The sequence below is a fragment of the Spermophilus citellus genome (genome assembly GCF_964194105.1).
Source record: "Spermophilus citellus genome assembly, chromosome: 2".
NCBI classification, from domain to species: Eukaryota; Metazoa; Chordata; class Mammalia; order Rodentia; family Sciuridae; genus Spermophilus; species Spermophilus citellus.
The window spans coordinates 227,169,971-227,314,149 of record NC_138183.1 but is presented as its reverse complement, the minus strand read 5'-3'; the positions used below and the strand labels follow the sequence as shown (position 1 = coordinate 227,314,149).

At 36.6% G+C, this 144,179-nt stretch overlaps 2 protein-coding genes and 1 long non-coding RNA gene across 6 annotated transcripts; 1 reads left to right on the top strand and 2 right to left on the bottom strand.

The window, feature by feature from the left end:
* Positions 1–22,144: 22,144 nt before the first annotated feature.
* Positions 22,145–27,427, bottom strand: LOC308642587. Its single transcript, XR_014020588.1, has 3 exons — positions 27,351–27,427; positions 25,440–26,444; positions 22,145–23,485 (listed from the first exon to the last, which is right to left on the bottom strand). It is a non-coding gene; the product is annotated as an uncharacterized lncRNA (long non-coding RNA).
* A 15,283-nt stretch (positions 27,428–42,710) lies between these two features.
* Positions 42,711–105,796, bottom strand: PDHX (pyruvate dehydrogenase complex component X). Its single transcript, XM_081260859.1, has 11 exons — positions 105,598–105,796; positions 85,179–85,259; positions 75,353–75,453; positions 70,493–70,692; positions 68,413–68,511; positions 63,228–63,402; positions 61,266–61,413; positions 54,781–54,839; positions 51,176–51,334; positions 46,000–46,064; positions 42,711–43,621 (listed from the first exon to the last, which is right to left on the bottom strand). The coding sequence occupies exons 1-11, from the start codon at positions 105,755–105,757 to the stop codon at positions 43,363–43,365; spliced, it is 1,506 nt and encodes a 501-aa protein (XP_081116985.1). The 5' UTR covers positions 105,758–105,796; the 3' UTR covers positions 42,711–43,362.
* Positions 105,797–105,993: 197 nt separating this feature from the next.
* On the top strand, positions 105,994–128,232 carry APIP (APAF1 interacting protein). 4 transcript variants are annotated; one of them, XM_081260862.1, is made up of 7 exons: positions 105,994–106,181; positions 118,337–118,437; positions 122,926–122,974; positions 123,980–124,097; positions 124,386–124,521; positions 127,181–127,348; positions 127,914–128,232. In XM_081260862.1, the coding sequence occupies exons 1-7, from the start codon at positions 106,125–106,127 to the stop codon at positions 128,011–128,013; spliced, it is 729 nt and encodes a 242-aa protein (XP_081116988.1). In that variant the 5' UTR covers positions 105,994–106,124; the 3' UTR covers positions 128,014–128,232. The 4 variants fall into 4 exon arrangements, with proteins under 4 accessions (XP_081116988.1, XP_081116990.1, XP_081116991.1 ...); XM_081260865.1 differs by lacking the exon at positions 105,994–106,181 and adding an exon at positions 121,601–121,675 and having other exon boundaries at positions 118,357–118,437; positions 123,977–124,097; XM_081260863.1 differs by lacking the exon at positions 105,994–106,181 and adding an exon at positions 121,601–121,675 and having other exon boundaries at positions 118,359–118,437.
* Positions 128,233–144,179: the final 15,947 nt, after the last annotated feature.

Sequence of the window (144,179 nt, the reverse complement as noted above, 5' to 3'; positions counted from 1 at the left end):
GACCTAGAGAAATACATGCCATCACTTCCAACATATGTTCTTCACCCTGGCAGGACCCTCAAAGATGAGTCAAGTTTTGTCTAAAGAAACATTTCATTCATTTTTTCAATTAACATTATTTATGTGTTCACGAAGATCTAAAGAGACAGTCATTGATATTTCCAACTCCTCTCATCTCCTTAGAGAGCATGGATCATAACAAGCACTTTTCCACTTTTCCAACACATTTTCCCCCCCAAAAAAGATTACTTAAGTGCACCATTGAGAATTCTAGTGTCCAACTAGCACAACTTTGGAGAGAGTTAATTTACCTCATCTACATGGTATGTCCCAGAGTGTTTAAGCACAAATCACAGAAATCAACTGTAGGTTAACTAAAGCAGAAAATAAATTTATTGGAAAATTTTAGGGAGATTCACAGAATAAACACTAAGGCAGAAGAGTGAAGATGAGAAAATGAAACAACAACAACAAAAAAAAACACACAAAAAAACAGAACATCTTCAGATATGTGAGGAACAACATGCATGAACGAGATCACTTCCTAAAGCCAGACGGGTGGCGCACGCCTGCAATCCCAGCTGCTCAGGGGATTGAGGCAGGAGGACTCTGAGTTTGAGGCCAACCTGAGCAAAATAGCCGACTCTTTCTCAAAATAAAATTTAAAAAGGGCAGGAGGAACTGGGGATATCGCTCATAATAGAGCACTTGAGGATGAGCAGAGCCCTGGGTTTGATCATCAGAGTCAGGAAAAAAAAATCATCGTTTCTCAGGAAAAACTTGTTTAAGATTTGCTATGGAAGCTGCCATTGCTGCAGATATCACCTCCTGCTGCTGTCACCACAATGACTGCTGAATCATTACTGCTGCAATGTCCTATTTCTATGTGCACCTCCATCCTTGTGTCACATTCAAGATCCCAACACTCACATGGGAGCATCCGACTGGGTAAGTATAGCATCCATCACATATTTCCATCTTGCCCCCCAAGTCAGCTCTATGCTCCATTCCTTATATAGCTCTAACTCCCTCCCTCTTGTAAAGACATGGACTTGTGCATAAGTGAATCCCTTAGCTTGCAGGACCCAGTTTTGAGCTGTATGGTCCTTACTTCTCACAGTATTTGATCTTCTTTAGCAAATTCGGTCATCGTAAAAATGTGGTTTGCGCTCACATCTCTTTATACTTAGGTAATAGGAACATTTGTCAATTCATTCCAAGAAGGATTTGAAGCAACTCACAGAATTTAATACACCCTAAAACACTCCAATGCAAAATGAAAGCAGAACAGTTTGGGCCCCTGAGAAACACACTGGTGCTCTATGTGATGGCCCCTCCTCATAGGATTCCTGGGTTGGGGAGGCAGACAAAGAAGGTGGGTCAACCTAGGTTCTTGGATACTGTCCATGGGCCAAGGGGGTGTTTTGCTGACAGAGGAGTATGTATGTATGTATGTATGTGTTTATTTATTTATTTATATTTTGGTACCAGGGATTGAACCCAGGGGCGCTTAAATACTGAACCACATCCCCAGCCCCCTTTTTATATTTTACATAGAGACAAGGTCTTGCTGAGCTGCTTAGGACCTTACTAAGCTGCTGAGGCTGGCTCTGAACTCGCGATTCTCCTGCTCCAGCCTCCCCAGCTGCTGGGATTACAGGTGTGCACCACCATGCCCGGTGACAGGTGAGCATTTAGGAAATCAGTTGATGGCTTTGCTGGATCTGCAGGTAATGAGCATGGCTCGTATGTGTTCACGACAGGTAAGAATTGGCCAGTAAAGGGGCTCTGGGTCAAAGCAGGGATTGACCAGGTGGTCTGACTGGTGGATGACTGGTAGTCTGCAAGTCACAGATGACACCAAAGAAACCCAAAGGATAGAAGTGTAAGGGCTGCACTGTGGGCAGAGGAAAAGACTGGGGTTTCATTAGACATCTGAGTGGTGCTGGCTTCTCTGGGAAGGGAAGCAGGAAATGGTCCTTCTAAGGTATCATAGAACCCAGAATACCAGAATGGCAGTTCTGGATTTTCATCTAAAAATCACTCTTTAATCAGAAAAAAAAAATCAAACATAATTTTTGAAATGAGCCTTCCAGACAATGAGGGATGGTAGAAGGAGGCCTGACTTTTGTTTGAACCCCTCTGTTCTTTAACTAGCTGTGTGACAACGGGCAAGCCAGCTTCCCAGGGCCTCTTCCTCCTTCCAGGAAATGAGAAGATTGGGCCAAGTGTTGCCTGAGGGTTTTGCACTGTAGAAATGACTGGACCATCTCTAGCTCCTCTGTGCATGCGCTAGTCACACACAAAGCAGGATGGACACTGCGAGATTGTTCCAGGGAGAAAGCCACAGAGCGCTGTCCTCACTGTGCCTCTCCTTTGCCTGAAGCTGGCTCTGGGAGAGGAAAACTTCTTCAAAAGAAAAAATATATATATACACACACAGCTGTTGAAACGGCCCAAAGAGAGTTATACTTGATTCCTGTTTCTTAACATCCTGAATGTGGAGCCCAGCCAAACTGATAATGGGGGTACTTCCCGCAAATTACAACCACAAACTGAAATGGGGAAAACCAGGCTACGAAAGGCTTATCCAGTAGTGGGTAACCATGAGCAGAAATAACAGGCCTGCCCTGGGACCAACCTGGTCACAGCTCAAGAATGCACGGTGGCAGACCAAGGAGGATTTCCTTTTTTTTTTTTTTTTTCCCAAGACAAACCACACTGACTGATGAAACACCCGGTTATGCCCCAATTTCCCTCCTTCTTCATATCGTTCTCCCCCAGACTGCATTCCATCATTGGCTGTTGGTTATTTGTAAATCTTGGAAATTATTCAGCCATTCTAAGTGACGTGTCATCGTCAGCCTCCTCATGGAGCAACTTATTGAGCAGTTATGCTGAAAGCTGTGCTCCACATGCAGGGACCCTGCAGTGAGTGAGACAGGCGTGATCATGCCTTATTGGGCCTGTGGTCCAAGGTGGCAGATGGAAAACACAGATAAAAGCAAATGTACATGTAACTATGATGAGAGGTCTAGAAAAAGAAACAGGTCAGTGCGATGGTGGATATTGTGATGGATATGGATGATGGATATGGATGGGGGTAAAAGGAAGCATATTTGGATAGCAGGATTAGAAAATGTCTCCCCATGAAAGTGGCACTAAAGCTGAGACCTGAAGAATGTTAAGGAGCCGGTTTTGTGAAGGGAGGAAGGTGGAACAGGGTGTGCGCGCGCGCGCCTGTGCGCAGAGCAGGATGAGGTAAATTTCATGACAGAAGGATGAATAAGTTGATGGAAATTCCAGCTGATTTCAGGGATGAAAGAAGTCTCAGCTGAGTGAAGCCAAGGAGAAAATGATATGAGTTGAGTGGTGAATCTGGCAAAGACTGTGAAAAATCTGATAGGTTTTCCATAAGTTTTTTTTTTTTTCTAACTCCAATAGGAAAGCATTAAGATATTTTAGACAGAGGAATAGCAGAATCTTTTTTCCATATTCCATCTGTTTTATGTACAATAAAAAAGTAGGAATAAAATCAAAAGCAAGAAGACCAGAGAGTAGACTATGGTTGTGGTTTTAAGGCAAGAAATTCTGAGAGCTGGGGTTTTAAGTGAGTGGGGCTCGATCCCCCAGGGACACTTGGCAATGCCTGGAAACAGTTTTGATGGTTACATCTAGTGAATGCTGCTTGCATCCTCTGAGCAGAGGCAAGGGATGCTGGTAAGCAACAAAGAATTACCCAGCCCCCAATGTCAGTAGTGCTAAGGTTGAAAACCTTTGGATAAGATGATGGCAGGAGAAATGGAAAGAAGTAATTGAACTCAAGGTGCATTGTGAAGCTGAAATGAACAGGCATTCCAAAGACATTAAATGTGGACAGTGAGGGAAAGAAAAGACCCAAATATCACTTTCAGATTTCTGTCTGAAGAAATACGCCATGAGCACATGTTGGATGGTATTTGAAATTTCCATCTAGGAGACAGAATCAACTGCAGTTTCAAATTCCACATCTGCCCTTTACCAGTTGTGGTTTACAAGCCACACAACCATGCTGGGAGTCAGTGCCCCTGTCTACAAAAGGGAGATGACAATGTACCACCATGATGAGGTTCAGTTCCTCAGCCATGTGAAGTGCTTCAGGTTGGCCCGGCATGTGGCGTGTTGGTTGCTTTTGTGGTTTCCTCTTCTTAGTACAGTGGGGTCAAAAGAACTGTCAAGGTTGGACATATAAATCTGGGAGCCATCAGCATTCAGTTGGTACATCCATAGCATCTAGAGCTCGGAGACGAGGGTAAAGACAGAGGAGAGAAAATGTGCAGGACTGAATCTTGGGCACTCTACTGTTAGGATATAGAGGAAATGAGAACCAACCACCAAAGAGACTGAGAAGAACCAGTCAGTGAGGTAAGAGGAAACCGACCAAATGGAAGCATTTTAAGGAGGAGTGCTTAGCTGGGTTGACTTAGAGGAGGATGAAAAGTATCTCCTGAATTCCAAGGTCATTGGTAACTTTGTCAAAAGTTAATGTCAGTTAAGAGATGGAGATGGAAGCCCGTCTGGAACGAGTTGAAGATTAAATGGGAGAAGACATGGAAACCAAAATGAAAATTTATTCATTTTGGCTGAGAAGGGCAGAATGGGTAGAGGACTGTTAATTTCTTTTTGTCTTGTGTTTTAAGATAAACATTACATAGTGTTTACATATTGATGAGAATATTATGGTAGAAAGAGAAAAAAAAATAGTTACATAGGAGGGAAGGGAGATGGGTAAATTCCTGTAATCTTTCACAGGATATGAGGAGAGAGGAGAGACAGGCTGGCCAATGGTCGGAGGAGAGACACTTTGTGCTTTGAAACAGGAAGCAAGAGATGGTGCATGCTGTGTAGAGAGGTTTGTCGTTTTTGTGTTGGGGGAAATGCAAGCAGTGATAAGTCTTTCCTCCTTTATCTTCTTAGTGAAGTAAGCAGGGAGGGACCCTCAGAGGTAAGTAGAGGAAGGCAGTAGTGTTTTGAGTAGAGACAGTCGCCTTGGAAAGTGGGAAGCAGAGCATGTTAGTCGGATTTTTGTCATTGTGAAAGATACCTGAGGAAAATGATTAAAGGAGGAAAGATTTATTATGGCTCATAGTTCCAGAGGTTTTAGTCTGTGATCGGCTGTGAGGATTGCTTTGGGCATGAGGTGAGGCTGAACATCATGGTGGAGGCTATAGCAGAGGAAAGCCTCTCAGTTCATGGCAGCAGAAAGAAGAGAGAGAGAGAGAGAGAGAGAGAGAGAAAGAAGAAGAAGAAGAAGGAGGAGGAGGAGGAGGAGGAGGAGGAGGAGGAGGAGGAGGAGGAGGAGAAGAAGAAGAAGAAGAAGAAGAAGAAGAAGAAGAAGAAGAAGAAGAAGAAGAAGAAGAAGAAGAAGAAGAAGGGGCCAGGGACGAGATACAGTTCCCAAGGGCGCATCCCCAAGAAGCTGTCATGACCCAATCACTTCCCAAGTGCCCCCCTCTGAACATCGCTGCATTGCAGATCAACACATGTTTTGGGGAAACACTTCATATCCAAACCATGACACATAGATTTCTAGAGAAAAATGGTGGAATTGTTGGTCATCTTTTGAGACTTGGAGTCATAAATTTTAAGTGAAACCAGTGAACTTCATTTTTATCTATCTATCTATCTATCTATCTATCTATCTATCTATCTATTTTTTGGTACTGGGGATTGAACTCAAGGGCACTCGGCCACTGAGCCACATCCCTATCCCATTTTGTATTTTGTTTAGAGACAGGGTCCCACTGAGTTGCTTAATGCCTCGCTTTTGCTGAGGCTGGCTTTGAACTTGCAATCCTCCTGTCTCACCCTCCAGAGCTGCTGGGATTATAGGCATGCGACACCACGCCTGGCTCTATATTTTAATTCACATTTAGTAATTATACATACTTCTAGGGCACAGTAGGGCATTTTGATTCGTGTATACAATGTGTAATGAACAGATCTGGGTAATTTGGCATTTTCTTCCAATGTCCAGCTATTCAGAGTAGAGGAGAGAGACTTCTCATTGGATTCATTGAAGAACCGGAGTTTGGCCATGTCAATAGAACACGGGCTGAGCCAAGGAGATTGAGGGTATTTGCAAGAGTATGGTAATAACAGTAGGCCATAAAAATCTAAGATGGGATGTAAATGAAGAAGAGCCGATATGTGGGAGAAAAAGGCATCAAAATCACAGAATTGGTTGTGAGTTAAAGCAGAATGAAAGAGGTGAGTTGGGTGGTAGGGAGCATGGGTCAGAAAGGGGCATTATAATCTGGATTTCAAAGGTGGAGTAACGTCCTGAGATGGAATGCCCAGAATATGAACTGAAGTGTGGGTGGCTGTGGAGGTGTGGCGTGGGACGAGTGTCCATGAGGGAACCAGGGGACCAAGGAACTAGGGTGCTAGCCACTGACTGTCCACTTGGAAATGGAGTCCCTGAGCAGAACAGTAGGATCTCTCCTAGAGAGGAAGATAGGCTTAAGTGCTCAGAGAATAAAGTGTGGATGGACAGGAGAGGAAGGTTGGTAAGGGAACAAGCACCCACAGGGACAGTAGGGGGAGGGATGAAAGACGGTGCTTCCACCTCCTGACCCTGAAGTATGTGGACTGTCAGCAAATGAAGAGCATCGGACTGGGAGACCTCTAGGTGAACGGTAGACCTAGGGTTACCGGGTCCCTGTTAGGGCAGCAAGGTGCAGTTCTGAGAAAAGGTCACGCCATCTCCGACCTCCACTGGCTCAGCAGTCAGTCACACACTGGAAAATGTGAGCCTGTTTGGAACCTCTTTTGCTCCTATTCCCTTGGTCCCTTCACCATCCCTACTTCCAGTGAAAAGCAAGGATTATCCAACGTTAGCAGACTAAAAATAACCACAGAGCAAGCTAATTAAGTGGTTTAAATAAAAGCCCACACTTAGTGTCAAAGTGGATTAGGTGGAGGCTGTTTTTAATGTAATCCACATTGTTCTGAGAGCATCCCCCCTGGCATTCAGGTTCAAAACATACAAGCTTTGTTTTAAATACTTTAGACTTAAAAGGTCTTCTATGTATTATTAGAAAAAGCAAAGTTGTCCAATTAATGCAAAGTTTACTATGGCATTTTAAATCCCATCTTCTGCCTTACATAATACAGACACTCCAAAGCTGTTTATGGAAAGAGTCTAAGATCAGGAGCATCCCTGTCATAACAGTTAATATTTAGTAAGAGCTGACTGTGTCTCAGACCTTTCTGTTAGCAACATTCCCACATTATTGCATTTAATACTCACGGGGCCCGTGTGGGTTTTTATGCCGCTTTACAAATTGAAAAAAATAAATCATTGAAGAGTTCAGTGTCTTTTCCAAAATCGCTAACTACAAGGGGTAGACATCAGATCACCCAAAGAGCTTGCACTTTTAACAGTGGTCATACTATTGTACATGTAGTATTGTACCTTTACTCTCCCTTCTTCATCCAGAGCAGACAACACTAGTCTATCACAGAGCAATCTTACCAAGCTTAATCACTAATCCATTGCTCTGGGAGCACCTACCAGTTGATGATTGCAGGCACTAGAAGTCTCTCTGCCATTCCTACCCAGCCCTCCTCCCTTGCTTGCTTTTAACTTCCCTCAAATCTTATGACTGTTCAAATCCAGAGACTGGTTCTACTTTGAGTCTGGCCCTCTGCACATGGCCTAGGGTCTTGACCTCCAAATTTGACCTAGGCTGACTTTGCTCCAGGCCCTCTTGCCCTTGTCCTGGTCTCCTTCTCGTCCATCCATCCCATCTCTATCCTGTTCAGTGTTGACAAGGAGCCCAGGCACAGAGGTAAAGTCATGGCCACGGGCCGGACAGAGAAAGAAGGCTCAGTAGCAATTTCACCCTCAGAGTCTTAAGCTTTGAGCCATCTATAGAAATTTCTGTGTGAACAGCATAGGTAGAGAACTATAGAGGTGGTAGCACCTTCTCACACAGTTGGAAACATACCACTGAATAAGGCTGACATCTTTTAAAATGAAAGAAAAAGGGCTGGGGTTGTGGCTCGGCAGTAGAGCACTTGCTTAGCCCATGCGAGGCCCTGGGTTCGATCCTCAGCACCACATAAAAATAAGTAAAAAAAATAAATAAATAAATAAAGGCATTGTGTCCAACTACAACTAAAAATAAGCAAATAAATAAATAACAATAAAATGAAAGCAAAAAGGCACCTCAATTTTAATCAACTGAATCATAATTATAACAATAATCCTGGAGGAATGATTTAGACATTTGCTGTGAAACACAGATGGTAGGTTAGGGATTAAAAAGTGGTGACTTCTGAGCAGCTGTGTAAGTCTGGAGAGTCACTGAGCCACTCTGAGCTGTGGTTGGTGTGTAAAATTTATCAGTTAATCCAGGAGCTCAGGTGCCTAGCAGTCCCAGCATGCTGGGTTGAGGTACTCACATTTCAGAAGCTGTACCTCTGTCTGATTTCCCATCTGGAAGTCCCCAGGGGTGCCCACGGGCACTTGTGGGGTCTTTTCAGTTTCCACAGGTCATGTGGAAAATTTATATTTTAAGTCATCCTATCTCTTATCTCATCTCTCTGACCCTGCCCCCTGTTTTGCCCACTGCTATTGTTTATGGGGTCCCCTGGAAGCAGGTTCTGTGGGGTCTAATGTCCATCACCCATTGCCACCACCACAGCCAGGGGGCACAAACGTCCTCGAAGTGCCCAAGCTCTCTCAGGATCATACACTGTGGTGCTGGAACCCAAAGGCTTCCAAACTCTACTGCTGTCGGTAGAACCTGAGGCCACTTGCTCAGAGGCTTGTTAAGTTGCCGTGAAAACTTTCAGAGGATCCACTCAAATTCTCAACTTTAGTCCCTTCTCTATTTCCACAAAGAGCCATGTGAGTTGGCTGAACACCTGAGACCCACAAAATACAGGACTGATCTAATCTGTCCCTGGAAACCATTGAGACAAACCCATTATCTGAGAAGCCAGGACAAGTTATAATTAGAAGCCGATGAGTCACAGCTCATGGGAGTTAGCTTAGAGGTTCTCACTCATAAAGTGAAGCACCAGTTTGACGTCTGCTGAGATTCATCTGGGCGTCAGGATTCAGCATTTTACAGGACAAAGGGAATCTGTTAGGAGGAGGAGCACAGGATGGGCCCAGCCACACCATGAAGATAGCTCCATCTGACACAGGAAGTCCAGACAAAGCGATAAAATTTTGCACTAGAAAAAAAAAAATTCCCTTCACCACAAACAATTTCTCTTTAATTTTTCTTAAGGTGGTGCAATTGCTAATTTAAGCTCTTCATATACTTTCCCAGCAGCGACGTGAATTTATGATTTGACTGCACATCCTCCCAGGCCCGGTGGGGCCTGCACCACTACCTACCAGCTGTGACCAAGAGCAAGCCTGTCAACCTGTTAAAAGCTGAATTCCTTTATTTATAAACTGGAGGATTCAAAAATAGTAATATATATATACAACGCCCTGGTGCTGGATCCCACACGTGACTGGTGAGCAGCACCCATGAGCCTTCCTAGAAGGCATCAGAGGAGACTAACTCCAGGTTTTCTATCAGACACTGAACACACCTTTCAAAGTGCTAAGGCTGTTTCAGCTGGGCAGACACCTCATCTCAGAAAAACCATTAGAAACCCCCAAAGTACTATATTTTTCTCCTGGTAAGTACAGTAGCTCACCTCCCACAATTTCTTACCACTTTGCATTAAGTGAGCCCAACAAATGAATCATGCAACTTACAGAAGCAAATTTGGGAGCCACATCCAAACAGAGGCCCCTTGGTTCCTCCAGAGAAGCTGCCAGTACCACCACAAAAAGAAAAAAAAAAATGAAAGACTTACAGGACCCAGAGTTTGAGAACAAAGGTCCCAAGCTACCTCCAGAGTCATATGCAAACCAGAGAGGTGACTTCATTTGTTTTTTCAGTGAATTTCTATCCATAGCATTCAATGACAGCCAAGAGTCACTGCTTGGCCGTTTAGAAGGCAAATATTTATTTTTAGAAAAGGTCTATTATGGCATTTAAATTATGACTATGATTTTCATGAAAAATTTCAAGAATTTGTCCATTCTATAAAAATAGACATACCTTTCTTTAGGTCAGCCCTTTTTTGGCCTCAGGCAGAAAGGGAGAAAGTTCTTAGGGTTATAATCATCAGACCAGGATTTACACACTAGTTTTGTCACTTACTTATGGTATGATATAGGGCAAGTTTCTGAGCCTCAGAGTTCTCTCTATCATATGGACAGAATACTTACCCTACATGGCATGTCTATTCTGAAATAATAAAATATATGATACCATGTGGAAAAGCATAATGCAATATAAAAATGTTGGATTGTTTTAGAAAACAATTATTAATCCTTTATATTTGCCCAATAGTCCTGGTACTAATTCCTGGAATTAATTTTGTTGGTCTATCTCTGCAGCCTTCTAAATCAATGTATGTCTTTAAAAGCTATAGCCTTTCGGAGTAAATGGGGAACTCTCTGTTTTAGTCAGATTTTTCACTGCTGCAATGAAAAGACCTGACAGGAATAATTTTAGGGAAAAAAAGTTTATTTGTGGCTCACAGTTTTAGAGGTATCAAAGTCAATACATAGACAGTGGCTCCATTCCTCAGGGCTCGAGGTGAGGCAGACTATCATGGCAAAAGAGTGTGGCAGAGAGAAGCAGCTCACATGGTAATCAGAAAGCAGAGATCCACTGGCCAGATACCAAATATATACACCAAAGACATGCCCCCAATGCCCACCTCCTCCAGCCACACCCCACCGGCCTTCAGTTACTACTCAGTTAATCCCTATTAGGGGATTAATTTACTGATTGGGTTAACCCAATTATTTCATCTTTAAGCCTTCCTGCATTCTCTTACACATGAGCTTTTAGGGGACACCTTCTAGCCTAACCATAACATTCTACATTCAAGATTGATTGGCTAGAATGAAGATTGTTACATAGTATTTAATAATTTCATATCTAAAGTTATAAATGGCATAAGGTATAAATGTCATTCATAGAAAATTTTAGACATATTAGCCAGCAAAAAATAAGAATATATATGAAAATTGCTGGTGGTATTATTGCCCTCCAGAAATACTTATGATTCACTTTTTGGTGTATATTCCTTAGATATATTTCATATGCAAGTATATATACATACATAGATATGTATTTTGTTCATACTATGTATACATGTGTGCATGTGTATTTTTGTATATGTGATACACATACAATAAAAATCTGTTCTGCAAAACAAATCTATTTTTCTTCATTTAACACATATAGAGCACAATTTTTCATATCTCTGGTTATACACAAATTACAGTCACATCCTTTGTGTCTTTTTACATATACTTAAGGTAATGATGACCATCGAATTCCACCATCTTTCCTACCCCTATGCACCCTTCCTTTTGTTCCCTCCCCTTTTCCCCTTTGCCCTATCTAGAGTTTATTTAATTCTCCCATTGCCCCACTACCCACAGCATATTATGAATCAGCATCCTTAAATCAGAGAAATCATTCAACATTTGGTTTTTTGGGATTGGCTAATTTCACTTAGCATTATATTCTCCAGCTTCATCCATTTACCTGCAAATGCCATGATTTTATTCTCTTTTAATGCTGAACAATATTCCATTGTGTAGATATACCACATTTTCTTTATCCATTCATTTACTGAAGGGCATCTAGGTTGGTTCTACAGTTTAGCTATTATGAATTGTGCTGCTATAAACATTGATGTGGCTGTGTCCCTGTAGTATGCTGTTTTTAAGTCCTTTGGTATTAAACCAAGGAGTGAGACAGCTGGGTCAAATGGTGGTTCCATTCCCAATTTTCCAAGGAATGTCCATACTGCTTTCCAGATTGGTTGCACCAATTTTCAGCCCCACCAGCAATGTATGAGTGTGCTTTTCCCCCCACATCCTCACCAACACTTATTGTTTTTTGTATTTGTAATAGCTGCCATTCTGACTGGAGTGAGATGAAATCTTAGAATAGTTTTGATTTGCATTTCTTTAATTGCTAGAGATGTTGAACATTTTTTCTATATTTGTTGATTGATTGTATATCCTCTTCTGAGAAGTGTCTGATTATTTCCTTGGCCCATTTATTGACTGGGTTATTTGGGAATCAACGAAAGAGGTGAAAGACCTCTACAATGAAAACTACAGGACCTTAAATAAAGAAATCAAAGAAGATCTTAGAAGATGGAAAGTTCTACCTTGTTCTTGGATAGGCAGAATTAATATTGTCAAAAGGACCATACTACCAAAAGCACTATGCACTTCAGTATCTCAAAACAACTAATAAAGTATGAGGTACACAGTGTTTAGTGTTACCATCCAGTAGCTAAATACGAGAGCTGTTACAATGGCATCACTGATCACAAAAACTAGAAGGTACAAATTTGCTGCAGAGGACTTGAACATGGCCGCCGACGAGGAAGCAGTGATTCTAATGTCTCCACATTAACGGGATCAGAAAGACCCTTTGGAACAGCGGCAGTCTACATACTGAGGAACTTCTAGCAAAATTCCGTGAAGAGGGGTCCTGCCGGGAATTGGTAGGTCTATTAGAAGTGTCAGTTTGTGGCCGCCGGGACTCGAGCCCGGGGACTGCGGTACTTGCCGGAGAGGGGCTGTCGCCTCCCCGGCCCCGGGCGCCGCTGGAGCCGCGAGCCAGAAAGACACGGACCGGGCCGCGGTGCGGCTAGAAGCCGGGAACGCCGGGGGCGGAGAGAGCAACCGTGGCAGCGCTGGCTGTGGAGGACGAGGCGGAGAGAGGCGCGGGAGCCCGAGGCTGAGACACACTGGAGGGAGCGAGCGAGCGCCCCGCCATCATCCCGAAATAGCGAGAAGAGGAAGATGGCGGCGGGAAGTGAGTAAGCCTCTCCGTGCTCCGCGCCCCGTGCCGCGTCTGAAAAGCTGAGACAGACAGCTGCGACTCGGCATTAATCCATCCGGCTGAGGCGGCTGGTCAGCCGTTCCCATCCTACGGAGGTGGATGCCTGCTGGGCCTTCGTGGGTAGTGGCCGCAGGGTCCAGGCGGGGCTTGGGAGAGACAGTGGGGACCCGCCCGATGCGTTGGTCGCCCGGCAGTGGGAGGCGAACTGTCGCCGTTTGCGGGGGACACCACTGTGGCGGAGGGCTGGCGTCACAGGACTGCGGCGGAGAAGGTAACTTCATTGAAGCCTGCTGCTACAGTAGGAAGTGCCTCGGTAAAGACAGAGGGCGAGGGGAAAGATAATCACGGAGAAACAAACTAATTTTTTTTTTTAAAAAAAGGATAAACAATCAAACATGGATGGAAGTTCAAACCATATATCAATACTAACTCTGAATGCTAATGGCCTAAACTCTCCAATAAAGTGACATAGGCTGGTATCATGGATTAAAAAAACAAATCCAACAATATGCTGCCTCCAGGAGACACATCTGATTGGAAAAGACATACACAGGCTGAAGGTGAAAGGATGGGAAAAAATATATCACGCACACAGTTCTCGTAAGCAAGCAGGAGTGGCCATCCTCATATCGAATAAAATCGACTTCAAGACTAAGTTAATCAAAAGGGATAAAGAAGGTCATTATATACTGTTAAAAGGAACCATTCACCAACAAGACATAACAATTATCAATATTTATGCACCAAACAATGGTGCTGCGACATTCATAAAACAAATTCTCCTCAAGTTCAAGAATCAAATAGACCACAACACAATAATTATGGGTGACTTCAACACACCCCTCTCACCATTGGACAGATCCTCCAAACAAAAGTTGAATAAAGAAACTATAGAACTCAATATCACAATCAATAACCTAGACTTAACTGACATATATAGAATATATCAACCATCATCAAATGGATATACTTTTTTCTCAGCAGCACATGGATCCTTCTCAAAAATAGACCATATATTATGCCATAGGGCAACCCTCAGTAAATATAAAGGGGTGGAGATAATACCATGCATTTTGTCTGATCATAATGGAATGAAACTGGAAATCAATGATAAAAGAAGGAAGGAAAAATCCTACATCACATGGAAAATGAACAATATGTTACTGAATGATCAATGGGTTACAGAAGACATAAAGGAGGAAATCAAAAAATTCTTAGAGATAAATGAAAATACAGACACAACATATCGGAATCTATGGGACACAATGAAAGCAGTTTTAGGAGGAAAATTCATCGCCTGGTGGTCATTCCTCAAAAAAAGAAGAAACCAACAAATAAATGAGCTCACACTTCATCTCAAAGCCCTAGAAAAGGAAGAGCAAAACAACAGCAAATGTAGCAGAAGGCAAGAAATAATTAAAATCAGAGCGGAAATCAATGAAATTGAAACAAAAGAAACTATTGAAAAAATTAACAAAACTAAAAGTTGGTTCTTCGAAAAAATAAATAAGATCGACAGACCTTTAGCCATGCTAACGAAGAGAAGAAGAGAGAGAACTCAAATTACTAACATACGGGATGAAAAAGGCAATATCACAACAGATGCTACAGAAATACAGAAGACAATTAGAAATTATTTTGAAAACCTATATTCCAACAAAATAGAAGATAGTGAAGACATCGATAAATTTCTTAAGTCATATGATTTACCCAGACTGAGTCAGGAGGATACACACAATTTGAACAGACCAATATCAATGGATGAAATTGAAGAAGCCATCAAAAGACTACCAACCAAGAAAAGCCCAGGACCGGATGGGTATAGCGGAGTTTTACAAAACCTTTAAAGAAGAATTAATACCAATACTTTTCAAGTTATTTCAGGAAATAGAAAAAGAGGGAGCTCTTCCAAATTCATTCTATGAGGCCAACATCACCCTGATTCCGAAACCAGACAAAGACACCTCAAAGAATGCCGCAGTCTTAGCTGGGCACAGAATCATGAGCCACCACACAGCTTTGTAGATTCAAACAGCAATTCTTTATTCCCAAACTCACACCGGCCTCCACACACGTTCTGGGGCAATCCCAGTTCTGCTGCCACCCAATGCACCTACTCCACGAGGCTTTCTTCCCAAAATGCTCTCTGAATCTCACGAGAACTCAATGGGAGCTCAGGCAGCAGGAACGCCCTAATTCCAGCAGCAATAATCCTCAACATCGAACTTCCCTAAAATCCAAGGTCTTAAACTGGGAACGCCCTTAACCCAAGGACCGGGATACTTCCTCAAACCTGATCAGCTCTAAACCCGGATCCGCCTTGGTCTTTGAGCAAGGTCACCTTACATGCAATGTCAACAGCGAAATCATTAACATGGGGTACGCTAGCAAGGAAATTTTGATGCGTCATTTCTACTTGGTAATGGCCCTCAGCAAAAGAAAGAAAACTACAGACCAATATCTCTAATGAACCTAGATGCAAAAATCCTCAATAAAATTCTGGCGAATCGAATACAAAAACACATCAAAAAAATTGTGCACCATGATCAAGTAGGATTCATCCCTGGGATGCAAGGATGGTTCAACATACGGAAATCAATAAATGTTATTCACCACATCAATAGACTTAAAGATAAGAACCATATGATCATCTCGATAGATGCAGAGAAAGCATTTGACAAAGTACAGCATCCCTTTATGTTCAAAACATTAGAAAAATTAGGGATAACAGGAACTTACCTTGACATTGTAAAAGCTATCTATGCTAAGCCTCAGGCTAGCATCATTCTGAATGGACAAAAGTTGAAGGCATTCCCTCTAAAATCCGGAACAAGACAGGGATGCCCTCTATCTCCACTTCTATTCAATATAGTTCTCGAAACACTGGCCAGAGCAATTAGGCAGACGAAAGAAATTAAAGGCATAAAAATTGGAAAAGAAGAACTTAAATTATCACTATTTGCAGATGACATGATTCTATACCTAGAAGACCCAAAAGGGTCTACAAAGAAACTACTAGAACTAATAAATGAATTCAGCAAAGTGGCAGGATATAAAATCAACACGCATAAATCAAAGGCATTTCTGTATATCAGCGACAAAACTTCTGAAACGGAAATGAGGAAAAACACTCCATTCACAATATCCTCAAAAAAAATAAAATACTTGGGAATTAACCTAACAAAAGAGGTGAAAGATTTATATAATGAAAACTACAGAACCCTAAAGAGAGAAGTTGATGAAGATCTTAGAAGATGGAAAAATATACCCTGTTCATGGATAGGCAGAACTAACATCATCAAAATGGCGATATTACCAAAAGTTCTCTATAGGTTTAATGCAATGCCAATCAAAATCCCAACGGCATATCTTGTAGAAATTGACAAAGCAATCATGAAATTCATATGGAAAAATAAAAGACCCAGAATAGCAAAAGCAATTCTAAACAGGAAGTGTGAATCAGGTGGTATAGTGATACCAGATTTCAAACTATATTACAGAGCAATAGTGACAAAAACAGCATGGTACTGGTACCAAAACAGGCGGGTGGACCAATGGTACAGAATAGAGGACACAGAGACTAATCCACAAAGTTACAACTATCTTATATTTGATAAAGGGGCTAAAAGCATGCAATGGAGGAAGGATAGCATCTTCAACAAATGGTGTTGGGAAAACTGGAAATCCATATGCAACAAAATGAAACTGAATCCCTTTCTCTCGCCATGCACAAAAGTTAACTCAAAATGGATCAAGGAGCTTGATATCAAACCAGAGACTCTGCGTCTGATAGAAGAAAAAGTTGGCTCCGATCTACAGATTGTGGGGTCGGGCCCCAAATTCCTTAATAGGACACCCATAGCACAAGAGTTAACAACAAGAATCAACAAATGGGACTTAATTAAACTTAAAAGTTTTTTCTCAGCAAGAGAAACAATAAGAGGGGTAAATAGGGAGCCTACATCCTGGGAACAAATTTTTACTCCTCACACTTCAGATAGAGCCCTAATATCCAGAGTATACAAAGAACTCAAAAAATTAGACAATAAGATAACAAATAACCCAATCAACAAATGGGCCAAGGACCTGAACAGACACTTCTCAGAGGAGGATATACAATCAATCAACAAGTACATGAAAAAATGCTCACCATCTCTAGCAATCAGAGAAATGCAAATCAAAACCACCCTAAGATACCATTTCACTCCAGTAAGATTGGCAACCACTATGAAGTCAAACAACAACAAGTGCTGGCGAGGATGTGGAGAAAAGGGTACACTTGTACATTGCTGGTGGGACTGCAAATTGGTGCGGCCAATTTGGAAAGCAGTTTGGAGATTCCTGGGAAAGCTGGGAATGGAACCACCATTTGACCCTGCTATTGCCCTTCTCAGACTATTCCCTGAAGACCTTAAAAGAGCATGCTACAGGGATACTGCCACATCGATGTTCATAGCAGCACAATTCACAATTGCTAGACTGTGGAACCAACCCAGATGCCCCTCAGTAGATGAATGGATAAAAAAAAAATGTGGCATCTATACACAATGGAGTACTATGCAGCAATAAAAAATGACAAAATCATAGAATTTGCAGGGAAATGGACGGCACTAGAGCAGATTATGCTTAGTGAAGCTAGCCAATCCCTAAAAAACAAATACCAAATGTCTTCTTTGATATAATGAGAGCAAATATGAACAGAGCAGGGAGGAAGAGTAGGAAGAAAAGAGTAACATTAATCAGTGACATGAGATGGGAGGGAAAGGGAGAGATGAGGAAAATTGCATGGAAATGAAGGGAGACTATACAAAATTACATATAAGAGGTTGTGAGGGGAATGGGAAAATAAACAAGGAGAGAAATGAATTACAGTAGATGGGGTAGAGAGGGAAGATGGGAGGGGAGGGGAGGGGGGATAGTAGGGGATAGGAAAGGTAGCAGAATACAACAGTTACTAATAGGGCAGTATGTAAAATTGTGGATGTGTAACCGACGTGATTCTGCAATCTGCATTTGGGGTAAAATTGGGGGTTCATAACCCACTTCAATCTAATGTATGAAGTATGATATGTCAAGAGCTTTGTAAAGTTGTGAACAACCAATAAAAAAAAAGAAAAATGAAAAATAAATATTAAAAACTTCTCTCTCTTTAAAAAAAAAAAACAAATTTGCTGCAGAGAAAACCTCTGGATCCATTTAAAACTTGGGGAGTATTTAAAGAAGAATGTGCCCACAGGCAACAACTGCAGATAACGAATGTGCATTTACATGCCACTTTATGAAGCAACATCTTTCACTGAGATCACTGGAATTTTCTCTTAAGTTAATTTTGCTTGTTTTCAAGTTCAAGTTCAGTGCACATATTCAGAAAGGGGAGTGGACCCACCTTACCTCTACTACCCCAAGCCAGAGGTTCTGTGTGCACCCATCATCCAGCGAGATGCTGTGTAAGCAGAGTTCACATGGGCAGGGTGGCCAGGGTCAGGTGTGGGCTGCTGCTTGTGGCGCTGCCCAAACCCATCGGATTTATTCAAATCAAAACACCCTGAAAACACTTTCCAGTAACTCCTCCCAGAGTACCTCAGCTGCCCCAGTCCAGATAAAATCACCACCAAGGCAGGTGGCTGTGCCCTGCGGTCAACAGTTTCATGAGACTTTATTTCCCTTGTGCATCTCTACTATTAGGCCAAGAAGCATCTCCACTTCCCCACTTTCAAACTCAATTCAAATGGCATCTAAAAATCCAGCGTGGCAAGGGAAAAACAGGGTTTCATCAAATCTTCTAATTCCACCCCTTATTTTACCAAAGCAGAAAATGTTGAGAATCCTAAATGTGATTGTTTTGAAGAAGACGTGAAGGGTTTGACCGGAAGATGAGTGCCAATATTAAATCTAGAGTTTCCTGTAGAATATCCGATATTAGTTTAGAAATAATTTCCTTAAATGTGGCTTAAGAAATATGGACACTTAAAACTTTACCTTGAAACTAAAATTTACCTCATCTAGAGATAAAGGGTGGGATGTGGAATGGAGATTCAGTTTTCATTTGGTTCATTGAACCTATAAGGTCATAAAATAGTAATCTAAAAGGCTTCTATGATTCTACATAATATAAATTAGAAGGGATTACTGTAAACCCTCAGTGTCCTGGTTCTGCAGTACTAATTTAATGCTAATATACTCTACTCTAGATAACATTTTACATTTTCACTTATCACTGTTCTCTTGGGAACTGGAGTCTCTCTGAGGCATTGGATTTGACATTGCATTTGATTTTTTATGTCACAAATGACATGTTCCAGGGCAATGATGGATTGGAATCTATTCCAAATCCAAGAATAATGACTAACTCTTGCTTGTCTACATATAAAGTTCAACAACAGACATTTCCCAGTTCCTATTCCCACTCAATGAGAGCGTTCGATTTATTGAGCTCAACTGATTTTAAAGAGAATCACGTTAACTTTAATTTTAAAATGATGAGTTTTATTTCTTTGTTTGTTGAAAATTTTTTAAAATTAAAAAAAATCTGCTTTGAAGGCAAAGTTGGTAAATCTTAAAATAAAAAAAGACCAATACAATATATAAAGGAGCCACAACTATAAATCAAGGACTTGAGAAGTGGCCTGGAACTTAACTTGCATTAAATTTACAAAAACTTGTATGCATTTTGTAAATATATTTTTAATAAAAATGTTATAAATCAGAATAACCTTATTTAGAATATTTTGTTAAAAGTCAGTGTTTTTATATAGAAAGAACCTGGTCCCAAGCCTCCTGTGAGCTTGGTTCTGGAAAGTAAATCGTTTACAAATGCCTTGAGACTCAGGAACCTATTAAAAAAAAAATCAGCTTTCCCTGAAGTCTTTGCTGGCATGGCCACACATGGATGCTGAGATGTTCAAGTGTCTGATACAGTTGCAGTGGTCCTGATACTCCGAGAAATTTTCCCATCTTTTAAAATCTTTCATAAAACACATTGGCTCAGCACACCTGAAACTCCATGTGTGTAAATGAACACTCCCTGTGCTTCACACCTGAGTGCTGCACATCTATTCCACCTGTGTATCATGTTTGTATATGTATGCTCTGATTTACAGTAAATTCTCATGTTATGGAATTGATATTTACTGAAAAAATTGTAAATAAAAAGTGATAAATAGCTAAGAGTTCTAAAAAACAGTGAAAGCAGTAGTCATTAGCCAATTGGCTTTATTACTAAAAGCACTTTGTAAACAGTTAAATGATGCCAGTGTATGCATGTACCACAGCTACTTGGTTCCTAAAATAGAAAATCAGTTTAGATATTTTCTGAAATTGGATTACTGTATTGCAGTTCTTAGACCCAAGGAAAGCCTCAGGATTTCATCCTATCCTTGACTTTATTCTGAATGCTGTCACACATTCAATTAAAATGTTTAAAAATAATGATAAACTTATTTGCGTTTGCATTGATAATGTAAATAAATATTTTGGTGAAGCACACATCAAGTAAAAACAATGCTCTTTCTGAGAGAAAATAGCCTATGGAGTGTACTCAGAATTGGTTAGGTACACACAAAAGCCATCACATACAAAAACGATACTATCGTCTCCTGTAAAAATAGAAGCTATAGTTGTCAAATTTTGAGAGAGGAGGCGGGGGAGGGAGAGAGAGAGTGCAACCCCCCCTAAACTACCAAACTTTTTTGACAAGACTAATGCTGAATTTTGTAAAATCTTGGCATGGTGATGAGGTTTATCTCTTTATTTTTCATAATCAATCCAATATTAAAACATTTTAAACTTTCAAATTGTTTTCAATAAACCTAAGTGTCTTACAATGAACTGAATGTTTACTTATTTACTTATTTAGAGACAAGCATTCTATAATTGATGGATTTTCATTTAAAATCAGTTGGAAATCTTTAAGGTAGTTTACAATACATGGCAATCTCTAATGGGCAGCTTCTGAAGCTTTTGGAGAAATGCCACCAGTTAAAAAAAAATTAAACAAACAAACAACCAAAAAACTTACAAATAAGCAGATGTTGAAATATATCAAATCGTAGGTGAACCTAAACAAATAAAGGAATGATAACTCAAACAGTAAACAGTATAGGAGATTTGATCTGGAAACTTGGTAATTAAGCTTGAAGTATCTCAACATCTAGGAAAGCTGTTTGGATGGGGATTCTATTTGTAATCATTCTTTGCTGGAATGACATATAATTCAGAAGACCTATAATTTTTCAGCATCTAAATTTGGCAAAATTTAAACAGAATAACAGAAAATATTTCTGGTAAATTTTATTTTAAAAAAACACTTGTCAAAAAGATTTACTCTGAATAGAAGCTGAAAATAGTATTCATGAATTAGCTATTTAATTTAAAAATAGAACTGAAAATATCCTTCATCTAACATAAATTGCTTTGAATTTTACCATTACCACAGTATCTGTAAAACAGGATATTTTCTCAGTAGTTTTTTGAGATTTTAAATATTTTAAAATACATTGTTTTGTCCAAAGAAAAGTCAACCCATGTCAAGAATGTCACATTAATTAACCATATATTATAACTTTTTAAAGGTCTTGGGAATTTTATAAAAAGGACACAAAATAACTAAAATACACTGGAAAATAATATTCTTCAGAAATATTAGTGCCCTAGTATTAGAGTTTAAAATGGCTGAGAATGAACAGGCAGAGCACAGAGAATTTTGAGCCAGTGAAACTGCTTTCTTTGAGTAGATACAAGTCATGGCGGATATGTGTCATTATTCATTCGTCCACACCCACAGAATGTACAACGGCAAGAGAACCCTCGTGTACATTCTGGACTTGGGTGAAATGACACTCAATGCACATCGATCAATTGCAACAAACCCACCACTCTGAGATGGAATGTTGATAATGGAGAAGGTTGTGCAGAGGTCAGAGGAGGGAGCATGTGGGAAAATCTCTGTCCCTGACACTCTATCTTGCTGTGAACCTAAAAATGCACTAAAAAAAAAAACTACTAAAAATATTAAAGCACAAAAAGTTGTTAAAGGTACAATGATCTAATAAATTTATTTGCAGAAATGCAAGCCAGAAAATTGTTATGATCAGTCAAGATATCACATTAATAAAATATTATCATTTAAAAATAATTTTTTAAGTTGTAGTTGGACACAATACCTTTATTTTATTTATTTATTTTTATGCGGTGCTGAGGATAAATCTGGTGCCTCACCATGTGCTAGGTGAGTGCTCTACCGTTGAGCCCCAGCCGCTCATTTCTTATATTATATAAAATTCTGACACCAAATTAATTTTCTAAGCTTGCTTTGCTACTTTTGTATCACAATTTCACATATTATGTTTTACAAGCAATAAAATACTTTTAAATGAAGAAATGCCTAAGAAACTAAAGAACAAGAGAAGTTATTCTGATTGCTATTTTAATAGTCATACAATCAGTATATAAACATTATAATTTTTTGCACCAATATACAAGGATACGTGTTGAGTTTATTAGAAATAATTTTTAGAAATATTTTAAAAGAATAATAGCTTTTAGTACTCCACCAATATAACAAAACCTTTTTCGGTCAACAGATATTTCAGAAACATATAACAAATTATTTTATCACTCTTTTCTCCTCTCAGAAGTGTGCTGTTAACCTATTTTTTAAGAATAGTCAAAAGAATCCTGTGTGTCCTGAAAACAGTGTAAAAAAGGGGTCACACAATGTTTTGAGCATGGAAATTTTTGTGTGTGTGCTGGGGATCAAGCCCAGGGCCTCAGCATGCTAAGCACATGCTCTACCACTAAGCTACACCCTTGACCCCAGTCATGCAATTTCCAAAGGGAGACCCTTGAACAGAGGCATCTCATTTAGAGTCCCCAGCATGTGAAAAGTCAACTCTACTGACCCAGTTCCTTTGTCTGTAAAAGGAAAGTTTGCCCTAAAGTGGATACCACGCAGCCGTCTATGGAAATCACCTGGGAGCTTTTAACACTGAACCCAAATTTCTGAGTGAAACTCAGAGTCCTTATTTTGAAAGGCTCCCCAGAAGATTGATGGGGAACCCACGGGCCTACTGAACCAGGTGACTGCTAAACTCTCTTGGTGACTTTCTGACTCCACAAGCTCAGCTCTCTGGGGTGCTTTAGAGCTGGGGTCCAGCTCTCCCGCAGCACCTTCTCTGTGTGAGACTGCAGGCTGTGCTCCCCTGCATGGTGAGAGGAGATGGTATTTGTGGACTTACCTGTAGCCTTCTCTCCTCTCCTAATGAAGCTGCCACTCACCCAAGTCTTCCTTGGGGAGGAAAATGTGCCCAGATTCCTCGGCTGTAGAAGATGGAGAACTGTCTGGGACCTCCTGCCCACCACGGTGACCCCTCTCACAGGAAGTCCTGAGTTTCTCCTTTGCAAAGTGAGGATCAAGCGTGAGACATTTCCATCACTAGGGACGGTCTGTTTGTAGCATGCAGATGTGTGTTCATTTTTCCCTCTTTCCCCAGCCCTTAAACAGTTCTTGTACTTTTTCTTCCTGTTAAGCGAGGCTATATGGGCTTGATCTAGAGAAGTATGAAAACACAGAAAAGGATAAAAGAAAATTAACTAGAAATTATCTAAAATATCAACTTGAAGAGAAAGGGAAAATTAACAATCGAACACTTTGATATAACTCTTGTATTTTTTTTCTTAAAACAGAAGTGGAATTATATTGCATATACAGCTTTAATATCTTAAAAATTAATATTGTGAACCTGACCAAGGGGTTAAACTGTTCTATCTAGAACTACTTTTATTGGAGACTAAGATCTCAAAGTTGGCTGGGGATGTGGCTCAAGCGGTAGCGCGCTCGCCTGGAATGCGTGCGGCCCGGGTTCGATCCTCAGCACCACATACAACCAAAGATGTTGTTTCCGCCAAAAAACTAAAAAATAAATAAATAAATAAATAAAAGATTTATCTTTGTGAAAATTTAAAAAAAAAAAAAAAAAAAAAAAAAGATCTCAAAGTTGATTTTTTTTTTTTTTTTTGGTCCTGGTGATTGAACCCAGGGGTGCTTGACCACTAAGCTACAACCCCAGTCATTTTTATTTTTATTTATTTAGTTATTTAGTTTTGGTACCAGGGATTGAACTCAGGGGCACTCGACCACTGAACCATGTCCTCAGCCCTATTTTTTGTTTTATTTAGAGTCAGGGTCTCACTGAGTGGCTTAGTGCCTCACCATTGCTGAGGCTGGCTTTGAACTAGTGATCCTCCTGCCTCAGCCTCCAGAGTTGCTGGGATTACAGATGTGCACCACCATGTCCAGCTTGTTTTTGTTTGTTTTGTTTTATTTTTACAGCAGAGGGAGAATTGAGATGTCTTATTAAAATTTGCTGACTCCCAGGATATGACTTATTCATATAAGCAGCTTCCCTAAAGTCAAGACTCCTTCTAACGGGACACAGACATTTGTGCCCCACAGCACATACATGGTTGAGATAAACATCTCTTTCTTCCTTCTGTGAGGCACACATGTCAAACTCTGCCTGAGATGTGTCAGCTGTCTTGAGGAGAAAGAAGAACACATGAAGTGTGATACATTTTCATGAACCCAGAGTCAAAACAAAGAGCAACCTTCCGTGTCACATTGAACTTGGGAAGAAAGTGTAAATAAGATATACCCTGCTTTGAACAAAAGCTGGTTGGTTCTAAAGATTGGCTTCAGGGTTCACTCAAAAACTGAATATCGGGTTTCCTAGGTTTGAGCATCTCCACTGCAACAACTCCAACTCGAGAACACCAATATCATGTTGAAAAACAGTACACCTACAACCGGCATTGCACAAAAAAACTAATGTCTTTTTCTAGTAGAGTGCACTGCTGGCTAATTGAGCTCAGTAATTAAATTGCAAGTGAGACACTGGGGAGAATATTTCCGAGGGCCACATAGCAACAGAACACAGAGAACTGGGTGATTTAATTATTTCTCACATTTCTCTTTCCTTTGTAGTTAACTAACAAGCATTGCTTTCTTCACCTTATCTCTTTGTTGAGGTCATATCAGCAATTATCTTCCCTCCAGTTTATGTAAAACTACCTGAATTATTCATCACAGGAAAACTTTATCACCTTTCTTCCATATCCTATCACCCAAGAATAATCAGCAATGAATTATTTCAAACACACAGAAAGAGAAGTCAACAAAACCACCCAGAATTCTCAAAGGTTAACCTTCTACCATATGTGCTTAGTATATTTTTTTAATAAAACTCTTGAGTCATCACTGTGTATTCTTGTGTGTAGGTGTTTTCTATATTTCTCGGAGGTGTTTGCATATCTGTCAGCTGTCTGGTCTTTATTGTTCCAATATGGCCCCCTCCACAGGAGGGCATGAGACCAAGGGCTGATGTGGCTGTAGCATGGCTTTGAAGCCACAGATCTGAGTTCTAATCCCTGACTACCTCGTGGGCAAATGTGGGCAAGTGTCTGAGCCTAGCTTCTCACTTACAAAGCGGGGATAACAATACCTACCTTGTTGAGAGGCTGTGATCAAGCAGAGTAGACCTATCTCACACCTGGTGAGTGGTTTCTGTCAGAGCCCGGGTCTGTCTTACATGCGGAACAGCCCTCATAAAGCTTGGGTCCATCTCCCTGCAAAACTGTATGTGCTGGGAGCCAGTCACTCACCATCCAGAAAATGAATGACTCCTTATTTGTGGATTTACCAGCACATGCCGTTTTTCATCTGTGAGGCCAGATTGAGTGCAGTGAAATGGCAGTTTGCTTTTTAAAAAAAAAAAAACAAAAAACATCTGGAGGTGACCTTTCTTCATGTCTCAGATTCCAAAAACACGATAGAATTTTACAGTTTTATAGCATTTATGTAAAGTCAAATGAACCCATGAGATAAGAGAGCAGCTGGTCTTCACCATGAAGCAAGCCCCTTGATGAACGTGGACATTATTCCAGTGCCTTCATTTCTGTGAGCATCTTCTCTTCCTATCCTTATGTCCTGTATTGTCATTAAAGCAAATTGCTTTTAAAAGATCACATTACCTCAGAGGTTCTCAACAGTGTCAGGGCTTCAAAACTCACCTGGGGTGTTGAACACACACACACACACACACACACACACACACACACACACAAGGTCCCATCCAGGACATTCTGAGACTCTCTGGGAGTGATGGAATGCACAGGATGAAGGTGGGAGGGGTTGATGGAGAGGAGGTTATGGATCCAGGGTTGAGAAGCCTGCTGGGTGAACCACTTGGAAGGGTGTCTACCCAAAAGACAGTTGAAGATTTTAGAATTAATCAGGAAGTCACTGGAAAAAAAAAAATTCTTTTTTTGCAGGCACGATGCTGCTATTCCAAGTTGTCTGCTGCAAATTATGTCTTCCATAGGAATGAAGCATAGGATGATTGGCTTAAGCACTTAGTAAATCAAAACACATGTCCATAGCTGGAACCAGAGCATGAGGACCATCTGACCGGATTCCACTGGAATGAGTCGTGTGACACCATGCTGAAGTAACTGTAAATAATCACCCAAAGAAAGCTACATGAAGGATAGCCAAGAAACAAAAAACCATCGGACTGAACTCAGTTTTCTGAAGAATCGTATAATGTGCACACTCCATAGTTTTGTGAACAAACAGCACCAAATGTTAGACACTGGACTCAGAGGACCTCAACACGAAGCCCACGCTTCCCTTGAGCAGAGCTTCCGACTCTTTCCTTCCCTTCTTCATCCCCAGTAGCTATTTCCTCTTCAGGTGAGGGGCAGGGAGGAGCGTTTTGACTGATCTTCAAGCCACAATGCATCTAAAGCTGGAGACCTTTCAAAAATCTTGCTCCTCTTTATTTACTAGTTTCCATGGCAAGAGAAAAACAAAAGGCAACTTGTTTAAAAGTAACAGCCATAAAAGGAGCCACAGAACTCAAAGCTGGGTCAAGTTACACCGCCCTGTGTGGACAATGCTGTGGACCTTCCCCCATCCATGGGGTCGGGGGACTCTTAGCTCTGCCTCTGCCGAGAGCCAAACTGAGACCAAGAAGCTACTCTTAGAAGGTGCTAAATTTTGCATTTTCTTTTAGATTTATGCTGCCATTAATTAGTTAGTTTCTCTTTCAGTTGGCCTCCAGATATCAGACAGTGAAATCTCGGGGGTTTTCTGAGCCACATAATTCAAAGTAATCAGGAACCAGTGCAGGTCAGAATGCTGGCTGATGCCTTCTTTACCAAACAGGAAACTGGAATTTGGGTCCCTGAGAGATTAAGCCGGTTCTATCCCTGAGGACAGTCGGCAGACACAATGCCCTAGATCCTCTCTGGTGTCTGTGGCAGGCAACTTTGAAGCTGGGTCCCCCTCCCTCTGAGACATCAGGGACACCACCTTGAACTTCTAACATAGTCAGCCTCGGTCCTTACTCTGCTCACCTGTGACTTACATTCCAGAGTATCTTGGCCCCTGTGGATCTAGCATTTTGCTTTCCTTTTTCTGTAGATGCTCCAAGTACCAAGTGGTCAGTCTCCACAACTGCCAACCCCAAGATAGTATTTCCGGGATTAACCTCTATTGGCTCTCCTCAGAAAACAGTGAAGAAATGGAGATAGAAAGAAATTTGAAAGCAGTCGTTTCTAATAATTTTTTTTTTTCCTAAGAGGGGAATTCCCTCAGTGGATTTACTTTGAGCAAAAATGGTATCTGTGTTGGACTTCCCTCTGCTGGTATTTTTCATTTAACTTTTTATAGTAGGTAGGTTTCCCCTCTACCTAAAAACCAAGGGGGAAACCCCAGTTCTTTAGATTGCTCACATCCCACCATGCTTCTTTAGGCTTTCCATTTTCATATCAAGCCTCATCTTCAGCTACCACATCCTGGTTTGAAGGAAAGTGGGGACAGGTCGATTAGGAGGTGCCCTGACCTCAAGGCAGGAGAACTCCCAAGTGCCTCGTCCCTACAGCCATAGGCTGTTTGACATGGTGGAAGGAAACACCACTTCTTTCCCAATCTGTCTGGGCTCAGTGAAATATAAAGAACAAATTGATTATTTCACAAAATCTGGTAACTCTCTGTGCCCGAGAACCCAAGAGATAAGCAGTATGAGGTTATTTTCAGCCTTTAGGGGCATGAAGAGAAGTTCTTGATGTAACAAAAATAAAGGAATGAGGTCCCTGGTTCCAGGACACCATCTAAAGTCAAGAGTTGCCACAAGAAAAGCTCAAACCTTTGGGATGGTTTTGTCCTAAGGATGATGTTTAGTTCTTTTCTTCTTGCCAGGGCAGTTCATATTGTGTCTTGTCCCAGCCTTTGCATTGAGGTTAAATGACACTTCAATGAACTTTGACTGTCGTTTAAGGAGGCACCACAACTGGGGAAGGAGGGAAAAAGAGCAAGCAATACACACCTGTAATCCCAGAGACTTGGGAGGCTGAGGCAGGAGGATGGCAAGTTAGAGGCCAGCCTCAGCAATTCTGCAAGGACCTGTCTCAAGACAAAAAAAAGATAAAAGGGCTAAAGGATATAACTCAGTGATAAAGTACCCCTGGGTTCAATCTCTAGTACAAAAAAAAAAAAAAAAAAAAAAAAAGCCATGATGCTTATTTTGGCTAATAAGGACAGTCATGATTGGGGGGAAGGGATGGTGGGAATTTTGTACAGATAATATGTGAGACACATATTTTACACAGTATTTTACAGGTATCACTTTTATTGCCTGGGTGTCGAAACCAACCAACTTCTTTACTCTGCTGCTGTCACATTGAATGTATATAAGCTTTTTATTTTTACATTTGTTTTATGCTCCAGCTGATAAATCCATGCCCTGCTCCAAATCTCTCTCCCGTTCTTCCTAGGCAGCCTCCTTAAATCACTATCCACCTATCACCTACCACCAAAATGAAGTTCTATGGCCCTTGAAATATGGGAACTCTCATTGATTTGCTCTCTAAAATTTTGCCCTCTGAGATTCTTCCCTTCTGAATTCATGCACTTAGAATTTGGTAAGATATAAACTACAAAGTCTTCTATTTTATGTCCAGCCAGAAAGCCAAGCAAACCAGACTAGTTAATCTAGAAAAAGGCCAATTTAGTCTGATCATCTCATCGCCCAGAGAACCATGAACCTCTCAGAAAAGTTGCCTCAGATGAGAAGGAGCCCAAGTGCTAGTCTTGCTGGCTTCCTAATAGCCATATGACTTTGAGAAAAGACTCTGTGCTCTGGACTTGAGTTTTCTTCTCTCCTGCATAAACAATGAGAAGCTGGCTGGCTCATCAGCGCTGTCTCTTCCAGCTACGTGCTCTACGCTGCGAAGTTAAAGATCTGAGAACTTGTACTTGCCAAAGGGGCTTAAAAATATTAGTACCTAACACTTAAGCACTTTATATGTATTAACTCATTTAATCCTCTTAATAACCCTATGAGGTAAAAATTATAATTGTGACCTCTATATTTTAAATGACAAAAAATAAGGCACGGAGAGGGAGAGAGACCTGTGTCTTACAGTATTGTGGAACTGAGGTGTGTGCTTTTAATCACCATGTGTATGGGAGGATAAGCAGATCGGAGGATTAAGCTCCCTTGACATTTGCATGCTTAGAAGGTAGAAAGGGAGTGTGAGAATCAGTTCATCTGTCAATCAACAGCATTTCAGAGAAGCAAAACCAGGGCTAGTGTGTGCCCTCTCTGCTTCTTGCTGGATTCTCTTGCATTATTTAGTTCTCAACATTACTATAGAAAGACACATGCGCTTCATGGAAATGATATAAATTAGGATGCTTCTGGCAGCAAAGCCTAGACTCACAAAGACAAAACGATCAGCTTGGGATCTCTTTGCCACCTACTGACCCACCTGCCAATGTATTGAAGTGGGAAATACTAAAATGATATTGGATGAGAGAGTAGAGGCCAGGCAGACAGAGTGACTCTTGAGACAAACTTGGAGACATAAGCTGTATTCAGGGGTCTTTAAAATAGTCACTGAGGTTCACTGCCTTATTCTGATCTCCAACATGAGACTCCTGGGAAGCAAGTGCCTTTCACTGAGCCTGACCGTAGCAGAGCAGGAGCTTTTCAGAAGGAAAGACAGCATGCTTAGGCATTTCAAAATAGGTGCACTAAGAACCCTCAAATCAAACAAGACTACTGGGAAAGTTACTCCTCAGTCTACTACTACAGGAAGGCAAAATTAGAACTCGTAGTTCTGTTCTAAGTTCATTGATTCCAAGTTCTCTTCCTGTTTCTTACATTCCATAAAAGAGCTTTACAAAATTATTCAATATCATTTAGTTCTGTTCCCTTCAGTTTTTTTCTCCCATCAGTAATCCTTTGGGAGCAGGGTGGAGTTGCTGGGTACAATGTCATATAATTGGTCCTCATATGACCCGCATACCTACAAGTGAACACCACCTTTTGGGGGAAAAATCAACAAAACAGTACCTTTTGATAGGACTCTAGGTTGCTAGTGGTCACTGATACATACTACCTGAAACTTGGAAAAAAAATTCTATAAATTGATACTCTTCACCAAATTGCTTCATGGCATATATGCTTTTCTTGTGCTGAATGAAATACATTTTTTTTCCCTTGAGCTGAAAGCACCCCCTATTAAGCTACAGATTTGTTGCTACTGTGCCATTGATTTACCCACTGTACTTTGTAACCAAGGAGAGCTATGAATCATCTTTCCTAACCCTTCAGCTTGAAAAAACAAGATCATTTTTGATACAATCTCTTCTTTATCTAGATTTGTATGTGCTAAATCCTGATGCATTCTGAGGGCATTATTTCTTACTGAAGACAGCCTGCCTTCAGTGTTTGTTTAATGATAATTTTTCTTTTGAGCTCTTCCTGTCTGCTTGCTCCCTTTCAATGCTTTGTATTCATAGCGATCCCTGAGTCACATGCGGTTAGATTTCTAGCCTTCAGAAATCACCCGCAGGAGCATATTTTTCCGCCTTTCTTCTCTTCCATGGGTCACTAAACACTCTTAAAATTGATTTCTTTATGAGTGGAGCTCAGAGATAATCTTCCCATCTTCTTCTTATTCATTAATTTTCACGTCCAAGTAATGCCACAGCTTTCATTCATACATATTTACTGTATGCTGGGGATCCGAGATGAAGAATCATGATGTGTTCTCAGAAGCTTACAATATGGTGAATGAGATAAGAAAGGTCATGATTAAACAAAGTTGGAAGTGCTCTAAGGAAAAGTAAACAGGGCATTTGCAAATACACAGAGCAGCGATTGACAGAATCTGGCAGATCCCAGAAAAACCCATTCAAGAGCCAAGAGGAGGTTATGCTTTGAGGTAGAAGTCATGGAGGGGGTGCACCCAAAAAATGGATGGTTGATGTGGATGTAGCAAAGGGGCATCATTAAAGGGGAGGCTGGGAAGGGTGATAGTAAGAGCATGAAGGGCTTTGTCCCTTGAGCAAAGAAATTTGAACTTAATCTTAAAGTAGAAAGGTGTTACCAAAGGGGAGAGACACCAGAATTGTAATATAGCACAATATAGCAGGACAAAAATCCCTGCTAAATTCATAAAAGTTGGTATGATTTTGTGTGTTCGCTTCATCTGACATTGCTTCTTGGTCCCAGTGACAGCATTCTAGTACAGTAGCACAGGGAGACCAGTCCAGGCTTCGTGCCAAATCCCAGAGCCAGTCTACCTCTCCTGAAGCTGCAGTGATGACCTTCTTTAAGCTCTTATAGAGCTTCTGGTCTGCAGGAGGTCAGAGATGAGTGATCAACCTGGAACAGGATCTGTGCACAGGGTCATGACGTGAGGGACCCAGAGAAAGAGAACAGTGCAAACTACCCTTAGGGAAGGTAACGTGTGAGGAGGCGACACACAAGTCACGACCAGTAGAGGGAGCAAGGGGGAGGGGTGGGAGAGGAACAAGGGATCAGAAATGCCAGCGGTTCCCTTTGTTCCATGGAAACCTTGTTGCACAGAATATTACTGCCATTTCCAAGTTGGAGAAACTAAGGAACAAAGAAACAAATTTAATTGAATAAGGGAGAAAGAGAGGACGTGGCACATTAATGAAATAAACAACTCCTTTGTTTCCAATCTCTTTTCCATGCCCAAGAGCAGCCAGTCTTATCAAGTCAGACATTCCTCCTTTGAAATCAGGCATTATCTCAAGCAAGGTTTCAAATGGAAATGTCCTAAACCTCAAGTAATGCCCTAATCATCTCCTATTGTCACTGCGAACTGTAGCATGGCTCATGTGAACCTAAGTACTTAGGTCTCATCCTAGGACTTGGAACCTGCTCAAGCAAACAATTGCATTCCTAGTGATCCCTGAAAAATTCTTCTTATTTGTTCCTCTGGTCCTTGACCTGTTCATTTTTCATTAGAAATTTGGGGTCAAGTTAATAAATAAATATATTAGAATTTCCTGACTGCATGGTACCTTTGGTTTATCTGATTTCATGCACATTTGCTTCCTGGTTTCTCAACAACCTGTAATCTTTTCCCTCACAAAAACGTGTATGATGGACTTTTCAGGCAAGTTTAAAACTTTCACTTAAGCTAAGGTGCTTGAGTGACTTTTTATTGGTGACTTCACTGGCGAGGATATATTACAGGGATTACCAAAGCAGTTTCAAAATGACTGGCTCAGTCTTGTGTTGCCCAAGTGACTTTCAGCCCAGCCAAAAAAAGTCTTCATGTTGTTAACTGTCCTGAACACACCCTCATGCTAGTATATAACTCCTCAGTCCTTCCCTTTGGGTCACATTTCCTATTTTATAGTCGAAGCAAGTTGTGGATGCTGTACCATTAATATAGATTTACTGTAATATGTACAATTCTGCAAACACACACTAATGAGGATTTTGTAAGTACCATTTAAAATTATCTGAGGAGGATTTTCAAAGAAACTTTCTATGAATCTGTTTATAATGCAAAAACCCTTTGAAAAAAAACATCTCTCCCTAAACCAAGTGTAATAATATCATGTATTAATTTTACACAATTGTGGAGGTCACCATTCTTTTTTGTTCATTGAGCAAGCTCCACACCAACACAGGAGTCAACCATGCTTCGCCCTTAAGCTTTACTAAATAATATTTGAAAATGTGGGCCACTGAGACAGAAACTTCCCCCATGAGTCAGTAAATAAGCCCAGCAAAAGATCTCATGGTTCCAACTAACTAGACCACAGCCTTTTATATTCAGTTCTGCTTTCTCAGTAGTCTCTGTGTCTAATTTCTAGTTAGGAACTGAGAAATTGGGTTAATTTCTACTTCCGTAAGACTAGCTAAGACATCTCATGCTAACAATGGTAGAAAAGCAGCAGAATCCCAGGACCTGGGTACTCTTTCCCATTTTCTCTCCTCCACCCCCAGACTCCATGAGGTCCTAAGGGAGTAGAGAACAAGACCAGGCAAAGAGACACTGTTAATGGGATCTTACCTCAAACCCTGATGAAGTGGGCCCTGGTGAGCTGGCCTGAGCCAAAGCACTCCATTTGCTAGAGGAATTGTTCCTAAATCCGGTTGCACATCCCAACCTCTTGGGAGATTTGTGTTTCTTTTTGCACTAGAGTTACAAGTTTTACCCAGATTTATCTGCAGGGGTGGGCCCTGGATTCTGTTTTAAAAACATGGGGTATTGGCATATGTCATGGTGCCCACCAGCTGTCTCCCAGTCTTAGGGAACCTCCAATCTAAGTTAAAAAGTTGTGATTTGCTGCAGCTGAATAGTACCAGCTTGTGGAGCCAATGGTTAAATTTTCAGGAATTTTGCAAGTGAGTTGGTAAACACAGCCATTACTAAATGCTGAATTTTATAAGCTTGCAAATAAAAATTCTATCCAAAACAAATACCCAAAGCTCATCACTTCCTAATCATTTACTATTATCCATGTTCTTGAGATTTTTGTCTTTCGAATCTTAATGGTGGAAATGATATGCAATGATGCACTAATCTGCATCTTTTCCCAATTTCCCATTCAGTGACACCACATGGATGCTTCAAATCAGAACGCTTTATAGCATGGAAACGACCCACCATAACAAATCAGGGCTTGATATTGTGATTGTCTCTAGACTTACAAAACTGATGGAGAAAATATAATAAAATGTAAATAATAAGGATTAAATTTAAAATGTCATATGTAAAAAAATTAAAAAAACAAGAAGTCATGTCTATTGCTGGTACATTGTAAGCAGAACAAAATTTGAGGAAATATTCTCCTAGTATTTGAAAATTATCTGATTCAGCAAGACAGTACTCTCTTCATTGACAAACAAGTAAAATTACATTTAAGTCCTTTTTGTTTCTGGTAGAAGAAAACATAACTTTCAAGTTGGGCGCTACACTTATCAACTGAAACTCTGACTGAGCTACAGATACAAGAGTCTGTAAAAATTAGAGAGAGCATTCTGTGAGAATTACGTTCATAAATTTAAAATAAGGAATATTGCATATTCTAGTATTTATCAATTATGTATCTTATTGTGAGTAAAGTTTATAGTAGACTTACATTTGGTTATACATACACATTTCTTCCTTGGAGAGCTGGTTGTTAAACATTTCCAGCACACCACTGACTAAACCAAGAACAGAAACAGTGTGCTTCCTCCTTGGCTTCTATTCGCCAGGTCTACACTCTTCAGTTTACCAAAGGAGGGGTTGGGGGTTGTGGCTCAGTGTGAGAGCACTCACTTAGCATGTGTGAGGCACTGGGTTCGATCCTCAGTACCATATAAAAATAAATAAAATAAAGGAATTGTGTCCAATTAAAAAAAAAAGTACAAAGGATTATACAGTTACATCAAAAGGAAAAGAAATTGTCCTTAAGATCCAGAGCAGAGAATTTAATGGTCCTAATCAAGTCCTTGGTAAGACAGCTGCCTGACCATACCTGCCAAGTGGAGAAAAAGAGTGAATCCTAACTGAGGGCACTCTTGGAACCAGAGCCTGATAAGCACCTTCCCCCTTGAGGAGTCCACATCAGATGCTGGCTTCTAGGGGACAGGAGTTTGAATTTCCTGGCCAAATTTGGCACATAACAAAGAACATTTCTACCTTCCAGCAAATGAAGTACAGGTGAATGAATACCACAGCTCGTTTTGCATTTATTTCAAAATCATCACCACTTGTGATTTGAAAATGTCTTCATACAGGTGAAGTAAAACACAATTAGCAAAGTACAGGAATTTCTAAAATCATATTACCCAATAGTCTTGTTTGGTAACTTTAAGCAAATTACAATAACCAACATTAAGTATTAAATGAGTTTTCTTCAGTGTGAGGGTGGGAGCAATGAAACCTTTTTTTTTTTTTTTTTTTTTTTTAATGGCAAGTCCTGTATTTAATCAAATCAGGTCACTGACTTTCCATGTTATTCTTAAATCCTTGTCCATGTGACTATTCAATTTTTTACATTCAGTAAGAAATATAATTGGTGTTCCACATTTTTCATGACTTTTTTTTTTTCATTTTGTCTTATTCCACCCATCTTATCTTCTCCTTCGTGATTTTTTTCCTTTAAGGTGTGGGGGGGAGGGAAGCAAAAGTCCACCAAGTATCTCTTGTCATTATCTGACATGAGGCAGAAACCTTTGCTGAAAGGTCACCCTCCAATAAAAGGGAGTGAAATATTTCATTTATGTAAAAAAACACAACTGTTCCAAGAGACTCTTTACGTAAATTACTATTCACAGTTGCAAAAAGTCAACATACAGAAAGACTTCTCTGGCCTCCACACACGAGATGAGTCAATGCTAGCACCTTAAAATGTTCACTATTGACCCCAAATAAAAGGGAAACTGGCCTTAGAACATTTTACAAAATGCATGTTATGGGGTAGACTTCAACATTAACAGTGCCTTTACTTAACTGTATGTTCCTGAAAGCTAGGCACAGAACTGCTGAAAGGAGACTCCCTCAGTCCCTCTTAAAAAAAAAAAAAAAAAAAAGTGTTTGGTGAAGGTCCAACTGCTCCAGATGGGGTCCACTGAGGAGAGAGGAGAAACCCAATCAGCCGGGCACCCTACAAACTAGAAGCCTCGTGTCAACACTTAACCAACTAATACCTGTGGTATGATAATACATCCTGGGTGGAGTGATATACTGGATATGAAAGCAATCCAAGAAACTTAAAATCAACTTGAGAACCTACTAAACTCTGGTATCTACATAGAAGAAACAAGTATTTTTTTTTTGTGGTTAAAGACAGTTATTACGTTTCGTTTAAAAAATTTGTCAGACATTTCTTTTTCTGTAACTTATTATCCCAGAGGAAAATTTAAAAAACTCTTTGGTCATTACCCACTGGCTCTCTAAGTAAGATGCAGACGTGGTGTTTTCCCATTTGACCCTTAATTATTAATCCCCATCAGCTTATCCCTTTCAGAAGGCTAAAGAAATACATCACTTATCAATATTAAAATCCAGAAGAAACTAAAATGTCAGATTTCTGTGTTTTCAGCCACAGATTTACTTCTATGATATGTGTAATAACTATAGAAGATGCTACTGGGAAGCTTATCAAGATATTTCCACTATACCAAAACAGCAGTGTGTCCCCAGCTAATGAGTCCTGTTAATGTGCTAAACTCTATAATTTTCTGTTTGATCTTGGACAAGGTTGTGACAAGGGCTTTTGACTTAATAACACATGCAGAGTATTTGCAACAATGCTTGGAACACAGTAAGCCAGCTATTAGAACTGTATTATTCTATTTTCATGGGGAGCATACGAAGTTTGAAGGTTTGTAGATACTAGTGAAAACTAAGTAATTGGGTAAGTGAAAAAATTATATAGAAGTCCTGTAATTTCCAAATAAAATGACATTTTTGACACTTTTGTTTTTGATGAATCCAAACTTACTTTACCAGTTTTTCCATTTTTAAGACTTTTTTTTTAAACAAAGCTATTCCTCTTGATATTTTCCAAAGTTGCAATGGTTCATTCTAGAGAAGAAAAAATATGCAAAACCCCTATACCCTATCCTATACCCTATTGAATATTGCACTTCCATTTTGCCCAATTCATAAGCTCCTATAGCAAAGAACATTTTCTGAGTAGTAAAATGCAAAACTCTTTTTGTCCAAGCAACTCCCTATATGAGCACATTTCCTTCTAACTAAAAATTTCTTATTGTAGTGATGTGTACATGTACTGAGTCAAGGTCTTGGAAATAAACTGGGAGCTCCAAAATTTGGTTACTGAAATCACAACAACAACAACAATAACAAAAATAGGATGGGAGTTGGTTTTAATAGCAATTTAAAAACATGGTTAAAAATGTTACCTTCTCTACATCTTGGGAGCAAATTTTTACCCCTTACACATCAGAGAGAGCACTAATCTCTAGGAGATATAAAGAACTCAAAAAGCTAAACACTAGAAAAACAAATAATCCAATCAGTAAATGGGCCAAGGACATGAATAGACACTTCTCAAAAGAGGATATACAATCAATCAAGAAATATATGAAAAAATGTTCATCATATCTAGCAATTAGAGAAATGCAAATCAAAACTACTCCAAGATACCATCTCACTCCAGTCAGAATGGCAGCTATTATGAAGACAAACAATAGTGAGTGTTGGTGAGGATGTAGGGAAAAAAGTACAGTCACACATTGCTGGTGGGACTGCAAACTCTATACTGCCAATATGGAAAGCAGTATAGAGATTCCTTGGAAAACTTGGAATGGAACCACCATTTAACCCAGCTATCCCTCTCCCAGCATACTACAGGGACACAGCCACATCAATGTTTATAGCAGCACAACTCACAATAGCTAAACTGTAGAACCAACCTAGTTGACTTTCAGTAAATGAATGGACAAAGAAACTGTGGTATATATACACAATAGAATATTACTCAGCAATAAAAGAGAATAAAATCATGGCATTTCCAGGTAGGTAAATGGATGCAGTTGGAGAAGATAATGCTAAGTGAAGTTAGCCAATCCCTCCAAAAAACAAATGGCAAATGTTTTCTGATGTAAGGTGACTGACTCATAGTGGGGTAAGGAGAGGGAGTATAGGAAGAATAGAGGAACTCTAGATAGGGCACAGAGGGGGAGGAGAAGGGAGGGGCCAGGGGGTTAGCAATGATGGTGGAATGTGATGGACATCATTATCCAAAGTACATGTATGAAGACACAAATTGGTGTGAACATACTTTATATACAGAGATATAAAAAATCGTGCTCTATAAGTGTAATAAGAATTGTGATGCATTCCGCTATCATGTATTTAAAAAATAAAAGGAATTAAAAAATGTCACCTCCTCTGTGAAGTCTATTGTTGAAATGTATTTAAACACATAAATATCCTTTATCTAGTTTAGGCCAATTGCAGTTAAGGGCTCTTAGGTATGTATAACAGGTGTTCACAATTGTTGAATGAATGTCTTTCAATATTTTGTTTAAAAATAAATGTCTCTTCCAGCAAATCAGGTAATTTATTTGAAATGGAGTGACAATATTTTCTGAATACCTGTAACTGGACAGATTTCTACCCACAAAAGAGGTCTACCATGGTTTGCTATACAAAATGTCTTAACATTTCTTCTTATTCTAAATAATGAAATGTACACTTTACTTCCCATGTTCTGACAATCTCTTGTGCCAGTTACTAACTTAATTTCTTGAAGATTAAAAAATACCCTTTGAGGCCAGTTCTACTACAATAAAGACCATTTTAAAAAACATTTCTCCTTTACAGCAAGCACACTGTTCAGCTTCCTCAGTGGAAGACACTGATAGTTCTGCTCATGCATAGCTGGTCAGCAGCTGTAGAACACCTAGTGATGATCTGGCCTTACTTTGAGTACAGAATGGCAGCCTCAGTTGGCGTGATGATCACCTTCCCATGTCCCTAACATAGACACCATGTGTTCCAGACTCCCACACTCAGTGGCATCCAAATTCCAGTACACCAGCTGAAGGTTCCTTGTGTCCTGGAGACTGGCTCCCTGTTTGCTTGGTGATCATGGACAAATCTGGCCTAGGCAACCCAATGAACTTCTCTGCCATCACCTATTGGTCCTGATTGAGAGGATGCTGACAGTTAATAGAAGCCTGGAATCTCTGAAATAAAAGATAAGTTAACTTTTAGCTTTGAACTTGGACCAGATTCAAAACTATTTACAAAAGATAAAATGTTCTATATATTTATTCTTACAGGCATTATAACACTCATTTTTTTTTTTTTTTAGCTTCTATTTTTCTAAGCCTTCCATTAAAAGTATAAGGGGCTGGGGTTGTGGCTCAGTGGTAGAGCACTTGCCTAGTATGTGTGAGGCACTGGGTTCGATTCCAGGCACTGCGTGTAAAATAAAATAAAGGACCATCGACAACTTAAAAAAAATTAGAAAAAAAAGAGTATGAGTCAAAGCACTTAACTTTAGCATTTCAGATTAATAGTAGTTGTTTATAATGAAAACAACCAAAACCCCTTAGTACTTCTTATACACTTTCATCAGAAAGAAAATATGAAGGTGTGGTCATGTAATAAACATACTAGTGTTATTACTGAAGAATAAGACCTTCAGTAGAACCATCTCACCTGCAGTATCACAGCTCAGAAAACTACATTTTGCAGCATGGCAATTTGACCTTTTGTACCACAGAACTGAACTCAAACCCCAGTTGTGGAACCTGTAAGCTTTGGCCCATTTGTGTAACCGAGTATATGTGTGTAATCTCTGACATTTTATGAAGGAGGTGTATCATTGCAAAACAGAATATACTTTCCACATAGAATGGAGGCAATTAAACAGGATAAGCTACCAGTACAATGACTCTTCCTCGTATCTTCATTTTATAGGTCAAAATACAGAAATAAGTTTTTTGCCAAGAGCACAGCAATTTATAGATAAAGCTGAAATTAAAATCCTCTTGATTTATGAGTATACAAACTTGGGAAGAAAAGAAAATCTTAAGATTTAAGTAAGTAGTTCTATTGGGAATGATGATAATTTATTACTATCCTGTAACTCCTGATACATAGCATTCCTTAGCAGGCTGATGATGAGGCAATGATATCAAGTATAATGTTAAACTTTACATAATCAAAGAAACAAAAAAAGCCGCTACTGAAAGAGGCTAATAGTTATATTTCAAAATGCATCTATACACTATCTTATAATTTCAATTAAATGGTGTCTTCAATATTGTAATAGTAGACAAATCATACTTTCCCTCTAGCCCTGTTTCCATCTCCCAACACCATTAGACACTAGAAAAAAATTCCCCAACTATTTAAAATGACTTCATTGAAAAAACTATTGCTTTTTCAAATGACAAAAAGTTTAAATGTCAACTGAAATATCATCTGCTATACGTAACTTATCAGCTTACTCTTTTTGATATTGGCAAATGTGAGCCAAGGCGGGCTGTACTTTGGACAGGAAAGGACACCACTGCTGCTGTACTGTCTGATCAAATACACCCAGCCCGTGTGTTCACAGCACACCACAGCAACCCTCTTTAAAGACACTGACCTACAGTAGATCTTAATCAGCGACTGCTTTCACTAGAGCAAAAACTTCTAGAAGATTCCTGCTGACCGGTGTCCTCTCTCCATTTTTACAAAAATTGCATATTAAGGCTGAATGAATCTTGAAAAATTTTTAACTCTGAATTGTTACTTCCTTCTTCAAAAATCCAAAGCTGCCCATTAAAAACATCATGTTTAAATTAATGGCTAATTCTTACCCAGAGCACACTTGATTCTTTCATTTTGCTTTACCCGAGACAAAGCCCATCAGGATGCAATGTGCAATGAGGACACATTTTCCTTGGGAATTAAGATTTAAGTGCCATTTTAATTCTTCTTGCATATTCTCACTATAATATACATTAACTCACAGCACCACCTATCTGTCAATGAAATAGTAGAAAACAAGGTTTACTTCCCACATAATGGCCACATGGCTGGTCTATACAATTTATTGTGAAATTAAGTCCAAAGCTTAAAAAAGAAGATAATCTAAAAATAGAAGTTCCATTTGACATTTTATAAAATATCTTTCTAATGGTACATATAAATGTCTTGGTCATGTTTTAAGTAAAAGTCTGATCAGCAGGATTCATATGATTTTAATCTAGCACAAAACAATGAATAAAAAATATTAACTAGAAATTGCAATTAGGGAGAAGCAGACTTATAAATCCCAATAATCACGGGCATTTTCATGCCTAAGTGTTAGCTGGAATGTGTGTGGCTTTTCCTTAGAAATATCTTAGTCATTTCCTGTTTAAATAGGAAACAAGGAAGACAGTTACAGCATTTCATTTTTCTATCTTTTCTGTGTTTTGTTTTTGTTTTTGCAGTGCCAGGGATTGAACCCAGGGCCTCATGGGTACTAAGCTAATGCTCTACCCCTGGGCTACATTCCCAGCCCTATCCTTGCTGTGTGATACCTATATTAGAATTAAATCAGTATAACGTGGAAGGGACTTGCTGCTGCACGCACAGTCCAAATCAAGTACACATATTCCTTTCTCAAATCAGCATTATTCTTTGATGTTACATTGTAATCAAATTCTTTTTACTGGTTACATGAACAGACCAGCTGTGTTATCTACAAAGAATTAAAATGTCTTCACCTGACACCACATGTGTGTGCAGTTCACAATAGTTCTACAAGACAGGTTGAGGTGGGCATCACCACTCATCTCAACTACAGGGAAATGGTACACTCTGTTTATGGACATTAGTCCATGGAAAACAGAACTCCAAGTCAAAGATTATTTATGGTTGTTTCATGCTCTAATGCTCAAAACAACCAGGAAAAAAAAATAATCCCTCCAAATAATTTCCACAAAACTGACTCTGGAGCTGGGTGCAGTGGCACATGCCTGTAATTCCACTGACTCAGGAGGCTGAGACAAGATGATTGCAAGGTCAAGGCCAGCCTCAGCAACTTGGCAAGACCTTGTCTCAACAGACAATCAGAAACACAAAAAGAGCTGGGGATGTGGCTCAGTGGTAAAGCACCCATAGCTCATATCCCCAGTACCAACAAAACGCCACACCCTTGAAAATAATGTCATTTATAAAAGTTATTTTGAAAATTGCATTTGGTTACAAATTTCAGAAAGTTAATATGACAAAAGTTTCAAAGACTATTTTTAAGAATGGCTATTAAAATTGAGTAACTAAATTAAGGATTATCTTAGCAATTGATACACTGAGGCACTAATTATTTTGGAAGACTCTTCTGTTAGGTCTTAATAGTTCATCATGTCATACCTAATGTAACTTGTACCGTACAGTCTTTCTTCTGGTGATTTATGCCAGCAGATACTAGTGGGAGCCTTTCTGTGACTAGTGAATTAAATTACCATTCATTACCATCCAATTTAAATACAGTTATCTCATCAGCATAGCAGAGTTGACAAACCAGAGAAGCTCTTCTAACATTGATAATGCATCTGTTCTTCTTGAGTATTCTCTTCTACTCTTTCCAAAGTTTTACATTCCTTATCAGCTACTTTTCTAATATTATACTATTTCAATTCCCCATTTCCTCCTGTAGAGTTCCTTTTAAAATGTTCCTGAGAACTTACTAGTCTACTTCAAGGTTTTACTTTTATGTCCTAATATTCAAAGTAAAATAGAAATTTTTATACTTTCTCACATTTTATTGCACAACACAAACTTGATTAAAATGTACTAAGAAACAACATTTATGTTTAAGTCAATATTAACTTAAAGTGTATGGTAGGAGACAACAATTCATTTAAATATATTTCAACTCAGCATGAAGGCAAGCATTTACTTATGAAAGTTTAAATGAAGAAAGGTCTTCCACTGAATCAACCAACTTTTTTAGTTTCTCTTTCTCCATTTTTGTGCCTTTTATCTTCTTAAAAGTTCACAGTGTTACAGAAGTGAAAAATAAGACTGATAGAAACATATATGGCTAAAACACTTATGGCTTTATATACATCAAAAATTTAATAATGTTGCCACAACCTCTGATACAGTGTGATCCTTATTTATTTACTACTATGCAGAATAAACTTCTGTACATATTAAATTGTTCAAGTATATCTACATCAGTGTTTGTAAAAAAGAGGTCCCACTGCTAACTCAGCAGAAATCTCTTTGAAGACTACTTCTAACTCCAACACAACTAAGGCAGAATGTTATTTTCGAATGTACAACATATTGTACATTCTAAAATATCCCAAAATGTTCAAATGAGCCAAACGTAAACTATGATTTTTTACCTAGTTTAATACCCCTTCTGTACAGCACCAGAGGTTAAAAATGGATCTGGCTTTTTATTAGGAACAGTTTATCTCTACTTATTTCTACAACAATAAACCCAAATTGAAAATAAAGACAACTTGGATCAAATGCTTTCCCCTTAAATAAATAACATTTACTTTCTTTCATACTTAAATATTTAATTATTTTCTTGGTAACAGCTATTCAATTAGCCTCTTGATTTAGAGGATTAGGCAAGCCGGATAGGATTCTCTAGGTTTGCTTTAAAACTTTCTAGAAACTTGGTAGCCAGTTCGTCATCAACCACTCGACTGTCACTTGACATTGTGACTGTTATGAGTTGGTGCTGTTGCAGTTTGGCATTCCCCTCTTCATCTTCAGTGAGCTTGAGGACAGGTCGGAATCTCCCAACAGCCAAAATGCAGGCCTGTGGAGGGTTGATCACTGCAGTGAATTCATCGATGCCGAACATCCCCAGGTTGGAAATACTAGAGAGGGAAAAGGCAACAGAAGGTGGTACGTATGCAGCCAAAATGTTTTCCTTGAAGCATCTTTTTTTATTTTACTAAAAAACAGTACCTGTGCTACTGAACCTTCTATCAAGCTATTCAAAGACTAAAGGATATGTATCAGCACGCATGTGAACATTATATCTATTATCAAACATTTAGCATTGAACTGGAGGTCCTAGGCAGTGAAATATGGCAAGAAAAAGAAAAGGTATAAATACTAGAAGAAAAAAAAAAGGAATCGCTATAACTTGATTATGTACATGGAAAATTGAAGGTTCTAAAGATAAAGTATTAATAAGTGAATTTAAGTCACTAGATAAAAACATCATAATTATATATGTTACAATGATTAGATAATGAAATTAAAAAAATTGCCATTTATAATGGTATTAAATATCAAATATCAAGAAATAAATTTAATGAAATAACATGAGATCTCTACAAAGAAAATTATAAAACATAACTGAAAGGACTCAGAAAACTCAACAAGACTCAATACTTGGAAGATGATAATTTTCCTCCAGTCAGTCAAGAGTTAATGGAATCAAAATACGACCAGGGTGGGGAGTATGTACATGTGTGCTGTATGTATATATAAAATATGTCAAATTGATTTTAAAATTTATTTGGAATATGAAAAGCTAGAAAAGACAATCTTTAGAGTAAAAAAAATTGAAAAAATTTCCTGAACATATATCAAAGCTATTATAGTTTAGTTATAACAGAACAAGAGACAGAAAACACAGTAATTAAGCATACCAATACATACATGGTCATGTTCTCAATGCTATGGAGGAGAAATTAAATTTCAATATATGTTGGGGTTCAATTAATATCCATATGAGGGAGGTAAAGAAAACCCTGACTTCTACTTCATTATCATGTAAAAATCCAATTTCAGATGACTATGATCTACATGTGAAAAGTAAAAATAGAGTGCTTCACAATGACTACATAGAAGAATTAACTTCATGACTATTGGTCAGGCAAAAAGTTCCCAACAAAATAAATAGTGCCAAACAAACAAACAAACAAACAAACAAACAAAAAACTGATCAGTAGAAATCATTAAAATTCAGAACTTCTGTTCATTAAAAAAAAAAAAAATCACCAAGGAAGACAAAAGGCAAGCCATATGGGAAAAGGTATCTGAATTAGTACCTATCCTACAAAGGCCTGTGTATCTGGAAATAACAATAACTCCTACAAATAACTTTCAAATCTGGATGCAAGACTTCAACAGCACTTTATCTGATGAGTTACAAGATACCCAAATGGCTGAAAAATGCAAAAGTACTCAACCTTATTAACTGGCATTTCCCTGACAATAAAGAGCACCACTACACCCTAGAAGAATCATTAAAATTTAAAAGCTAACATTAAAATGTTGGCAAGAATGTAGAGCACTGGGATTTCTGAAGTACTGCTGAAGGAAGTATAAATTTGTATAACCATTTTGGAAAATTATTTGGCAGTATCTATTAAAGCTTTTAATTCAAGAATTCTACCTTTGGGTCCATAGTGTCTATAAAGCAAAAATGTCATATAGTTACCATAATACACTAGTAAGAACACCCATTGTATCATTATTTTCAATAGTACCAATCTGGAAACATAATACCTATCAAGAGTAAAATGGACACTAGCACTTTTATACAACAGAATGCTATATTCTACAATAATGAATAAATGGCTGCTTCACATAACAATCTGGTGAATCTCTCAGACATTAGTGATGAGTGAAAAAAAAAATAACATCAGGCAATAAAGAATACATAGCATTTACATAAAACCCAAAACCAGCACAGTGGTTACCTTTGAGGGGGGGTGATAAAAGGAGGCTTCTAGGATATTAGTGATGCTTTCTATCTTTCTTTGGGTGATTACACAAGTTTCTTTACTTTATAAAATATTCAAGGTATGCTCAGTGCATTTTAAGTGTCTCATAGACACTTAAAAATACAGCTGATAATAACTAACACAGAGATCATAAATAGAAAATAGCTGAGGTTTATAAATGTATTTATAACTTCATTTAAAATAAAAGTTCATTCTTTAAAATAAGATTTTAAGAACCTGAATATCATTTCGTGCTGGTCACTGTCCATTCAAAAGAATGCTTAGTTCAATGCTAATAGGTTCTTATAACTAATAGGTTCTTATAGCTAATAGGTTCTTATAACATGACTAGTCTAAAAAATATTTTTACATATTTTGTTATCTAAATAAATTATGTAATATTTTGCTTAAATTAAAAAAATGTTTCAGATAAATAAATAAAACAGGTTGACATGGACTTCATAAATTATATCTATTACTTTGATGCTACTGATAATTAAGAATTTAAATCTTACCTAAAAGATCCTCCTTGGTATTCTTCAGGTAACAATTTTCCATCTCTTGCTTTCTTTGATAATGCCTGAGAAAAACAAAAATGAAGCATGACAACAAAAGAATGTTATATATTTAATCATGTCACTTGTAATATTTGTACAGGCTACACTCTTACATTTACTCTCACAACTTTACAACTTGTTAGATATATATACTTTTCTTTAATACAATTTTAAGAATAAACAAGTTACAGATAACCCAAGGAGCTAAAGTTCAGCAAGTCCTTAATTTTTTTTCAAATAACCCTGTACATCAATAATATGCATAATGTTTCAGTATCTTCTATATACACAAAAATTTTCCTTGTAAGACAAAAATTCTAAACAATGCATCTGCCAAAATTTATTTAATCATTTTCCTAGTGTTATAATGTGGTTCACTGATTTCTTCTGAACTATTCCAGATAAATTTTCAGAAATGGAATTATAGTATACCTCAGAGAATGGCTTTTTTTTAAGTTCTGGAAACCACAGGTGAAACATTTCCTGAATGAACCAGTCACAAGGAATATAAAAATTACTAGTTTCACATCACACTTTTTATACTGATTTCTAAAAACTGAGGGAAATGCCAGATGACACAGGCATTTAGAACACTAGTTAAAGTTTCCTCTCACTTGTACTTGAAATTAACTGTAGTTCTGTCAACCTTTATTTCTCAATGCTTCAAAAGCAAAGGACAGACGTTGAGTCATTATACACAAAAACTAATCATTAATTTATGAGGGGAAGGGTAGAAAAAAAAAGTAAAGTCAGTCATTTGGGTAGATGAAATAAATTTGGGGCTTACTTAATACTTTGTATTACTTAACCAACATGTAATACTATTACAATCACAGTTGAGAACTATTTAATTTTAAACCATAAACAACTTAAGTCCAAAAGTGATCAACACATTATTGTGACTTACTGCCAACTGAAACAATTAGAAATTTGGATAGAGTTACTTATAATTCTACATGAATTTAAAGTGAAAATGAAGATAAGCTTTGACTTGTATAATGCTTGGAACATTAGAACAATTTACAAACATATTATCTTTGGCCTTTAAGCAATATAATTAAGCACATGATTTGAACAAACATGTATCACATGAACTTTGAAAGACTTTTTTTTTTTTTTTAAAGGCAGATGATCTCAACAGATCCCAGTGAATTACCAGGCAGGAATAAATAAATTTTTATTTATTTATTTATTTTTACATGAGCTCTATTATTATTATTATTATTTGTATTACAATTCTTAATACACCTTTATACCACAATTTATCATATCTCTGTATACAAGTCTCTGTAGATCATCTATCAGCAGGATATATCTGTCAATGAACTTTAATAAGAGACCAAAATATGTATAAAGTCTGCTGATTCTGAAAATTTGTAATTCTAACTGGGATCTCCTGGGAATGTGAACTTTAAAACTAAGTGCATGTTACTTGAAGAATCCAGCTGAAAGGAAAAGAGGCTAGCAAATATTTCTACAATAGTTCATAACTTTTGCTAATTCATTCAAAAAAATTCACTGGGTCCTTATGAGGTAAACTTTGTCTCTGCCTTTTAAACTTTTACAATTAATGAAGAATTAAACTTAGCATGGGATCTAGGGCTTTCTACTATGTTACTTTATTCATGGAATTACACAGTTGAACTTGGCTGGCACCTGCAGTTACTGATGGTCAAAAAGTGCACAGGTAGCACAAGTGTCTTTAATGAGGGATCCACAGATCTACAAACTCTTCAAAAATTATCAACAAAAGTTTTTATTGAAAAAAAATTTTAAATAAGTTCATTGAGAAACACCAAAGCACAGGAGAGTGCAATTATTACTGAAAGAAAAAAATGCAGCTATACTTGGATACCCAGGCAGATGCTGTTTTCTGCAGAGCAGGACAGATTCCATTATGATCTTGCTTGATTTGCATTGAGCCCAAATCTTTATTGGATATGAAGGACACACACACACACTCACTCACTCACTCTCTCTCTCTCTTTTTAGGTTTCTAATATAAACTCTAGTTCATATATTAAAACAGACACATGCATATAGTCTCTCTGTCTCTGTCTCTCTCTCTCTCTCTCTCTCTGTTTCTAATATAAACTCTAATTCATATATTGAAAGAGACGCATTCACATGCATATAGACACAAACATATGCTCAAGGTTTCTAATTGTTGCATAAATGCTTTTTAATGACTGCTATTTCACAGCAGCTAAATGAACATTATCCTTGTGAAAAAGACATAAAACACATAGTTTTGAAGCCATAGTTACAACAATACCACCCCAAATTTATTTATTTTTTAAAAAATCATGTTTATATCTTCTAAACCATTTCAGCAAGAAGCTAATTTTGGAAAAAAATCAGGTCTCTCGCTCTGTACACTAAAGAACTGCTATGCTAATATACCAAGCATGGTGCCTGCTTCTCATGAAAAGCCTCAGGGTGTCTCCAAGCCGCCTTATTCCTGAATGGAACCAGGGGTGATTATACAGATAAAGTTTGTTATGCTTTGCACCATGTGATCCATGGGCCTGGCATGAGACATGACCAGCAAAAGTGCTCCATACAAGAATGTATGGGGTAGACCAATCAAATCCAATTATTTGGCAACTAGGAGCAAGAGAAAGAAAAAGTGGTGCCAAACAAGGAGAATTGGGAAAGTAAATAAATAAAAAAGAAAGTAAACAGTAAGAAGGAAGAGAGAGGTAGTATGGTGTAGAGGTGATTAAGGACGAGATCTAGGATCAAACTGGCTAGGTTTAAATAAATCTTCACTGCTACCATTACATCACCCTGGGCTAACGGGATTAAATGAAATACTGAGCCCAGTGCCTGGCACATCAGAGGATCAAGGGAGGAATGTTGATCACAGACAGCAGGGTGGGAAAGAAGCAGGTAGAATGGAAAGCACAGAGGAGTACTCAAAGCTTAGCAAGCCTTAAAGGTGCCAAGTACCAGGAAATGCTCAAGGACTACCAGGGACCATTTACATTCCAAAGGTTCTGACTGCCTTCCCACTGCAGTCAGGCCCCACTGGAGGCTGCTCAGAGTGCCTCACTACCTCTAAAACTTAGGCTCTTTCAGGACTCAAGGAAAGAGAATGCCGATATAAATGTTTTACATATTACAGTTGCTAAACTGCTACATTGCCCAGAAACAAAGAAACCATACACATGGTTCATTTTTAAAATCTAATGCAGGGCTGGGGATGTGGCTCAAGCGGTAGCACGCATGAGAGGGTCGCTGGTTTCGATCCTCAGCACCACATAAAAATAAAATAAAGATGTTGTGTCCACCGAAAACTAAAAAATAAATATTAAAAAATTCTCTCTCTCTCTCTGTTAAAAAAATAAATAAAATCTAATGAATATGAATGTAAATCTCTAGGTCTATTGTTAAGGTTGGTAAATAACATTTAGATAGTACCTTATACTTCACGTGTAATCATCACTTAATCTCATTTGAACTTCACAACAACACTGAAATGCATGTATTCTCAGTGCTGCTGAGAAACTTTGATGAATAAAAGGCATGTATACAGCCCCTGTATCTGCTAATTCACTTTCCACAGCTTCAGTTAGTTACCCATGGTCAACCTCAGTCTGCAATTACTAAATGGAAAATTTGAGACATAAACAGTAAGTTTTCAACTGTCTGCTGTTCTGAATAGCAGGATAAAATCTTGAACCAACCATCCTGTCCAGGGCATGAATCATCCCTTTGTCTAGTACATGTACACTACATATATGTACCTCCCCACCAGTCACTCAGCTTATCTTGGTACTAGATCAACTGTCCCAGTATCACAGTGCTCATATTCAAATAATTCTTATTTTACTGAAAAATGGAAGCCCTAGGGGCAAGAATAGTGATGCTGGCCATTTTATTATAATATACTATTGTAACTATTCTACTTCATTATTAGTTGTTAATCTCTTACCATGCTTAATTTATAAATTAAACTTTATCATGGGTATGTAGGTATAGGAAAAAAACCCAGCATATTTAGGGTTGTTTCATGCATCTACTGGAATACATTCCCATGTGGGATAAAGGGAGATCACTGTACAATGTCTCAGTAAATCAATCTGTTACTTTGACTTTTGACTTGGACAAATTAATATGACCCTTCAATTAAGAAAAAGTTGCATTTTCACCCATGCACACATACTCTACAAATCTTTAAAAGAGGAAAAAAGCACCTTAAAATATCAACTACATTGAGTTTACCTTTAATTACATCTAAGTCTAAAATTCAAGTAAGCACAACATTTAGGGGTATGCATTTAAAACCAAAATAAACTTCCATCCACTTATTTATTTTGGTCAAAGAGTCTTACACATTTATACTGTCAGCTCACCAAATAAGTCTTATCTTCTTTTTATTCATCTTATAACTTGTTCTACCACTAAACATATAATAGGTCCTTACTAGATGGAAAAAGAAAATAAATCAGCTACTCAAATGAACCTGAAGATTTCAATATATACACTTCAAGACCTATGATACTTCGGCCAAGAAATACCCTTGCAAATTACTGAGGCTGTAAAGGCTGACCTACTGCCTGTATTCCTGCTTATTCAACAAGATTTTTAGTGAAATCAGATTCCTCCATATTGAAGCTAAAAAAGAAAACTGCTTTTCAAGATATAGGAAAAACAAAGTACCTTGCTTCTGGAATGCTAAGTACTTTTACTGGTCTCAATTTTAAAGAGGAAATGAATAAAATAAACTTTACGAATGGAATTGTTAATACTGAGGTCTGGTTATGATTATTTCATAGAAATGTAGTTTCAGCTTTATTTCAACTTTAAAATAACCTAATACTATCTTAAGCAGCATCTTTAGAATTGAATTCTGGATTCTGTGAAATAAAGCTTGTATCTGGAACTTTTTAATAAAGTAGCCTTCTTATTTATCTATATTTTACTTCTGAGTTTTTGATTATTAAATTTTCTTAAATTGGGTCATATCTGAATAAACACTTAAACATTTATAATACACAGATGAGAATCATTTGAAATATCCCCTCCCCCACAAATTACGGTGTAACCAGAATGTTAAGACTTTATTGGAAAGGAATTAAGTGAAAGGATCTGCTAACAATTTGAAAGCATAGTATTTGTTATGACATACCTTTACAGAGTCAGCAATTTCCTGTATACCTTTAGCAGCAGCATCTTTTATGATTGGAGTAATCAAACCTTTATCTGTTGCCACAGCCACTGAAATGTCAATAGAAGGCAGTTGCTTCGGGCCCTCTCCATCCCAGCTTACATTTACTCCTGGCACTTGCTGGAAGTAGAAAAAAACATGTTATTAAAACTTTAGACTGAGGAGGTTACAGAAAAATAATTAACATTTTATCTATTTTCCAAAGTGAATATAGTTGGATAGAAGAAAATACATAACATGGTTCCAATCTCTATGTTGTTTATTATTTATGTTTAAGAAAAATAATTAAACACATATTTTTTGAAGCAAGCTTGAGGAAATCCTGATGGTGTATGTTCTGATCTTTTTACATCATGGCTAAAAAAGGGTTTCCTTTATTAAAACTCATTGCCAGAAGGCAGTTAATGATCATTATGCTTCCTGCCTCATGATATGCAATATGACCTTGAGGGGGAGAAGGGAGCAGAAAGGGTTAGTGATATTCAACTACATTCCTTTGGCATAAAGGAAGCCTGACTTTTTAGCACAGCTCTGGAGTATATATTAGCAAACCCTCAATAAATGACTACCCAATTTAAAGAGGTTTCCCAAGCTTCATAAGATACATACTACATATGAGCATGTACACATTTAACATACAAACAACTATATTGAAAGATGGAGGGAAAAACAGATGGGATGACTATATGCATGGAAACAGTGCATTGTGTCAAATATCACAAGATAAGAGAGAAATGAAAATAGACATAAAAAGCTAATTTCTCATCCCCAAAATTCATTTTTTTTAAATGTATTTTTAGTTGTCAACAGATATTTATTTTAGTTATTTATATGTGGTGCTGAGAATCAAACCCAGGGCCCCATACATATCAGTAAGTGCTGTGCCAGTGAGCCACAACCCCAGCCCTCATCCCCAAAACTTTTTGCTTTCTACAGAATAAGATCCAAGCTGTTCACTATGCCATTTAAGAACAGTGGTGCACAATTTTGATCCCACAGTACTGATGTCATTTTACTTGTGATGACTTCCCTAAGATGAATTCTCTCTTGGTCCAACCTCTCACTGCTATGCTGGGCTTGTGCACATTTCAGGATGGCCTTCATATCATTTCTTCATTGCTCTTTACATTTCTCCATATTTTAAGGCTCATGTCATTCATTCAATCAACAATGAGATAATGTCAAAAGAATAAAAAATGAGGTTCAAACCCCTGTAAGATTTTTAAATTCTGACAACACTAAAGTAAGACTAAAACCCAAGCCAAACCAAAAACCCCTCACAAATGAAGACTATCTGGCAAATAAATTCAATTAGGAAATTATGTAATAAAAAACCATGGGACACGGTCTAAGTTGCAGCCAAAGCAAAATTTATTATAATCTTAAGCCTTGTTAATAAAAATAGAATTAAAATGAATTACACATTCAGTTTTCTAACCAAATATTTCTAACCAAAATGAGGCTAAGAAAATAAAGGAAAAAATGCAAAATAAAATAAACTGAAAACACAAAACATGCAATTATAGAAGCAATACAGAGTTTCAAATAGCTTTGGACAATGAGGACATTTAAATAATTATAAGAAATAAATTTAAATGATGCTAAGCTAATAAGTTTGAGAATATAGATGCAAAAGTTGATTTTTCTGGGAACATACAAGTTTTCATAATTGGTTTAAGATAAAATTAAAAGTTAAAGAGATCAATAACTATAGGGGAAAAACATAGAAAAACAGCCAGGATGCCCTCCTCAAAATAGAACTAGGTTCAAAATTTCACTGGTGAGTTCTATAAAATCCTTATTGAAATGAGCACAGAGAAAACAAATAAAAGAAAGACCTGACAAAGCTAGTATAAAATTTAAATCACAATTACTTATAGTTTCTGATATACAAAAGAAACATTAGCAAACAGCTAATGACCACTAGAGAGTCATTTTTAGGGAGTATAAAAATGATTCGTGATTAGAAAAGTCATTACTATAGTTCAAAATATTTGGTTAAGAGAAAAGCCATATGACATCAAAAAAAAATGTTGAAAAGGCTTGCCTTCAAAGTTCTCCATTATTGTATTTTTTGAGAAATAAAAACGAATCCATTTTAAGTGCAATTCAAATACATTATTAAACAAGTAGCAACTTAGAAAACAGCCTCATTACAGAGAGAAGGCAGGATGGAAAATGGCATTGAGTGGGAAGGCAGGAAGCTGGGCTCTAGATTACATCTCCAGCCAGCCACCTCCACTCCACCTGTCTTCCTGCTATCCAAACTGCAACACCTATTAGGCTCCTCAAACTTAACACACCCAAAAGCAAACTAGAGACTCCCTACCTCAAACTTGCTTCTCTCCCCGTTTTCCCAGTCTTAGTAATGGAGTAAGTCTACCCCTCCCACTGCTTGAAAAGAATTCCTTATTTTTTCTCCCATGTCCCATATCAAATCCATTATTAAGTGCCGTTGGCTCTACTTCTGAAATGTAACCAAAAACCTCCCTTCACTGCAGCTCCACTGCTACCCCAAGTAGGAGCCACAGTCATCTTCTGCGGCCTCCTCACTGGCTACAGTCACACATGACCAGAGCGGCCTCCCCACCTTTAAAAGTAAGTCTGATCACATTAATCCTTTGCTTAAAACTTCCAAAAGCATCTTTCTCATTCATAATAAAAGCACTAGTCTTCACCACGGCTTAGAAGGCCTCAAGGAGGCCTTTGGTTTCCCTTTGAATCCTTCTTTTTTGCTTCTTTAAAAATCTCTCCACTCTGTCCACTCTTGACACACTACACCCTCAGTACAACCTCAGGGCTGTGACTCTGGATAACACAACAGTCCTCGGAGCCTCTCGTTTGCTGCTCCCGTGTCTGGAGTGCTCCTCCACCACATACCTAGTTTGCTCACTCCCCCTCTTTTGTTGATTCTTGCCTCTGTTATCTGTAGCCTTGCCAGAGAGGCTTTCCTTAACTCTTAAAAAACAGCACCTAGTATTTTGGCTCTTTATCCTGCTTTCTTTTTCTCCTTAACATTTTCACCACCTGACATGTTTACTGGACCCCCTCTAGAATATCATACCCATGAGAGCAGAAACTACATAGGCTTTTGTTCATTACTCTCTAATGCTTAAAATATATTTAGCATAAGACAGTGGTTCAATTAGTATTTGTTTTTTTAACCCAGGACCCTTTAACCACTGAGCCATATTTATTTTAAGATAGGGTATTACTAAGTTTTTTAGGGCCTTGCTAAATTGCTGAGCCTGGCCTCGAACTTGTGATCCTCCTGCCTCAGCCTCCCAAGTAGCTGGGATTATAGGTGTGCACCACCATACCCGGTTCTTCAATTAGTATTTGTTGATTAAATGGTCTTTAAACTGCTAATATTAGTTTGTGAGCCCCTTTAATTTTCAATTTCTTCATCTGTAAAACAAGGGAGTGAGATTAAATAATAGGATATTTCTAGCAATAAAATCATAAAATTTTTGTTACTTAAAAATGAGTTTTATTCTTTTTTAATAAAAATCTCATGACATGAGACTATTTTAGAAGCCAAAATTATTTTGGGGTTTGTCACTTACTTTAAGAGTAACAGCTGCTGCCTTGATGATAAAGTCATTTACTGACACTTTAATGTCATCTGAAAGAAAAATAAACATTAAAATTAGTATTCACATTAAAACTTTTACCACTGACCTTTACAATGTCAAACTTGTAAATTATGAACTGCTCTGACAAACAATGATAAAAAATATCATAGATGTAAATTTCCCCTAATGAGAAAAACTTACGTTTATATGATTCCTAGATAAAGAATAAATGTAAAAGCTCACTTCTAGGGACTGAGGGTGTATCTTAAAGATAGATCAATATAAGCCTAGCATGCTCAAAACCTTTGATTCAATTCCCAGCACCCCCCTCCCCCCGGCCACATACACATATATCATTTCTGGATCTTTATTACAATTTTTTAAAAGTACTTGGATATTATGCACGAGAAGTTTAAGGATATATAACAACTATAATTAGAAAGAAAGGAACCAACTTCCATATCTCTAAAAAGACAAATGTTCTCTCTGTGTTGTTTGTAACCAGGAAGTTTACAAAATGATTCTTTTTTTTTCCCTCTTTCTCTTCAAATGTCCTTATTCTGTGCATGCTTTGTAATATATTAACTATAGTAGAAGAGCAGTATATGTAAATGCTTTAGACAAACAATTATATGTATTTATAGGGTATGTTCAAAAATTACTTCTTACTAATAGGGGTAAAAAGAATTTAGGATGGCCACAATATTAAACAAGAGCTTCTTTTAAACTCAACACGACAGGATATGGCAAATGCCAAAGATGAAGCAATGTTGGCATAGGTCCTAGTGCAATGAATAAAATGAGGTTCTCTGTCTAGATTTATGGAGAATCCATTTGAATTTATTTCCTCCCAGTATACATAATGATTTTAAGATAAAGCTGGGGTCCCCTCCCTTTCCATAGAACTGATCAGAGCTGAAGTATTTGCTTTATACCTCTGCTTTTGCAATGGTATGAAGGTGTTGGAAAACATAAACCACACCCAATTCTTTCTTGCAAGAGATTCTAGAAAAAGATCTAGTCAATGGTATGTAGCAAGACACACATATCCTCTTACTATAGTATCATGGAATTTTATATGAACAATCGTTCTTTTCAGGTATGCTGGAGATTTTATAAAGAGATTAACTGCCAGGAACTGAAATACTGACAAACTGTCATAGTAAATGTTGGCTCCATGAGAATATAGCTCTTCTAATTTGGATACCCAGAAACATACGAACATTCTGGTTTGTTTGTTTAAAACCCCTCTAGGAATAGAAATATAAATAAATTTTCAGTGTTCAGAGACTTTTAATAGTAACACCACACAAAAGATTTGGCCTGAAAAACTCAAAATACATGCACATGTTTTACGAGTTCATTCCACTTCCTTGCACAGCTCCCCCAGTCTCTTTCTCACTTCACCTTCTCTCTGTAAGCATAGAGTGAAACTCTACAGCCACCTAGCTGCTGATGACTCCCAAATCTACTGGCTAAGCCCACAGTTCTCACCTGGAGTTCTGTCCTCACCGTATTCCAACACTTGTAAGCATTCTTGAGTTGATCAATTTCTTCACTTTGAAACACTTTCACTTACTACTTCCTGTGTCACCATTCTCTCGTGGGTTTCTTCACTGTCTACTCACTCAGTCCCCTCCTTTTAATGTTGGCATCACCCAAACAGAAACTTTTGGTTTCATGGTTTTGATACCATTTATATGATGCTGAATCCTCCAAATACTATTTCTATCCTAAGCTATTTGCATCTTCAGACTTGTACATCTAACGTCTCAAGTGCTAATTCTACCTACATGGCTAACAGGCATCTCAATTCTAACATGTACAAAGGAAATTCTCCTCAAGTTCTTCTGTTTTTAACTTGTTGTTATTATAGAAATTTTGAACACTAATGACATTTACTGAATAGGAAACAGTTTGTAATGATGTACTAATAATGGAAAACAAATGTTTTCATTGGCATATTGTTGTTAAAAAAGTAAAACATGGAACAAACTTTACAGATATTATATAACCTTATATAAGAAAGAGGAATTCAGATAATGTGGGTTCTCTGAAGACTCATGAGAAAATCCTTAATTTATCAAACTATGTAAAGATACTAAGTTAATCCGTAACTCCATTGAAATATTACTGCTTCTTGTCTCAGAAAGAAAACAGGAAAATTATTTATGACTAAGAAAGTATGATTGGAGATATGAGGGCTGCTTCCATAGTTAATTTTTTTTGTTTTGTTTTGTTTTAATTGGTTACACGACAGTACAATGATCTTGACATATCATACATTTGAATCTGATAGAATGTAATTTCTCATTTTTCCAAGTTACAGATTGCAGAATTACATTGGTCATGCAGTCATGTATATACCCACAGCAATAATAATGTCTATTTTATAATTTTTTTTTTTCAAAAGGTATCCCTTTCTCCCGAATGGCCTTCCATTTGGTTCCTTTACCTTTAAACAGCAGTCAGTCTGTCTTCATATGAAACGCTGAAAGTCTGAATACAAACTGACTTATCACTCCTGCTTTTAGTCACAGTGTAGAAAGCTGCAAGAAAGTCGTTCCCACCCTAACAGGGTGGAGAAAAAAGCAGGATAAATTACAAAACCCTAACTTTTCTGAACCGTTTAGGGAGCTGAGGGTACAAAGCCAAGAGATGAACTGAATGCCTAAGGCAGATAATCTGCTCTGAGGAGACCAACACAGGAAATGATTACCCACTGTCAGGGCACGGGAGTGTATAGGACAGAGTGTGTCACCATGTGCATGAACAGACGGGGAAGATCAGCAGAGATGGAAACTATGAAAAACATCCAAGTGGAAATCCAGGGAGAAAAACACATGCTACCAACATAAATAATATTTTTTTGGTCAATTTTTATAGACTAAACATAGCAGAGAAAAGAATCTGAATTTCAAGTTACATAAATAAAAATTATCCAAACCGAAGCATAAGGAAGAAAAAAACGGTGCACCAAAAGAACAGAGCATCTAACATGTTCAGATAATCCAGTCTAACACTATAACTTGAATCTCAAAGAGAAAACACACAAAGTAGATACAGTTAATAATTCTGGAAATTTTCCAAAATTATGGTTAAAGACAATAAACAAGAAGCCAAGAAAAATCCAAACAGGATAAACATAGTGAAGTGGGGGAGAAATCCTAGGTAATTAATAGTCAAATTGATAATAGAGAAAATCTTGAAGAAAACAAGAAGGGGTAAAAGCATACACAGGGGAACAAAGATTAATAATAGCAGCAGACATTTTGCAAGCCAGAGGACAGTGGATGTTATCTTTAAAAGTTTTGAAACAAAAGACCCTTAACTCAAAAGTTTACACCTAGCAGAATTATGTTTCAAAAATGAAGGTGACATATCCACCAGGATATTCTTCTTTAATCTAAAAAATTACAAAATAACAAGCATTGGTATGGATGGGAAGAAATTAGAATCCTCACACACACTGTTGACAGGAATGCAAAATGGTGAACCATACCTGGGCAACCAGGTTCTTCAGCAATTCCACCACTGGGGACATTTCCAAAAGATTTAAAAGTAGGAATTCAGAGATATATGTGCATTCATGGCAGCACCATTCACAATAACAAAAGGTAGAAACAATCCATGTATTTACCAACAGATGAGTGGATGAACAAAATATACTGTGTATATACAATGGCTTTTAAGGAAGGAAATTTGGATCTGTGCCAGTTCAAAATGAACCTTGAAAACATTACATTAAGTAACATGATAAGCCAGTAAAACACCAAGTACTTTATGATTCCACTTCATGTGAGGTGCTTACAGTAATCAAATTCAGAAAGCAGGACCAGGCACAGTCACGCCTATAATCTCAGCAGCTCCTGAGGCTGAGGCAGGAGGATTGTGAGTTCAAAAGCCAGCCTCAGCAAAAGCGAGGTGCTAAGCGACTCAATGAGACTATGTCTCTAAATAAAATACAAAATAGGGCTGGGGATATGACTCAGAGGTTAAGCATTACTGGGTCCAATCCTTGGTACCAAAAAAAAAAAAAAAAAAAATCAGAAAGTACAATGGTGGTTGTCAGGGATTAGGAGAAGAGAGGAATGGGGAGTTAGTGTTTAATATGAATGTAACTAATACCACTGAAATAACATTTAAACATGAAACAATCTAAAGAAAATTCTTTATAGAGAGGAAGAATAATAGCAGATAGCACTTTAGAGTTATACAAAGAAATGAAGACTGTCAGAAATGGAAAAACTATGCATATACAAAGAGACCCCCCCCCCATTTTAAAACTCTTTTTTAAAGAGAGTTGATTTGCTATGGAAAAAAAATCAATAACCATGTATCCTATGCTGGCACCACACAAAGAAACAAAGGATGACAATAACAGCACAAAATATAGGACAGAAAAAATGTAATTAAATGGTTGTAAGGCTCTTATACATAAAATATTGTGATAAAAGTTGAAGGCAGACTAGGATAAGTTAAAGAATTAGATTATAAATTCTAAGGGAGCCATTTCAAAGAGAGGAAATGGGGGGGGGAATAAAATAGAAATAAAATACAATCATAAAAAAAAGGGACTTCTAAAAGGAGATAAGAGGTGAAAAAAGGAAGAAGAGATAGGACAATTAAAAGTCAAAGAACAAAATGGTAGATTTAAATCCAACTATTACATTAAATGTGAATGGTCTAAACACCTTAATTATAATAGAGACTGCAAAATCGCATAAAAAAAGCAAGAACCAACCATATACTATCACATGAAACCTACTTAAATATAAGGACACAGATTAAAAGGATATTCTATAAAAATACAAATCAAAGTATTCTTGAGTGGCTAGTAAAAGTAGAAATCAATGAAATTAAAATCACAGAAACAACTGAGAAAGTTAATAAAATCAAAGAAAATTGATAAACCTCTAGTCTGACAAAGAAGGCAAGAGAAGACTCAAATTACTAACACTGAAAACAAGTTATCACTTCAGATTACAGAGATATTATAATAAGATGTTATCATGAAAAACTTTATGCCAATAAATTTGCTAACTCATATAAATGATAAAAATACAATCCCTAAAACACATATAATATAAAACGTTGAATACAAAATCTCTGTACCTGGTTTTAAAAATTGAATTTGTAGTTAAAAGCTCTATCCAGAAAAAGATCCCAGGCCTAGACAGCTTCACACAACTTCACAGCTTCTGCCCAACAATTAAAAAATACAAATCCTACCAAAACTCTTCCAGAAAATGAAGGAGGAAACATTTCCCAACCTATCTAATAAATCTGATAACCCAGAGAAATAATCTCAAAGAAAGAAAACTGCAAGCCAGTATTTCTCATAGGCAAGATTCTCAAGAAAATGTTAGAAAATGAAAACAAACAAAATATGAGTAAGTTAATGACTGAATAGTTTTATATGTGGACTATCAATTCATTCCACGTGTGAAGTTCAGTCAACAATAACAGGGAAAAGAAAGATTACATCAAAAGATGCACAGAAAACATCTAAAAACATTCTCTGGAAACGAGGAATGGGAATTTCCTTAATCTGATAAAAGAGCATCTACCAAACTTACTTTTAATGTTAAAGACTAAATGCTTTCCCCCATATCAAGAATTTCTGCTTTTACTACTTATATTCATTATTGCACCAAAAACCTCAACCAGTGCAATAAGAAAACAAAACAAAAGGAAAAAGTTTAGAAAGAGAACTAAAACCATCACGCTAAAAATCCATGTCTCTAAGCAACTTAATTATTAGTTGATTTTTGGGAGGAGCATTACAAATTTAATAACCTAAAAAAGCATTTTGAAGAAATATAAAATTAAAATTTGTGAAAAAAGAATGACAGATATATTTACAACCAAAAATATTCTTTAAATCAGTTTTTAATTTTAAGCTTGCTAAAAATGTTCTGCTCAGATGTCATTATTAAAAAGTATTCAAAATAAAAACAACCATCTAGCTTAAGCAAGTCATGCATGTGTCCTTACAAAAACATTCACCTATGTGTAAGTGAAAGCATATTAAAAAATTAAGTCAATTTTTACAAACAAAACAAAACAAAAAACCCAACAACATACCCAACCAACCAAACCATAACACTATTTATAGGGCTAGAGTACGGCACAGAGCTGGACTCAACAACTGCATGCCAAATGAATGCACCTTATTGAAGAGATTCTGTAATAAGCAACACAGAACAGATATCCTTATTCTGCACAAAAGTAACACATCCGTGATTTATTCATAATAAATAATATGTAATATGTAATAAGCTATGGAAATAATTTATTACACATAAGGAAACATAATCAATTTTTTTTCTAGCACTAAAATATACCTAGAGTGCAATTAGATTATGAAACTGAATTTAAAAGTTACATAAATGTGAATTTTAAAAATAAGGGATTCCATGATAGTTAGGTTAGCACATGTATTTATTGCATGAAGTAAATTCAACTTAACTAACCTTTGACCAGATCTTGTCTAACTTTTAAAACTGCTCCAAGGTCACAATCAGCAGTAGCATATGCATGAGGTACAGTACTTTTAGATTCAGTTAACCTCTTGGCAATAACTCTTCGTATATTGCTAGCAGGAATTTCAGTGAATGTGCCCTGAAAATCACAAAAACAAAAACCAAATAAACAAAACCACAGCAATTTGTCCATTAAACCATAAGTAGAATAGAAAAATATAAAATGACTTTCCATCTGAAATCCAGTCTGTGACCCAATTAATGATACTGATTAAAGATTACTATAGGACTGGGAATGTAGCTCAGTTGGTGGAGTGCTTGCTCTGCATCCACAAGGCCATGGGTTCAATCCCCAGCACCACACATACACACACAAAGATAAATATTGGAAAAGTACTATTAATAACACTTTGTATAAAGGAAAGGGGAATGTAATAAATCTGAGAAGTTTTAGGCTTTAGTATACAACTTTAGGAAAAAGTTGTAAAATTCAAGTCTCAGTTATAAATAGGATATCTTATGTTACTATGTTTAAGATAATTCAAAAACACATATATCAAATGATTAATCCCCCCACAGGTGCATGTGATGAGTAAATCTATACATACATATCAGATATTATACATGCATACTCTACACACACACACACACACACACACACACACACACACACACACACAGAAACATGTATGTGGATTGTAAGCAGCTTTTGTTACAAATTTCATTTAATAAAACTCAAAGCAGTCAATAAAACAACAATTCAACTACAGGAAATTCTTATAAAAAATGGCATAGAAAAGAAAAAGATAATCCATTATAATGGATAGTCTCTCAAATTATTTGTTTTGATTTGCAATTTGAAACAAAACCATGAGTATCTTATTCCTAGGAATTAAAAATATAGAGTATGAATAAGATAATAAAATCTTTCTATAACTTTACTATAACTTTTCCATTCTATTCTTGAACCTCTCACAAATGCATGATGGACTTCAAATTACATCTAATCCCTTTCTTTTCCCTTCACTCCATTCCAGGACAGAACTACAGTCACCTTAGGATAATATAATGCAACCAAAAATACAGCTGATTTCTTTTTTTTATATATCATCTCTTATAAAATTAAACATCTATGTTAGCAAAGCATTTGACCAAGTAGAATAAAAGCTCTCTACATTATGTAAGTATCTCAAAGGCTTATCTTTAATGTGAATAATCTGCTTTTTTAAAAAAACTGGATTTAACTATGAACAAAGTTTTGCATATGCAGTCAGTCATGAATCATCAATGTGTATTAAAAAATCTGTCTCATAAACTTGTACTGTTTTCATCTCTTTTCAAAAATTATAATGAAATGTATTTCTCCATAAGTAAGAACAGTACAGGTATTTATTCCTTTTTATTTTTTTAAGTGCCTATTCAATTTTTAATCTAATTGTCCTGCATTTCTTTGATGGCAAGAAAAGGAATACAGAAAGGAAAAATCTGAAAACAAAACATAGCTGTTCAACTGCATGTATCTGAGAAGGCAAGTATGATTAGTTATATGATTCAGTCTGCACAGTTTTTCATAGTGAGTTTATCAATTCTCTAGCCAAGAATTAAAACATATCCATAAAAGGAGCCAGTGTCAGCTACAAATTATTATTACATCCAAGAAAAAAAAAAGAAAGACATAGAGTATCATGATTGTAGAGCATACTTATGGTACTAAGGTTGTGGAACTTATAAATTTAAGTTGAATCATAGTTCTAAAGTTCTACATAGAAGCTGGCACAAATTCAGTTTGTACTAGGAAATCTGCAAGAAAAGCACTGGGAGCATTTTTTTTTTCTTTATAACTTTAAACTATTACTAAAATGGATTGATAAAAATACTCATAAAACATAGCAATTGTCCTAGTTTTCCTTCCCACTTATCTACAAAATGAAAACCTTACTCAAAGTACATTACCACAGCATTGGGTTGTCCAGGAATTGATACTGCTGGGATCATTGGCCGGGGATAAGATGGTCCAGGTGTGGCTTTTGGGGCCAAAGGTGCTATGGGAGTGGTTGGAGGAGCTGGGGCTGGTCTGGATTCAGTAATCTTGCCCTTTTGTTTCAATTGGACCAGATTGAGAGCATCTCTGGAGATAAGAAGAAATCAGATAACTGTGATTAGCAACAAGATATATAAGACAGTTTTTATAAGATAGAGGGAATATGTGAAAGGAAGTTACAGAAATATAAAGACTAAAATATAATGCAAATCAATTATTTGAGCTAGAAAAGTAAATTCATTTCCTACATATTCTACAGCTTATTATTTGTCCAATGGCTGCATGTATATTTTCAAAAACCAAATAATAATTAGAATTTTATCAAAGTAGCACCTTTAGATATTAATTTTTAAAAATCGCATTAGTCTTTCATTGGAAAGGAATCATTTGGTAGATGACCAATTCACTAATTAAAATATGTCCTCATTTTTTATACTTGTGAAATAATTTTTATGTAGTGTTCAGAAAGTGTCAAGTTTAATATATGTATGGCTAAAATACTTACTAAATCATTATTTATTCTAGTGTAAATAATATCGTTTATGGCCAGGAAATCATATCATTTCAAATTTGTTCAATAAGCACAATCGTGTGTAATAAATGTAACCACAGCATCATTTACAATAAAAAATAACTAGTTACAGATTATCACTCTGTAGTACAAATTTGTTTTTAAAAAGAATATAACTAGACTACTGAATATGCCAAGACCTCAATTCAGTGTGTTAAGTTATAGCATGTAAAAAGTAATGTACAAAACCAATACCTTGTTTGAAAAATTTAATACCCGAATTAAGAAATATTTTTCCAATTTAAGTAAAACTGTTTTCCTTAATATAAAAACAACTTCAGTATGACATGAATCTAAAGATTTGAGGGACACCCCTAACACACACCGGAACATTTGGCAGGAAAGAGGATCGTTCCATGCTTTACATTAGATCCAGAAAGGGGTTCATAAACTTATCTTTAAGTGCAGCTAACATCCTTATTTAAAAAAATTAAAGAACTAACACTTTAAATGAGAGGTCATATTGACAAGGAAATCTAAATTGGTACATCGTCTTGGATTCCTAAAAATGGGGATAAAAGTGGAAATATGAGTCTATCATGTGTGAGGTAAGTGCTTGTGTTATTAATCTTATACCAGTCTTGTGGAAAGGTGTTATTAACCCTCATTTACAGATGAGTAGACTCAAAAAGGTTAAACCCCATGTCTATGTCAGTATTTCTTGGGTACTTAGTGAATTCTAGATGTTAGGGCACGCAATGCTAAGCAAGATACTTCCCATCAAGGAGCTTTATTCTATAGGGGTAGTCATACAATAATCACATAAATTATAATGACAGTGATGAATCTAAAATAAAGAAAACAAAGCTGAGCAATAAGTTAGAGAGTGATGGACAAGAAGAGGGGTTATTTTAAAACAGAATGATCAGGGAAGATCCGAACAGATAATATTTGTGCTGAATTATGCAAAGGACAAAGACTCAAGAGGGGAAAATTACATTTCTAGGCAGAAGGAAGAACAAGTATAAAGGCAGAAAAAATGTGCTTCTTCTACTAACAGAGGAGGGCTGGCACAGGAGTGTTGTGAACAAAGTAAAGAGGATTAAAAGATAAAAGTCAGAGAGGGAGACAGCTAAGAGCTGCCAGGGCTGAGGTCCAACTAAGGTATGGCAAACTCTAAAGCCTACACATCTCCTACCATTTTTTCAATATCTATGCACATATAGCACAAGTTAAACATAAACTAGAACAGAGTTTTCTTATAAGAATAGAGAAACAGAGAATTAAGTTAAGTGTATCTAAGTTCAACAGCAATCCTGGGATTGAATAAAGAAATGGAATCTATCTAATCTAAAGCTATAAGTAGGACCTCCAGGCACTTGCTTTCTTAAAGACAGTCACATGTAGAAGCGAAGTAAAGTTTATATGCTTTTATACAACATATATTTAGAGCAATATGTTTGCTTAAATGTTAAATTAAAAATGACACCTGTGATCTTCTCCAAAATGCCATGGGCGACAGGCACTTCCTCAGCAGTTGTAACTAACCGTTGTATCCTACTTACACTTGTAGTCGACAAGGTATGGAAGAAAGACATCCTCACCATTTTTAGAAGGTGTGCTAAGATATTTTGATGCAGCTTATGCCAAAGCCTGCAAGTTTTCAATCATTTAAGATGACCTTTCTGTAGATGAAACCAGGCCAAATTTTTTTTCCAAAGCTCACCTTAGGATTAAACTTAAAACACAGGTACTTTTAGTAGCATATAAAACCAAAAATCCTCAATAATGCATGAAGAATCCATTTTTCTCCTGAAACTTTTTATAAATTTTGTATTTGGACAACCTAAAGGTTGACTTTCATTTTTTAAAAAATATATATGTATATGTATTTTTTTTTAGTTGTTGATGGAACTTTATTTTCTATACAGTGTTAAGAATCGAACTTAGTGCCTCACACATGCTAGGCAAGCGCTCTACCACGGAGCTACGACACCAGCCCAGTTGACCTCCTTATGGTTAAGGAACAACTTGGGAAGAAAACTGAATTAAAAAACTGGTAAAAATATTAAAAGGATATTTCTTCAATATTGCTTTCTTAGGCTATTCAGAAGATAAAAGCATTTATGCTCCTCTTAGGAAATATGATGATAATGTTACAATTTTCAATGTAGGTTAAAAAAAAATTTTTAGGATATCTATACAAATTATATATATTAAGTATAGCTAGAAGGAAAAAAAGAAAAGAAGAAAACTATTTCTTTACTCCACTACTGTCACACTGCTGAGCTGCTTCCCATAAGGTCAGCTAACCACCAAGTTCAAGGACCTTTTCTTAGATTCAACCCTTATTTTCATCTATATCCCAGAGATCTCCCAATACAGGAATTTAGCCTTTTAAATAGTTTAGCTCCTGATGATCTAAAACTATTACTGCTTTATTATCTACCAAACCTACCTCTCTAATCCCAACCTATCTTCTTTGATATATCTTTATCTCACTGCTCCTGACCAGATAGCTTCTAAGTGCTGACAATAAGCTTCAAATAACACTTACTTCACCAAGACAAAAGCTTTCCCAAACCCCTTACTTCCATTTCCAGAGCCAACATTTTCATCATCCACACCAGAATACCAAATCCACTTGTGGATTTGTTGCTGTCCTGGCCTGTGCGCCACATTCAGTCTTTCACAAAGGCTTCTGTACTCTACCCTCATGTTTTCAGCATCAGAGTTTCTTTTAATTCCTCTACCCACATGCAAGCACAATATTCATCATCTCTTACCTGGATTACCTTTGAGCCAGCGAATCTCAACTTTCTCTTTACCTCATGTCTTTGCCCAAACTCAACTCACACAAACCTGCAGAACCAATCCTTTTAAAGCCATAATTATTTTGCATTTCACTAAATCTTTCAATGATTAATGAATTAAACATAATCTCTTCATCTAATCCCTTAAAATTATAGGCAAAGCAAGTCTATTTTGTTATGAAAATAGTTGTTTTATTCCATTTTTATGGGCAGATCTACTAAGCATAGATAGTAGATCTAAAGTTAAGATATCAATAGTATTTACTGAATGAAGGTTGATGTGGGGAGAAAACCAGGCTTAAATGCTATCAGGATTCTTAATTTTAGTTTTTTATGGCTAAGTGAAACCTTCAAGTCCTTTAACTAAAAATCCCACAATCTAGGATGTTGCCATTCAGTAGGTTCTTAGGAAAGCTGATTTCCAACTCAGTGTGTGTAATGGACCCATATACACATTTGGATAACAAATCAGTAAGACCATAATATAGATAAATGAGAACACCTAAGAAATAAAGCCCTTCTATTTTCAATAAAAGAAACACTCAAAAGTAATCCAATATTCTAATGAATAGTAAACTAGTGAAAATAAGTCAAGTCACCTTGTTCAGCGTTTATTTTATAACCTTTACTCTATTTCTACTTACAAAAATTTCGCCCAGAATTATTTATTAATATTAAACATGGAATGAGCATATTGCTTTAAAACACTAACTCAATTTGAAATGTTTAATGTGACTGCCTAGACAAATGTAGCACATATCCACTATGGTGGTTTTACATTATTAGTTTCATAAACCTACTTGTTTATTCTTTGTCTTCTCAGAATGAGTCCCAACAGAAAAGGGGCCATTTATTTAAATAACTCTTGAAAGATTTGCAAATTGAAACAAATGGAAAGACACACTAGTTTCTTGAGTAGAAAGATTCATCATCATAAAGATGCCAGCTCTTAATAAATTAATTTAGTACAATTACATAAAAATACCATAGCACCCCCACCCCACATGGAGCTAAAAGAGTTTAAAATTCATGGGGATGGGGTACTGGGATTGTGGCTCACTGGTAAAGTGCTTGCCCAGTATGTGTGAGGCACTGGGTTCGATTCTCAGCATTGCATATAAATAAATGAATACAACAAAGACCATCAACAACTAAAATACATATAAAAAAATTCACTTGGGAGAATAAAACAAGAACATATCAATAAAACCAGTTTATTGAAAAAGAAGACCAATGGAAAAAATATGATCTCTCTATCAGCTTTTAAGGCATAACTATAAAATTCTTTTAATTGTAAGTATGGTGCTAAAAATGTATGGTACCAACTTATGGAAAAACATCAATGGACTAGAAATGGAAATACAAAAAGAAAAATGCTTTGTAACAAATTAATAAAACTGAAATACATTAAGAATCAAATTGTTTAAAAAATGTATTTCCACATTTTAGAAATTAATTGTGATTGGGTGACAGTTTAACACAAACTTGAAACAATATATTTTTACTGTTCTACACTTAATTTTCTGCATTTATCACTATTTCTAAGAATCTGTTTTAGTTGCTAAATTAGAACTGTTTTTCAGTTATGTTACAATTATTCAGAAAACTATCCTTGTTCAGACCACAATTTAGTGACAAAAGCAATTAAAAGCACAAAAGAACAATGTACCTCCTTTTTAATGTTAACTCATTAAAAAGGCTTTTAAATTCTTTGGGGGGGGGGGAAGGAAAGATAAATAATGGACTTGATTATTATAGAAAGCACACACATACTCTTTAGTGAATATCCCCCGAGGGCCAGTAGCTGTACCCTGGCTAGCATTCAGTGCATGTTTCTCCAGAATGTTTCGAGCAGCTGGACTTACACGAAATCTAAGAAGAAAACATGAAGATTAATTGAACTAATTAAGACTTATATTGTTTCAAATACATCTAAATGTCAACAGCTTTGCTGATAATTAGAAAAACAAAATCTTATACTAAAACTAAAATGACTCCCATAGATGGACATAGTCAGATAAATCTTTATCTAGAATCTAGTTTATTTTAATATCAAACATTCTTGTAAAAATTTAGTTACTATTTCAAACTATTTATTCAATAAGAGTAAATAATCTAGTGAAAAGAGCTTCAATTCTGACTACGTTTCACATGGCTCCTCCTTTTTTTTTTTTTTTACTATAATAAACAATTCATAAAATTTACCATCTTAAGCATTAGGTGTAAAGTTGAGTGGCATTAAGTACAATCCCACTGTTGGGGAACCATTATCAATCCCCAGAACTTTCTCAGCTGCTCAAATCAAAATTCTGTATATATTGAACAGTAACTATTCATTTCTACCTCCCCTCAAAACCCGACAACCACTGTTCTATTTCTCTCTACCAATCTGACTACTCTGAGCACTTCTTCATTTAAGTGTAGTCACATAATATCTGTCTTTTAGTGATGGCTTAGTTTATTCATCATAATGTCTTCAGAGTTCATCTATGTTGTATTATGTGTCAGAATGTCCTTCCTTTTCAGACTGAATAACATTTCAAGGTATGTACACAGCATTTTAGACACGAGTCATTGCCACCATTTTTCTACTGTGAATAATGATGCATAAACCTGGATATTCAAACACTGAGTGTTTGCTTTAAATTCTTTAGAGCATATACCCAGAAGTAGAACTGCTGAGTGATAAGGTAATTCTCTTTTTTTGAGGAAATGCCACATTATTTTCTATAGCAGCTGTGCCATTTTACATGCTCATCCGCATTGCATACAGTTTCAATTTTTTGCACATCCTCACCAACACTTGTTATATTCTGAGGTGGTTTTTTTGTTTGTTCTTGTTTTTTTGGATATCAGCCATACTGATCAATGTGCTGTCTCATCCTGGTGGTTTCGTTTTGCACTTCTCTAATGTTTAGTGCAGTGAGCAACTTTTCTGTGCCTATTAGCCATTTGTTTATCTTTTTGGGAGCAATGTCTATTTAAATTTCTGTGCCATTTTCAATTTTGGTTGTTTCATTATTACTGAACTATATCCTTAATATAATTTTTAAAAGTCCTTAGTATTACCTGAAAATGCTTCTATTTTCACATATACTCCAGAAGAATAAGAGAGGGGAAAACAAACTCACTGATTTCATGAGCTAGTAAGCCCATAGTCATATGACTAGTAAGCATCTACTTTTTAATTAAGGACTTTAAGCAAAATAGCAAATGTAAATAACTGCATAATCTCATGAAGAAAATGAGTAAAACAGGCTGGGTCTGAAAGTTTAAAACTGACAAATGGAGAACATTTTAATGTATTTGCTACTGTAAATACATCTGCTTGATATGGGCCTACTGTCATCAAATTTTTAGATTTTTTCCAAGAGAAAGTGAAGTTTTAGATTATTGAATAAGATTAATCAGTAACCAATTAAAAAAATTTTTTTTAATCACTGCATGACCTAATAACACACAAGTTTATAGGCCAGTTGGTGTTTAAGAGAATATATAGTGGGACTTCAGATTCATGAGTCTCTAATGAAGTTTGGTATATTGAGTGCCACTCTGGAATTCTAAAACCTAATTCAAATTCAATGTGAAAACAGACTGTTTTGTTCTCCATTGGGCAAGCAGAGTCTTCAGAGCACCTGAAACGTAACAGGTATTCAGTAACTATTGCTGAATGAACAATGATGGTAAAATAATCATTCTTAGACCTCAGTGTCCTCAGAGAAATAAGGGAAGTTCAGCAACTTTCTATGTAATGTACAAAGATGCTTTAAATAAGATAATGATTAAAACCATAAGAGTGGCCATAACAATTTTTTTTTTTAATTAACATTATCATTCAAATAAACATACTCACTGCGGTGTCCCTGCTGTGTGTTCCTTCTTAACAGGGAGAGAAATCTGTGGTTCTGATGAGGGGTGAGGCACTGATGGTTTTGAAACTGGTGGTGGAGGACCTACATCTTTGGGAATTTCAACTTGTTTCCAATCTTGTCCTTCTTCAACCATCAAACCAATTAGTGAACCCAGTCGTATGTTTTTAGTTCCCTCTTCAACCTGTATTTTAAAAACAAACAAACAAAAAAAGTAGAGATAGAAAGGCTCATCAATGTCAAGTAGTTTATGCCTTGATGGGTAATCAAGGAAAGATCTCTTAATTTGAACTGAGAGTCTCAACCTCCTACCTTCCTTCCCTTCTGCCTTCCACTCATGCCCTCCTTCACCAGTCTTCCTCTCCCATTTATTAATAATACTTCCTGAGATGAAGGAAAAATCTAGAATCTCTCATTTTCATGGCAGCCTTCAAATATGTGAGTTACCATTGGTTTACTGTTTTTGATGTCAACTAATACAAATCTAAAACAGGAGACTATGGTCACATATCTCAATTATTTTGTCTTTCTCAGACAATTTTTACACATTTCAAGAGCTCATATGGGCTTAATCCCCCCATTAGTCGTAACTACTAAAATTAATTTAAAATAAAATCTTTTCAGTAAACTTAGTCTCTGTGGGAAGGCCAGGGAAGAATGTTCCATTTTATAGATAGTAATTGAACTATTGTATTGATAGTACTGAACTGGCTAACTATTCTGGTTAATGTTAAGATTTAACTTTAGTATTTAATTCTTCCCCTGAATATCTACTTATAGAATCTGAAAAATAAAATAAAATTATGAGTTTTTTAAAGTTTATCAATAACATTAAGGTGTCCTACTTAACCAGTTTTTTAGATAATATTTACCAACTAAAAACCTAAGATCAAAGATGATTTTTTTAAAATTAAGAAAAATAGATTTTAAGCATATCAGCAGCATTAACTTATAAATGAAAGGCTGATTCTAATTTACTTATTAAATGAAGTCCCTAGAAAACCTGTAGATAACAATATTTGTAGGCTTAGTATTGGAAGAAAATGTCATTCCTTTAAAATTTTCTATTATTTCCTTTCAATTACTCTAAATAATGCTCATCACAGATGTATCGAATGAATAGCAGAATTACAGGCTGTAGGACATTCATTAATACAATAATTATAAGGAAAAGCATAATACCTAGCATGGGTTTGACATTTCTGATGCATATTAGTATGTGCATTATTCTTAAAACAATAAAACATAAATTCTGAGAACTAGAAAGCCTTCTAAATTTACTAATTGCCAGTGGGGAAGAAAAGGAACAATACTTTAATGAAGCACATGTATATATACATGTATACATTTATATATAGATAAATGGACATATGAAACTAATTAAGAATAAACAATGAATTATAAGCTGTGGGAAAAGACTAAACAATCCAAGAAAAATTTAGTTGCAAAAGTTTTACTTAAAACTTAAAAAAAAACTATTCATTTTTCATCTGTCAAAAGATGAGTTAAGATTATTATTAGGTTAACATTTTCTCCATCTAAAAGTGTTTAACTAGCTGTTTATGAGATGCCTACTAAAAATCACAAAGTAAATGAGTAATTCTTTAAAAACTCATAGAAATAAGAAGCATTAAATGATATGAAGTATACTTGATAATTCCTTTCAAGAGTGAATCAGCCGTAAGATCAGTATCCAAGTTCAAAGAATATGATTCAAATGTAAACCATTCCCTTGTAGGGGAAAGTTTTGTTTTAAAAATAAACAGATTTCTGAAATGTGAGTCAGATACTGTACTAAATTTGAAACTGAAATCTCCTTTTCTGATTAATTTACTGTAAATCATATATATGATTCCACATATATCCTACCAACATGACATTAACATTTTCAAAGAAGCAGTAACAAGTTTTTATTATCATTTCACTTTTTACTGTGTCTAAATATCAAACAATATTTAAAGTACTCACATTTTTTCCCATGCATAAATATTTAAAACTGGTGTAGACTTAGTACATAGGAGTAAATCATACTCTGCAAAACTGTGTTTAGAAACCAAACAGGCCTTTGGTACTGTTCTGTCCAAATCAGCACTTCTTAATATGAAATGAAAAAAGTTTACACTTTTCCCTATAAACTTATAGCTTATTAATAGTGAAATTCTGAATTAAGTCTGTCATTCAAAGTACTAGCCTTCCTTCCCAGTTTTGTACAGACTTCCTGGGTTTCAATGTTGAAACTCCATTAATTACTAGTTATATGGTCTTAGGTTTGTCTATTTCACCATGCCGATTTCTTTAAAATAAAAACCAGTAACAGCAGGTATGTGTGGTTGTTATGAGGAATAAATGAGTTACATGTGAGGCACTTAGAAGAACATGTCACTTACCATAAATATTAAAGATATTATTTTTAAAACAAGAAATACTATCAACAGGATCAAGATTGGACTATAGAGTGCACCTTGATAAGGGCTGGAAATTCCTGCCTAATGGCCCAGCATGTGGCTGGTAGCACTAGAGGGCAAATAGCAACATATAAAAGGTGGTAAGGCCTGAGATAAATTCTTAATAACACTGATAGGCTAAATTTCATCCCTCTACCTGTACCAGAGATGTTCCCAAGCAGTGACATTAAATATCTGCAACTATACCAAATAGAGCTCACCTATGTTTATCAGTGTACCCAAAAGTATGGAATGCTGAAACCAAGGCACAAAGTAAAATTAAAATGTGCTAAGTATTATTTTACATTTAAAATATAATTCAGATACAAAACTATAAGAGTATTTAGAAAGCCAAACTGTGAAGACAAAATACAAAACCTCTTAAATTTCTAAGAGTAAAATGTACTATGATTTCTAAGCCTTTCAAATATGTGTGCTCAAAATTGACATTAGAGTTGCAGTACTTATTTTCAGTGTTCAGTTTAGTTTTATTATCATCCCTTGCCTTTTAATAAGCTCAATTATCCAACTCTTTGATTCCGAAAGCAGAAATCTCTTAAATGTATTACTCCTGTAAAAATCATATTATTTTGTTTGGAAAAATGAGAATTATTCCACAGCGAAAAAGATGGGTACAACTCTTGCTGGTGGTGATGGTGGTGAGGGTTGAAGCAGGGGAGAAGACAAAACCAAAAGGCACTAGAGAGTCCACCTTAATTTGTTCCCTCTGTGAAACTGTATAACATTATGACATGAATATACTCCCACTGCCATGGTCCAAAAAGCATGTAGAATAATAATAAAAATACAAAGCCCTAAAACACACAATCTTTTCTTTGGCAGGAATACCCTCCCAAACCTTTCAGAGCATTAGGGACCATATGACTAGGCACTCCTGACCCACTGACATGGTTAGCCATTTGAAATGCATTACTAAGCAGTTAAGTGGAAAATGCTATAAATTCTGAGAGACTTTTTCAGCCAAGCAATTCAGAACTAGGGCCAAGAGCACAGCCTGTCAAAAGCACACCCAATAAAATGCAAACTGGGTTTATTACATATGGCAATGTAAGCAATCTTTCTCTTCCTCAAAATACTTACATAAATTAGTCAAATTATTTTTGGTAAGTATATTTTTTATTTTCTCAGTTATAAAGGTAAACATTTTAATCTTCAATTCAGACTTCCTCTGAGGAAGTTAACTATATTTTAAACAATATGCTTCAATCATAGACAGATGTTTGATATATTAAGATGTCAGGAATAAAACAAGTGGCTAGAAAATATACACATAAAAGGCAGTGGCACACGCCTGTAATCCCAGAGGCTTGGGAGGCTGAGGTAGGAGAATCTGTAGTTCAGAGCCAGCCTCAGCAACAGCAAGGCACTAAGCAACTCATTAAGTTGCTAATAAAAAACAAAATAGGGCTGGGGATATGGCTTAGTGGTTGAGTGCCCCCAAGTTCAATCCCTGGTACCACCTCCAAAGGACTTTCTAGTAAGAAACACTAATTTAAAATTTATAAGATCTATATCTAATTAGAGTATAACATTCCAAGGTATGGCCTTTGGACCAAATAGACAATGGAAGGTGTTATATCCATCCTAAATGCAGAGATGAGCTGGTGGCTCAGAACTAAAAACACATCGACAAGGGACTACCATTAGAGGTATGTCTTACCAGTACAAATCAAACTATAGAGGCGTAAATGAATGTTTAATGGTTAATCACAAACAACTGATACAAATGCTTAGACTCACATAGAATGACATGGGAGTCTTTTGTATATTCTCTCACTTAAATTTCCCTAATACCCCATGGTCTGTTATAATCTTCTCTACTTTATTATGAAGCAAAGGATAAAGAATTTGCTTCTCATTATGCAGTTATAACTGCAGAAGAAGACTTCAGCTACATGATTCAGGTGGCACTGTAACTCCCAGAAACCACAGTCTTAGCTGCTATTCTATACTATCTGGCAAATGTTCTGGAAATGAAGAAACAACACATTGATTGGCTACATCAGTAGAAAAGTATTTTACCATATGCAAATTTATGCATTTTATTTTACTTTTCTCGTGAGTTTTAAAATTCCATCTAAAAATAACATGCATTATAGAAAATTTAGAAAATACAAAAAACACAATTCGAATTAAAAATGTACTATGTAAAAGATAATACAACAATATAAATAAAGAGGTAACTTTCTTTCAAAAACTTTACATTTAAGATATCTTCATCCTACCAATGTAATTAATGCCACATCATGTACAACCAGAAGAATGGGAAGTTATACTCCATATGTGAATAATATATCAAAATACATTCTACTGTCATGTATTAAAAATAAAAAAAAAGAAATCTTCATCCTATAGAAGATAATCCAAATGAAAACTTACCACTATTTTGGCCAAGATGCCGTCATCACTTGCATCTAAGGTAACCACAGCTTTGTCAGTCTCAATTTCACATAATGCATCTCCAGCACTCACAGCTTCACCTACAAAACAAGACTGGGTTTGTTTTGTTTTTTTAAATATGAATATCTGTAGATGTGTGTAAAACATAATTAACAACAAAATACTCTATAGTTACTTCTGGGTTGTGAAATTATAAATAGTTCTCATCTCGTGTGTGTGAGTGTGTGTGTGTGTGTGTGTGTGCGTGCTTTGTTGTATTTTCTGAAAGCTTTATAAGGGGTATAATTATATTTGTTGTAATAAAAAGCTATTGCTAAGATTACTGAACAAATATTAAAAGTAAAATCACACTGAGACAATAGCAACAAACGAATATTCTCTCCAGAACAAATCAGTTTCAGACCCCGTATCTCTTTTTCTTTTAACAGTGCCAAGGATCACACCCAGGGCCTCATCATGCTATCCCTGAGTTAAACTCCCACCCCTATCTCCTGCTAATTTGACTAATACTCTATAGAGAGAAGTTTCGTAGTTAATAGTACTTTTTGGTTTACATCTTAGGGCAAGTTCAAAAATCCTATCTGTACCACACAGCATAAATGAATAAAGCATACACAGCATAAAAAAAGAGAAAATCAACATGGCTGATGTCAAATTAAGGACCAGTTCTGTGCAATAGAAAAGATATGAAAACTTAAAAACCTGAGCAGGAACTGACATTACAGACATGCTGGTTTCTGGATCAAAAAGTAGGTTTGTGATGGGGAGGAAAGAAGAGACAGATTTCCTTTAGGAAGTACAGGGAACTAAAAGTGGCCTTGTGGAGCCAGGGGACTCAAATCAGCTTTACCACCTGAAGCTAGGGCTAAGTCAGGCTGACGAAATGAGCCATCAAAACCTGATTGAGACTAAGGCTTTATTCAGAAACTGGGGGTGTAGGAGATGGGGGACAAAAACACTGCCCCAATATCAGAAACCAAGTCAAACAACCTTCTGGCTCCAGGGACTGCATCTGTCAATATTCCCAGTATCCATAGCAAAATCCAGGGGCTAAGGGGAAGATAAGGGATGGGCAAGAGGGAAGACATTGAGAAAAACAGAAAAACCTTCCATTCAAAAGTAAACCATAAAACAAGGTCCTGAAACATTAAGAAATCTGATGCTAAGAAAGCAAGTCACAAAATCAATAACTGGAACAGAAACAGATTTGAGAAGCATTTCTTTAGTGCAATCTGCCAAAGATTTTAAAATAAGTATCTGGAGGATGTTAAAAATATAAGTGAAGATAAAACAGCCATCACAAGGACAATAATTTTTTTAAAAAATGTACAGAAATGAAACAAAACAGCATCAAGTAGAAAGGAAAAAAGCTAATTAGAAATATTGGAAATAAAAAAATTAAGTCATCAAAATTAAAAAAAAAAAAGGTATATATTCTAGAGTGGACATAGCAAAAGAATGATTTTGAAAGCTAGCACCAAGAAACTATCCAGAACTTAATACATGCAGATAAAAAAATTAAAAAAAAAAATAGAAAGGAAAAGAAAAGAGTAGCTAAATGACATAGATTGAGGCTGCAATGTTTGTCTTATGGACTTCCTGGGGAAGACTTGGGGGGCTGGTGGAGAAGCAATACCTGAAGAAATAATTGCCAAAATTTTTTTCCAGAACTAGAGATGTATACCTTCATAATATTAAGAGTTTGAAATACCCGTTATTGACTGAGAGGGGGCACAAGAGAGCCTTGTGTGAGGAATGTCCTAAATCTTGTAGGTAGAGGTATATATAAATATTGAGATTACATTCTATGCAAGTTAAAACGGTGACAAAATTTTAACAGGAAAAAGAGTATTAGAGCATGTAAACATAATTCACATTAGATACACTGTAGAGAAACTGCATACAATCAACAATAAAAAACGTAATTTTAAAAGCTATCAGAGGAAAAAAAAACATATTACCTCAATGGAATGACAGACTGAGAGCACACTTCTCAGCAGCTGCAATAGAGGTCAGAAGACAATGAAGCAATATCTTCAAAAAGCTGAGGAAAAATAACTGTCTAGAATTTTACATGCAGCCAAACCATCAATTAAGAATGACAAAAAGTATTGTTTAGACATATAAAAGCTAGAAAATTTACCATTATTGGCAATCACTTCAAAGAGCTCATACAAGATTGTCATCAAGAAGAAAAGTAGACACAGAAAGGACCCATGAGACACAAGAAAAAAGTTACCACAAAAGCTGCTATAATGCTAACCATTTATCACTTAAAAGGCCATGTTTGAAGGTCAAAAAGTAAAAACTCAAAAACTAAAAATCAATAAGACGAATAAGGGAATGTTTAGGTGATGTGAACCATACTGAACTTTGATACAATTAGGAAAAAATACTGAATAATTACATTTTTTGACAAAATTTAAGAATTTAAAAATAGAAATATAATCTATATCAATTAAAAAAATCAGAGGCAAAACAGAAAATAAAAACGATCACTTAACAGAAAGTATGCCCATAAAAAGAAAAGGCAGAGAATAAAAACAGAAATGCACAAAAAACAGCAAAAACAAATTTAAATGTATAAATAACCACAATAATTGTAAATGGATTAAAACTACATATAAAAGTAGTGGTTATGAAAATACAGAAATAAAATCTTGGTAAAAATAGCTTAGAAGAGACAGACCTAAACCCTAAATAGAAAAAAAAAAAAAGGGATAGAAAATATAAGGCATACAAATACACCCCCATCTCTTCACATATACACCCAAATAGCTGAAATAGCAATATTAACAGGTGAATACAATGAGAAAATGTGAAAGAAAATCTAAAATACTAGTAAGTTAATAAGTGTGCTCTGAAAGTTTCCTTAGAATGAATCTCATCTGAGCCTGAGAGGATGAGGAGATAAATAAAGGGTAATGATTCAGGCAGAAGGCAGCATACCCAGAGGCCTGGGAGCAAAGAGAACACGCCCCTTTGGGGGAACTAGCAAACAGTTCATGAGAGAAGCAATGAAAGATTAGGCTGGTGAGATATGCAGGAACAGACCAAAAAGGACCATTGTATGTCATACAGAGAATGTCCCAGTGTCATATATTTTATCTTACGTACTTCTTTATACAGATGTTTTAGTTAAAATAGATCATACTCCAAAAGGAAAAATAAAAAAGCACTATTCTGTTTCTGTAGTAACCATGGGAGAGATCACTGAATTATGCAACCTACCATAAAACCACTTCTTAGATGGCTGGAAAATAAATTCTAGCCTTAAGAAACCAAGTAAAATGAAACTATATCATTGTGCTCATCCATGTTCAAATTTCAACCACTCTTTAAGAACTATCTATTCTTCTGCTTCAGCCATGTAGCTTTCTCTTGGTACTTCAATTGACAAGTTTTTGTTTCTATTCCTGAATTCCGGTAACAGTTATAACTAATTTGAAAAGAACCACAAATTGCAATATAAAATGTTATATTGCTACTACTAATTACTTTTTAAAAATTGTATTTTTCTCTACTTACTAGAAAATACTGTGAACTTTTCCACAATAGAAACAGGGCACATTAGAGATGTTTTATAACACTCCCATTCCTCAGATCTCAGGCCAGTGCCTTATATGAGATGCACTTCAGATTAAATGCTTTACAAAAAAACTGTAATAACTTAACATATCCTTATTTCCTTATGAGGTACACATCAAACTGTCCTTTACATGTCTTTTCATTCTCCCATTTGATTTGTAGAATGTTTCTAATTTTAAAGACATGTAACCCCGTTTCTTATGTTCTTTAAACAATACCCACATCTTGCCACATAACATAGCACATATATCAGCTAAATAAGAATGCTGAGAGAAACAGACAAAAACTACTGTAGTATAAAGAGCTTTGTCCATAAACTACAGCAACATTTAAAACATTATACTTTCATATAAAGAAGCATTACCCCTAACTTATTATGAAACTAAATTCTATCTATTGATAATCAAATCCAACGTAAATGCCAAAAGAAAATTTTGAGACTAAATGCCACAAAGATGCAAGTCTGCTAAGTTTCAGCTTTGATCAACAAGTTAGCACTATATTGAGAAAGACTGCTTGGCAGAGTAGTTAAAAGGAACCTCTCCCAAGTCAGACATGTCAGATATGAGTTTCATTTGAAGGCTGAACACTTAGTAGTGATCTAGTCACTTCATCTTAATCTCTTTGACTCTCAGGAAGAGATTATAAAAAAAAAAAATCACAGACTTGGAAGTGTTAGGTTAACACTTCACTTACACCTTTACATAACACTTCACATCTTCAGATAGAACTAAAGACAAAATATTAGGTATAGCTAGTAACAACGATTAAAACTCAAGATCCATTATTTGCTCCTCTTCCACAGTCTATTATTTCAAACAGATCATTCAACAAATATTAATGTATAAGACATTGTAGTAAGCACTGAGTACAAAAACAACAAGATATGGTTCTAATTGTAAAGAGTTTATAGTCTAGTGGAAAAGACTGAGCAGCCAGGACAGAGGCTCATGGACGATCTGAGGGACAGAAGGCTTCTCAGTTGTCACGTTGATGGCTGACTGGCTGCAGAAGATGGCAGCCCTGGAGTGTTCCTGAGCCATCTTCTCGAGGTCGGTGTCAGTGGCGTAGGTGGAGCGGGCCCGGAGCGAGAGTGCGGGCCCCAGGAGGGGCCAGACCAGAGGCCCGCCCGGGGGCCGCTCCCCAGCACCGACGCCAGCATCATATCCTGTTCCTTCGTCCAGATGAGCAGCTGTCAGAGCTGAGGATGGAAGTATACAGAGGCTTCCCTGTGTCTTAGTAAATTCTAGGCATGAAATAGTGTCTTAGTCAAACATAGTTTACATTATTAACCAAACACATCCTGTGGTTTTTATAAAATACTTTTGTCCTGCCAAAAATTTAAGACTAAGTCTTTATTTCCAAGGTGTATGATGGTATAGGGCTACTTGTTGTCTGAAAAACCAAGTAAATCAGATCTACATAAACATGAAAGAGAAAAACCTCTTCTTATTGCTATGTTGAGAGACATTAATGTATTTGCTCAGCAAACATCTACAAGTTGCCCCTATATGAATGACACTGTATAACACACCATGGTTAAAAATAATAAAATAGAAATCCTACAAGAAGTTCCTAATCAGACGAAGAGTACCAGCTGACAATGCCAATCCTACCCAAAATTAGTACACAACAGAACGGTAATAGAGAAGAGGGACCCCTAATCACAGTCTGTCAATGCTTATCACTTCATCATAATTAAAAGGATGATATTTGCATGGTCTCATGACCTAAGGCAGCCTGGCTGCTAGGCCAGTCAAATCCTGCCCGGAGTGCTGACAGCATGAGTGGTAGTTTGAGAAGGAGACCATCACATCAGGTTAAACTCCCATACATCCCTCTGGTCTCTTCTTTACCTGTTTAGTGGCTACTGTATTGAACAGTTTGGCAAAGTACTTTATCGCCACAGAGAGTTCCATTGATTAATACTGTAATCTACAATTCATTCACCAATTTTACAATTTTGATCTAACATAAATGTTAGCAATAACTGTAAAAAAGCATAATGATAAAAGCAATTCAGCAACAAAAGTAACGAACTTGCTAATACTTGTTACAACATGGATGATCTCAACCATGCTAAATGAAAACACTACATTATGATTACTATTTACATGAAATGTCTAGAAAAGGCAAAATTTTAGAGACAGAAACCAGATCAAAATTGTCTAAAGCCAGGGATGGGAGACGAAAGCAACTGCAATCAAGCAGCACAGAACATTTTGGGATGACAGAAGTGTTCTAAAAATGGACTATGGTAAGTTGCACAATCTATGCCTTTACTAAAAATAATTGGGTTGTGCACATAAAATTGGTGAATGTGTAAATTATATTTCAAAAAAGCTGTTAAAATAGTAGTATACCAAAAAAAAAACAAACAAACAAAAAAAAAAAAACACTGAGGCTATTTGTGAAATGTACTTTCCAAAATTTTCCAGTTTAGCACCACAAACATATTCCCAGAAATAACAGAAACCAAAGCCTCTTCTACAGTAGAATCCAGAATCTTTGTGTAATTCTCCAATGGTACCTAGTGGTACAGGATAAAGCCCCCATCAGAACCGTTTTACTCTCAAACACTAAGTTTGAGACAGTCCGACTTATACAAAAGCTGTGTGGAATAGTCGAAATTCCCAGTTATACAACAAAAGAAAGGCTCACTAAGAATGACAGCCTCTGGATTGAAGAATCACACCTAGAACAGCAGAGGATATCACTTGCTAAGCACCTATGTCTGCTCCAGACACCACGTGCTAAGCACGTCACACAACTGTTCCAGTGTGGTTTTGTTTATAGTGCTTCTTGGCAGAGCGAAAATCTAAAATATTAATCTCAAGGAAAAAAATATTTTTCATATGTGTAAATATTCTCTCATGAAAGGGGAACAAATATTTCTTTTTGTTGTTTTAACAGATTTGACTTTTCAACTGATGAAAAAATTAACTATGGCCACTTTAATAAACAGAAATTACCTGAAGTATATTTTCTTTACCACAACCCCACCCTCCTAAACACCTGTAATAAAGATGTAGAATTACAGTTCAACTTACCTTTCAAGATATTTTGAAATTGTGTGTTATTTAGCACTTTCAAAATATCTTCTCTACTGTTTTATTTTATAAGCAGTACAGAAGACTGAACCCAGGGCCTTGTGCACACAAGATAAGTGCTCTACTATTAAGCTACATACTTAGGCCTTTTATTTTTATTTTTTGAGCCTAGGTCTTGCTAAATTCCTCAGGCTGGACTCCAACTTGTGATCCTTCTGCCTCAGCCTCTCAAGTAGCTATGTGATTATAGTGTGTACCACCACACTCAGCTTCTACTAATTTTATGATGCATACTTTTAATTCAATCCTCAGACTAAATAAGCATCCTATTACTTACTATTAAACTAGTGTCCTAAGATTCATTAGCTTAAAAAGATGAAAATAATTTACATGCTATTATTGCACATAACTCAGAATATAAAAATAAATTATGACTGAATTTGAAGCCATGATATACCTCTTTTCTTTGTATTTTGTTTTAGTTTTAGTTGGACACAAAATCTTTATTTTATTTTTATGGGGTGCTGAGAATTGAACCCAGCGCCCCGCACATGCTAGGCAAGCACTCTACCACTAAGCCACAACCCCCAGCCTCTATGATATATCTTTGATTTCATCTAGCTTAACTCACTCCAGGTAGTTCTCACGGCAACATAGAAACTCCAAAGGGCAAATCCTGATTCTTTTATTGCACCCTTACCTCCCTAGCTTAAAACATGCATTAATAAAAGTAGATGTGAATTAGAGTCTCAGATTTTCAAGAAACCTTGAAAGTTTATATAACCGAACTGCTATCCACAGGCTATTGGATCATTATCTAGCCTTTGCTTAAAAATAAATTAGATTGATAACTAGATACAACAGCACTCTTTTTCATTAAAAATTTTCCATATTCTTAATGTTTTAAATTCCATTAACCATACATTAATAAAGACCTCAATATAAACAAAAAGCAGAGCTAATGAGAAGTATATAAAAAGGGAATATGTTTTCAATATAAATTTATAATCTAATAGTCCCTTTTTGAATGAGCCAAGTGTCACCATCAATGTACCAAGCACCAAGCGTAGTTAGACTTATCACAATGAGTACATACACATTAATGAAAAGTAAGTTATACTCAAAAGAACAATTAAACGGCAGAGTTTAAAAAAGTAAGTTTAAAAAAGAAGCTAGTGGATTACCAAGAAACTAGGATTCGGATTGCTCTTAATTATTCACTGTATTGGTAAACAAGATTTTCCCTTCAACTGGCAGAACACAGAATTTTAAGAGTAACCTTCAGGGAAATATGCTCCAGAGACTTAAAATACATCCTGGCCTACCCTACATGAAAACAGCACAGTGTTATCAAAAGTAAAAAGACCAAAATGATGAGACACCACACTTCCTGGCCTGAAATCATACAGACCATATTTCAATGGATACGTATAATTTATTACCAGTGAGCTAGAAGTTGGAGAGAAACGTGGCCCAGTTTAAAAACCAGAAACAAATTCCTATCTACTTGCCTATCTGTTCTCATAGTGTGAAGAAATTCAATCTTCTTCTAGGCAAGCCTTTTACCACTCTACCACTGAGCCACCTCAGCCCTAATCTTTTTTTTTTTTTTTTTTTTGAAGACCCATATCAAATACTATCTCATCTATAAAGCCTTCCTGGATCCTGTCACATTCCCTGATTTTGGCTTCTCTCCCTTCTGCTCATATATTTACTAATCAACTGTTTACAGTTCTGCCAGGTCTGTTCCAATTACTGCATTAACCATAACAGGGACGCATTAACACATTTGGACATATTCCCTGCTATGGAAGAGAATTTAGTAATGCTTCCAATCACACAGGTAAATCCTAACCAGGAACAGTCATCTGGACAGCCTCACTGTGCTACATCTCCTAGGTTACTCCGTTATGGATACCTGCCTAATCCATAGGACCAAGCTTCTGCTCTGAGGCCCATTCTGTTATCTATCTTCTTGTTTTTCCTAGCACCCCAGAATCCCTCAAAGAATGGCAGCCTTGCCCCAAACTCCCAAGCTTATTTGGCTGGTATTGTCAAGTAAGTACTTGCCGGCCTTCTTCCCAAGCCCCATACGTGTCATCATTGGCAAAAGTTATACCACGAGTGGCTAGACCTCCTGGAATCACAACAGAACTCTGCCACACTCTCAATTCTTACCTGTGACTTAAACTCTCCAGATGCTCTTTTATAATTACTTTCTGGATGACACAAGACGAGAATTTGCCTTAGCAAAATCTGTACCCACTGAATCACAAATAGAAACCCAGGAAGTCCTTGCCAGGGCTAGCCACTTGCTTGGTTTTTGTTTTTTTGTACCAGGGAATGAACTCAGGGGTGCTTAACTATTGAGCCATATTCCCACCCCTTTTTATATTTTTTTATTTTGAGATAGAGTCTCACCAAGTTGCTCAGGACCTTGCTAAGTTGCTGAGGCTGGCTTTGAACTTGTGATCCTCCTACTGCCTCAGCTTCCTAAGTCACTGGGATTGTAGGAGTGAGCCACTGCACCGAGTACGCATTTATTTTTAATTGGTTCTTTCTAGATATATTTGGTTCTTTCTAGATATATATGACAGTACAGTGTATTTTGACAAATTACACATACATAGAGTATAACTTAGTCTAAATAGGACCCCATTCTTGCAGTTCTTTTAAAACACCAACCCCACCATTTTAATTATATAGGCTTAATAGTATGTTTCAATAACTAGAAGTCTACTGCCCTTCTCTACTGCTCTTCTTTTGAGGCTTTTCCTTATTATTCTTACTTATTTTCCCTCTTATAATCAACTTCCCTAGCTCCAGGAAAATAGGCATCACACAGTCATGATAGAGTTATAAACTAAGGGTTTTGATAAAAGCATGAGGTTGAAACTAAAATCTAAGAAAAAGGACTGAAAATTAAAAAAACCCTTAAAATATTTTAAAATTCAGTGCGTGTGGAAACACACAGGATGAACCCAGAAAACTTTGCTACATTAACATGGGAAAATTTTATTTAAACAAACCTATATTAGTAGCAAAGAAACACAAGTTACTTCATTTAGATTATGTACTGTGTAATACAACTGATTAGAAAAAAGCCAAAATAACCAGGAAGAGTGATCAAAAAAGCACAGTAGACACCAATAATGTTCTTAACTCACCTTCCTTTTTCAGCCATTTGACAATGTTTCCCTCTTCCATTGTAGGTGACAGAGATGGCATTAGAACCTTAATAGGATCAACTGAAAGTGGAAAAAAAGAAAAGATTAGCCTCTCCCAAAAAAGTACACACAAGGAATTAATATCAATTCAAATAAATTACTATCAAATTCTATGGAGAAAGAGGGTACTCCAAAGACAATTCCCAGATGACAAATAAAGTGTCTAGTAAATACTATGGAAACATAACATTCTCAACTGTGCATATTTTTATAAAACTTTTTTAAAAATATTTGACCACTTTCATAATTAGGTGCTTATAAGTTAAAAAAGAAAAATTGATTTAAGTTTCATCTCCTTTCCCTTTTATCTCTGCAAAAAATATTTTAGGTAAAATGATCACAAGAAAAGAAAAAACAACATCAAAACAGGATTCTGGGGGCTGGGGCTGGGGCTCAGTGGTAGTGCACTTGCCTGGCATGTGTACGGCACTGGGTTCGGTTCTCAGCACCACATATAAATAAATAAAATAAAGGTCTTTCAACAACTTAAAAAAAAAAAAAAACAGGACTCTGATGACCTAGAGCAGAATAATCAAGATCAGACGTTAAGAAATTGGTTGTTGTAATGTACCTCTAAACCTACACTACACAATATTCAAAGGTATAATATTATACTTTTCAATATTCAATGATTCAATATTCAAACAGTATATTATATTACTTAATATTCAACTGTAGGTGACAGAGATAGCATTTCAATTTTTTTAAGATTGAAAGGAAAAGTTTATCTAGTCAAGGCTGATCAGGCAAGAAACTAAGCAGTTGAACTGATCTCAGATTTTGTTCCCTATCACAATTCAACTGGGGATTCAAAAAGGCTGACCTTAAACCTGAGACACCTCTCACTGAAACAAATTATTTTTTCCTTAGACACCCAAAAAGGAGACAGTATGTATCTGCTTCCCAATAATCACCCACCGTCCAGGACTATACTCAAAGAGCACACAGCTTTTGATTAAAATTTATATAAAGGTTATACTAATAAACTACCGTAACAACAAATTACATTCCCTGAAGTCTTTCACAGAACCATTCTCTTCTCAGATATTCAACACTCAAGACTCAAAAAAAGCAAAATACTGCAGCACAGCTAACATATTTCAAATGTGGAAGAGGAGAGAATGGAGTTTACTCCCCATTAATGTATTAGGATTAACAGTAAGGAAATTTAGCACTCATGTTAAATGAGGTTAAATAAAATGAGGTTTCCTTTGGGAAATGGAACTAATTTTACAGTGACTTTTGGAGAATTCCGATGGCTTCATGCTAAAGGTACTTCCAAGAATATTAAGAAGAAAGGTTCTGTCCGTTCTCTACTTCTTCACTCCTCTGTAAAGGACTGGGAAAAAGCATGTCTACCTGCCTCAGCTTTTGTCCTCATTTTCTTTCAAGACCTTCCTGTCTTTAGGGAACCTACATTTTCCTCTGAGCTCTTCCATGGCCCTGCATGGCCCTGCATCAACGAACCTGCCTTTGAAAGACAGATCCAGGGCTGGGGATGTGGCTCAAGCGGTAGCACGCTCGCCTGGCATGCGTGTGGCCCGGGTTCGATCCTCAGCACCACATAAAAACAAAGATGTTGTGTCTGCTGAAAACTAAAAAATAAATATTAAAAAAAAATTCTCTCTCTCTCAAAAAAAGAAAGGAAAAAAAAAAAAGAAAAAAGAAAGACAGATCCATAGGCTCACCTCTCCCTGTTCCCATCATCAGGGTTCATTGGGTGTGAGGCGACAATCCGTATGTTTGCTCTGTATACACAAACTCTCTCCCTCAAACAAAAAGCCAAACTTTAAATACGGGGTTGTACTGGAAAGTCCAACTGTGGAAGGCCTCAGCTCTGCATCACATTCTCTAATCCAGCCTATCAGCGACTCCACCCACCCACTTGATCCTCATACACCTGACTCCTTTCCTCTCTTACATTTGGTACCAAATTCTAAGACAGCTAGAATTATCACTTTTAATGGCCCCAAAATGATAGAGCCCAAACTAAATTCAAAGTGAGCATGACCATTTCACCAATATGAAGACCACAGTTCAGATTAAGGGAGCTGAATCTGTCTGCCTAGCTCTCTAGGCTGTCCTTTATTAGACTGTGTTACTTTGTTTCTCATGTTCCTTACAAATACTGATCATCAGTTGATTGCTGATTATTTATAGGGCTGGTGATGTAGCTCAGCTGTAATGCATTCTTAGGTTTAATCCCCAGCACACATACAGTTATTTTGGAAAGGACTGCGGAATATTGACCATCAAACTCCTGTCACTTATGACTCTCCATAATTATTGTTGCAAGTTGCATTTAATTCCCAAGCTACCTCTAATTGAAAGACAAATTACAGAGTATAGCTTTCTAAATTTTTGCACTTTTTCTAGTAAAATAAGTCCATAAACAGGCACATTCAGACATTACACAGGTAGAAAACAATGCAAACTACTATGCCCAACCTTAATGCATGGAATCTATAAAACAGTGGAATGCTAAATTCTTGAATGAACTACAATCAGGGAAGTACACTTGGGAAAAACACTCACACAGATCAAATCCAAATCACAACAATCCTACACTTGAAAATGAAAGAATTTTAAAGTGCTAAAGCTTAATACATTAAACATATTTGGAAATAATAAACTGAACTTTCTAATCTCCTAGATAATTTTGTCTGCTGCCTTGAGTCTCCTCCCTTTTTCTTTTCTTTTTTTTTTTTTTTTTTTTAACATGGCTTGATGAAAAAAACATTTGCCTAAAAAATGTAGAGCCAACTCAACCTTCAGCTTCTGTTTTTTAAGCTGGGAATGACAAATGTGCTTTTTGTTTAAAAAAAAAAAAAAAAAAAGCCAGATCGGTGGCTTTAATCATGCCTGTAATCCCAGTGGCTGAGGAGGAGGATCATGAGTTCAAAGCCAGCCTCAGCAATGGCAAGGTTCTTTTAGCCATTTAGTGAGACCCTGTCTCTAAATAAAATACAAAACAAGACTGGGGATGTGGCTCAGTGGTCCAGCGCCCCTGAGTTCAATCCCCGGTACTCAAAAAAAGGGCAAAACCCCTTAACTTCTAAACAGTATCATGGTAAGAAGCACAACTTAAAAAAAAGAATCCCAATGTGCTGACTCTATCAACAAGTTTAAGCCTGGCATTATGAGACTGACTACTTCATATATATATATATATATATGAATGAATTCATCAAATAAAGTTCCACTTCGAGGCACAAAATAAATGGACCTCAATAATTCTACATTCAGATTCCAATTTATGACAAATACTAAATCAATTCTCTCAAAACAAAGTCTCTCTTCAATATTTTTATACTTTGGTTCAGTTGCCATGATAAAATTCAAATTTATTTTATGATTCTATCTCCTATGATAATTTCTCACCTAGAGACCTTCATATTTGCATTATTCCTGACATTAAGGACTATTTTATGAAATGTCTGCATTAAGTATTTTTTTCCAAAGCACAACATCAAGCACCTCAAACACTTTCATGTTTTAAAATTTTAAAAAAAATCATTTTTCAGTCACCCTTCATGGATGAACTGAAATTGCTTCTCTGAATAATGACAATAAAATATAAAAATTCTGTAGTAGATCACTATCCTTATTCTGCAATGAAGGTGACATAAATGGAAGAAAGATTTTGACATCTCCATTATTCAGTACCATCTCTTGATTGATTATACTGGCTTATTATGGAATAAAAAGTGTAATATATTCTCTGACTACTCTAACTGATCAATCCTATGACTTTAATGGTAGAAAAAACATTTCAAAATAAAAGCATTAATTTATTAGTAAGAGTCCATATTTCATTCTAGTTCCTTCTTTGGACTGAAATATTACATATATTTTCCAAATGTATTTTTCTGATGGGAAAGTAATTATATAATATCAGCTTTCAGTGTCAAGGTTGCGCATAATTAATATCTACCCTTTAGGTTGCTGTCAACTGTCTTAAGATAGTGGAGGCTTTTCTAGACTCCCTTGGAATAGAAATACCCTACACATACATTATTTAATTTTCATTAGAAATTAATGACAGCCCCCTCTTCATTTCAGTAAGCAGTACATTCCACCATTATTCTGTTAAACTGCAGAAGCCTTGAAATGTGCACCCATTATATTTCCTACTAATACCAACTGGCAAAACTACAGGAAAGAAAAAAGGAAATGTGATCTTTCTAAACTGGTTATACAGGTTTTTTTTAAATTAGAACTTAAAAATGCTTGAAAATTAGAATCTAATCCATTTGTAGTAATTTATTGTTCTGTTCTTTTCTACAAAACTATCAAATGATGCCTAATTTTCTTATAAAGTCTGCCATTCTGTAACACTTATAAAACATTAAAAATTCATAAGATGGGGCTGAGGAGGTGGCTCAAGCGGTAGCGCGCTCGCCTGGGATGCGTGCGGCCCGGGTTCGATCCTCAGCACCACATACCAACAGAGATGTTGTGTCCGCCGAGAACTAAAAAATAAATATTAAAAATTCTCTCTCTCTCTCTCTCTCTCTCTCCTCTCTCACTCTTTCTTTAAAAAAAAAAAATTCATAAGATGACTCTGGTAATGTATATTTCCAGCAATTTAAATTCACATATACTGATTTTAAAAGCAAATATCTCACAAATCATTATAACTATCTTTATCTCTTAATGTTTTTTGCCTCAACAGAATGACACAATAAATTAAACAGCTTAGTTTACTGCTGCTTTCCCTGCCATATCAACCACATGATCAATCTATCAATCACTGAATTTTATAGAAGCTTCTCTAAGCAATTTTTGTTTCTTTGAATTTCTTCTTCCAATTTTTCTACAGCATATTTCTAACATTGATTTCAAATATTGTACACTGACCTAATTCTAACTTATTAGTAGTTCTTTTGTACTAAAAATAAAACTCATATTCCAACAAAATCAATTATACTAAATATCTTAAGCCAATGATATACAAGAATTGTAAAAGGCATCTGAATTAAAAAAGAATATATGCAAACTCTTAAAATATAAACGCAGAACAAATTGCTTTGTGGTTAATGGGAAGCAGATCTAAGCTCCATTACTTTGACTAAAGTAATTAAGGAAACTCAGTAGTTTACATATGGTACATTTTAGAGTCATGCTCTGGTCCATTTATGGGGCTATAACCTAAGCACACAAAAACTGTGAAATAGATAAGACCAAATGAAGAAGTAAATTACCCAGTAGTTTCTTAGTGTGGTTCCCTGTCCCTAACATTAATTTGCTTCTTCTTTAATAGGCAGAGAGATCACTCATTTAATTACTTTTCATTTCAATGCAAGAACTTACTGAATAAATTGAACCTTTAAAATTGCTGTTTAAATAAAACAGTTCTGCCATCTGCAGGCTGAATGAAATAAAGCAGAATGAAGAGCAGCCAATTTAAAAATCAGCACCAGGGCACAGAATATTAAAAGTGGATCTTTGAATAAAGATAGCTGTGGCATTTTTTAAAATGAGTGCTTATCACTTAAGTTTTATAAGTTTTCTGTGTTCAAAGTTATTTTGATGTGGGTAGTGGTCTAAAAATAGAAAAATACCTATGGCACACAACAGAAATTAATGTACAACAGTTTGTGTGAAAATAGCATTTAGAGGTCTTGACTAGCATGCTAACAAACAGATAAAGGTAACCTACCAACAGTATATAAGGCATAATCCAATTTCTATCTGGCCAGCTTGCACATACACAAAGATTAAAAGGACATACTCCAAAATGACAGCAGTAGTTACCTCTAGCTAATGGTATTATTACAGTTATTTATATTTGTTTCTTCTATACAAAGTTTATCCAATTTCACTCCCTCCCCCAAACTTAACTAAATATAAAAGTGTGTTTTTAGTTTTTGTTATTTTTAAACAGAAACCATCAAGGACATGAAGTGGGAACAATGGCACAGAACTTTGAAAATAAAAAAGTAAACAGCTAAGTAGTAACTAACTAAAGGGATCCTAGAAAGCTGAATCCTATGCCAGAGAGGATTGGGTGAACACTGAGAAGCAGTTAGTGCCTGGGCACCTTGGTCCAGTACTTAGGTAACAACTCCACCCTCATTCAATACAAGACTGGAGGTTGTTCTCTCTGGAAGACTAACAAGAAGACCTTCGTACAGAGGTTTTTTAACCTATATAGCCGCAGACAAATAAAAACTACAAAATTAACTGAAAAATGAGCTGATATGACTAACATAACAGAAAATTCTCTGTAGATAGTATTAGGTGGTATAAGATAGTTACACAGAAGCCCAAACAATTTTAAAAGGCGATAATTACCACAGATAAAGACAAACCAAAAGCAACAAGCAAAATATGGGACAATATCAGACAATCTCAGGAGTGCACAATATTTGTTTAGTATTGATAATAAATATAAATTTAGCCAAGAATTACAAAATAACTACATGGAGAAGGGAAAACAGGATAGCACTGACCAAACGTCACCCACAGATAATGTCTGAAACACAGACATGGGCAAATGCCAGAAGAAATTGAGGCAGAGACTAACCATATGGTTATAAACCTTTTAGAATTAGTTCACTACTTAAATTCTATGCATGTATTACTGTGCTAATAAAATATTTAATAAACATTTAACCTTCCCAACCTAAACTTAAAACTGCCTTTTTATTCTCTCCTGTACCCAGCCTTATCCTTATGGCTGATGTTCACTCACTCTTAATTTCTATTCTAACTGCATTTCATATTTGAAAAGCAAACTATCATTAGAATCACTAACAAATATTCCACTTTAGACTTAGTTATACTATCCACAACCAGAGCTCAAAGCCAAAGTAAGCATTCGACAAATGTCTACAACACAACTATTATCTTAGCCTAGACCTAGACATAATCAGTTTCAAAAGGATTATAATTTAGATGGGAGAAAAACACATAAGTACTTGACAGTATAAATAAAAGTGCCATGAGACCATAGAAGAATTAAGAGCTGAGATTCTAGCTTATCAAGAAACAAACAAAACCTGGACTAGTTCTACTTATTAATTATTAGGATGGGTACAGTAACAAAACAAAAACAGAGAAAGAATGTTGGTGAGGACATGAAGAAATTAGAACCCTATGCACTGTTGGTATAAACGTAAAACGGTGTACTCACTGTGGAAAATAATAGAGCAATTTCTCAAAAAAATTATACAAAGGATTATTATGTGATGCCGAAATTGTACTTCTAGGTATATACCCGCCCAAATTGAAATCACGGACTGGAACAGATACTTGCATACCCTTGTTCATAACAGAGTTATTCACAAAAGCCAAAAGATTGAAACAACTCTGATGTACACCAGGATAAAAATGTTGGCAATATGATTGACCCATAAAAATGAAAGTGAAATACCTGCCATTATAAAATGTCAGACGTGAAAGTTCATACAATATTTCTACAAGGTACGTAGAATAAGCAAACTCAGAGACAGAATAGCTGCTGCCACGTACTGAAGAAGGGAACTGGAGATTATGGTTTAATGGGCAGAGTTTTAGTATGAAATGATGAAAGAGTTCTATGATGGCTGCACAATGATATAAACACCAGGGAAATGGTATACTTAAAAATGGTTAAAATGATGTAATTTATATTTTTTACCATGATATAAAATTAACTTTTAAAAAATCTGTGCTAGGCAAACAGAACAAGGGAAGAAGAAGAACAGACACATTCCAGGTATTAGAAGCATTTCTATGCAGAGAAATAGGTGGCAATTGTTACTTAGCTTTGCTGAGGAATACAATATAATAAAAATGAAGGGTGGGCCATGTAAGGAAGACAAGAATGTTGGGACTACTTTACAGTCATCTATAGTACCTTTTAGTACATATAACCTTAAGGTATTCTATAAACCCAATTATTTTTGGTATTATTTAAATAGATATGAGAAGCCAGGAAAAATTTTGAGCAAGTAAACAACAAAAACTGGACTTATTTGCAATTCCATATATATGGTTAATATTCCCAAATTCTAAACTACAAAAAATATATATATACAAAAATATGTATATATAAGTATATATATGTATATATATCAGATTTTAAGTAAAAAATAAAGATACCCACAGATGTGCTGCCTGTTTTCACTCATGCAGGTCATTTGACGTGAGACTAAAAAGGCATGTAGGGTCCACATATTAAGGACTAACACATTTTGCCCCATCATTTCATAAATGGAACACCTATAAAATCTTAAACTGAGCAACAAAATATGCCATTTATGGTAACTCCAAAACAACTATTCTGCTTTCAAATGTCTTTTATGAGACTAGGTGAATAATTAGTGTTTGAAAATATTTTTAAAATGTATTCTGAAAAAGTTGGAGTAGTGTTCTTTGAAGATGGAGAGAAGGGCCAAGATTCAAGCAATGTAGTTGGCCGCTGGAAGCTAGAAATGGCAAGAAAATAGATTCTCTCCCACAGCGCCTCTAAAAGGAATATTTCCCTGCCAGGGTCTTAATTTTAGGTCTTCTGGCCTCCACTACCATCAAGATATTAAACCTATGTTGTTTTCAATCACTCAATTTGTAGTGCTTTATTACAGCTTCAACAGGAAAGTAATATACATGTCTTTTGAAAAATTATATTGCATTTTATCAGTTACCTATGATTAAAGCTGTAAGATAACTCAAAAAGCAATGTGTGATATAGACTGTGTCCTCCTCAAATTCCTATGTTGAGGCCTTATTGCCTAGTGTGACTGTATTTAAAGATGAGTTTTCTAAGGAATTGATTTTAAATGAGATCACATGAGGCCTGATGCAATAGGATTAACGTCCTTGTCAAAGTAGACAGTAGGCCACTCATTTTATGCTCATGTGCACACAGTGTTTCTCCTCTTCTCCCCTTCGCATATAAGCACTGAGGAAAGGTCACGTGAGGACACAGAAGATGGCCATCTCTAAGCCAGGAGGATAGCCTTCACTGGAAATGAAATCAGCCAGAACTTTGGTCTTGGACTTAAAGCCTCCAGAACTGTGAATAAATAAATTTAGTTTAAACCAAAAAAAAAGATTATTATGAAAATGGCAAACTTTGCTGTGAAAGTTAATTCTACTATATGTTCAACTGAACAAAATAGTACATGTAAGACTGACACATAATATAAAAATGCATAAACAATTTTCTACAACTAGGAAGTCATTTTAAGAGAATGCACTGTAATTCAAATTACCTGTGGCGGAAAAGAGCTGTCCCCACACAGAACAATGGAATAGTGTATGCTTCACAATCATTGCAGTGCAGTGTACTGCACTGCTGCCTGACAAACTCTTAATATGTTGCTACTTGTCACTATTTGTGGACAAGTTGTGACTTTTTTTTTCATACTTTTCCTAAATAGTTATTGGACTTATTGTTGTGACATTTTTTATGAGGTAAATCAACAAGATTTGGTTATAAATTCTATGCACTGTGTGAAATGTCAAGATTTTGCAATAACTGATACATATTGTAGAAAAGAGGTGCTCAAGAAGGATTTTTTTTTGGGGGGGGGGAGTAAGGTATTTCTACTAATGGATGAAGTGGCAGAGAATAAACAAACTCTGTTTATTCAACAATCTCTTCACTGGTAATGACTTGTTGATACACTTGAAATTTTGGATTCCAAGGTACAAGCACCAAGAGGGAAAAGAAACTAAACTGGTATCTTATGAAACTCACAAGATCTGATGTAAAAACAAGAGAATCATTTGATGATTAAATAAACAGAAAATATATATATATATATATATATATATATATATATATATATATATATATACACACATACATTTATGTCTAAACCAAAAGCATTAGGTAGCTATAATAATGTCAGTGGTTGTGTGGATGAACACAATTGGTTGGTTTCCTAATACTACATTTGTTAGAAAATAATATTAAATAAGAAATGATATTGGCTTTTGTTCATCTGAATAATTGATGTTTACTGCTAGGAGCCACAAGCAAATATACGATATATGGCACCTTTGGTTGTAAAGTGACGCCAGCTAGCCACTGATATGATTATGTTAAGATTTACATTCATATGGAAATTGGACTCCCGCTGTTCACCCTGGCCTGCTACCGGACTCATGTTACGGGACTCAGAGAGAGTTCCCATTGGTTGGGGAAGGATTGTAGGAGGAAATTCCGGGGGAGGTCCGGGGGAGGTTCCGTTAGACGCCCGCGTGGGAGGACCGGGTTTGGCTTGCCGGCGCCTACAGAGTCTTGGCGGCTTTTTCAAAATAAAGTTTTGTTCCTGCTTGAGTGGCTCGTGATTCTGTGCCCAGCCAAGACTGCGGCAGTTTACCATATACATAGGAATTACTCACAAAATTTGTGAAGACAAGATCATCTGTTGGATTTCAAAACAGACACCTGCTCAGCATAGCTAAAATGATGCAAGGAGAAACTGAGGAAGAAAGCATATTAGAACATATACAGTCTAATCAGATTTGATGTGAAAAGCCATATTATTTTCAAATGGCAAAAACGGTGATGTCTAAACAAGTCCCATCATGTGAAATCGACAACATATTGTAAAAAATGTAATATAACAATGTTTGAAGTGGTTTGATCCTTTCCACCAAAAATAATGATTGAATGGATCATGCAAGTCACTTTTTTGTATATGGTGTAATGTATGAAAGGACACCCTATTTGCTCAGTCAGTGTCCCATTTACAGGATGGCTTATATATACATAAAAAGATACTACATTATCTGAGGGTCCTATTTATAGGATAACCTGTATTTTCATTTTTAACAATAATAAAGGATATATAAGTTCTAGATTATAATTTACAACTTATTTTAAAGTACCTGTAACAATTTTGTTGATCTATTCTCAGAATTGAAAACTTGGGACTAATGAGTTAAAGCCAGAAAGTAGCATCCCCTGATATACATTTCTGGAAGATTATTTCATGACACAGGAGAGGAGTAGAAAGGCTAATGATGAGACCTGATTTTTCATTTGTTCATTTATTTATTTAGCAAATATTTCTAATTAGCCAGAAGCTAATTAGGTATTCTTTTTTTAAAATATTTATTATTTAGTTCTCGGCGGACACAACATCTTTGTTTGTATGTGGTGCCGAGGATCGAACCAGGGCCGCAGGCATGCCAGGCGAGCGCGCTACCGCTTGAGCCACATCCCCAGCCCTAATTAGGTATTTTTCTAGTGTTAAATACATCAAAGTGAATAGAAACAGACAAAAATCCCTATTTTCATGAAGCTTTCATTCTGAAGTAGAGGGAGAAGAAATAAAACTTCTGAATAGTGATATAAACTAAAAAATTAAATAATGGTATAGAGACAACACGGCAGGGGAGGAACTATTTTGTTAGTTGATCATAGAAGTTCTCTTCAAAAGGGTGTGTTAGCTTCTCATCACTAGGACCAAAATACTTAAAATGATCAACTTAGAGGAGAAGTTATTTTGGGCTCACAGTTTTCAGAGGTTCAGCCCATTATGGCAGAAGGGTATATAGGAGAGGAAAGTTGCTCAGTTCACGGCAGCCAGGAAGCAGAGAGTGAGCGAGCAAGCAAGGAGCCAGGGACAAGATACGAGTCCAAGGCCATGTGCCCAGTGACCTACTTCCTCCAGCTACCACCTCATAGTCCATTCCAATTATTATAATCAAATGAATTCATCTACTTATAGCTCTGATAATTCAATCTCTTTACCTGTGAACATTACCACGTTGCCTAATACACAAAATCTTTAGGGGATATTTTTAGATCCAAACCTTAAGGGTAAGCTGAGCTGGTTGGAGGAAGCCATGCATATATCTAATGAAAAATCCTCTGAACGTGGATAATAGAAAACACAAAAAATGAGGAGAAAGTGCTTGCCATGTCCAAAACATCCCAAGCAAGTCAGTCAGTCAGTTGCTGGAGTGGGAGTGAGGAGGGGCAAGGGAAAAGGTAAGATTTGGGGGCGGGGGGCATTCACTTTCCTGGCCTTGTAAATCATGGTAAGGAATTCCAATTTTCTTCTGAGGAAAATGGAAAGCTCTTGGAAGGTATTCAGCAGAAAACTGACAAGATCTGACTTCCAATTTAATAGCAGCACTGTGAAAGCTGTGCAGCTTGTGGGGAAGACCTCCTGGGGAAGAATCTGTGTGCCCTGCAGTGAAGTATGCAGCCAGCCCCAGGTGACCCCACAGGAGGGAAACAGTCCGGGAAGAAAGTCCTGACCAAATTCCTGTCTCCCTTCATTCTCCTTCCTGTGCTGCCCACTGACAGAACCCAAGTGAAAGCCATGTGAAAGAAAGCCAGGTGATATAGGCCACAAGGTAGTGTGGGGAAGGGCAAATGAAGACATCCATCCCTACCTGAATCATCCCCATCAGTCATGACACTTTGTTTCCACCTCAGTTTGAGCACTTAAACTGTCAGGCATTGTATTGTGTGTCTTTGTGGTAGACTATACTGGGGCAAAAATGGTAGTGAGGACACATACTGGACCACTGCTTGCAATCTAGATTGGTGATAGTGACTGCATGGATCAATGGCTGAAAGGAGCAGTATAGTTGGGAGTGTTCAGATTACATTTAAAAGGTAAAACCAACGGAATTAATGATAGACTGGATGTGGAATATGAAAGTAAGGAGTAAAAAATGACACTTGTTAGAAGCACAAGTGAAAAGAACAAAATACAAAATTAGATGTCATGGCTCCAAATGAAAAATATTTCTTCCTATAAGAATTGCCCAAGAAGCCTTGTAAACTACAAACTTACTTCTTATTCAACTATATAAATGAAAAACAAAACAAAACAAAAAATCATTAAAAGTCAGTCTAAAAGATTCTGAGGTAGAGTACCAAACTGGCACGCATCAGGCTCCAGCACCACAAAAAAACAAAACAAAATAAAATAATAAAATATATCGTGTAAGTCACTAGCCTACAGGCACAATCCAGAGAAATGACTTGATTTTTCCAAATGCAGAAATTATACTTGATTTCTTCCCTTCTCTTAGCATGAGAACTACCTCCACACACTCACACACCCACACTACAGTGCTTGACAGTTTAAGTGCTCAAACTGAGGTAGAAACAAAGTATCAGGACTGATGGGAATGAGTCAGCTGGGGGTGGGTGGCTTCCATTTGCCCTTCCCCTCACTACTCTATCTCCTGGCTTCCTAGCATTGTGCTTTCAACTTGTGTTGCCAATGGGCATGGCAGGCAAAAGGAAGGGAGAGAGGAGTCAGGTCAGAACACTTTTTCCCTGGCTCCCTTTCTCCTGTGGGGTCACTGGAGATGGCTACAACCTCCATTGCAGGGCACATAGCTTGCCTCCCCTTGGAGGGCCTCCTAGCAGGCTCACTCCTTTCCAGTTCTTGGTGATTGCCCCCTTCCCATGTCCCTTGAAGTCTCCTGGTAGTGGTGATAGTACCTTCTTCCAAATAGCCCCATAGTATAAGCACTGTCTTTACACCCTGCATTCACAAAACTGGTCACTTATTAAATTCTCCACAAATTAACATTTTGAGACTTTTTCCTGCCGAGACTCCCTGGATTTCATGGAAAGAATTGGGAGGGTAGCAGCTAAATGAGAAAGATGTCAAACCATAAGGAGGGTCAGTCCATTTAAAGGAACAGTACAAGCGTAAGAAAGGACAAAGAAGCACAGATGTTTTGGGAAAGGTGAATGGTCTGATAAAGCCTAAATGCACAAGTAAAATTAACCCACATCCAGATCTGAAGAAAGAGTTCCATATTGCTGGTTTTGTTGTAGTCACATGTATACATGTATCCACTACTTATGTTGAAACCTCTATATTAAAACACAACTTCCTTGTTCTCAAATACATTAAATATTCTTGTAAAGTAGCACAACTAATGCCAGAATGTTTATGGATATAGGCTGGAAATGAGGTAGTATATTATGGCTAATTTATATGGGGGATATGAGTCCCTTGGAATCACATAAAAATTTGCATGTAAGCATTTTTCTGAGGAAGTGGTGTAAGTTTTTAAAATTGGTTTTCAAGTAGATTTGTGCCTCTCTAAAAACCAGTGCTAGCAAATTGTCCTGAATGATACATCTGTCAATCCCAATTCTTCCCTAGAAATATTTCATATAATAAAGAAAGGTCTTTATATAGTTAAAGAAATGTACCAAGTAGATCACTACTTACAGTAAATATACTGCCTAAGAAAAAAAAAAGAGAAAAAAATGACCATACACATATTTTGTTAGAGACTGTTGAGATTATATATATACATATATATGTATACACACACACACACACACACACACACACACATATATATTTATTTATTTATTTTTTTTTTACATTTTCATGTTGTATTCACTGGCACATTTAAAAAGGGACTGACTGGAATTATTGCCAGTATACTGCTAGTATCTATTTTCTCTGAGTGAAGAGGTTTCAGTTTACAGAACAGGTCTTCTTGGTTCTAAACCATATTAAAATTACACATGAATTCCTGTTTATTTTGCAATTCTAGAACAAAGGCAAAAAGAAAGTATCGCTCCACTTAATCTAGGAAAGATCTATGCAAATGTGATAATTGGGGGCATTGACACATTATAAAAAGTAAAGAAAGCTCATAACAATAAAAAGGCACATTAAGAGTATACCATCTTAGAAACTAAGACAGCAAGAAGTTACATATTTTTTTCTCTTAAATAGTCCTGCTACCTTATACAGCCTAGAATTTTAGTACTTTAAATTGTGTTAAAACAAGAGTAACATGACAACCATCACTGAAATACTATTTCACAATGTGGTTATTATTAAAAATACATCTCACTTCATAAAACAAAAAAGCAGAAATGTTCACTTGTAAAAAATATATATATATATATATAGTCAATAAAACTCCAGCACACTGATGCTGTTCTGCTGGTATCTATAACAAGTCACTTGATACTAGGGCTGACTGTGTTTTAGGTAACAGGCTTTGGTGTCCAACAGATGTGGTTGAAGCTGAACTCTACCCACAGAGCACAGCATTAGCTGTGAACAGAAAATTAGTTAATTCATGTAAAGTGCTTAGAGGGGTGCATGGTACAAAATAAGTTCTCAAAACACACTATTTATTATTCCAAAACCCACTCCCTCCAACTTCTTTCTTGCTGCCAGAGGCCCACTTTTACTCAGCTATCTGTATTTCTTGTGACCAAGTGCTCAAGGTTAGTGTCTCCATCACCCAACTCCTACATTAACCAAAGCCAATTCATTTGTCCCATCAGTAAAGTCAAGTTAGCAACTGGCTTAGGAAAGAGAACATGATCTAATTCTAGTCTATACAATAAGGGAATTCTGTTGCCTTACCACATAAAGATACTTCCTAGTTTTGCAAAAGAGGGATCCAAGAAGAAAGACCCTATTCACTTCTACTAGGCATCATCAAGCACACAATTCCAAAGTAACCATCCATTTACATTCTATTTTTAGTCGAATTATTAAAACCTCTTTGAATCTCTACATGCCACTACAATTTGATTAACCCTTTTAGTGTTCTTATGATTACAAGTAATGTAAATAAATGAAGCCTGACAAATAGTGCGTATCCTGTATGTGACAGCTACTACTAATGCCCCACTTTCACAAACAATGAAATGTTCTAAAGCAAACACGTAGAAAGTATACTTAAGAATCCAGATCTTGGTTTCCCATGTTGCTACTTCTACTCATTTAACCTCCTTTACTCTTTGCCTACTTTCCTTGGAAGCCCATATATCGCAACCACTGAGTGGCCTATAACTACTTTGTTTGGATGATTTTACTTGGTAGTAACTCAGTCTAAAATAAACAACTACTACATGGTGGTCTTATTTTCATCAGACTGTAATAGCAGAGATGCCAGTCACTGATTCACAACTCATTTTTCCTTCTTAAGATAGTGTCCAAACTTCAGCCTTTGAAAGAAAGTTCTTGAGTGTTCCATGCCACAACAAACCTATACTAGGTTGATCAGCCTTAAAAAAAAAAAAAAAAAAAAAAAAAAAAAAAAATTGGAATCGGATCACAAAACTGAAAGAGCATGGAAAAAAAAAAGGACTGACTCAGCATTAAGGCAAGGCAAGATGATATCATAAAGGAAGAAAACTGAATAAGTAGACTGGCAAGACTGCAGAGAAAAGCAAAGTACCCAAGAGAAACAAACAGATATAGATGGAATTGTAATGGTTACCGTGTGGCCTGCATCATTTCATATTTGTGGTGTTGTATCCCTTCAATAAATCCCACTTTCACTTCAGCTGTTCTGTTTTTGTTTCCACAGTTAAATGAGAATTTGAGAAAGACTATCAATCTCATCAGTATTAGTCCTAAAAGAGCATCCATATTCTGGCAGAAATACCACGCCAGCAATTTTGTTATCAAAGAAAAGATGTTGTCTCCTTGTTATAGAAGCTGTTGTCAAAAACAGGTGCCTAGAGTAAACAGGTAGGTGAGAGAAGGAGGCTGGCACCTTTAGGTTTTATTCTTCTTCTTTAAACATGTTTATTTTCATATTAACTGGATAAAATTTTTCCTTCTTCAAAAACACATTCATTTGCTCTCTCCCATTTTTCTTGGATTACCTTTTATTTTCTGCGTTCCACAAAGATGAGAGTATGTCTTAGTCCATTTCTCTTACTATATCACAATACCTGAGACTTAGTAATTTATAAAGAACAGATTTATTTAGCTCAAGGTTTGGAGACTGGGAGTCCAAAAGCATAGTGCCAGTATCCGGTAAGTGCCTTCCTGTTCATTTATAACACAACAGCATCACATGGCAAGGCAGAATAAATATGCTGCATAAGCTTGGATTTATCTTTCTCTTCTTATAAAGCCACTAAAGCCATCATGGGTACCCCATCCTCACAACCTAATCTAATCCTCATTACCTCCCAAAGGCTCAACCCCTACTATAACATTAAATATGAATTTGGGGATTAAGTTTCCAAAACAAATCTGGAAGGGCACATTCAAATCATAGAAGGATACATGAAAAGAAAGACTAGAGGTGATGGTACATATCAAGAGACATTCAGCCTTGCTGACTAAAAGGTTATAGAAAAGAGTGGTAATGGTAAAGTAGGAAGACATTTTCTACAAACAAACAAACAAACAAACAAAAAATCATTACTGAGTCTCCGGCAACTATCACCATTATATGGTCTAACCTGAAATTTACAAGAGAAGACAACAATCTAGATTTTTATGTAAAGTCTCCTGGTTGTAAAATGTTAATAAATTAATTTTCTTCTACAATAAAGTGGGTCAGTTCACTGGCTGTTGAATTACAATTCTATTGTAGACTTTAGCATCATTTAACTTCCTATATTTCTAGCTTCCCTAAATTATGTTTAACATCTATAATATGCAAAGCCTTCGACTATGTATTAGGCAAATCACTATCAAAGTTGAACCTCATGTATTTTTCTAGTCACATGATTTAAAATTGAATGTTGCTCCTCAGCAACAACTTAAAACAAGTCTTAATTAACATTAAATGCCAAATCACACTATCTACTCTAACAGGACAGCAACACAAACTCTTCATAGTTCCCTACCTAGAGTAGGTTGAAAAACTACTTGCATATGCTGTCAGTTCCTTAAATATCACACTGTGCCCTTCTTCCACAATATACAACTTCCTTATCATCCTGAACTTAACCCTCAGAACTCACTACACACTACTGAAATCATGTCTTTATTGTTTATCTTTCCAAGCAGACTATAAAGACCTTAAGGATAAGGTCTAAATCCTTGGGACTGTATATCTGGAGCTAAATATAAAAAAAAATGGACCATGTGGTAGAACATTGAAAGTATTGTTTAGTAGACCACCTTTTATCCAAGGAGGCTACCATGTACCAGGCACCTAACAGATGCTCATTCCTTTACTCAAATAATATTAGTGAAGTGGTGAATAACATAGATTCATCCTTCTCAATAAACATTTCAGTTAAAAGAAAGAAATAAATGAGGGATTTGCTAGACATAAATAAATGTATATATGTCCTCTAGTTCACTAACATTAAAGATGTACAGCTTAATGCAATTAATTTAGTATTTTTATCCAACCAAATAAGGATAATACCAAATTTACTAGATTGTTATGAAAAGTGAGTAAAAGGCAGTCATAATTCATAAAAATGCTGCCAAAAAAACATCTTTTAGGGAAACCAAAACTCTAAAAATACTTCCAAATGACAAATTTTCAAATCTTAGATGTGCGAAAGAGGAAACAGTTCAATAATTACTGCTTAATTTATACAGTTTACAGTTATCCAAATAGTTGTTTAGCTTTATAAACCATAGGGTTTTGTTTTGTTTTGAATCAGACTCTAAAAAAACCTATCTATATATAAAGAAAAACACCATTGCAAATTCATGTTTGCTATGCAAGTATTCATCACAGCAAAACAAAAACTTGTAAATGCTAATATATTAGGAGATATATTTTGGCTCAGTGTTTGGGAAAGAAAAAAAGTGTGCAAATTTTCCAAATAACAGAACAATCTAACAACACAACTTCAAATGTTGAATAAAACTCCCCTCCTCAGAATTAAGGTCGTTAACCAACTGACTTGAAAATGAAGAGATTATGGTGGCTTATCCAGGTAGGCCCTGGAAGAAGGAAAGCAGGAGGGAGTGGCAAGAGAGATGTAATGTGAAAAATAATGGACCAGCCATTGGTGACTTTGAAGATGGAGGAGAGCCATGAGTCAAAGAATCTGAGAGGCCTTAAGAAGCTGAAAAAAATTAAGGAAACAATTCTCTCCCAGAGCCTCCAGAAAAGAATAAAGACTCTGCCTGATGTTAGCTTACTGAGATCCATTTTGCATTCTGACCTCCCAAACTATAAGATAATGATTTGTCTGTGGCAGCAGCAACAACAGGAAATTAATTCAGTTTGCCTTGGAATGGAGTACTCTTTCCCTAACAGATGATGTTAGACAACTCTGGTGTTGTTCATGGTGCACCTCTGTTGGGTGGAGGTAGGGGTAGGGGTAGGAGAGTGGTGAGTAGGTAAAACAGTGAAGATACATCAGATAAACACTGCCTAAGTGAAATTGTGAAAGCAGAAGGAATTAAATTGGTTCTAAGGAAAACGTCTAAAACTGCATGCACATTCATGTAAGTTCTTTTCTTTGTAGTCTGGAGCATTCAAAGATTTTAAAAAGGATTTTTTATAAGCAAGAGTAAGCACCTTTCTAGATTATTTCCAACACGTGGCTTTTAACATTCCATGATTTTCTAAGGCAGTAAATCTCAATCTGTAGACCATCTAACCCCCAAACAAAGCATTAAAACTCACTTAAGGTTGTTAGTAAAATGCAGAGTCCCAAACTCCACCTGAAACAGAATCTCTGAGAGCTGTAGGAAAGCTCAATTCTTTTAACAAACTGAGAGGTGGGGGACAGAATAATATACACAATAAACGAACCACTGCTCTAAGGAATGTTGTACAAAACATTAGAGATTGAAATAAATTGTTTCCATCACCCAATCTTTAAGAACCTCATTTTGCTGATTATTTTAAGTCGTTATTTTTTCTGAACCTCAGGCAGCCGAGGTAGACAATTCCACCTAATTTTTTAGATGAAAATTCATTCTGTGGAGTGCCAAGAATGATGACTAGTAGGTAATACTATCAAACTAAAAAAACGTTAAGTTTTATCTTCCAATACTTCAAACCCCTATTCTAGACTCCTGGTTTAAGAAAGTATAATGCCTGGCATACATTTTACATACTGTCCTGCTAAATACTGGAAGAATCATGTTTTTGTGCCAATATCATTACTAGTCAATTTTCTATAATCCACTTAGTTTCCCGTCCTAAATTTTCATTTTTCAAGCGAATGTTTTACTTGAAACATTCTCCTAATCATCCGAAGTTAAATCTTATAAATTACGTATCATCAGGTGGGGCTATAAGACAGGCAGCCAAGACCTCAAATCTCCTAAAAGGGACAGGCCCTGAGAATGAATAAGAACAGCTAGTAGAGGCCTTAAAATCTAAGCGACCTTACGCAGTTTTCCTCGGTCAGAGATTCTTGACAACAGTTAAGGAATCTGAGATGTGAATAGGAATGGGTCCTAGAGAAGGTCGTTTAAAGCAAACCTCTCTCGTTGCCTCACAAACAGACCAAATTCCCAAGCAAGGTCATAGAGAAGCCACACCAGCCCAGGTGTGGGAGTTCAGCTCTCCCAGCTCCCAAGACATCCCTTTGCGGCACGCATTAGACCCAGCCAGCAGACCCCTCTCAGAAGGGGATAAGGCACCTTCATACCCCGACCGAGGCCTTGAAGCAAGAATGCGTTCAGGCCCATTGCTCAGCTCCAGAGAAAATGAGCGAGCCTCGGCCACTCACCCCGCAGCCAGTGAGTGCTGTGAAACCATCTCCAGCTAGCTCCACGGCCGACAGACCACCCGGCAGCGGCCCTGGCCACCCCCATGCTTCGCCGGCCGCCGAGGCCAAGGAGGTAACGAAGAAGAGGAGGGTCACAGCCCAGCTTCCAGGAGGCCGCCATCTTCCCGGCTTTCCCCCCGGCTGCCCGCAGCACAGCCTGATCGCCAGCCTCAGGGCCCTCCCAGGCCCCGCCTTCTCCCGCTGGTCTCGCCCCCTCGACGCCCGCCTAGCGAGTCGATCTCGCTGGCTAGCCCTCTTAGCCCCGCCTCCAGCCTCTTTGGCCACGCCTCCCGGCCGGGCAGCAACACTAAAGCCTCTCCCAACCGGCGAGGCCCTCCCAGATCCCGCCTCCCTACTTGTACGCTCCGCCCCCGAGATGCCCCTATCGCCGCCTGATTGCACTGTGGCCTGGCCGCGGTAGGCCGGGCGGAGCGCTGGGTGCAGAACCGTGTGGAGGCTGGAAATCGTGAGTGCCCCTCGTCCGGACCATGTCTGGCTGCCACGGTCCGGAGGGAGACTGCTGCTCACGGCAATGCGTCGCGCAGGTAGGGCGGGGCCGCCGGCGCCGCTCTTCCTAGGCGGCAGGGCGCTGGCGCGGGGTCGCGAGCCGCAGGGTCGTGGGCGGGGCTTCCGCGGGTGCGAGCGCGGCCCCGCGTCCTGGCTGCGCGCTTCACTGCGGGAGCTGGGCCCCAGACTGAAAAAGGAAGAGTGAGGAGTGCATTTGGGCCGCTGTCGCATGCCTTTCGGGATGACAGACCGAAGGAGTCTTGAGGCCCTGGAGTGGACCTGGAGCGAAAGCGGAGCTCCTCGAGCTTTTTTTCTGCGCCTGGCGACCAGCTCCACGCTGCTGAACTGCAGCTGGGCCTCCGGAGCCTGCACCCTTTAGTAGAGTTGCTCCTTGCCTGACTGTTTAGATGAATAACGGGGTGATTCTGCTTAACGATTCTTCCTTGAGCAGAAGTCAGGCTGCAGGTTTATCATTCACTTATACACAACCAACAATCTTACTGGAAGTCTTTATGAACGCCTCTGAGTGCTCAGAGAGTGGTGAATATGACAGATGGCCCAGAGTCCAGAGGAGAACTAGGTCAATTAACAAATTCAGAACAATGCATAAGAGGTAGGAAAAGCCTCCTAAGCTTAGTTCTCTGATCAAAGGGCTGAAGGTCTCACTGGGAAGATTTTATTACTAAGCATTTGTAAACCGTTATGTTGTTTTGAGTAAGTGACTTCTCCCAAATTAGCAAACACGACAGGTTAGAATGCTGGATAGACATGATTGTATGAGGAAGATGATGATCTTGGATACAGGACAGATCACTGGAGATCATTTTGAGACAGATGGGTTTGGAGAATAAGGAAAGTGAAAGCAGTCCATTAGAAGAAACATTGCTAAGACATTTTGGCACATGTGTACATGCCCCCAGTAATTAGATCTTTGGCAGTCTCTAAGAGAGCAGCATGTCTAAGTTTCAAAGAGCCTAAAACAAGAAAACTAAGAATAAACTAAGATTCTCAAACCAAAAATGGCCACAGGACAACATGTAGAACAGGCATCTTTTATTTGCTTCACTCTGTGGTCATGAAAAATGTGAGCTACTTTTTCAGAGTCCAGAACAATCTTGGCTTCTATTGAAATTTAAGAGCATTTGGTGTGACTGGACCCTTATTTCTTCATGGGGTCTGGATTGAACTGACAAATAGCTACTAATTTAACCCAAGGCATGTGCTTCCACTCCTCAAACTAGATTTGCATGTACATTTAAATACATTAACCCCACTAAACATTTTTGTTTGCCTTGTGTTACAAAAATAAATGAGAACAGCAATAAGAAAAGTTTTGAGGCATAAAATTTCAATGCAGTTTTAGAGGGTGCAACTGAAAGAGTTTATCCTTAAGGAAGAGGAGTGTTCAATTGTGATTGTTTCAGCAAATATTGAATGAGGGCCTACTGTGTGCCAGACACTGTGAATTTAACATAATGCAAGTTACATCTAATTCCTTCCCCCATAGAGAGTGCCGTGTAGTGGGAGAAACAGTAAAGAGACAGTATGACAATATAATAGCACCACTATGGGAAAGTTCAGGGTGCAGTAGGGTTTGAAAATGCCTCTGGAGGAAATAAAGGTATCAACTGAAGCCTAAAGGATCAGGAAGACCACAGTAAGAAATGAAGCTGGGTTTTCTAATTTCAGGCTTACCCTGGAGATATTTCAGGTTACATCACAATAAAGTCACACAAAAGCTGTAGTTTCCTAGTGCATATAAAAGTTATGTTTACACTATAGTCTATTAAGTGTACAATAGCATTATGTCTAGAAAATAAACATAATTTTAAAATATTTATTGCTTAAAAAAATGGTTATGATGATCTGAACTATTGGAAATAATGATACTACTGATAGGTTTACAAAGCTCAGGGTTGCCACAAACCCTCAATTCATAAAAAATGCAGTATCCAAAGTACAATGACATAAAGCACAGTAAAGTTAAGCCTGTAGAAAGAGTAGCAGGCAGAGTCTTAGAAAGATATGTTCTCATATCAAAAGAATCTTGGTGTTATGGGAACAAAGTAGGGGACAGGGACTTGGGAAAATGATGAAGCTAAAAAGATGAATGCTAGAGGTCTCTTTAAGCCATCTTAGGAATACAAACTAGAGGGCTCTTTAAGCCATCTTAGGAATACAGATTTTTATTTTAAGGGCAATGAGATAATAAGAAAGATGACTGAAGAAAGTGTATGGGGTGACGGGCTTGGTTGACGCTTGCCTCGCATGGGTAAGGCACTGGGTTTGATCCTCAGCACCACATAAAAAAATAAATAAATAAAACAAAGATATTTTTAAAAAAAGAAAGAAAATGTATGGGGTGCTGACTGGATTGGAATCTGGAGGCTTAGATACAAATCAGGAAGCTGTAGCAGGAACCCAGGCAAGAAATGCCAGTGCTCTCAGTGAGGGATTTAGGTGGTAAAGTCTAGAGGACGTGATGTTGATTCGATGGGGATGGTGAAAGAAGGAGCCAGGAATGACTTAGGTTTCTGAGGGAGTGATTGGGACCTGGTGGACTCTCAGAAAGAGCACTGGAGGAAGAAACAGTTGATGATAAGCCTGTCATAGACATAACAAATTTGAGGTCCCTGGTTGGAGTGAGATATTAAAAGCTGCTGGATTGGAGATGAAGTTTTGGAAAACTTGGTCACCAAAGCCTTCCCTCTTGTATTTATTGTTCTTTATTTGATGGACACCCTCTCCTTAAACCCCTATTACATTAATTGCCTTCCTCTGTGGGCTTTTCAATAATATTATTTTATCATGCTTGCCTGTAACTTTTAAGTGATTTGTTTCATGGACTTTCTTCTAGTATTGCAAAGATTTCTCAGGCACTGATGTATTATTTTCAGGATAGATTCAGCTTATACCAGTAATGTCTAGGCCGATTTTACAGTCCAAAAATTCAATCCCAAATGACCTCTGATACTTGGACTAAATTTTTCTAGTATCAAAAAGTCAAGGGGGTTGGGCTGGGGTTGTAACTCAGTGGTAGAGTGTGTGTTTGCCTGCCTGAGTTAGATCCTCAGCACCACATAAAAATAAATTTTAAAAAATGCTGTGTCCATCTACGACTAAAAAATAAAAATAAAAAAAAAAGTCAAGGGGTATTTCCCTAAGAGAGAAAGTGTTTACTTAGAAACTGTGTATTAACAAAGTCCAGATTCTAAAAGTACTAACATGAATAAGTCACTATTCTCTGTTCTTGGGAAACTAAGGCAGTTATAAATGCATACCAGTAACTAATATACTATATAACAGAATTGGGCAGTGGAAGGAAGAGGAGAAGACTTAATTCTTAAGGAATTTTTGCAAATGCAGAAAGAGGAAAGATAATTGGAAACAGCAATTCAAGGAGGACTTTATGGAGAATTTTGGATGTGCTCATGGTTCTAGAGGGACACCAAAAAGAAGTTCCTTAGGGTGACCATATGGCCTATTTTAAGAGTTTACAATACATAACTCTGAATTTTTTTTTTGCTGGGGGAAAAAAAATCTGTTTTTTTTTTTTTTTTTAGGGAAGCCAAAAACTGGGATTTTGTATAGAAATCAATAATTTTCAAAATTTTAAAATGTCAACTCAGATTCTAAGTATTGTACAGACCAAATTAATTACTTTCTGGAAGTTATCAATTTGTGACTTCTATAATATATTCTTGAATGTAAGATATATGATCTTAATTCATCCAGTATTTATTAAGCCAAGCACTGCGGTAGGAGTAACTTAGAAAGAGCATGTTACCTACCCTTTAGTGAGCTGCGCAGAGTTGGCGAGAAAAGACAGGTAGGCACTGTTTTTACTCTTTTTGGAGGGGGAGTTACCAGGGATTGAACTTAGGGGCACTTGACCACTGAGCCACATCCCCAGCCCTATTTTGTATTTTATTTAGAGACAGGGTCTCACTGAGTTGCTTAGCAGCCTCACTTTTGCTGACACTGGCTTTGAACTCACGATCCTCCTGTCTCAGCCTCCCCAGCTGCTGGGATTGCAGTCATGCGTCACCCTGGTTTGTTTTTACTTTTTTTGTTGTTGTTTGTTTATGTGTCATAGTGTTTCTGAACAAATATTTGTTCTTTGATATTTCTACAAAACAAGGCTATCCAACTCCCTGCCCTTTGTTTTCCTGGACCTCAACAGTTCCGTGGAAACAACCCAGTCTCATGATCATAAGCTCCCTGCCCAACCACTACCCCTTCACCTCACAGATTTTGTGGGTGAAGGAATTTTTCGTTCTGTGGTCCCTTCTGTGTGCCCTCTATCAGAGGATCCTTCACACACTATCATAAATAGGTACCTTTATGGAAGCCCCCCCCCCACCAGGTCTGCTGAGAATGTTCCCAGGGAAGGGAAGGAATCACTCACTGTACGAGTTGATGTCTCTACAAATATCACGGGGTCTTACCACAGCTAGCCCACCTTCTTTCTGAATATTCTGAGGAATATTCCTCAACTGTGCTGTGTGGGCTCACTTCAGACTCATGGTTTCAACCTCATACTCCAGCAATGCTCCTGTGTCCTACAGTAGTGCTCACTCCCACGTACCCTCTCCCCAGAGGACTGTTTTATGCCTTTATTCTCTTGTTATGCCTCTCAGACCATCCCCACACTCTCAGCTGATGACTCCATTGATACTTAAGAAAACAGAAGTCACTAGATGTGAACTTCCTCACCTTCCCACCATAAAACCTACAGATATGCCTAAAAATGAACCCAGCTTCCTTTCATTTCGTAAAATGGAAGCAGCCCAGTTCTTCCACCAGTCTCAGGTCTCCAGGCCTTTCACCTTCTGAAGTTATTTCTCTCCCTCTCCCTGTCTTACCATCAATCATTTCTTCCCTGGGAGGACTGTGCTCATCCGCAGGGCTTTCAGATCCCTACATGATCTGGTCCCTGCGGTCATTTTCCACCACTCTCAGCACTTCATCATCCTGCCCTAGCCAGCTGGTCTTCCTCATGCCAAGGGTTTTCTCACTCCAGGACCTTCACACCTGTCATTTCCTCTGCCTGGAGTCACCTGCCTCTCCCCAGCACAAAACTACCTGTGCACACACACGAGTTCTTCACACACCAGTGTAAGATTAAATGCCACTTGTTTAAGCCTTAACAACCTGATTAAAGTTGATCCCTGCTATTTTTCTCCAAGTCTCTATTTGTTTCTTACCACTTATTACAACTTATTTATCCTTTCATTTTACTCTTTTAAAACTCTACCCTGGGGTGTAAATTCTTTTAGGGCAAGACTTTGTCTTGTTTGTGGATGAATTCCCAGGGCCTAGAAAAGTGCTGTGCACATAGTAAGCCCTTAGTAAATGTTTATGGCTGACATCCCAGAGAACGGTATTCCTCCCCACCCAGCTGCTCGGCCAGCCAGAATGTGGAAGTGTTCTTTCCTTCAGTTTTCTCACCCAGAATTCTTTCTTTCTGTTTAACTTTCCAAATCCACTTCTGCTCTCACTACCTCACCAATTCATTTTCAAATCTCAGCAGTCTCTTAATGCTCTGGTCTTTATCTTAACCACCCTTTAGCCTCTTCTGTTCACTGACACGATAGAACATTTCACAGACAAAATCTGATCATCTTAGATTTAAACTCCTCAGTGGTTTTCAGTTTTCTATAAAATCAATCCCAAATTTCTGTGCACACTATGAAAGATTCTTTATATGCTGCTTCCCTCCCACCTCCACCCCACCAAACCACCAGTTTGTAACCACTTCCAGCCACTGGGAGTTCTCTCCAATTTAAGTGTCCTTTCTCTTCAAATGACCAGTGTGCTTCAAGACTGACTTTAGTCACAGTTCGTTTGTGAAACGTTTCCCAGTTCCTGTTCCCTTCTGTCAGTACCTTCTGATCCCATAGTGCCCTAGACTATCTTGCTGAGGAGCTCAACTTAGAAAAGAACTTGTTTTCAGAAAACAATTTCTTTACTAGGTTGAGCTCCTCAGCGGTAAGGATTTTTATCTTATATTTGTTTCTTCAGGGCTTGTCACAGAACCTAGCACTCAGTAAGGGTGCATTGAATGTGAGTATGTGATAAACACACAAGAAAAGTGCGGAGAACAAATGTCAAGGCACAGCATTGGAGGAAGAGTGACCACTTCCCACTGGGAGATGAGTGAAGGCATCATAAGTGAGCAGGGAGCCTGGTGTAAAGGCTCTTAAGGAGGAGTTTGACGGATTCATAGTAATTAGAGATTCAGCCTGCGCAGTAAGAGCCCAAAGAAAATTTAAAAATATGTTGGCTGGTAAGAAATCATGTCTTAGTTATCTATTGCTGCATAGCAGATGACCTCGTAGCTTAGTAACTGAAATCACAAACAGTGATTGTGGCCCATAATTTGCAAGGATTAGGAACCCAAGAGCAGCTGTGCTCACATTCTGGCTCAGCATCTCATGAGGTGGCAATTGGGCTGTCGGGTGGGTTGACAGTCAACTCAGGGCTTGATTACAGCCATAGGAACTGCTTCTAAGATCACTCAATCGAGTTTGGCAGGCCTTAGTTTCTCATTGGTCATTGGCCTTGAACCTCAGTTCCTTGCCAAATGGCTATCTTCTGGGCTTTCTGATTACTTTTATGCTTCAGCAGCTGGCTTTCCCACAAAGCCAATGATCTGCAGAGAGAAAGATCAATCAAGATAGAAGCTACACTCTTCCATGACCTAATCTCAGAACTGACATACTGTTGCCTCTGCCATAGTTTCTTGGTCACACAGATCAACTTGGGTAAAATGGAATGGGGTCATCAGGAGGTAGAGAACATGAGGAGCCATTCTGTAGTTTGACTACTGCAACTAGGGTGACTAGAACTGAGATATTTGTATAAATACAGAAAGATCCTAGCAGACCATGGAGCATTTGAGCATTAGATGATTTGAAGAATGGAGTTCGTGATCAATATAGTATTAGTTTATGATTCGTATTAGAGGATAAGCTGGAATAGAAGGAGGAATTGTAGCAAGGAGACCAAATAAAAGATTACCTCCATACTCCCAAATGTCAGTCCCTAAGAGAGTTTTTACTACAACTATATATAGCAAAGTAATAAAAAGGAAGTCAGCAAAACATGAATTTCACTAAATTTAATTGAATGCAATTTTAAAAGCCAGTTTTTATTCTGAGGTTGTCCTCCTTTTATGTTAAAAATGTGCTTCTTTTTTGAAGAAGGTGATAGTGGATAGTTAAATGTAATTCATGTCATAACCTGACAATCTTAGGTCATTTCCTAAAATCAAAAGGAAAAAAATAGAAAAGTAAAACTGCTATTGAAATTCACAAGTCTGGAAATCACTGATCCAGATTATTAATATGAGGAAACTGATACCAGAAAATGTCAATGACTTGCCTTAGGGCACACAGCTAGTGGCGTCAAAGCTGAAACCAGATTCTTTGTCTTTAATTTCTATTCAACACTTAACTGAAATGCAGAGGAAAGAGAAGAATTTTTAGTGTGGCAAGAGGAAGAAGAGAGGGCTTCTGAGTGAAGGTGATATTGGAAAGCAAAGCAACATGCACAGAGAGGAGAATAGAATAAATGTGCAGAAAGACACAAAGACCAAGCACAGAGAGAAAATCTTGACAACTACTGCACAAATATATCAGTCCCTTCCTGAAGACAGTGTCAGAAAAAATTATGAAAACTTTGAAATGAGTAAAAAAAAATTACTAGGTGTTTTAAGATTATCTTTTAGCTATTTTATAAGTATGTAAATTACAGAATACTGACAGTAATGCACATGACTTGTTTATGACAATAAATTGTGTTCAGTAGACATTCGATTTATAGTTACCCTAAGGATATTGTCCAATTGTGCCTTCTTTGTGAATTCAGGATTCTTGATTACTTTTTTTGGAGAGGTATATTTGGGATAAACCTGGGGGTGCTTTACCCCTGAACTTCATCCCCAGTAGTTTTTTTTTTTTTTGGTATATTTTGTTTTATTTTATTTTATTTTTTTAATTTTGAGAGAGGGTTTTCTAAAGGAGGACCTGATCCTCCTGCCTCAGAGCCACCTGAGCCACTGGGGTTATAGGCATATGCCACTCCCCAGTTAAGATTCCTGATTACTCCTATACAAGAATACTGAATTCTCCTTTGAATGGTTCTAACATCTTACGGATTTCCTTATTAATTAATGAGCTAAGTATTATTTTTTATGTTATCATCATCGTCATCATTTTTGGTACTAAAGATTGAACCCAAGACCCTGCACATGCTAGACATGCACTGTGCCACTGAACTATACCTCCATCCTGACAAATCTAAAATAATTTGTCTGAGTCTCCCAGGAAAATTATCTTTGAATAACAAGTGCCTGGATTTAATTTTTTTCTTATACCATGAATTGAACCTAGAGGCACTCAACCACTGAACCACATCCTCAGCCCTTTCACATATATATATATATATATATATATATATATATATATTTTTTTTTTTTTTTAACAGATGGGATCTCACTAAATTGCTTAGGGTCTCACTAAGTTGCTGATGCTGAATTTGAACTTGAGATCCTCCTGCCTCAGCCTCCTGAGCTGCTAGGATTAGAGGTGTGTGCCACTGCACCAAACTGGAGCCTGGATTTTCTTAAATTGAAAGAAAATAATAAGTTGTTAAAAAATTTTTAAAAAGGAGAAATCATTGGGAATTAGAGTCATTATTGGCTATGAATAGGTATCTCAGTAACAAGTCTGATTTCCTTAAAATAACTAGATTAATAATTTGAAAAAATAAAATACTGAATCAAAAACATTCTAGGCTTTAATATTTTTCATATATACTAAATACTGTTAAATATGTTTCTGTCTCACAATAGAACCTCTATTTTATTTTTTTCTTATTTTTATTTTTTTAAAATAAATGATAGCAGAATACATTACAATTTTTATTACACATAGAGAACACAGTTTTTCATATCTCTGGTTGTATATAAAGTATGTTCACACCAATTTTTGTCTTCATACATGTACTTTGGATAATGATGTCCATCACATTCCACCATCATTGCTAACCCCCTGCCCCCTCCCTTTCCCTCCCACCCCTCTGCTCTATCTAGAGTTGGTCTATTCCTCCCATGCTCCCCCTCCCTACCCCACTATGAGTCAGTCACCTTATATCAGAGAAACATTTGGCATTTGTTTTCTTTTGGGGATTGGCTAACTTCACTTAGCATTATATTCTCCAACTCCATTCATTTATCTACAAATGCCATGATTTTATTTTCTTTTATTGCTGAGTAATATTCCATTGTGTATATATGCCACATTTTCTTTTTATCATTCATCTATTGAAGGGCATTTAGTTGGTTCCACAATTTAGCTATTGTGAATTGTACTGCTATATACATTGATGTGGCTGTGTCTCTGTAATATGCTGTTTTTAAGTCCTTTGGGTATAGACCGAGGAGAGGGACAGCTGGGTCAAAAGGTGGTTCCAGTCCCAATTTTCCAAGGAATCGCCATACTGCTTTCCATATTGGCTGCACCAATTTGCAGTCCCACCAGCAATATATGAGTGTGCCTTTTTTCCCACATCCTCACCAACACTTATTGTTGTATTCTTAATAGCTGTCATTCTGTTTGGAGTGAGATGATATCTTAAGAGTAGTTTTGATTTGCATTTCTCTAATTTCTAGAGATGATGAACATTTTAAATAGTTGATTATAATGAAAAATTCTGGCTTTAGGCTCCCAGGTTTCCAACCCAGATAGTCTCTCATTTCTCTATGGCCCCTCTGAATCCTCACTTTCTTGACAGTGTGGCAACTTATTTTGAAATATTTGTAAAAATAATTTACTTAGCATTTTAGCTTGATTTCAAGGTAAGGGTTGTATATCATACTTCATACTGCCAAAAATTAAATTCATTGTATTTCTATTTATTTTTGTTTTTAATAAATTGTTAAAATTTAAAAAAAGGAGAAATCATTGGTATGTTTTTTTCTAAAGAAGTCATCATTTAGATACATATTTTAAATTTAATAATTGAATTGAAATCCAGATCTAACAGTAGGAAATTAATACTATTGACATTCAAAAGAGAACTAGATACTAACTAAACCTTTCTTTCTTGTTAATTCTTTTTAAAATACATATTCTGATTTTTAGTATCTTATCTGGACAGTTTTCTAGGACTGAATTTTTCACCAAATGTATCTCTGTTGGTGACGATTAACTGATCATGTTGCTTTAATTGAAATTTTACATGTCTGAATGACTGGATGAAAATGTACTAACAGCAGCTGCCTGATTCTCATTCCTGTAAGCATAAAGCTTACTAATTGCTGTAATACCTAAGTATTGGAAAAGACAAAGAGAAGGGGGAGACCCATAATAACACACCATTTTCAATAATGTTTGCAATTTGTTCTGCCAATTTGCTTTTAAGGATTGGAAAACTGCAGGAGTCTTCCTGTTAACTCTACTTTAATATGTAATTAAAATATCATTTATGTTCCTCAAAAAGGAAATAGTGACTTATACAGGGCATGGATAATTTTGGCTAGATTTCTTAAGAACAGACAAGAAATATAAGTAATAATAAAATCAATTTTAATTCAAGAATTTTTAACTCTTTAAAACAGGATTTAAATCACACATTGGGCTGGGTGCTTCATATGCTTTGCATCTCTCATAGCATGCTCATTCTGTGAATGAGTAAACTGAACCACAAAGTCACGTAAGCAGTGAGTGATGTAATGTGGATTTGACTCCATGCCTGCTAACTCATGAGCCCGTTGCATCAAAACTTTTAAAAAGTTTCTAGTTTCCCATATTCCTGATATTATATTTTGAAAGCTACTCCATTAATATCATTCATAGTACTTTCCTAAAATGAAATGTGTATATAAAACATTAGCAGGAAATTGGGGAAAACACCATAATTGCAGGTATCCAATTAAGTAGCTGAGACTTTAGACGATTATGTAATGGTTTTTCTTTTGACTCAAGGGTGTTTTTCTCCTTTACACAGGATCAAGATCAATAAAGGCAAACTTGCTTGCCTGTGCTCTTCTGCATAGTACGTCTGTTTCTTGTTTGCCCTTTCCTGAAGGGTATAGCCCCTTAGGTTCTCAAGCTTATATGGGGGATTTTAAGCAAGCCTTAGGTTGTACGTCATATTTCTAATGGTTTATATAGCCATCTGAATTGAAGCTCAGTGTCATCAGACTTTTTCAAATACCTTCAGGAAAAATTCTGGCTTTAGGCTCCCAGGTTTCCAACCCAGATAGTCTCTCATTTCTCTATGGCCCCTCTGAATCCTTACTTTCTTGACAGTGTGGCAACTTATTTTGAAATATTTGTAAAAATAATTTACTTAGCATTTTAGCTTGATTTCAAGGTAAGGGTTGTATATCATACTTCATACTGCCAAAAATTAAATTCATTGTATTTCTATTTATTTTTGTTTTTAATAAATTGTTAAAATTTAAAAAAAGGAGAAATCATTGGTATGTTTTTTTCTAAAGAAGTCATTATTGGACTTATAGGTAAGGTTTGATATTTATTTCAGCATTTATGCATATACTCATATAAACACATATTTTCATAAAAATGGGTTTAGCAGGTTTTGTAATTGTTTCTGAGTGTTTTTAATACTCTTTGCTTGATTTAATTTTCCATGAGTATATATTACTTTATAATAATAATAAGAGAAACATTAAAATCATTTTGGAAAAAAAAAGAGGATAATTTTTAAGTAAAAATAAAACTGAAAAAACAGTCTGTGTTGAACATGTGGCTATCATGATATCTCATATATATCCTGCCTTAATTGAACAAGGTTTTTTTGTAATAATGTGTTTATAAATAAATTTTCTTGACAGAAGCATGTTTCTTTCAGCATCAGATTTTATTTCTTTAAGTCATGTAGAATGTAATACATACTGGGCATCCTACCTTGTTCCTGAAGCCTGTTAGTGATGAACTATACGGCCCCATACTGAATACTCCCAGATTGCCAAATAATATAGTAAATCTACTTCATGAACATTAAAAACAAAATATGTTTGTAATAGTTTTCTTCCTCTCTGTCTCATCTCTGTAGTAGATTTTCTTAAGTTTCCTTAAATGAGCTTCATATTAGAAATACCAGCTGGAATAGTTATTTGATAAAATAATGCCTACTTTAAAATTATTATTTTCTTTTTAAGGACAATGAACATCCAAGATACCTGATTCCAGAACTTTGCAAACAGTTTTACCATTTGGGTTGGGTCACTGGGACTGGAGGAGGAATTAGCTTGAAGCATGGGTAAGTTTCTGGCTGGCTCATGTTTGGGAATTTTCCATATGAGTAGAACACAGGGAGTCTAATGTGGTATGTCCAAAGAACAGCTAATGATAAGTTCTATGTGATAGTGAAGGTATTTCATTTCTAAATTATCAAATGGCTATTTGCATAACTAAATGGAGCCGGTATGCAGAAATAGTTATAATAAATACCTAAGGATTTATGAACTGCAGTTTCTAATCAACTTTTTGTCCTCAATCCTTGGAGTTCCAAAATTAGATTATGTTTTTCAAGTATGTTCATATGTCTGGAATTATAAAAAATACTTTCTAGATAGACAAGATTTGTTTCAAATGTTCAGATACTTATTTTTAAATCACTTAAATACAGATTATTAACCATTAAAATTCTAAAGGTTATGCTTTATTGAGTCAAAAGAAAGACCATATGCTAGTCTATGTATCATTATTAATGGAACATAGCACTTGCTAGTCTTTATTCCTCAAGATGTATTGGACTTATCAAATATTGGGCAAAACAAGAGGTATTAGACTTACCAAAACAGAAAGAATAAATAGTTCATTAGATTGTTCATTAGATTTATTCAGTGTCTTTCCTCCAGAAAGATGAAGAATAAATTCCTTACTAACAATGAAAATAAAGATTGTGGCACCTAATTTCTTTCACAGGTTTCTAAAATAGGATTAATATTTTCCTCTGAAATATTACTATCTGGAGACTAAATGCTAAGCTGAGTAATTTATTATCCTAATTCACTTTCTTTAACAAAATTGGATTGTTAAAACATTGCTATGCTATTGAGTGGAGGAAGAAAGAAAGAAAGAAAGAAAGAGAGAAAGAAAGAAATGCCCCCCCCAAAGAGGCTGCATGGCATAATAAGAAACAAGATATAAAATAAATCAGAACATTTTGGACAAAAAGGATTTTATAGCATACCACAAGATGATGCCATTGTAATTTCATCCTCTTCAAATTACCAAGTATAAAATATTAATATTAGTAATATCAATAATATTATTATTAATAATAATATTAAGAATGCACTCTTTTAGAGTCCAGTAAAACCATGTTCCACGTGGTAGCTCTGTATATCCATCTGTGCTGCCCTGTCACTATCATCCCAGTTGCTAATGTGTCAATTCAGCATTGTGCAAGATTTCAGATTATTTTGCCAAACTTTTAAGTTGTTCTGTTACAGCAGACTCAATGCTAACAGCAATTTTTTCATCTCACTTATCCATTTAGAAGCTGAGTCACAGTAATTTGGTTTTCCCATCATACTATGTATAATAAATCATATTCTAAATGTTGCCTTTAATTAACTACTGTTTGCATGTGTGAAAAGTTTTTGTACACACAAAACAAAGCTGTCTCTCAAAATGAACTGAAATAACCATTTCTAATTGCCTCTTAAAAAATAGTAGAGCTAAAAATGAAGAGAATACAGAACTCAAGAGGAATTTATTTATTTATTTATTTATTTATTTTTTTAAAGATAGAGTGAGAGGTGAGAAAGAGAGAGAGAGAGAGAGAGAGAGAGAGAGAGAGAGAGAGAGAATTTTTAATATTTATTTTTTAGTTCTCGGTGGACACAACATCTTTGTTGGTATGTGGTGCTGAGGATCGAACTCGGGCCGCACGCATGCCAGGCGAGCGCGCTACCACTTGAGCCACATCCCCAGCCCTATTTTTTAAAATATTAATTTTTTTAGTTGTAATTGGTCACAATACCTTTATTTTTGCTTATTTATTTTTATGTGATGCTGAGGATCAAGCCCAGAGCCTCGCATGTGCGAGGCGAGTGCTCTACTGCTGAGCCACAACCCCAAGGCTAAGAGGGATTTATTTTAACCATGTCATAAAGACTTTTCTTTCTAGCAGAATTTTACTAATCCATGTACTGTGGCTGTATGTGGCCACCATAAAACACTTATTGGCACATATTTTAAAATTAAATGGCTTTCATAGCACTACAATCAATTTATAGTAAAGTTGCATCATGTGTAAAATACTTTTTCTATAGATTCTTACTGGGTGAGGAGCTCCTCCTGGTGGTCACAGATAGAAAGAGCCACATCTTATGGCACTGTTTGGAACTGTAATACATTTGAGCCTTACCGACTGAAATAGGCATTTTGTGGTAAAAAGTTGAATTTTGCTTCTGATATTTAAAACGACTTCATGAGCCCGCATCACTTATTTTGTCAAGAATATCATTCTCATGTTGTCAGTGATAGTTGGTTTTCTTTTTCTGGCTCTTAGGGCAAATAAATTTGGAATGTGTTTTTAGAATATTACTGGCAATAAGCTCTTTGGGAATACAGAATTGTTGACTGATTATAAGGTTTGGCTAATATCATTCCAGCTTACACCAATGGTGTGTGATATGAAAAGATGTATGTAAGAGGTAGCCTAGGACAGACACAAGAGTTAAATGAGAAGGAAAAAATGGAGGACTAAGAAAACAACAGTAATGTGGGTAATCACAGGATACTCTTCCACTGTTGTGTTTAGATTGAGTCCTCACCATTCAAATTTAACATTTCCTATTTTCACAGTATAGTATTGACTGGTGTAAGACATACCAATCCTGTTGCTCATTAGTAGGATTACAATTTATAAATCCATATCAGAGATGAGATCATTGAGTCATAGTAATATCTTAATGATTTTTTGTGAACAGAGAATAAATAAAAATAGAAGTAAGTGAACATGATCTATTATGAATTCTTGGAGTTTGTTTCTCTGTTTATCATACAGTGAAAAGTCAGGGAGTAGAGAGAAGTAAATTCCAAAACTTAATAACTTAGAATTCAAGATGCTTTTCATGTGTGTCTTATAGTACCAAGTAAACCCTCACTGACTGTTTGGCATGTTTTCTCTCCTAAAATAAAAGTTCTGTCACCTTTGTATTTATCAAAATATATCTTTCTTTGTTAATATGTTAGATGTTAATATGTTTTTGTCTAAAACCTGTTTAGCTAATTGCCCAAAGTTGATCAAAGTCTAAATTGATTTCAATTTAACAAAGGCAGTAATAAAGACAGACTTGGCTTGACAGATCACTTAAATAAACAGAATAAATGCCCCAGGTTTTCCTGTGTCATTGATGGATTTTATTTACTAGCAGGCCATGTTGTACTTTATTTTGGTCTGTTCCCAGGACTGCATAAAATTCTTCCTGCACCAAAGATCTATGAATCCACTTACCTGTGGACTCATCTCCTTACCTGTGCAAGTGAGTAGATGGCATACTACCCATGATTCTAGATTTCTTTTGTGTTACACAAAGACAAAGGTTTTAAATAACTGTTATTCGTAAAAGGCCCCTTTTAACAGTAATTCTGGAAGAGTGCCCTCTGGGTCATCCTGAGCAGCAGAGCTCTAGAACAGTAGCTGCTTCATGAAAGCTAATGCATATGTGCAGCTTACTGTGCATAGGACTTCACTCAGATTATCAGGCATTGATTTTCTAGACTTAAATTTACCAATGGAGCCCTAATTTCACCTTACATTTTCGTTAGTTTCAAATCAACAGATCAGCATAGACCCTCATCCTCACCATGAAGCATTTAATATTCATTGAGTGTCCATATGTCTGTTCCTTAGTAGCAGAAGCATCAGGTGCTGGCATTTCCTTGGTTTGCATTTATGTGGCAGCTCATTAACACTCTCCAGCAGCAATTGAAACTGGCAAGTGAGCCAAAGAACTATTATATAGTGTGGAAGGAATGTAAAGAAGATTTTGAAATTAATTTGCAAATCAAATTTGAGAGTTTCTTGTGGACATTCTCAAAGTCTAAATTGATTTCCACGCATGTGTGCAGCTTACTGCTACACTATCTTCCTTAGCACCACATCCTGTAGTAGAGATCTCTGCATGTAGCCATTCTTATATTTTTAAACTTTTGCATTTGTTTTAGCTTCATTACCAATTATTTTCCAAGATGCATGTGCTTTTCAAATAGAATACACTTCTATCCAAGACACTGTTATACTGTAATTTAATAACCTGCCCAGCAGAGGTCTCTGAACTTCATGGTTTGTAATAAGCATTTCAAGCAATAATATTAAACTTGCTTCTTTGCATGCAGAAATCTCCTGTTGAGTGTATTTTCCTCTGATTGTATTTTAAAATGACTGTATTTCACATATGATAGTATGAACTCTACTGACACCTTAAGATGTTGAAAACTTATATGTTCAGATTATTTCTTCCAACTAGATAAAAGCCTGGTCAACATTGATTTTACATCATAAAAAGAAATAAATGTATATGACAAAAAGCAAGTACTAGTCTTGTGTTAAGCTACCAGTATTACCAAGGCATTAAAGTAATTTGGATATTCTTTCTATGCATCCTAAATCTTTAATTAAGCCAAGAAGCTATAAAACTTAATTTATAAATAACATTAATGATTGTACTGCAAAGATTTTTTTGTGCATAAAATTAAATAAATACCCAATTTCTATATTTTGTGTTACCAGCAATGAAATCTACATTGCTCCTTCAGGAGTGCAAAAGGAACGAATTCAGGTATGATAAATGGATCCTTCTTTAACCCAAATGACTTATCTTTCATTCTTGACTATTGTTTTATGAAACGATTATGTTAGTTTTGAAAGGTAGTTATACTGTGATAATTTAAATAACAAATCAACAAACATTTGATGAGTAACAAATATTTATTGAATAATTTAATTTTTTTCATGTGGTAAGTATCTTCCATGCAACCAATGTATGAATCTTACTAAGTAGGTAGAGGGAAAAAGTGAATAGTGCTACTGTAAATCATAATAAAAGTAGTTATAATTTTGTAGCCTTATCATGCTATCTTTATCAAGTTAGTTGGGGTAATCAGATTAATGGTCTCAGATGGCCCAAATGGATTCATATTTCATATTAGCAAAACTATTTCAATTTAAAGTTATGAAACTTTATTTTGAATTTTTGAGTTTTATTTTATATTAATACTGGAATAAAATCCAAAATCTAGTTAAGACAAACATGTAATACTTCAAAGGCAAAGGAAAAAAAAAAAAGCTGCTTTATTAACAAAACATTTTTATTGTGGTTTATAAGCCCTGAGAAATAAAAGTTACAGATCAGAAATACACATGCATTACTAAGAAAAGTCTGCAGATCTATATGCTTCCTTGAAGTACAAGCCAAGTATGGTGGCACAACCCATAATCTCAGCTGCTCAGGAGGCTGAAACAGGAGGATCCCAAGGCCAGCCTGGTCAACATAGCAAGATCTTGTCTCAAAATAGTTTAAAAAGGGAGCTGGAGTTGTAGCTCATGGTAGAGTGCTTGCCTAACACACTGGAGGCCCTGGATTTGGTCTCCAATATAAAAAAACAAACAAAAAAACCCATACACTTTAGAAAATAATATTCCTTATTGAAATCAACCTTTCTGAATGCCAATTAAATTTCTCAGGAGATAGGGAATTTTTACTATAAATGAATTAATATTCTTGTACATTTCTAATTGATACTTTGTAAGCCATCTTTTTTTCTTTCTCTCCTTCTCTAAGTAGCCAGAAGATATGTTTGTCTGTGATATAAATGAGCAGGATATAAGTGGACCTCCAGCGTCTAAGAAGCTAAAAAAAAGCCAGTGCACTCCCCTTTTCATGAATGCGTACACAATGAGAGGTATGCCGGAAATGCCTTTGACACCAGGAATATTTGCAGAGCGGGCTCCCCTAAGTAATAGTAGTTATTATTTTAGTTAACATTTCTGTCATGTACAAGAATATTAATTCATTTGGTTCTCACATCAGGCTTTGAAGAATGTCCATTATTACCCCACTTACCCTCCTACCTATTTCATGTTAGAAAAAATAAGTTCATAGTTGTGTGTGTGTGTGTGTGTGTGTGTGTGTGTGTGTGAAGCTATAATTTATCTTCACCAAGCATGTGACTTTATTCTTCCTCCTTCAGGAGCAGGTGCAGTGATTCATACCCACTCTAAAGCTGCTGTCATGGCTACTCTCCTCTTTCCAGGACGAGAATTTAAAATTACACATCAAGAGATGATCAAAGGAATAAGGAAATGTACCTCAGGAGGCTATTTTAGGTATTATTGCTGTCGTGTTTTTTTTGTTCTTAAATAATTTGAAAGTATTTTTCCTTCTTTGATAAATAGGATACTGATCTTTTATGTGTATAATGAAATGCTGTGGGATCTATGCTAAATAATACCCCACTTAATCTTGACTTTCCAGATCTATTTGCAGTGACACAAATCCTCCTCCACTCTTCCTCAGCTAGGTAATGGTAAAGCACTAGCAACATGAATAATGAAATGTTCATTAGAGTGAAATGAAAAAAAAAAAATCTTGGCTGTGATTTCTATGGAGGTAGAAAAATTCTGTCCCTACATTGAAGCACCCAAACAGCAAGATCTATCCACCTTCACTTTGTGTGCAGGAGGCCTAAATCGCCACTAGAGTCTAGAATTCATGTTGATCCAGTTTAGTACTTCTAGAATATTGTCATTTTTTAAAAAACGTTTTCTAATCATTTTAATTAAGAAGGTCTCTATATTTTAGAATTCTTCAGTGTGGAAGCTGGCCTGGACTGTAAGTATAGAACAGTGACCTTCCAGATAGTTTTAAGTAAATCCTCCAGCCCACAAAAATGTCGTCATTATTCATAAATCTAGAATATTATGGCATGAAGAAGCATGTTCTTGGTGCCCAGGCACCAGCCACACCTTGCCTTTAAATTTAGTGGCATTCTTCCTGGGATGTCACCCTTCTTAATTCCCTAGAGCCTGATAGCTGTCTGTTTGGAGGAAGCAGTGCCAGTTTTACTGAAGTGTTCTTCCAGCAGTATCTTCTGTTACCGCGTTTAGTAGAAGGTACACCATTAAACTGGTGAACTGAGAACTTAATTTGATTTCGGTTAATATTTATTGTGTGCCTAAAGCATTCCTCAGCACCCTGAAAAACCTATTTACAAAAGTTAAATATTTAAATTATGAAAAGTGGACATACTAGAGAAAGGATAGCCTGTGTTGCCTTTTCTGTCTCTGGGGCTTAAAGGAGAAGCCATATGGGTGCTATCAGTTTCATATGCATTTGATTACTTTGTTGAACAAATAAAAGTTAAGACAGAACAATGTAGGGAACTGTGAGTTAGGATCAAAGCATAATAGAGAGCCTTTCGAATTTTGTGGAGAAAAGGATGATATCAATGAAAAGATGCTATTTATTATGTATAACATACATTTATATATATTTACAGAGTGTCAAAATTTAAAGAATAAAATTGTGTGTGTGTGTGTGTGTGTGTGTTTTTCTAGGGAATTGAACCCAGGGCCTTGCACTGAGTTATACCCCCAGCCTAAAACTCTTTTAAGATATAATTTTATTTTGAGTTTGTTGGGAAATGAGGTAGTGATATTTTATCTGAGTTTAGGGAGAATCCTAAGCTGGGAGGAGGAGGAAAGAAAGAAGTTTTGATATTCTCTAGTGTTATTTTTATTGGAAGTCACCCTTAAAAAAAAAAAAAGAAAAGAAACAGATTTAAAATACTTAGTTTTTACCAGAGGTGGTTAACATGTGTCAGTATAATTGTCCTCCCTGTTGGAAGCAACATGGCTGGTAAAGTGAAAAGAACACCATGGTCAAAGGACTACCCAGCTGTCTCCTGTTTAACCTGTCTGTGAAATGGGGGAACTAGCTTGAATTAGCTTTCAAGTCTTATTTTGCTGTGAAATTATTTTGCACCTGGAAATATTTCTGATCAGTGTCTACTAGAAGAAAATATAAGTTTGTGGTTCTCCTAGCCAGTGTTAGGAAAGATTTTGAACTAGCTACTCATTCCTTCCATGTTTGAGGATGTTTTATAATTACTTCTGTCTTCACTAATGTTAAACAACATTGGGCAACTCCAAATTATTAATGATAATTGTTCATCACACAATTAGTCACATGACAGGTACTTAATCTATACCCACCCTAAAGCAGTAATTTCTGGTACCACTTTAGGTAAAACTTTTTTTTGTTGTTAAGTTACACACTACAGTGATGGGAAAAGACAGATATTATATTAACAACATAACAGAAATTCATGTGAAAAGGAAAACTAGTCTGAGCTTTGTTTGTTTCTAAGTGACCTCAAAAATAGACTTAATTGAATTAGTAACTATGTTGTTTTTTTTTTTTTTTTTTGGTTGAACATTGATCTCATCACATGTATTTACTGAGAATAAATATTCTGGAAGCATCATCATACCTTTAGTAGTTATCTCTAGAAAGTTCTTGCTATCTTACCGCCACAAACCATACCTATATTTATTGATTTATCTGTCCAAGACATTTTGCAGTCCTACAGAGATAAAACACAATGATCTTAGATTATTGGAAAATTCCTACTTAATTCACTTTTTAATCCTATCAACACTTTTGATTCTAAGATTTCCCGTCTCTTATTAAAAATATTATGATTGTCTCTGCTTCAAGGAAATACTTGTGTGATCTTGATGATTTCTTTGTTAGATTTTGGGATACTATACAAATTTCTGCCACATATACTTAGGATTGTCTGCCAAATTCCCAGGGTGTCTTTTGATACAGATATTTATGCAAGATACACAGAGTAACATGCAATATCTTGTTCATAATTTGGAGTGGTTTTCCAAATAAAAAGAGAATATTTAACTGGTAATTTGTCAAAATTACTATATATGTTTGTTTTAACAGAAAAAATGGCTCATTTTGTCTTTATAGATATGATGATATGTTAGTGGTACCTATTATTGAGAACACACCTGAAGAAAAAGACCTCAAAGAACGAATGGCCCGTGCAATGAATGAGTACCCCGACTCCTGTGCAGTCCTGGTCAGGCGCCATGGAGTGTACGTGTGGGGAGACACATGGGAGAAGGCTAAAACCATGTAAGTGTAAAAACATTTGGGATAAGTCACCATACCCTGAATGTGAAAATGAACAAAAAATGTCTCAACGATTTAAAATGAAGGATGATTGTCATGTTTCATTGGTCAAATAGGCTTAAATTTAAAGGGTTTATCATTATATCCAGATATTTGATTTTTGTTATGTATTGATTCATTGAGAATTCTTTATTGGATGAGCCATTATTTGGGAAGGCTCTGTGGACAGAAGAGGAAGGAGACGCAGATCCTAAATATATTTTATTTCAAAAAATAGCACACAGTATAAATTTGTGTAAGTAGTATGTTTAAAAATCTTTTATTTCCTGAGAACTATATGACATGGTTGCCTGATTCAATATGATTCCTTTACGTGTTTTTAAATTGTTGTTTTTAAATAGTTTTTAAAATGTTCTTATTTTGCCCTCAAACTGATAGGGAAAATTTGCAGGTACTAGGAAGAAAGCAGAGTTAACTGGACAGAAAGGAGAGATGTGGTTATTTAAGTTTGGAGAACTCCATTTCAAGTAAACACCTTCATTTTTTCTTTTTTCTTTTTCTTTTACAGGTGTGAATGTTATGACTATTTATTTGATATTGCTGTATCAATGAAGAAAGTAGGACTTGATCCCACCCAGCTCCCAGTTGGAGAAAATGGAATTGTATAAGCCAAACAAAAGTTTAATTATACAGAGATTAAACTAAACTTAATTATTATTTAAGTGAAACAATTATTTTTAAATGAATTGAAATTTTCCAAAAACACCATTGATTTATCACTAAATGCTACAGATGATCATATTTAATTTCTTCTGACATTGAATAATATTTGCTCATATTCTTGTAATTTAAATGACAGGACAGTGGAATAAAAATTTTTTACTCAGTGTTTTTTATGTTTAAAATTTGTGATAGAAAAATATTTGTCTATAAATTAATGCCTTTTTATATGCATTCAGAGAATTCCTTTTAATATTTAAAGCTGCTGGTGATAACAGAATTCATGGTAAATTTTCATTTAATTATGAAATGAGCATTTTCTTGATTTAATGTTGGTATATAAAATTCATGTGAAACATTAAGACCTAATATATCCCCCATATTTTATGTCAAGACAGCTTTTTATAGATCTCACCCATAAACTTGAGCATTTCACTATACAGGCTCAGCAGCCATAATCAGAAAGTCCCAAATCCAAAACTTTTTGAGCACAGACATTTACCAGAGGTGAGAAGTTCTATAGCTGATCTCCTGTGACTGGTCATGGTCTAAACACAGGTGCACTAAAAATACTAAAAACACTGTATAAAATTGCCTTCAGGACAAATTGTATATGAAACATAAATCAATTGTGTGTTTAAACTTGGGTCCCATCCCCAAGACATCTCATTGTGTATATGCAAATATTCTAAAGTCCAAAATACTTCTGGTCCCAAGCATTTCAATTAAGAATACTCAGCCTGTAATAGAATATAGGACACCCTCTTATATTAAGAACAATTATGAAATTCAAGTCAGATGACATTAAGTCCAGTTTTTTACCAAACAAACCCGGACAAAACCACAGATGCAATTAATCAGAAAATGCTCCTTTTTTTTTTTTTTAAATGGTGCCAGAAGGAATATCACCTTAATTATAAAGGTCTTATTTGGTTAATACTTTTTACATTTAAGGGAGAAAATCAATAATGCACCATCTCTGAAATGTTAATGTCGTATTCCCACTGCTCCCCATGATCATCTCCCACCCCTCAAAGATGGTTTACCCAGATCTTCCCAGCCAGCCATTCTCTAACCTCACAGATGTCCAGTCCTTGCTTTTACCGTTTTTCATTACCCTTTACTCTTTTCATGTCCTTGCTTCCTTCCTTGTGAGGCACCCAGTATTCACACCACTTCACTGAGGACACTCCAAGCCCCTGGTATCCTGCTTCCTCAATCATATTCACCTGGAGAAGACCTCAGTGTCTTTGTTAAGCCACTTATTTAGCACCTGTACCCATGCAGCAAGGACTGGTGAGGGAAATTATATAACCACGATAACTGATTTCACATCAAATTCAAGACCATAGATCACAGAGGGGGGCACTGGATACCATAAACAAACCTACCACAATTCCCTACTGAATTCATTTGCCCAGTCTGTTGATTATTTGTCTTTACCTTTCCTTTTCTTTAGTCCAATCTCCCAACATTCTCTCACACCAACTCTCAGGTGACAACTTCACCTTATATTTGAAGAGGTGAAATAGGTTCATTCCGAGGGAACTAACTCATTGCCCCACTTCACACTTCTGCCACCCTTCCTGCCTGCAGCCACCATTGCCAATTTCCTTCCACAGGTTTGGTTCTAAGATTCATTCTTCCACTTATGCCTTGGACCCTTTGTCTTTAGATTTTTTTCCAAGGGATTTGCTTCAGTCAAGATCTCTACATTTATCTCTATCTCTACATTATTCTCTTTTGTATTGTCAGGTATTTTACCCCAACTGTGTCTTTTTTCAGTTTACATAAAAACTTGCTCTTAATGTCTTCCACTTTAAAATACTTCCAGGTTTTGCCTTCTACCCCAGCAATTTTATTTTACAACAAAGTTTTTAAAAATAATTGTTCCCTCCTACCAATTTTTTTGCCCCTACTTGGTCCTTGATTTTTCTCCAAACAGGCCTCTAATCTCCACTGAAACAGCTCTTACGAAGAGCAACCAAATTTCCCACAATCTCATGTTTCCCCTAAAGACAGTTTCCCTTGAGGATGAAGTGGCTGTTTCCACTTCTTCCTTTACCACTGGGCCTGGGGCTAAGATGAATGAATTCTTTGAGTGCTAAATGTCTCCTTTCCCTTGTTCCACTGTACTCAGCAAAACTCTCATTCATAGTTCCAGCTGTTTTCTGACTCCACACTTGGACATATGCATCTTGATGTATTGGGGGCGGGGCGAAACCTATGTTAATGTCAAGTGGATCTTAAATGCTGCCAGGGAATTTTACCTTACTGCCCTTGTCTAGTCTCATTCTCCCATTTTTTCAGGCAACTGTTTCTCGATTTTCAAACTTGAAATACCTCCCTACATACTCAATCTGGGCTGATGACCTGGACTGCTGTTTCACTTTCAAAAAAAAGTCATCAGTCATCAACTTCTACAGGCTTCCCACCTCTGCATGTGCCGTGCAGCACAGGTGAGCTGTCCTCGCTGCCCACTGAGGCCAGACTCCCCCACTCCTGTTCAAAGACATCATTGAAGCAATTTCTTCCTCCTCACGTATCATCAGTTCTGTTCTCTCGATCTTGTTTTTCCTTTAGCGTATTAAGTATGTTGTCCTCCAAAGTCTCAAACCCACTTTCTAGATATGGCCTCATTTCTCTGCTTTTGTCTTCAGAGTTTCTTGAAAGAGTCACTATAACATTGTGTCCTATTCTTCTATCCTACTCTTGAATTCACTCCAATCAGACTTTTGCCTGAACCACTCTACTGTGACTGTCATCACGGCCTCTGACAACGATTACATTGCCTGATCCAGTGACAAGTTCTGTCCTCGACTTAACTTATTGGCATTTGGCCTTACCAAATCACGACACTGGTTTTCCACACAGTGCTAGTGCTACAAAGTCAAGGGTGTCTCATGCTTTAGCCATTGTGCAACTTTTCTCCATCCTCACTTGATGATCTCATCTAGTTTCATGGACCTAAACACAATATGTGCTCTGACAACTCTTAGCGTATGTATCTTTAGCCAATAGTTTTCCCAATCTCCAAACTCAGCTTTTTTTTTTTTTTAATGTCATCAGAGGAATGTTCAGTAGACATCTTAATACATACAAAACCAGTTCCCATTTCCTGAAGCCTTTCCTTGGCTCAGTTAATGGTAACCATCTTTACAATCACTCATGGTTAACAATCTTGGTGTAATGCTTAATGTTTTGTTTTGTTTTGTTTTTTCACACACTATAGCCAGCTAATCAGCATACTCTTTCAGTTTTACATTCAAAATACATTTGATCGATAAAGTTTTTAGTGCATTCACTGTTACTACTTGGGCCAAAACCCTCCATTTTTCACTTAAATTATGCCAGTTGTCTCCTAATCAATTTCTATGCTTCAGCCCTTGTCCCACCACCCCTGCACCCAACAGTCCGTCATCAACACCAATCTACATGATCCTGTTACCATGGAGGTCAGCCAGTGTCACTTCTCGGCTCAAAACCCTAGCTTCCTGTCTCTAAGCAAAGGCTCAACCGTCTTCCCCACTCTCCTATTGCTTCATTCAGTTACCTTTCTCATTTACTCTACCCTGAGCACTCTGAAAGCCTGAATCTTCACACTTTCCAGGCATTTTTTTGTACATTTCCTTCCATTTTTTTAAATGCTCTTCATCCAAACACCCATGTAGCTCCCTCCCTACTCATTCATATCTTCAAATGCACTCGACTGCCATATTTGAAATCACAACTCCTGCCCATGCAAAACTCTCCTTCCCTGCTTTAGTTTTCCATAGCCAACTAACATACTATTATTTGTGTCTTTCAATAGAATGCTAATCCCATGAAGGTAGGACTCTTGTGTTTGTTCAGTGTGTATCCATCCCTACTCCCTCAGGTAGTGTTTGGATAGAGGTAAGCCAGTGTCACTTTGTTGGAACTCAACAATATTTGTTGAATGAAAGACCACATTTTTGTCAAGAACAGGATATATTCTGCTCAATTTTTCGGCTGTATTACTAGTGATTACTCTTTCCTGCAAATGTTTCTCTCCATGTTTCCATGACTCCAAACTCCAATTTTCTACTTACATTACTGGTCACTTCTGTGAGTCTTTCCTTGACTGTTTCTCTTTTATCAGACCTTGAAATGTGGAGGTCCTCAGGATCTGTCCTTGACCATGTTCACTATACTTTTTTTTCCTAGTGAATCTCATTTGGTGCTTTTAAATACCACCTCTCTGTTGGTGATTCATGGTGTTTTATCTCTGACCTACATGCCTTCTCCACGTTCCAGTTATTCCCAGCTCTTACTCTGCATTTTTCTTTGGATATCTAATATCTACCATCTTAAACTTACTATGGTCAAAACAGCACAATTGATTTTTCTTCCCTATAAGCCATTACTTCACCCCACCTCCAAACACTTTCTAGATGATTATGCCAAAAAATTTCTTTGAGACAGACTTCATCTTGTTCAGTACAACCAACAAAAATGCCTGCCACCATTGTAACAACTCCATAAAAAATGTTTATTTTCTGGATACTTAGTGGAAGTTCCTCTATTAGGGAAAAATAATTTGGATTATTCTTGTTTTGACTTCATTTTCCTTACTTTTAAAGCTAAGAATGAGATAAAAATATGTGAAAAGACAAACCATAATATTTGGGCCATGGTAGGTGTTCAATAAATCTTAGTTAACTTCCTTTCTATAAATTCTATTCAATCTTCATGATCATTCTTAAGATTAGATTAAGAGGAACTTCACATAATTATCTTGTGGGATCATGAGAGTCTTTTGATGTAGGTATTATTATCATTTTTTAAGATGAGGAAATTGAAGCTCAGAGTAAGATAATTATGTAGAATTTAAATAAGGGAAAGCATCTGAACTTTTTAATACAATACCTGTCTTATGGTAGGTATACAATCCAAATATAAGCTTCCTTTCCTAAGAACTCCTTGCCCGGTTATCCTCCAGCTCGCTGTTATTCACAAAAATCATTTAAGCCACGTTGCAACAGCACATCTCCACTGTATATTTCTTCATCACAGGGAATGCAGAAAAGATTTGCAAATCTGGTCTAGAGATAGGAGGACAGTGAGTGGAACTCCATATTCCTGAGTTGGTATTCTTTTTTTTTTTTTTTTTTTTTTTTTTTTTTAAGAATATGATCCCTCTTGCATGGTTGCAAGGAACTAAGTTCCAAAGGTGAATCCAAACACAACCTGGGAGAGCTAATTCCAAGTGGTTGGCACATAGGTGTTCAGTGACTGTGGGAGAGAGCAACAGGCATCCTTTGCATGTCCTTGTGACTCTTGTTCTCTCCATTACTCCTACTCCTTAAAATAAGAGAGAAAGGTTGGTTATAAATGAAGGGATTAAACTGGTAAACGATCTAGAGCAAACAGATTTTTTTTTTTATTAAGTGCAGGACATGCTATTCATGCTCACATTAAACAAGGGATCAACACATTTAATCAAGAGATTGTCATTAGTTTCTCAAATGATTTTAGAGCACTTTGGCCCCACCCAATTCTTTTGTGAGAGATCCTTTAAAGTAATACAGTTCCCCTCAGAGAATGTTCCAAACAATCAGAAAGGCAAGTCATAGTCGGAAGGAGTGTTTTCATCTTACATTCCAGTTTGTTCAAATACTTTTGAAAAAGAAAACTTTGCCAGGTCTCATCAGCAGCTCTAGGCCAGGTGGTCCAATGTGGGGACTAACAATAGGCAATTAGAATTCTCCCACTAAGACTCACTAAAACAAGACTACAAGAGAGTTTGGGGCCCATTCTGCTGATCTGTAAACTGTGAAGCTTCAAGTCTTGAAGACAATCACTGAAATAAGTATTCTCTTATGATTATAAGTAATAAGTCATATTCATTTCTTTGTCACAGTTCTAACTGTATGATTTTGATGGCTTGAATGTATATTTTCTGAAAATTAGACCTGAGTTAAGAAAAATATTTCCTCTATTTAATACTTGTTTGTTCTATAAATTTTTAGTTACTGGCCTTTTTTGAAGCCAGAAAATAAGCAATTCAATTTTCATTACAGTTGCTGTTGTCATCTCTATCATTGTCCTTGAAGCTTTCTGATTTAGAGGAAGTTCAGGCTGTGGGGGTAAGATGAATTTACCTGTGTTGTCATTAGAACAGCACCCAGAACAGGTCAACTGAAATTGTAATGATCACACAGCCTCTTCTTATTAGGACCCAGGCACTGTGCTAAAGATCTAATACATACAGTACATTCATTTCTTATAATAACCTTGGAAGGCATTATTACTCTATTTTCCACATAAAGAAAATGAAATTCATAAGTTAAGTGACCCAAGCAAAAAATGTACCAAAGTCACCCAGTAAACCCTTTCTAACTTCCCACACTTCCTCTGGGTTATCAATATAATACTAATTGCTCTTATGAGTGTATAGAAAGTTAATAACACACTTCAAAAGGCAATTACTATTCTCTTAGCAAAGTTTTTTTAAAACAGAACTACAAAAGAAGAGTTTTTGATTTCCACATCACTGGTTTGTAATCTATAAGCATTGAACCATCAAGTTTTGATGATTACTGAAATAAGTATTATTTTGTAATTAGAAGTTGTAAACACAACTATGCTCTTAAATTGTATATACCTTCTGATATAGGTATTGAGGACTTAGAGTTCTAACAGAATATTTATATATGTTCACAAAGAAGCATCTTTGCCTTTGAGCCTAATATTTTCAAAAATTTCTTTTTGGAGTATTTATTGAAGATAGGTTTTCATTTATCATTCAATATATGATTAATATTTATCCTTTTAAATATAAATATAGTGTTATCTTTCTTCTATTATTTTCCTTATATTTTAAGTAAGTACCTTTTGCTCACCCTACTTAATATTTATTGTTGCAATAAAGACATATTTTTACAAATGAAACCAGAGAATTGTTTCTTTTCATAGCTGCATCTTAGGTTGGAAAGCTAAGTAAAGTGAAAAATCTCCAATAGTCAAAATTACTATAAAATTTTCTTTATTTTTTTTGTAAGGTAAAGTACTATACATATGATATGTGAATTTAATCTAGGTTCTCTTATTCATTCAGTAGTGTTTATCCATGGTCCTCCACTAATCACACTTTATTTCCTTTCTGGAAGATGTTGATCAAACCATCACAATCATTTACTACTTAGACAATGTGTTTTAAAATCATTCACAAATTTTCCCAGTGATTTAACAAATGTTCATTGTTGATTTCAGGTTTAATTGCATCCGTTGTAAGCACAGAAAAAGAGAAATTGTCCTATAATTTAAAACTTAAAAATAATTTATTATCACTATAATGAGAACACACTAACTAGTATTTGTTCCTTCCTCAAGCATGGTTGAACTTTCCTGTTAATAAGCATTTTTATTCATGCTCTAAAAGTAAAAAGATTATATGTTTGTGTGTACTCTTACACATATTTAGGTTTGCATTATTTCACAAGAACTAAGTGAAAAAAATACCCTAGATAAGGAATTGCCACGTGTGAAGTCTTCTGTTGTGTTGATATCAAATATAAGGCTCTCTGTCTAAGCCCTGATGGCCATCTATAAGTATATGGGTTTGATACAATTGGACACCTCAAGAAAGGTACAACAAGCAAGAGGATGGGCATAGACCTCCTCAGGGCACTGAATGTTCCTGCCCATGACAGGAAATGATTTTGCTGTAAACCTTGTCAGTCAACATCACCTCTCCAAAGAATCAAATTAGTAAGTAGATGTCAGTAAATGTTGAATAATGACTCTTGATCTTCCAAAAACATTACAGCAAATGGAAATGAGAAGTAAAATGAAATCTCCTCCTCTCTTCCTCCTCCCAATGCCACTGTGAGAGAATGAGCCTAAGAAGAATAAATGTCACGTTAACTTTACTGCACAAAATAACAAATTGTCATTATACGTAATGACATAATTGGCCATTGTAGTTAATGGAGAAGGACTAGAAAAGTCTCAAATCCCTATTTGGGACAGAATTGGGAGGAAGAATTATAAAAACAAATCAGTAATATATTTCCTCTTGAAGGAATTTGGAGTAACAGGGTTATAAAATCTTGATCCAACAAAGCTTGTCTAATATCTCTGTATTCAGTGTCTTTAATTTTTATTGGTCTTCCCATTAACTTTATACATTATACATTACTGTGTTTAATAATGATTGCATACAATATTATAGTTTAGCAAACACTTTCCCTCTTGCAATCATCTTCCCAACAATACAGTGATTTTCAGTGGTGTCACCATCTACTAAAGAATATAAGCTTCTGGCCAACTGGGGCCATGTCCTATCTATTTCCGTAGCCCTGTGTCCACTCATGGTAGACAATCAAAAAAATATTTTCTTTTTGGATAAATGTCAAAGAAAGACACAGGTTCAGAAAGGTTAATTTACTGGAGACCTGTAAGCCATAGAGCTGGGAATTTGTTCTAGGCTTTTAGCTCTAAATTTTTTTTTTAATTTGTTCTTTTTAGATACAACGACAGTAGATTTTGCATTTTGATGTGTTATACATACATAGAGTATAACTTATTCTAACTAGAATCTCATTCTTGTGGTTGTACATGATGTGGAGTTTCATTGGTTGTATATTCTCTATATGAACATGGAAAGTTATGTCTAATTCATTCTACTGTCTTTCTTATTCCTATCCCCATTCCCTTCCCTTCATTCCTCATTGTCTAATCCACTGAAATTCTATTCTCCCTGTGACCCCCTCCCCCAGTTGTGCATTAGCATCCACATGTCAGACAGAACATTTGACCTTTGGATTTGGGGGATTGGCTTATTTCACTTAGAATAATAGTCTCCAGTTTTCATCCATTTACAGAAGAAGTCATAAAGTAATTCTTTTTATGGCTGAGTAATATTCCATTATGTATGTATGTGTGTGTGTGTGTGTGTGTGTGTGTGTATATATATATCACATTTTATTAATTCATTCATCTGTTGAAGGTCACCTAGGTTGTTTCCACAGTTTAGCTATTGTGAATAGAGATGCTATAATCATTGATGTGGCTGTATCACTATAGTATGCTGATTTTAAGTCCTTTGGAGTGATATGACTGGGTAAAATGGTGCTTCCATTCTAAGTTTTCTGAGGAGTCTCCATACTGCTTCCCAGAGTGGTTGCACCAATTTGAAGTCCCACTAGCAATGTACAAGTGTACCTTTTTTTCCACATCCTCACCAGCATTTATTGTAACTTGTATTCTTAATAATTGCCGTTCTGACTGGAGTGAGATGGAATCTCAGTGCAGTTTTAATTTGCATTTCTCTAATTGCTAGAGTTGTTGAACATTTTTTCATATACATGTTGACCATTTCTTCTTCTGTAAAGTGCCTGCTCAGTTCTTTTGCTCATTTATTGATTGGGTTATTTGGTTTTTTGATGTTAAGTCTTTTGAGCTCTTTATGTATTCTGGAGATTAATGCTCTATCTGAGGCGTAGGCGACCAAGATTTTTCTCCCATTCTGTAGAGTTTCTCTACACACTCTTGATTGTTTCCTGTGCTGTGAAGAACTTTTTAGTTTGATACCATCCCATTTATTGATTCTTGAACTCTAAATTCTGTCATTTGCTCAACGTGGTTAAACAGATATCTCTTAGAAAATGCATATATCTATGCATTTGATTCATGCTTTTCAAAATTGTTTAAGATAATATACATAGGGCTATTTTCAGGTTGATTTGTCTGTTTTTATTCCTCATGTAAATTTCAGGAATATTCTCTTTGACATCTTAGTAAAACTGCACAATTATTTTAATAATATTTGTAAAGATGATTAACCTCACAATGTTAGAATATCCGGATATTATCAAAGATAACAACTATTTCCCTCTACAGTTTTTAAGAATGAATCTAAATAAACTGATAAATCTGCACATTTCTGTTCTTTCCACTTTGTTGGAGTAGCTGTCAGGGGAAATGAGGATCTTGATAATCTCTGTCACATGTAGCTTGGAAATGTATTGATTCTGTTTTAAATTCAAGCCTGTAAGAGCTTTGGCCCCTAGGAATGCTTTCCAAAGGGACTTTCAAAGTCATTTACAGGATGTGAGCTTCAATTCTGCCCTTTAAACTTTGCTGTTTTCTAGCAATTATTGCAGTTAATTTAATTGTGTGGCATCTTGAACTAGTGATCTTGTCACACAATAAAATGAATTAACTCATTTCCATCAACATCCATCAATGTCATAACAGCAATCATGTGAGCTTTTACAGCAATCCTCTGAAAGGGACTTCTTTTCTTTCTTTTCCTCACAATCCTTTATGATTTTTCTATTTTGCCTCTTTTCATTCAGAGAGCTAAGCTGAACTCTTGATTGTTAATTTCTTTTCCCAACCAAGAGTGACATGGTTTTTAAAAACCTTGTGGTGTTGCGAAAGCTGGCAATTTAAAGGAAATTACTTTTGCCTGGGGTAGTTGGTAAGAATTGCCATTTACCATCTACAATGATCCTGACTCATCAAACGTACAAATGACTGTGATTTTAAGCAAAAGCCTTAACTACTTCTAGCTGTTAATCTTTAATCATTCAATGCCATTCACACGTTCTTCAGGCATGTTTCCTACTTAAGACACAAATCGCCACTTATCATTCGAATATGAAATAAAACTGTACTGTGAAACACATTCATAATGTATCTATTATCACTCATAATCTTTGTTAATGCTTTTACACCCTGGGACTCAAATTCCTACTAGCATTCTTTTCTTCTGTCCATTTATTTATTCCCCACCTCCATACTTTTTATTTGTTTGTTACACTGAGAACTGAACCCAGGGGCTTGTGTGTGTCAGGCAAGTCTTTTGACATTGATCTGCATCTTCAGGCAGCTCCCTGTTGATTTTTAATAAGGGAAATTTATTTACTGGATTTTGGGTTTGTTTGTTTGTTTGCCTTTTTCTTATTACTCTTCATTTTTATTCTTTAAATATGTATCTTTTATTTTATTTTTATTACCATCTTGACTTACTCTTTCTCTCCTGACACCTATTTTCTTAGTATATGTGTTAATATTTTTGATACATTTACATTGACTTTAAGCAGAATCATTTTCCTTTTTTTTTTTGGTTTGCATTTTCTAAGAATTTTTGAAACTTTTAATTTCAGCAAATCCTGTTTAATAGACTACTTCAGTACTCAGGCACTGGTATATATATGCACTGGTAAGCTATGGCTGGTGTCTACCCAGTCTCCCTCGGCCTCCACCCCTTATTTCATGAAGTTCTGGAATGATGTCAATCTTGGTGTCCTGCCTGCCCTCTGGCATGAACGTGACCCAGGTATAAGCAGGTGATGCAGGCCTGACCAAATATGGCACATCATTTTCCAGTCCACAGAGATCATTCCAAATATTAGGCTCCTGACTCAAGGAGAGATATCAGGGCCCATATTCCCTGCCACACAGGGAAAACCTGTTAGTGATTGAAGAGAATGAAACCAAGACACAAAGAGAAGCATTAAAAAAAAAAAAAAAAAGAGCCAAGGTATAGACACAGAGCTGTAGCCACTCGGTGTCAGTCCTGAGATTCAGCAGGTCCTTTGGATTTGCCTTCAGTCTTTAAGTGAGAAGGAATAAGTTTCTTTTTTAAAAAACTTATTTTGAGATGGTTTCTTTCATAACAAAGTCTTATCTAATATAATACCTAATACTAAATCAAACCAAATGTTAGGCAATATTAGGAGATAAAAGGCTAACTCACATTGATGTGAAGGAAAATGGTCTTTTATGCAAAGTACAGACAGAATTGATAAATCAAGGAATGATGTTGGTAACTGGCATAATATGGAAATTATGCAGGGTCATCTATGACTTTTATTAGCACATTATTTAAAGCAATGAGAACAATATTTCTTATAATTAACAAGAAGCTTTAGGAATATATGAAAACTTTATAGAAAAAAAAAGCTGAAAATCTGCAGAAGTTCATTTTTATGGAAAAAAGGAAAGCTGATATTTTTTTGTTTTTTGGTGTGTGGCAGGTACTGAGGATTAAATCCAGGGGCCCTTAACCAGGGGCTAGGAAAGCTGATATTTGAAGAATCAGGAAGCTTCAACATTCTCATCTGTCACATTACCTGCAGCAGGCATGGACGAAGATAGTAGGAAGAGGCTTTCACTCACATAAGTGATTGGTTAATGAGGAAGACTACTGACTTGAGCAGATTTCCAAATCTGACCCTTTTAGAAGCAGATGCCCTCTAATATCTTAAAGAAGGAAGCACCACCCAGGGAATTCCAAGGAAGGAAGTGATCCACAGTGGTGCATACTGGAAGAGAGCTAACTGCGCTGGCATTTTTATTAGTAATATTTATATTACGGTTACATGGTTCCATATAAACATTTAGTTCCTGCCTCTACCTTGTCTATCCAAGTTGGCTTATTATTTTAGATGGATGTTTATCTATTATTTTATATGAATTTTCCAGGAATATATACCTATGTAGTATTAGAGCATTTGTATCCCATTTGTATACACTCCTAAAAAAGGCTTGAAGACTACATAAAAATTTACATAATAAGATAATCTGGGGTGAAAGGGAAGAAATAGAAACAGAGATATGTTGTAGGGGAAGGTTAAGGCAAAAACAAAATGAATGGTGTAGAATCCTAAGTTAGTTTATATGCTATTCAGATTTTGTATAAAATAAGGTGATAATTCATAACAAATCAGATCATTAACATTCTTGCTCTTATGTTACTAAGCTGGCTATGTTTATTATACTGTTGAAAAAAATGAGAGGATGATACTGAGTTGGATGATTTGAATAATTTTACCCACTTTGTTAACAAGACGCATAGTAGACATGTAGGTGCATTAGAAAAGAGATTTTGTCCATTTTTCACTTTTGGATCTCTAGGATCCTGGCACATGATAGATGCTCAATAAATACTTATTAATCAAATTATTGAGAAAATGGTTTATATGCTTAAGTTCTAATTTATTTCTTAAGTTATTTCCATATTACTTATTTGTTAAATAGATTTTCAATTTAGATTCATGTCTGCAATTCATACATATGTTTAACATGGTTTTTCAAAATTCAAAACATACATAGGTGTATATCATTAGAGAATCCTTTCCCTATCCTATTCTGGCCACCCACTTCGTCTATTTAGAGGCAGCCATTGTTACAAGTTTCTTGGGCTTCCCTGTATGGATGGTCCACGTGAATATAAGAGTATGACCACCTACATCCATATTGAGCTCAGCAATACACCACTCAGATAACTTTTCAAAGGTGGACTTTTTTGTACCACGTCATAAGAGTATTGTACCAAGCAGTCTGTTAGCTCATTTTAACCCCACTCAGAGGTCTTCTTAGCAGCACAGTTGCTCTTCGAAGGCCACAAACTTCCCAGGACAGTATACAACCAGTGACAGAAAGAGCAGGGGACATAAAGTCCCAGCCATGTCAGTCTGATGCTAGACATGTCCGGTGGGCCAATTCAATTACAGAGCTCTTCATGGGTCAGCTGAGGCCATCAAGTCTGTTTGACTTCTCTTTGGTTAAATCCTGATTCTGCACTGGCCCTTCCACAGACAGCACTCCCAACAGTCCCCGTTCTCAGAATGCTGGATTTTTCAGTGGTAAAACTAAGGCTGTTCCAGGAAAACTGACAAATAGGTCATCCTGTCCATATGTGTCGATCCAAGGACACCAGCTAATAAACATCCCGAACACTGAACTCAGTCTCATCAACAGCTTCCAAGGGAACTTGGCCTGTGACAATAGCAAGAGTGGCCTGGAAAAGTAGGTGATTTGGTAGAGTTTGGAGATGACTCTCTTACCACCAAGTTGGCATTGAGCACCCCATCTTATGGTAAGTGGAACAGGTAGACCCTGGCACAAGGTGATGGCCCAACTGTTGACACTTTCACTAATGATAAAGTTGGATCATTCACAAAGGAATGAAAATTGCTAGCACATGCATCCTAGTAGGAATTTGAAAATTATGGAGGAGAGTCACTTTAAGGACAGGGATTGGATATACTGTGATTGTTGCTCTATTAAAGATAACAAAAGGCTGAGAGTGATTCATAGGCAATTAAAAGCTAAGTGTGAAAGCCAGAAGGCTTCCTTGGAAGCCAAGAGACTCTTAATTCCTGCAGTGGGAGGGCAAAGAAATCTGAAGAACATGCTCAGGTTTTGATCATCAGAATATCTGGGAGTCAAAAACGTTAACCTCCCAACTGAGGCAGGTCTGCCTTGACAAGGTTATGGACCTGTTGGGAAAAGATAGAACCCTGACCCTTTGGATGGACAAATTAGCATTGATGACCTTGAAAATCTTTGAGTCCTAGATTCCCTGAACTTTCTGAGCCCGTTGAAGTGAATTTCACTTCCCTTAAGGGTTGGCACTCCTCTCCTGTTTCTTCCAATCCTTCCCCTGCCCTCCTGACCACTAGATGCATAACTGAGGTTAAATTAAGGATTAACCCAACCAGGATTGCACAAGGCCCAATAAGTGAGGAAAAGGACCCCAAAAGAGCTGAAACCTGCAGCTGTCATGTACTGGCAAAAGCAAGGGGAGTGCCATAGGAGTGAATTCCAAGGATGCTTGGTCAAAAAGCCTGAGATATAAGACTGGTTATGGGAGAGTTTATTTTACTGAGGTACATTACACTCTGACTAGGTTCCCAACAGATAGGGCCAATGTAAGCATTAGCTACTAAATAATAAACAAATTCAATCAGATACCACCTCATCCCAGGAAGAATGGCTGTTATTGAAAGCCAATAAAACAAATGCTGGTGAAGATATGGGGGGAGGGGAAGGAACTCTAATGCACTGCGGGTGGAAATGTAAGAGACTATAGCCACCATGGGTACAGAATGGAAGTGCCTCAGAAATTAAAATAGAGCTGCCATATGATCCAGCTATCCCAGTTTCAGATAAGTATCCAAAGGAAATGAAATCATCACACTAAAGAGATACCTGAATGCCCATGTTTATTGCAGCACTATTCATAATACTTGAGTTATGGAATCAGTCTAAGTATCCATCAATGAATGAATGAAGAAAATGTTGTATACATAAACAATGGAAGATTATTCAACCACAAAGAAGAATGACATCTTGTCATTTGCGGCAAAGCAACTAAAGGACATTATGTTAAATGAAATAAGCCAGACACAGAAAGAGAGGTATCACATGTTCTCTCTCAAATGTAGAAGCTAAAAAAAGCCATTATGAATGTTGCATAGTGATTAACAGATGAGGGGGGGTGTGAATAAAGGGAGTTTGGATTTGATCAGTGAATGCCATATGCATATCAGAAAGAGCACACTGAACCCCATTAATATATGCTATTAGTACATGTTCATTGAAAATAAAAATTCATATTCTTGAAGAGCTGACAAATTAATATCACACTTGAGGATTTAAAGGAGGCAGGGGAAGAGAGTCATATTTTATTTCTACTTAACTTATCATCTTGGGCCCATGCAGATATTAGATAGATAAATAGATATTAAATAGATAAATCTCCTGGATGGTGAGAGTGGACTACCTCAAACCCAACACATCTGCCGTACCAGGTATGGCATCTCTGCTGGAGCAGATTAACCTGGCCTCAGGTGCATGGTATGGAACCATCAATCTCTCTCAGTAAAGATGATCAGATACAGTTCATCTTCATGTGGATAGGCAACAATTACAGTTCTCCTATGGACTTTATTAGTTCTTATTCTTGTAATACAGTCTGAAATTGTTTGGACTTTCTGTATACTTCACAGAACATCGTATTGATCCACTATCTTTATGACATCAGGCTAAATGGGCTCAATAATCAAAAAGGGACTAACATCTGCCCTAGTGGGTAGTAGGTAACTTATGAAGATTCATGGTCTTGACACATCAGCAAAAAATTCAAAGGTCCAATGGTCCGGGGCATTCTGGGGTATCCAATCCAAAGTAAAAAATTACTACATCTTGTACTTCCCACTAGGAAGAAGGAAGCACAACACCTTGAAGTGTTGGCCTCTTTGGGTTCTGAAGTTAGTACACTTCACACATGGTACTATTCCTCCAGTCCCATATACTGGGTGTCTTGAAAGGCTGCCCTTTAAGTGCGATTCAGAGC

Excerpts from the sequence above, each read along its gene's own strand:
- PDHX (XM_081260859.1), bottom strand. The coding sequence starts at position 105,757 with ATGGCGGCCTCCTGGAAGCTGGGCTGTGACCCTCCTCTTCTTCGTTAC. Across the intron at positions 68,512-70,492 it reads CACACAGCAGGGACACCGCA|ATTTCGTGTAAGTCCAGCTG; the intron begins GTGAGTATGTTT and ends TTTTCTTCTTAG. Across the intron at positions 63,403-68,412 it reads CGGGGGATATTCACTAAAGA|AGATGCTCTCAATCTGGTCC; the intron begins GTATGTGTGTGC and ends TCTTATCTCCAG.
- APIP (XM_081260862.1), top strand. The coding sequence starts at position 106,125 with ATGTCTGGCTGCCACGGTCCGGAGGGAGACTGCTGCTCACGGCAATGC. Across the intron at positions 124,098-124,385 it reads GAATGCGTACACAATGAGAG|GAGCAGGTGCAGTGATTCAT; the intron begins GTATGCCGGAAA and ends TTCCTCCTTCAG. Across the intron at positions 124,522-127,180 it reads ACCTCAGGAGGCTATTTTAG|ATATGATGATATGTTAGTGG; the intron begins GTATTATTGCTG and ends TTGTCTTTATAG.